Source organism: Phacochoerus africanus, chromosome 7 (assembly GCF_016906955.1).
Source record: "Phacochoerus africanus isolate WHEZ1 chromosome 7, ROS_Pafr_v1, whole genome shotgun sequence".
Lineage (NCBI taxonomy): Eukaryota > Metazoa > Chordata > Mammalia > Artiodactyla > Suidae > Phacochoerus > Phacochoerus africanus.
The window spans coordinates 91580628-91724806 of record NC_062550.1 but is presented as its reverse complement, the minus strand read 5'-3'; the positions used below and the strand labels follow the sequence as shown (position 1 = coordinate 91724806).

General features: G+C 39.4%; 2 protein-coding genes and 1 pseudogene across 5 annotated transcripts; 2 read left to right on the top strand and 1 right to left on the bottom strand.

Moving 5' to 3' along the window:
• The first annotated feature begins 16120 nt into the window (after nucleotides 1-16120).
• Nucleotides 16121-16833, top strand: LOC125131842 (synaptophysin-like protein 1; annotated as a pseudogene).
• Nucleotides 16834-33634: 16801 nt separating this feature from the next.
• On the top strand, nucleotides 33635-67890 carry METAP2 (methionyl aminopeptidase 2). 3 transcript variants are annotated; one of them, XM_047788250.1, is made up of 11 exons: nucleotides 33635-33886; nucleotides 36149-36253; nucleotides 46095-46160; nucleotides 49909-50011; nucleotides 60062-60223; nucleotides 61017-61198; nucleotides 62284-62378; nucleotides 62780-62876; nucleotides 65678-65781; nucleotides 66269-66384; nucleotides 67205-67890. In XM_047788250.1, exons 1-11 carry the CDS (start codon nucleotides 33736-33738, stop codon nucleotides 67455-67457), a joined length of 1434 nt encoding a protein of 477 aa, XP_047644206.1. In that variant the 5' UTR covers nucleotides 33635-33735; the 3' UTR covers nucleotides 67458-67890. The 3 variants fall into 3 exon arrangements, with proteins under 3 accessions (XP_047644206.1, XP_047644205.1, XP_047644207.1); XM_047788249.1 differs by having other exon boundaries at nucleotides 36146-36253; XM_047788251.1 differs by lacking the exon at nucleotides 36149-36253.
• Nucleotides 67891-69774: 1884 nt separating this feature from the next.
• Nucleotides 69775-94595, bottom strand: USP44 (ubiquitin specific peptidase 44). 2 transcript variants are annotated; one of them, XM_047788246.1, is made up of 6 exons: nucleotides 94501-94595; nucleotides 80894-82379; nucleotides 77014-77209; nucleotides 74406-74514; nucleotides 72710-72915; nucleotides 69775-71606 (listed from the first exon to the last, which is right to left on the bottom strand). In XM_047788246.1, the coding sequence occupies exons 2-6, from the start codon at nucleotides 82310-82312 to the stop codon at nucleotides 71407-71409; spliced, it is 2130 nt and encodes a 709-aa protein (XP_047644202.1). In that variant the 5' UTR covers nucleotides 82313-82379; nucleotides 94501-94595; the 3' UTR covers nucleotides 69775-71406. The 2 variants fall into 2 exon arrangements, with proteins under 2 accessions (XP_047644202.1, XP_047644203.1); XM_047788247.1 differs by lacking the exon at nucleotides 72710-72915 and having other exon boundaries at nucleotides 71455-71606.
• Nucleotides 94596-144179: the final 49584 nt, after the last annotated feature.

The following is a 144179-nucleotide window of genomic DNA, read 5'->3' as shown; positions in this document are numbered from 1 at the left end:
TACATCTTTTTCAATAGTAAATACTATAGTACTACACAATCCATGGTTGGCTGACTCCATGGATGTGGAACTGCAGATACAGAGTGACCTTGGATAGGGGAGGGCTGATTATAAGTTACAGGTAGATTTCTAACCACATGGAGAGTCAGAGCCCCTAACCTCTGCATTGTTCAATGGTCAATTCTATTGCCTTTTGGTTTCTCTGTAATACATTTCATGATAAACAGGAAAGATGTTTTATACTACTCCCTATTCTCAGTGTTTGACATATAATAAATGCTCAATAAATGTTTATTAAAGGAAGAAAAGAAGGAAGAAAGACATAAATGAATGAATAAGACGTACCACAACAATGATGTGGCTGAGGGCAGTGTGGATAAAGTAACCCCAACCTCTTTTTTGATCTCCCCCGCCCCCCAATCCCTGCCCTCCAGGATGGCCCATCCAAATTGTTAGCTCAGTACTTGGATATGCAAAAGTTAGCTGATTAGGGTATATAGCTACAAAGAGATGAATTTCTCTTCCATAAAAAAAAAAAATGGAAAAATTTGGATGGTGGGGACTAAATGGGGAAAAAGAAAGAAGTCCCAAACCAGAAAGGAACAGGAAAAAAGAACATCCTGAAAAGGAAAATGTGAAATATTAGGCAACAAAGCACTTTTAAGAACACATTACATTTTACACTTCATTTAAGTTGTCTGTATCACTGTACTATAAACTCCCTGTGACCTAAAGCATCAAGAAATTCAGCCACCCTCACAGAGGCCTCAGGTCAATGGTTTTTATGTGTGAAAATCAAGGAAAGGAATAAATTCCCCAAATGACTCAAATCAAAGGAAAGCCAAAATAAAGCCACAGTGCAAGCCACAGTGCAAGACACAAAATAAAGCCACAGTGCAAGACACAGGCTGGAGAACATGATTCAGAGGAGGAAGGGTATCAAAGCCAGAGGAGACCATAAGAACTTTGCAGAACTCCTGCGAAGGATGTGAGATTTTCTACGGGGCATGGGGTGGTGGTGCTGCCAGTGTTATCTAGTTCTTAAGGAGGCAGGGAGGCCCCGCTGACACCTGGCTCACCCAAATAACAGTCTCCCAGTTTCAGCCTAAGCATCCTTGGGGCCTTGCCTTCCTATAGGTCCCTTGGCTCTCGAGACCCACATCACCACAAAGATGGCACAACTGGCACAAAGACCTATGGTGTTTTGGCCTCTTCTAATATGCAAGTCTGTACATGGAACAGCCATGAACACATATATGTGTTTCACTTCCCTGACTTACTTTCCCAATTAGATTGCCAGTTTAAAAGACTGCTTTCCCATCCTCTCCTCTCTTGGGCTTTAGCTCTTCCTCTACCTCTTAGCTTATCCACAAGTCCTAGTTTATTTGGCATCTCACGTACCTATTAGGAAAAGAAATGCTACCACATCCAAAACGTATAAAGGTTCCAAGGATAACTTGATTTGGCAGGTCGCTAAATATGCTGGTATATATGTCACCCCAAGGGAGGGCAGAATAGCTCTGGCAGACAGCGAGGAAGCCAGAAGGACAGATAACTCCAAGTTAAGGAACTGCTATTGATAAAACGACAATAATGCTAGAACAAGAAATTAGCCAAGTCTTGAATTCTTTTCTTTTGAACAGAAAAATGGAAGAAGCTAAGTTAAAAAAAAAGGGGGGGGGATTCAACAAACAACTTATCCTGAGCCACTAGAGTGATCCTACTTTAGTGATGCTAACTCTCATCTTATTTAATTTGTTTGTTTGTTTGTTTGTTTGTTTTGGTTTGTCTTTTCTAGGGCCGCTCCCTCGGCATATGGAGGTTCCCAGGCTAGGGGTCGAATCGGAGCTGTAGCTGCCAGCCTACACCAGAGCCACAGCAACTTGGGATCCGAGCCGCATCTGCAACCTACACCACAGCTCACAGCAATGCCGGATCCTCAACCCACTGAGCAAGGCCAGGGATCGAACCTGCAACCTCATGGTTCCTAGTTAGATTCGTTAACCACTGCGCCACGACGGGAACTCCTTTTTTTAGGGTTTTGTTTGTTTGTTTGTTTTTCATCCTATTTAATTTTAAAGTCAGTTTATCCAGGCAGAGAGGATGACTCACTTCCTCTAGTCACTAAGCATATTAATGATGGTACCTGGCCAGCAAATGGGTTCTCTGACTCCAGTTTGCATGTTCTTTCCATCTGTTTACATTGCCTGCATCCTTGCATTAGCTGCAAATTCTCTGAAACCAGTCTTGTAAATAACAACAAGAAGGTCTGCTCAGACTGGTGCTGTGATTGGCATAGAGTTACTGGAAACCAAAGTTGCCCATTGCTATCCAGTATGGACTCACGAGGGCATTCCAGCACACAGGATCCAGTCTCCTCAAAAATGTCTATGGACAGACAGGGCAAAGGAGGGCTGAGGGACAATTACAGACAAGCAAACAATTTCACAAAATCTAGCTGTACCAAATTCTACAAAGCCGTGATGCACCCTTGAGGTCTTCTGCAGCTTGGATTCATAAGATTTTATTTTAAAAAAACCCTCTTCTCTCTAAGTTAGATCCTCCAAATATTAAAGCCCTATGTGGTTATCTTTACTAATCAGGAAAGTGAAGGACACATTTTCTCAGAACAATGTGAGCCCTTAGGTGCTTAACAAAAAATATCTATTACAACCAGAGAATCCTTTAAATAGAAGAAAAGTGTGTAAACTGGAGAACTTGACCCAACCTCTTTCTTGGATTGACTTCTCCAGAGTAAGGGAATGTGCACCCTTGGGAGAAAGGGATTGAATAAACACAGGGCATCAGACCTCCTTTTCCAATGCTTCTGGAATTTTCTTTCTTTTCTTTCTTTCACTTTTTAGGGCCGCATCTGCGGCATATGGAGGCTCCCAGGCTAAGGGTAGAATCAGAGCTACAGCCACCGGCCTACATGACAGCCACAGCAATGCCAGATCCAAGCTGTGTCTGCAACCTACACCACAGCTCATGGCAATGCCAGATCCTTAACCCACTGAGCGAGGCCAGGCATCGAACCCACATTCTCATGGATCCTAGTTAGGTTCGTTAACTGCTGAACTATGAAGGGAATTCCTGCTTCTGGAATTTTCTGATGAAACAGAAACATCCCAATTGTCAGCCCCTTTCACCACTCCTGGCCCCCTCCATCCTTCTTCCCACTGGCATTTCACAAGGATATTAGGTCAGAAAGGAACCATCTACTAGGACATAATGGAATTTTTCCTCCTTGGGTCAGTCTCTTTGACCACTGGTATCTTAGTCCTTTGCTTCAGCAACTCTAGTGAGAAACATCGAGAATCTGTAGGACTGCTGTTCACTTCTTCCTTGCCTGTAGGATCATTATAGTGGTTCAGGTTGTTTGTTGAATCCCTCTTTTTTTAGCTTAGCTTCTTCCATTTTTCTATTCAAAAGAAGAGAATTCAAGACTTGGCTAATCTCTTGTTCTTATCAAGGCCTGGAGGATGGTCAATGGCTGTTTAGGACTCTGTGACCTCATGAGATCTAATAGGCTTCCTTTCAATCAGGAAAGCTGGATTTTGAAATCCTTAGCCCAGTGTTTATTGATTGCCTTCCATTTTTAAACAGTTATTGAGCACTTACTGTGTGTAGAGAGGCTGCAGTAATGCAGGACTAGGAAGTAACCTCTGTCCCCACAGGAGCAGCACAGTACAGCACAGACTTTGGACAAAAGCTGAAGTGAACCCCTGGGACTTGGGACTATAGAAAGTAGGCAAAGTACTAGCCTCCTCTGATATTTGGTTTATTCATCTGTAAAATGGGGTAACAATACTCACAAAAATGTAGGACTCTGGTTAATGAATGCACACGGACCTCTGGGCACAGACCCTTATGTTTAGCATGCAATCTATAAATACTAGTTGCTTCATTATAATTTAGTGGGATACATACACATACATGTTCATTAATAATATGGTGCTCAAGGAAAAGGGTAGGTGAATATGAAATTACCTGGCTTCCAGGTTTCCGACAGAAACCCTGAAATTAAGGTAGCATCTGAGAACATTCATCTGACCATTCACACATATTCACCAGGTGACTTCTACAGCCAGAACTTATACATTCTTATGAGAGAGGAGCTATCCATCCCCATTCCTAAGAGAGTGTCTGAGTTTTGTAGCTACATGGTAAAGCCTGGATGCAATGCCATCCATATTAACTCCAAATTCTCTATTCTTTTAACTTTAGAATACTGCTTCCTATATTCCTACTGTTGGGTGCTACAGGCGCTCTGAACCTGGTGCAAAATGTATTTAAAAAAGCAGATTCACCAGGTCTCTGTGTCTGAAAGTGAGCCAGCGAGGCAGACCTTCCTAGCTCTTGCCCAGCTTCCTTCCCCCCAGCACACACACACGTTTACACAAAGGTATATACAGACACACATACATGCTCACACACTCGTGTCCCCAAGCATACTAAATAGGTATGCCATTAGTAGAAGTCTCCAGAGTCAGGCTGGCAAAGCAGAAGTCATATAGTAAAGAGACATCCTTAGCTGTCTTGGAGACCAACACCACCTGTTTAACAGGTCCATGGACTGGCTGGCTTGCCTCTACACCATGGTTCCAGCTAGCAATGATGGGCTGCTGGGCTTCTGGGTTATTAAGATAAAATGCGGAGGTGGAATCAAGCAGATCTATGACTGGCACTCGAGCATAATCACAAATGTAAGGACTCTAATTAGGGGAAGGAGGAGCTGCTTTCTCAGAAAAGAGTTAGCAGTTTGGGCATTTCCAAGCACAGAGTAAGACTCCAAACAAACAAACAAACAAACTTCAGCAACAACATGAAAGAATATCTCAAGCTGCCCTCAGCAAGTCCCTTCAGATTCAGGGCAATTTCAAACAGGAATCCTCAATGTTTCACTTTAAGGTGCACCTGAATATTTCTCATATTGACCTGGCATATCTCAAGGATAATTTTGGAGTATCTGGAAGAATTTGGTCAGTATGTGTGTGTGTGTGTGTGTGTGTGTGTGTGTGTGTGTGTGTGTGTGTGTGTGTGTGTGTACATGCACATACATGCATTCATTGGCTGAGTGGGAGACTGAGAATGTGGGAAAAGCTATGCTGAAAGGATTTTTAAAGGATTGAAAATAAGTGATTGGCAATAATATAGCTGATTCATGAAAGGAGGGAGAGCTATAACAGCCACACCATTGCTGGTGTGACGGAACACTGGGGGTGGGAGTTCCTAGCAATCATCAAGGGTCACTGGCCTCTCAGAGAAGCAGGAGCAGGTGCTTCTCAGTTCACCCTGTGGGGAAAGAAACAGAGTCAGAAGGGTGGGCAAGGGCTAGATCTGCTAGAAAGTGGAAATGATTGATTAAAACAACTGCTTTCTTTTTCTTGCCCTTTGTCTCTTTTCTCTCTTTCCTCCTCCTCCTGCTGCTCCTTCCTTTCCTTCTCATGTTTTCATGAAAATGTATCCCACAGCCAAAAATGAGGTGAGTGGGCAGAACTTCTGAACAACGTGACAAGAGCAAAGCATTTACATATTTTCATTCTTCCCCACCCCAGAACACATGCAGGTCACTCCACTTATGAGCATCAAAGGCTGGCAGGATGTCAGCTTAACAACACACATTTATAAACCACCTGGAAACTGCCTAACTACCATTCTCCAAGCCCACACCTTGGCCCTTTCATTCAATGCCTAAATATAACTCAATTTTTCTATGACTTTCCACAAATGGACCATTTGGATTATTATCATTATTTTTTATTCTTAAAAGAAAGTAAGTATGCCTCTGAAGTTTAAACACTTAAAATTATGAGAAGGAAAAAAAGGCATGGTCCGTCACCTTACCATCAAGTTCAAAAATTAAGAAACAAAAGCTTTAGCGCAAAAAACTCCAATGCAAAATCTCCTACACTTATATAAATGCTGCATTAGTCAAATATTCAGGGTAGGTAGCTAAAATTTGGTAAAGTTTCCCATTACACTTTAAAAAAATTTTTTTATGGCCATACCTGTGAGAAACGGAAGCTCCTAGGCTAGGGGGTCAAATCAGAGCTGCAGGACCTCGACACAGCCACAGCCACAGCCACACTGGATTCTGCACCACAGCTTGCAGCAATGCCATGTCCTTAACCCACTAAGGGAGATCAGGGACTGAACCACATCCTCACGGACATTATGTGAGGTTCTTAGCCCACTGAGTCACAATGGGAACTCCCCATTACACTTTTTAAAGCAGTGTTTCCTTTTCTAAGCCCTTTAACAGATCTCTAGAGAAAGCATCTTTCAGACATTGTGTAAAGACTAATCGCCCTCTCATGCCAGCAAAGAATGCCTCTTCTCAAGGTATTGGTAGTGGTCTGTTTTCCTCTTGCCAGAGTCACAGAAGTTAACCTCTGGATTCTCCAGCAGATGATAATTATCAACACAAGAGTCCTGATACTTACACAAAGTGGTTTCTTGGAAGTTTCTGGTGGTTGGTCATTCCCAGAAAAGGTCATTGTCAAGATTTAAGGAACAGTCCTTCTCAAAGCTGGAAGTTACCCAATTATCCCAGCCTTCCAGTATCCAAACTATTCAAAGACAGAGGCTGGAATAGAAATGGAACTACACCTCAAATCATCTTAAATCAAATTGGCCTAAATTCTTACACTGAATGTAAAATGTGATGGATGCCTAGAGAATATCTAATCCCGTTTTACAGATGAAGGAGCCCAGATACAGAAAAGAGAACAAAAATTGCTAAATAATAGTTACTATTTATCAAGCATTTACTACATTCTACAGATTATGCCAAATTATTTAGCTACATTATTTCATTTAATGTTTTCAACAATGCCATGAGGTGGATTCTAGCAGGATCTCCATTTTATATGAGGAAAGTAAAGCTTGAAAGCTGAGTGAGTGCCCCAAATATTGTAACTGACAAATGAGAGCATAAGTGTCATGTAGACTCCAAAGTTTGGGCTTTAAATCTCTCCAGACATCGACCCTTGAGCCCAGGTCACATAGCAAAGGAATGGCAGGGTCAGGGTTAGAAGCAAACCTGGGATTCCCAGACCAGTGCTTTAGCACCACCATGCTCTAACAATGACTGTGAGAGCTTCACTAGCTATAGCCCAGAGATCTGATTCAGATCCAGAAAGAGGCTTTAGGTAGACCTGGTCTACAGAATGAGCTCTGCCCTGGGATCTGGTCTCAGATGGGAAGGTTTAGACTATGTTTATAAGATTAGACTTCCTGTAATAAATCTGCAGTCTATCCCAGTGTGGACCTGACAATGAGAAGTTAGAGAATTTTTCTTCCTGCCTTTATTTTTCCTGGATATGACTTGATATTAAACTTCTAAAATGTTCTATATTAAGCCAATGTAGTAGAAGTTTGGTAGGGTAAAAAGGCTGATAGTTTTTATTTGCCTAAAGTTGCAATTCATTTGGCAAGCATTCAGTTAACCTCCATGCTCACTCTGGTAACCAGGGGATATTAAGATTTGGCTGCTTTTTTAGCAGAAATATTTTGCAAGGCACAAATTGTAAAATTATATGTGTTCTTTTTAAAACTTGGATTCTGTACATGACAGATTCCTTAAGAATGGATTCTACCAACATTAGCAGTTCTCACTGTTACAAAACCACTCCCTTGACACAGTTTATTACTATAGCATCTTACTCACCCCTGTTGCTGTGTGCCAGCTAAATTTGCTTCCTCCATTTACTCTGCCAAGCCATCTCATCTTGGTTCTAAACCTACTTGTTACAAGAAACCACTTCTTGGTATTGGGTTATTATTTTATTTTATTTTATTTTATTTTTGTCTTTTCGCTATTTCTTTGGGCCGCTCCGTGGCATATGGAGGTTTCCAGGCTAGGGGTCCAATCGGAGCTGTAGCCACCGGCCTACGCCAGAGCCACAGCAACTCGGGATCCAAGCCGCGTCTGCAACCTACACCAGAGCTCATGGCAACGCCGGATTGTTAACCCACTGAGCAAGGGCAGGGACCGAACCCACAACCTCATGGTTCCTAGTCGGATTCGTTAACCACTGCGCCACGACGGGAACTCCTGGGTTATTATTTTAAAAGCTTTTTACTTGCTTAGTGCTTTAGTGTCTACAAAGAATGTTTATATATATTGTGTCACAACAGCATGCTGTGATAAGCGGAAGACGTGTTATTATCCTTAAATGACTATGTAAACAGAGGTTTGGGAGTCCAGTGACTTACACAAGATCCTACGCCTATTGATGAATGAAGCTGGGTATTCTGACTCCAAGTTTTTTCCTTTCAATTTTTTTTTAGACTTTACTTTTTAGAGAAGTTTTAGGTTCACAGCAAAATTGAGTGGAAAGAATATAGACTTCTCAAATACTCCCTGTAAGCTTAGTTTCCTTTTCATTAAAGTACGCTGCCTGCTCCATATACTTTGAGGCCTTTTTAAACTTGAAAAAGTAATTCTAAGTTCACTAGGAAGAATGAATTGGTCAACCTGGTTAATTGCTTTGAAGTAGAAAGGGTAACCAGAGGAGATTTTCTGTACCAGATATTAAGGTAGTAATAACTAACATTTATTGGATGCCTATTTGTGCTAGAAATTTTTACAACAACTATAAAAGGTAGCTACTATGATTATCCTCGTTTCACAGATGAGAAAAGTGAGGCAAAGGGAAATTAAGTGATTTTCCCAAGGTCACATGAATTGATGGAGCCAGGATTCCAGCCCTATCAACTTGGCCTCAAGACCCTGTCTTAACATCATAGTCGCCTTTCTCAGACTATATAATCTAAATAATAGCTTAAGACTCAATGGGCAGATCAATGAAACAGCTCAAAAGCAGACTCTAAGGTATGTGAAACTGAAGATGTGATTAAGTTGAGAAGTCAAATCAGTGGATTTAGCAAGAGAGTGTATTCAATAAATGGCTCTAAAGAGGTAATAGAGTTGTGGTTAAATGCATAGGCTTTGCTATCAGAAAACCCTAAGCTTATGTAGAAGCTTACCCACCTAATAGCTTTCTGACCTTGGCATAAAAACAGTGACTTATTAATGGAGCCAGGTAAATTACCTCATGTAGTGCCCTCTACAAAACAATCACTCAATTAAACCTAGCTATTATTATTAGCACTCTTTAAATACTAGCTATCATTATTATCATGGGAGGAATAAAACTTGAATCTCATCACCTCACACCACACACAACAAAATATGCAGCTAAATGTAGAAAAAAGAAATAAAGGAGTTCCTTGGTGGCCTAGAGGGTTAAGGATCCAGTGTTGTCACTGCAGTGGCTCAGGTCACTGCTGAGATGTAGGTTCCATCCCTGGACTAGTACCTCCCCATGCTGCAGTCAGGCACGACAAAAAAAAAAAAAGGAAATTTAAATATAGGTTAGATCTATCTAATCTGAAAACAAGGAATGATTTTTCCAGTTAAAAAACAATGGGAAAAAAATCTTAAAACAAAACATTGATAATTATACAATAATAAAAGTTAAATACTAATGTATAGGTGTTGTAATATAAATTTAAATACTAAATTTACTAAATTTTTTTTCTTTTTTTTTTGTTTTTTGGTTTTTGGTCTTTTTTTTTGCTATTTCTTGGGCTGCTCCCTCGGCACATGGAGGTTCCCAGGCTAGGGGTCGAATAGGAGCTGTAGCCACCGGCCTACGCCAGAGCCACAGCAACACGGGATCCGAGCCGCGTCTGCAACCTACACCACAGCTCACGGTAACGCCAGATCCTTAACCCACTGAGCAAGGGCAGGGACTGAACCCGCAACCTCATGGTTCCTTGTCGGATTCGTTAACCACTGTGCCACGACCGGAACTCCGAAATTTGCTAAATTAAATTTAAAAATTTAAGCCTGATTTCAATTTTTTTTGAATTTAAAAAACTTAAAATTTAGGTTACTTTTTTTTTTCTTTTTTGTTTTTTAGGGCCACACCTTTGGCATATGGAGGTTCCCAGGCTAGGGGTTGAATCTGAGCTGCAGCTGCCAGCCAACACCACAGTCACAGCAACGCCAGATTCTTTTTTTTTTTTTTTTGTCTTTTTTGTTGTTGTTGTTGCTATTTCTTGGGCCGCTCCCTCGGCATATGGAGGTTCCCAGGCTAGGGGTCGAATCGGAGCTGTAGCCACCGGCCTACGCCAGAGCCACAGCAACACGGGATCCGAGCCACGTCTGCAATCTACACCACAGCTCACGGCAACGCCGGATCGTTAACCCACTGAGCAAGGGCAGGGACCAAACCCGCAACCTCATGGTTCCTAGTCAGATTCGTTAACCACTGCGCCACGACGGGAACTCCTTCTTTTTTTTTTTTTTTTCCAGATTCTTAACCCACTGAGTGAGGCCAGGGATTGAAGCCGCATCTTCATGGATACTAGTGGGGTTTGCTACCGCTGAGCCACACAGGGACACTTAAGTTACCCTTTATCAATTAAATCATCAGGAACTTTCAAAACAAGATTTAACATCTTACTGACCACCAGGGCCTGGGCTCAGGGCTTGCTCTGACTCTCCCAGTCCTTAAAGGAGTTTAGAGGGAGAAATATCATTATCAGAGACCAAGTCAGATGGTTGCAGGTCCATGGTTGAGTGTGTTGCACAAGCTGCTCAATTCTTGCCAGAGCAGGAAAGAGCTAGTCTTTCAGGAAAATCTAATAAAGAATTTGACATTGTAGGAGGTCCCATTGTTACTCAGCAGAAATGAACCTGACTAGTATCCATGAGGATGTGGGTTCGATCCCTGGCCTCGCTTAGTGGGTGGCACTGTGGTGAGCTGTAGTGTAGGTTGCAGACTTGGCTTGGATCTCACATGGCTGTGGCTGTGACATAGGCCAGTGGCCACAGCTCCAATTCAGCCCCTAGCCTGGGATCTTCCATGTGCCACAGGTGCAGCCCTAAAAAGAAAAAAAAAAAAAAAGAATTTGACCTTGTATTATAAGATCTCTTTTAATTTAGATTTATCAACAATGTTGGACGGAGTTCCCGTAGTTCCCGTGGTGACGTGGTGGTTAACGAATCCGACTAGGAACCATGAGGTTGCGGGTTCGGTCCCTGCCCTTGCTCAGTGGGTTAACGATCCGGTGTTGCCGTGAGCTGTGGTGTAGGTTGCAGACGCGGCTTGGATCCCGCGTTGCTGTGGCTCTGGCGTAGGCCGGAGGCTACAGCTCTGATTCCACCCCTAGCCTTGGAACCTCCATATGCTGCCGTGGGAGTGGCCCTAGAAAAGGCAAAAAGACGAAAAAAAAAAAAAAAGTTGGTCAAAACTTATTTGCTTCTGATCTAAATATTTTTCATTTTGCAGCTTTTTATGTGTACATAATTTTAAATAAATACTTTAAAGACTAAGCTTGTATTACATTTAAAATACACCCCCTGGAGTTCCCTTGGTGGCTCAGTGGCTAATGAACCTGACTAGTATCCATGAGGACTCGGGTTCAATCCTAGCGTCGCTCAGTGGGTTAAGGATCCAGCATAGCTGTGGCTGTGGCGTAGGATGGCAGCTACAGCTCCAATTCGACCCCTAGCCTGGGAACCTCCCTATGGCACAGCCCTAAAATATCAAAATAAATAAATCCAAATAAAAAAATAAAATACACTCCCCAAAGTGATCAGTGGTTACTTTCATACCAGAGGCCAGGTGAGGAACGGGTGTAGAAGCATGGTAGAGAGTGGGTGGATTTTGGAGTCAGATAGATCGGGTCTCACCCTGGCTCTGCCCCTTTCTAGCTGCATGATGGAAGAAATGGCCACACTTCATGGCACATTAGTTTCCTTATCTGTAAAATGGAAATGATAATCAGACCACTCGTGTGGGGCTGTTGTAAAGAATATAGATAACACGTGTAAAATGGCAGGTCCACTGTCTAGTACAGAGTAAATAATTTTCAGTGCTTGCTGTCATTATTACCACCTCCCATTTGTCTGATTTGTCCTCTACTGATTGTTAACTTACTGAGACATTGAGTTTCCCATTGGATCCTTGAACACAGGGACTGGTTTTATGTTTCCTTAGAACAGTGCTTTGCCTGCAGCTGGCTTTTCTTTCCTTGACTTCTTTTCTTCCCTTCCTCTTCCTCACTGTTTTCACACATGATCCTGTACTGGTCACCTGATAAGGCTGATCAGTAAGTCATGTATCACAGAGCAACTTTTCCATGAATTCCAGGAAAAGGAGGGTTTGCATGTGCTTGTGTATTTTTTGTATAAAAAATAATTTTTGTGTGTATAATATTTTAAAAATATTAATAATTTAATATTTTCATATTTATTTGTGTGTATAATATTTTTTCATATGACAGATACAACAGATAAAGTGATAGGGTGATTTGTCCAGGATCCCATAGGCTCTGCATCTCTTCTTACCTGTCTACCATATCAGATACCTCATAAAAACATATGATTCTAAAGACTGCGGAGGGCTCCTTAATATTTGCAGTACAGCTTCTCGTAGTTTCTTCACAGCAGTATTGAGGACTGTTTTCCATTTCAGAATTTCTAATTTCAAGTAAGAATATTGTAAGATCCAACCTCAAAAAAAGATACCCATATCGGAATTCCTGTCATGGCACAGTGGAAACAAATCAGACTAGGAACCATGAGGTTGTGGGTTCAACCCCTGGCGTCGCTCAGTGGATTAAGGGTCTGGCGTTGCCATGAGCTGTGGTATAGGTCGCAGATGCGGCTTGGATCCAGCATTGCTGTGGTGTTGCTGTGGCTGTGGTATATGCCAGCAGATGTGGCTCCAATTGGACCCCTAGCCTGGGAACCTCCATATGCAGCAAACACGGCCCTAAAATGCAAAAAAGAAAAAAATATATACACCCATATTAACACAAAAGGGATATTTCAAAATTTACACTGAGTCAGTACTCATTGGGGCAATCCTACCCAGCCATCATTCTACCAAAGCCTACCTGAAAAAAAATCTATTTATATTAAAGCATAAATAATTACTAAGTTTAAGAATTACCTCTCCCAAAGGAGGATTCACACTGAAAGAGGATCAAAGTTTAACCCCAGGAATTAAACCCCCATGACGACATCTGAAGTTTAAAGGCCTTTCAAGAACCCCTTCACCTCCTGTGGACCTACAGATCATTTTCAGCATCCTCCAGTCTCAGGACAGAATCCCATCTATCAGAAAGGACATCCATCAATAGACTTAGACTTAGGTTCTTTTCCTGACTCTCCTACTGACTAGTTTGGGTACTTGACATCTCTGGGCTTTAGTTTTCTCATTGATAAAATGGGAGAACTGAATGAGATGATCTTTAAGGCTTCTTAGCTCCATCACTCTTTCCTTGTAAAAATTCTTCTCTTGTACTGAATATATGGAAAGATCCACAGACAGCTTCAAGAAATTTAAGGCAAGAGGAAAGCCTGCTATTTATTCTATCCCACTAAGTCTAATCCGTTAGTAAACCAATGAATTACATATAGAAGAAAATCTGGAAAATAAAGAGTGGTGGCGTTAAGGACATAAAATCTTACCACACAAGCACTGTTACCATTTTGGCATAGCTCCTTTCAGAATTTTTTCCCTATGCATAGGTGCTTTAAAATATTATTTTGTAATGAGAATGGGCATACTGTTTACTGTCTCTGGGTCTTTTGCCTTAGCCATAATACCAGGTGTATTATGTGTTGAATCAGGGCATTGTGGCTCCTCTCCATTTATTTTCATCTTCAACCCCTATGCTAACCTGAGATTAAAGACAGGCTTTACCTTCTTTTCTCAAACTATGGAACTACTTGACTTCTCTTCCTTTGAGGAATCACCCCACCCCATCCCATGTGGCTCAAGTCGAGATGATAATTACACTTCCTTACCACATGAGCCAATAATATTACCATCACTGGCAACACCACTGGGCCATAGGAAGGGTACTTGACTCAAATGGAGCTAATCAGAGTCAATCCCAATGTCCTGGAATTACGCAGACATTGGAAGAGAAGCAGCACTTTCTTCCTAGGCATGGAGCATGTAAATCTAGGGCTGGTGGTGACATCTCTTTCACTGTATGAAACAGGCATTACTGTAGAATTCAGCCAAACAGAGAGGGGCAGAGAAAAGTCCCTGTAGTGAGGAGTCTGACATCCTGCCTTGGACCTTATTCCCTCAATTCTTCCTTTAAACTTGTGATCTACTCCCAGTGCATGAGAAAATAATTCTCTTATTGCTTAAATTAGTATAAGTTAGGTTCTTGCCACTTACTGCTTAAAGATTCCATATTCAGACTCATTGCTACTGGATCATGAGAACCAAAAATAACCTTAGACTGGCAGGATTGAACAAGCTCCATCCCAGTTGCCTTAGGGTCAGACAATAATGTAATTTCTTCTACCTCCCACCTTGGGATTTCATTCTGCCCTCCAGTGACCAAGGCCTTGCATCTTGCTCACAGATTATCACAGACTAGTATGCCAATCACCTGTTTGCCATTTGATTGCCTGCTGAGTGATTTGTGTCATTGGACTTACAGACCTAAATGGATTCCTGAACGTTTTCATGCTGAACCCTATGGATACCTTACAATTTACTTCATTTCCAACTACTATTTTGCAATATCTACTGGGTTTGTTCTTACCCTACACACCTGTTTCCTCAATATCTGTCCCACCCCAGTGAGACACTTCCAGATCTAAATTTTGAAACCTCGAAATATCAAACCCAGAAGTATAAGTAGGGAATGGAGAGGTATGGAAGGGACATTTGACCCCCTAAGCACATTCTCTAGAAGCAAGCTCTTTTAACAGTTTTAAATTTGTTAGGTCTATGATGAAAAGGCCATCAAAAGCAAACCTGTGAGACCCACAGCAGTCAGCCCCAACTCCTAAAGACTCTATGAGCCACTCAGCAGCTACTTGTATTATGTCTGTGTTCCAAGGGATGGCAAAGTCCCCTTTCCCTAACAACCCATATCTCCTCCCTTTTATAACTTAATTCAGCCAGGGATAGATGGTATTCTTTCTGGCTCTGTGCCACCATGATCTTCCTTGACAGGTCTCTTTTATAATATTTAGACAATTTAAGAACCAATTTTTGCCTCTTAACATAGAAGGCTTGGTTCCAAGTACAGATGGTTTGTTTTTGTGAAGGAAGGGGCTTGGGAACTCTTTTAGGGACAAGCATGTCATTGTTACCCAAGCTAATTTTTCAGAACCATGAAGAAAAAGTTCTGAGGGTACAAGTTTGGAGAAATCAGGGAGGGCTGGATTAGAGGGGGATGCCTTTGAAAAGCCTGACTTGGGAATCATGAACTTAAATGTCTGGCTCTAATTGGGGTTATACTAAGAGGATGGCTGAGAAAGGTTCTAAATTCAGGGAATGGAAGCGATACTTACTCTGGTTGCTCACTGAGTGGATAAGGGGATCTTACCATTTTCTAAACGATCAGATCTTGGAAGTCAGTGAGCAGTGGGTGACAACAGGTAAACTGCTATCTTGGGAGATCTGAGGACACTGCATTTGGCTGATAAGAGCTAGGAAAAAAGGAAGAAGGAATATGAGCTGGGAAAAGAAAAAATTTTGTCAGATTATCATCAACAGAACATCCAACTGTCAATATTTTAACATTCTTACTGGGGCATTAGCAAAATGTTTCATAAGCACCCACAATGACCCATAAAAAATTTTCATTTGCTCTGGAATCAGTTTTTAAGTCGAAAATTCCTCTGCATAATTTATTTATTAAAGGACTGTATTTATGCTTTTGAGAACTGCCCTTTCACATGAGAACCCCTGAAAAAAGATTCTTGTTTTATTTTCATTTCTCTTTTTAGCAACTGGATAACAGCCAGCAGCGTGTTGCTGTTAAAAAAAAGAAAGAAGGCAGAATTCTTCTGGAGTGCAGCTGGTCAAGGATCCGGTGTTGTCCCTGCAGTGGCTTGAGTCGCTTCTGTGGCGCAGGTTTTATCCCTGGCCCAGGAACTTCCCCATGCTGTGGTGAGGCCAAAAAAAAAAAAAAAAAGAGGCATGCTCAACATCAATAATTATTAGCAAGAAAATCAAAACTACAATGAGGTGGCCGGGCTGCTAGCCTTTTCTTCTCCCCCACCCCCCCCACCCCCCACTGTCCTGACTCCCTTTCCCTCTTTTCCTCAGAGGATGAGAGGATGTCCTACTTTCAGCTCGACCTCAACGCACTCATGAAGCCACTCGGCTTCTTAAAGATCCTCAGGTGGATTGCTTCTATCTTTGTTTTTGCCACCTGTGGAGGTTTTAAGAACAAAACAGAAATTCAAGTGACTTGTCCTCCTGAAATTCTTGACAATAAAATGATTACAAGCTACTTTTGGTTTTCCATTCAGGTTGAATGAAGCATCATGCCAGGCACCTCAAGCTATAAATGTGTGTGATGTAGACTAGAAAAGTCCTGTCTTTTGCGGAGATTACTCTTCTTCTGCCTAATTCTATGTCACTTTTGCAATCTGTCTTCCTGTACTGCTTTGTGGCTCTTCTGCTCTATGTTGGTTACACGAACCTGTATTGTGATAGTAGGAAATTGACTTTGTTGTTACTCTTCTTGCCACTATTTTGTGTTTGGTGAGCACTTCAGCCTGGGCTAAAGCTCTTACAGACGTTAAAATAACTACAGGTCACAGTATTGTCCAGAAACTGTTGTCTTGTAATCATCAAGGAGTAAAATGATTACTTTGGCTCTGTTGACTAGTATGGGATCCCTAAATATATCAGTGATCTTTGGCTTTCTGAATAAGATACTTTGGAGAGGAAATACTTTGTGTACAAGGAAACCAGCTTACACAGCCCATCAAACATTTCTATTTCCCACAGCCAAGGAGGTCTTCCTCCTCCAACTGAAATGTAATTGAAGGGAGAAATACACTGTATGAATAGATGTCTATGAATCCACTGAATACTATGACCTGTTGCCAGCATCTTGAGAAGCTTTTTTTATTTCTAATAAAAGTAATGGCTTTCTTTGGAGTTCCCGCTGAGGTGCAGTGGATTAAGAATCTAGTTGCAGGGGCTCAGGTTGCTGCAGAGGTGCGGGTTTGATCCCTGGCCGGTGCAGGGGGTTAAAGGATCTGGATTGCCACAGCTGTGGCATAGGTCACAGCTAAGGCTCTGATTCAATCCCTGGCCTAGGAACTTCCATATGATGTGGGTGCAGCCATTAAAAAAAAAAAAAAGTTAATGCCCTTTTCAACAAATTAGTGGGTTTAAAATTCTTCCTACTTTTTTACACAAAGCTTGTGCCTTTCCTAGATACTTAAGATATAAATGTATTCTCATATGTGAATTTGAAAATTCAGGGGCCTATTATGAGATTATACACATTTTTAAATGAACAGTAATTTCTTTGCTATGTTGTTTGCTTTTCAAAGTTTTCACACCTTAAGCCTTAACATATATCTTCACTCAGAAAATAATTATTTTGTCCTATCATAATAGGAAGAAAATTTCTATTGAAGTATACACTACTGTGAGTTTGTACAGATCATATTCCTAAGACCTGTCTTTAAGAAAGCCTCAATTATATGAATCATATTTAGAAAAAATATTTCATTCACAGTTTATTTTTGAACATTGTTTATACGTTATGAAAAATATTCAGTTACAAAGACTGCATGTATGTCTTATTTCTGTTTTTTTAAATGACCTACAGAACTTGACAGGTGTACTAAAATTTTTGGGGGAGTGGGGTTTAGAAACTTCTAATAGGTGAATAGTTAATTTACGAATTCTCTTGTATGAGGTATAAGCTTTCATTATGCTATTTAATGGATTTACTATGTAGGTAAAATCCAGTTCAACCAGATATTTTCATATGTATGGGCATTACTCCTAGTGATGATTGTTGGCTGCCCTTTGTTGCTCATGTTCCTCAGTGCAGACTGAGACCTAATCTCCTTGCAAGTAGAGTAAAATAATCTACCTTTTTTGTAGACTCTATTCATAGGGTTAAAAATTAATACTGCCTTTTACTTTTGAAACATTTAACATTTATATTCAGTGAAGTTGCTATTTTTAGTTTAGCATTGATATTGTGAAAATCAGTGCAATTTAGATTTCATGTTTCTTAATGTTTATTCTTATTTCATAATAAAAATGGATAATTACATAATTATACATCATACACAAGGAACCCGAGTGAGCTATATTACAGGTGTGCTGTCTTTGCAAACACATTTGGGTATCTTCTGAATATAGGGCTTATACACATTTTGCTTCCTAATCATTTGTTGTACAGGGCCAGATTTCCTATGACCATAAAGTGATTGTTATCACGTCAATGTGGAAAAGGAAGCTTTACTTCTTATAAGGGGATAAATGTAAGAAATTGGGTGGAAGGACAGGTGTATCCTAGGTCATGAAGGACATTTAAGTTCAGAGGAGAGAACACTTGAGGCTATAAACCTAGAATCAGGAACGTGTGATAATGTGATACACGTGTGAAATATTACAAACTGGCCCATTTTAGAGGCACTTGAGTGAACGCTGCTTCTGCAGTCCTGCTCTTCCCACTGCTGTATCTGTGTCTCCTCACTATCTGGGCCACATTGTGACTTTTTTTTGGGGGGGTGTCTTTTTTCTTTTTCTAGGGCCACTTCCCTAGACATATAGACGTTCCCAGGCTAGGGGTCAAATTGGAGCTGTAGCAGCTGCAGCAGCTGGCAATGCTAGATCTGAGCCGCATCTGCGACCTACACCACAACTCATGGCAACGCCGGATCCTTAACCCACTGAGCGAGGCCAGGGATCGAACCCACTTCCTCCTGAATGCTAGTTGGGTTTGCTAACTACTGAGCCATGATGGGAATTCCTGCCATATGATTTTTTAACAAAGATGCAAAAACAATTCAATGGAGGAAAAATAGCATTTTCTGCAAAGGGTGCATTTTTTTTTTAAGATCTAAAAGAGCTCTTGCTTATTTAGAAGCTGAACTGAAGGCTTTTTTCAGTTCTAATAAAGGTTATAATTCTATTACTTCTGTGGCCCCCCCCCTTTTCACTAGAAAAATCAAGTATGAAAAACTGAGGATGACAACTTCCACGTTCCACTGACATCATTTACTTATTTAACAGTCATTATCTAATTTGTATTACAGAAACACAAATTATGGTGAAACAGACTATATATTTTCTTGGGAGGAGAGAAGAAATAGCTTAAACTAAAAATAAATGTTTCAAATTAGGTCATTATTAGCTTGAACTATAGAGAGCCCAAGTAAAAGGATGATCCTAAGAACATCAAAAATTTCAAACAGTTCTAGCCTAGCTTCACAACAAGAGGAAAGCAGGAGCTGTCAAAAATCAAGTACTAGGAGTACCCCACACTCCAAAAATCTTTCCTACTCAGTCTATGAGGTCAATATTACCCTGAAACAAACTGAAAACCAAAGTTAGCAGAAGGAAGGAAATAATAAAAATCAGAGATAAAATAAACAAGAGGTTTTAAAAATAACAATAGAAAAGATCACTAAAACAAAGATCTGGGTTTTTTGGGTTGTTTTTTTTTTGAAAAGATAAACAAAATCAACAAACCTCTAGCCAGACTGTCCAAGAAGAGAGAGGACCAAATAAAATGAGAAATGAAAGAGGAGAAATAACAACTGATTATCACAGAAATAAAAAAAAAGAGAGAATGCTATGAACAGTTTATGCCAACAAATTGGACAACCTAGAAGAAAATGACAAGTTTTGAAAAACATACATCCTATCAAAACAAGAAGAAACAGATGATTTGAACAGGAGTGGATAGCTTCACTGGGGAATTCTACCAAACATACAAAGAAGTAATTACACCTATCCTTCTCAAACTATCCCAAAAAAACCGAACAGGAGGGAACACTCCTAAGGTCATTCTGTGAAGTCACAATTACCCTGACACCAAAACCAGACAAAGATACCACAAAAAAAGAAAATTACAGGCCAACATTTTTGATGAATAGAGATGCAAAAACCCTCAACAAAATATCAGCAAACTAAAGCCAATAACATATAACAAGGATCATATACCATAATTATGTTGGATTCATTCCAGGGTTATAAGAATGGTTCAAAAGATGCAATTCAATCAATCTCATATACCACATTAACAAAAAGAAAGACAAAAACCACGTGGTCATCTCAATAGATGCAGGAAAAACATTTGATAAAATTCAACATGCATTCGTGATAAAAACTTTTGCCAATATGAGTATAGAGAGACCATATTTTAATAAAGGACATTTATGACAAACCCACAGCCAGTATAATGCTCAATGGTGAACAGCCAAAAGCCTTCCCATTAAATTCAGGAAAAAGATAAAGATCCTATTCTCACTCCTTAGTATTGGAAGTCTTAGCCACAGCAATCAGACAAGAAAAATAAATAAAAGGAGTCCAAACTGGAAGGAAAGAGGTAAAACTGTCACTCTTTGCAGCTGGCATGATACTCTATGTAGAGAACCCTAAAGTCTCCACAAAAAAAACTGTTAGGACCAACAAGTGAATTCAGGAAGGAGGCAGGATACAAGATTAATATACAAAAATCTGTTGTATCAACTATTAATATTAATAATACAATATCAGAAACAGAAAATAGAAAAACAAACCTGTTTAAAATTATATCAAGGAGTTCTCTTGCGGTGCAGTGGGTTAAGGACCTGGCAGTGTCACTGCACTGGCTTGGGTCACTGTTGTGGCATGAGTTTGATCCTTGGCCCAGGAACTTCCATACACTGTGGGTGTGGTCAAAAAATAAATAAATGAAAATAATATCATGTAAACCAAAATACCAAAGAGTAAAATTAATCAAGGAAATGAAAGACCTATATGCTGAAAACTATGAAAGACTGATAAAGGAAACTGAGGATGATTCAAAGAAATGAAAAGGTATCATTAGGACCATGTAACTAGAACAAGAAACCACATGATCATCTTTATAGACACAGAGAAGATATTTGGCTAAATCCAACATACTTTATTTTATGATAAAAAAGTAGAAATAGGAGGGAACTTCTTCAACCTCCTAAAAGGTATCTGTAAAGATAACCACAGCTAACATCATATTTAATGGAAAGCTTTCACCCTGAAATCAGGAATAAGACAAGGACAAGATGTCCATTCTCGCCACTTCTACCTATTACTGTATTTCCATGGAAATCAGACAAAAACAAACAAATAAAAACAACCCCAAAATCCAAACAAACAAAAAACAAGCAAAAAAACCCCTCCCTTTGGAAAGGGAGAAGTGAAACTATTTGCTATAGCACATGATCTTATATACAGAAAATCCTAAGGAATCCATGAAAAATTTATTAGAGGTAACAAATTCATCAAGGTTGTAAGAATTAGGATCTATATACAAAAATCAGTTGTATTTCTGTAATAAACAATCCAAAAGTGAAATTAAGAAAATTCCATTTAAAATAGTATCAAAAATAAAATACTTAACAATTAACCCAAAGTGTAGCACGTCATACTGAAAGCTACTATATATATATATACACACACACATATATATATATATTTTTTTTTTTTTCTTTTTAGGGCCACACTTGCGGCATATGGAAGTTCCCTGGCTAGGAGTCAAAGCAGAGCTATAGCTGCTGCCCTAAGCCACAGCCACAGCAAAGCAGAACACTACACCACAGCTCATGGCAACACTGGATCCTTAATCCACTGAGCAAGGTCAGGGATTGAACCCACATCCTCCTGGATACTAGTTGGGCTTGTTACCACTAAGTCACAATGGGAATTTCTGAAAACTACAAAACACTATTGAAAGAAAATAAAGAACTAAATAAATGAAAGGGTACTCTATTTATGTACTTTGAGGCAATATTGTTAAGAAGGCATTATTCCTCAAATTTCCAACGGTCCTTTTTGGAGAAATTGACAAGTGAAAATTTCCAAAATTCATAAGGAAATTTAAAGACCCAGAATTGCCAGACCAATCTTGAAAAAAAGAAAGTTGGAGGACTCACAATTCCCAATTTCAAAACTTACTAAAGCCACAGGAAGCAAATGTGGGACTGGCATCAGGAGAGATATAGAGATCAAAGGATTAGAACGAAGTCTAGAAATAAACCCTCATATTTATGGTCAGTTAATGTTTTAAAAATATTTGTAACTCATGTAAGTTTATATATGTAGAATTCATAGTAAATATCACAAGTCTTGATAAAGAACTTATACAAGGAATATATAAATAACTCTTACAACCCCATGATAAGAATACATACATCCCAGAGGATGTATGTATGTGTACAGGAATACATATATTCCTGTTGTGGCACAGTGGAAATGAACCTGACTAGTAACCATGAGGATGTGGGTTCGACCCCTGGCCTCGCTCAGTGGGTTAAGGATCTGGCATTGCCATGAACTGTGGTGTAGGTCGCAGACATGGCTTGGATCCTGAGTTGCTGTGGCTGTGATGTAGGCCGGTACCTGTAGCTCTGATTCAACCCCTAGCCTGGGAACTTCCATATGCTACAGGTGCAGCCCTAAAATACAAAAAAAAAAAAAAAAAGGGCAAAATCCTTGAGCACATATTTTACTAAAGAAAATATGTAAATAGATAATAAGCACATTAAAGATGCTAAACATTATTAGTCACTAGGAAAATGCAAATTAAACCATACACACACTAGGATAGCCATAATCAAAAAGACAGATATACTCAGCATCACTGCAGACACATAAAAACTAAAATCTACGTATCTTTCTGGTGGGAATGTAAAATGGACCTGCCACTTTGGAAAACAGTTTGGTAGTTTCTTAAAAGATTAAACATAAATTTACCATGGAACCTAGCAATTCTATTCCCACGTAGTTACCCAAGAGAAATGGAAGCATATGTTGACACAGAGACTTGTATATGATTGTTCATAGGTTTATGTTCATTGAACTATTATACATAACATCCCCAAACTGGAAACTGCATGGGCAGTTAATTTTTGACAAGGGTGTCAAGACAATTCAATAGAAGAAAGACTAGTCTTCCCAACATACGGTAAAAAAACTGGATATCCATGTGCAAGAGAATGAAGTTGGACCTCTACATCATATCAAATTAATTCAAAATGGTTCAATGAATAGGAAAAAACACTTGCAAATCATATATGTAATAAGGGTATAATATCCAGAATATATAAAGTACTCAAACTCAATAATGAAGAATTTTTAAATGGGCAAGGGATCTGGATAGACATTTCTCCAAAGAATATATGCAAATAGACACATGAAAAGGTGCTCAACACCAATATTAGGCAAATGTCAGTCATAAAACAATGAGATAATACTTCACATCCAATAGGGTGACTATAATTTTAAAAAACAGAAACTAATAATCATTGACAAAGACATGGAGAAATTAGAAACCTCATATACTACCATTAGGAACGTAAAACAGTATAGTTGTCTGTGAAAACAGTCTGGTAGTTAACCAAAAGGTTAAACATAAAGTTACCACATGACTCAGCAATTGTACTCATAGATATATACCCAAAAGAAATGAAAACATTTATCCACACAAGAACTTGTACAGAAATGTTCATAGCAGCATTATTAGTAATAGCTAAAGAGCAGACACAACCACAGCCACAACAACACAGGATATGAGCCACCTCTGCCGCCTACATCATAGCTCACGGCAATACCAGATCCTTAACCCACTGAGCGAGGCCAGGGATTGAACCCACAACCTCATAATTCCTAGTTGGAATCGTTTCTGCTGAGCCATGGTGGGAACTCCAGATTAAGTAAAATATTTTCTTAACATTAGTTTTATCTGTTCATTTTCACCTTTTTCAAGAGGGTGTTAGGAAATTTAAAATTATGTTTGTGATACATTTTATCTCTCTTGAATAAAGCTGCCATAAGTGCTAGATTTTCTCTATTACCAAAAGCCAGCCTTTCTGGGGTGTCTGCTGAATTCTTGGGGTGGTTAATGAGATCTCTACACTGTGGCTCGTTGGAACACTAACATTTCCCATCCCGTGCAGTCTCTGGTCATTGTTCAGCCCATAGTTCCCTCATGGTTGTTCTCTCCCTAATAGTTGTTCTTTGCCTAGTTTCATGGAGTCTCTCTGTGCGCAGTTCTCTGTGCAGTTTTTTCTCCCTGATATCTGATCTCCATCACCTCAGCTCAGGCACACTACCACGCTCTGTTCAGCCCTTCCCTATGCTGTGGTCTGGAAAGTGCCTGCAGGGAAAAAAGCTGTGGGGACCATGACCATGAAGATGGTTCATTTATTTTTCTTATGATTCCCTACTGGATCAGAGTTCTGTTTCCTATTAACCAATAGCTAAAGGCATTATTAATAAAATAATAAAGTTATTTTATTTGTTTTGCCCAGTTTGATAGCTGTATACTATAGAAGGTCTTTAATATCATTATTATGTAATGACTGAAAGTAAAAGTCCTGGAGTTCCCATTGTGGCTCACTCAGTAGGTTACAACCCCAACTAGTACCCATGAGGATACAGGTTTGATCCTTAGCCTTGCTCAGTGGGTTAAGGATCTGGTGTTGCTATAAGCTATGGTATAGGTTGTGGACAGCTTGGATCCCATGTTGCTGTGGCTGTGGTGTAGGCTGGTGGCTGCAGCTCCAGTTCCACCCCTAGCCTTGGAACTTCCACATACTGCACATGCGGCCGTAGAAAGCAAAAAAAAAAAAAAAAAGAAAAAAAAAAGAAAGAAAAGAAAAGAAAAGAAAGGAAGTAGAAGTTTTTGTCACGATCTTTCATTTCTTTTCTTTTTTTTTTTTGTCTTTTGTTGTTGTTATTGTTGTTGTTGTTGTTGTTGCTATTTCTTGGGCCGCTCCCGCGGCATATGGAGGTTCCTAGGCTAGGGGTTGAATCGGAGCTGTAGCCGCCGGCCTACGCCAGAGCCACAGCAACGCGGGATCCGAGCCGCGTCTGCAACCTACACCACAGCTCACGGCAACGCCGGATAGTTAACCCACTGAGCAAAGGGCAGGGACCGAACCCGCAACCTCATGGTTCCTAGTCAGATTCGTTAACCACTGCGCCACGACGGGAACTCCCACGATCTTTCATTTCTATGTTGCTTGTTTTCCTTAAATGTCTAGTGGGCACTGCTTGCCAGTTTTTATTTTTAAATGAAGGAGTAGAAAAACTGACTCTGACCTCTGTGTCAGTGGGCAGGGCCTTGTCAGCTGGAAAGTTTTGATTTAATATGAGTGCATAATAAGTAGACTAGAGACTTTGGATTCCCATAATAGACCCTGTTGGATACCCACCCAGAATTCATTTTTAGTTTTTCCCTTGCTAACATAGCCCTACTTAGGTTCAGGTGTTCACCGTTTTCTGCCTAACCAGACAAATCTACCCTTAACTCAAAGTCACATCCTGATTGAGTTAAGCTAATACACAACAATTCCAATCCCTCTTCCTAGTAGTTTATTGAGACTTAGAAATGTGTTGCAATTTTGATCAATGAGACATGAGGAGAAACCATTGAGAACTTCTGGAAAAGATTTGTCTTAAAAAAAAAGACAAAAGAAAATATAGTTCCTTTTCTTCTTTTAGACGTTTTCAAGTCTGAGAAAATGATTCCTGGGGATGAAATATGAAGAAAAGATGGAAATATACTGGCCCTTGATGATATTATTCAGCCTCTTATTTGGAAAACCCTATGCTAGTCATTCTTCCTCCAGACATTTAGGATACCACACCTCTGTATTGTTAAACAGATTTCTGAAACTTATAAGTAATTCCAACTTATACAAACTCCAGAATGCGGAGGACTTGGTACTCAGTTGGCATTTTTGATCCAGAAATTCCAAACTTATATTTCTAATGACTGAGGATTACTGAGAAAAAATACATATATGGAATCAACTGGTCTTGAGGTTCTGAATGGAACACTGATATTAAGTTATTCTGGGATCAGAATTCTAGTATTCTTTGGCTCTGAAAACTGGCAACAGCTGGTGAAACAGAGTAGGTGCTTTTTAAGGTACTCAGATACTTATTTTAAAGGACCTGATTTCTAGAAGTTGAATTTCTAGGTTGATATGAGTAGAAGCTAGAACTGGCTGAGGCTCTTAGGAACTCCTTTAAAAAAAAAATTATGAGGAGTTCCTGTCATGGCTCAGCAGTAACGAATCCAACTAGCATCCATGAGGACGCAGGTTTGCTCCCTGGCCTCGCTCAGTGGGTTAAGGATCTGGCACTGCCACGAGCTGTGGTGTAGGTTACAGACGTGGCTCAGATCCTGTGCTGCTGTGGCTGTGGTTGTTTCTACCTGTAGGCACCTATAGCTCCACTTTGACCCCTAGCCTGGGAACCTCCATATGTTGCGGGTGCAGCCCTAAAAAGCTAAAAAGAAAGAAAGAAAATATTTTACTTAATCCAACATATCCCAAATATTGTCATTTCAACATGTAACAATATAGAAGATTATTAATGAAATATTTTACAATCTTTTTCATACTAAGTCTTGAAATCAGTGTTCATTTTTTACTTACAGCATACTTCAATTTGGACTAGTCAGGGGCTTAACAGCTATATATGCCTAGTGGATTTCATGTTAGATAGAGGTACCCTAGAATAAAGACTAGTCTAGCTCTGTATAAAAAGAGCTTTAAAAACAACCTTGAAAGTACCACACTGCGATGCAAATAAATTAAGTGACCAGTAGTCAACACCCTATTAAGAAAGATGACAAAAATCACTCAAAGGAGTGTCTATGGATTCCAACATAAGAAAAAAAATTACTAGGCATGAGGGGAATTGGAAAATGTTACTCTTAACCAGAGAAAAAAATTATGAACTTAAAAATGAGAGAGATGGTGAAAATAGGAAGAATTTTAAAGCATATAAATGTGTTAAATATTCAAAGGAAAACATAAATATAATAAGAGAATAAACAGAAAATCTCAGTAGAGAAATGGAAACTACAGGAATTCCCTGGTGGCCTAGCAGGTTAAGGATCCAGTGTGTTACTGCTGTGGCTCTGGTCACTGCTTGCGGCGTGGGTTCCACCCCTGGGCTGGGAACTTCTGCATGCCTTGGGCATGGCTGAGATAGACATAGAGAGAGAGAGAGAGAGAGAGAGAGAAGAATGAAAACTATAAAAAAGAACTAAAGAGAAATCCTAGAAGTGAAAAATATTGTGACTGAACTGAATTAGCTGCACGGGATTGGCAGGAATTAGGCACTACAGGATAAAAGTGAGCTTGAAGGCAAAACAACAGAAAACACCCAAACTGAAGCAAAAGAAAAAAGCAATGAAAGAAAACAAAACAAAAACGAAAATCAACCAAGCCTCAGTGACTGTGAAGCAATGTCAAGTTGTCTGATTCAATGTTTGGTGAGGTTGTAGACAGCTGTCTTCTCACTGTGTCCTCCCATGGTAGAGGGGGTAAGGGAGCTCCCTGGGATCTCCCATAAGAGTACGAAGCCCATTAGTGAGGGCTCTGCCCAGAATATCCACCTCCAGATACCATCACATAGGTTTCAACGTACAAATTTTGGAAACGAGTGTTAAGTTGATGGTATAATATAAACAACAACAACAACAAATCTGTGGGGTCCTCTGTAATTTTTCCAAGTAGGAAAGGATCCTGTGACCAAGTTTGAGAACCTCTAACCTTTCTCCATATTACAATCTCACTCACAACATATTCCTAGTTCAACTCTACCCACCTCTGCCTCCAGTACCAAAATAACTCTCATTCTTTAATAAGTAGTGGGGATCATTAAACAGGAGAGATGGGTAGACTGCCTGTGAATGGTACTGTCATTTGTTCTCCAGTAGTTTATGTGACTCTTATCTTTCTTTTGTGAACCTTGGATATTTATTTATTTATTTATTTTGCTTTTTAGGGCCACACCCATGGCATATGGAGGTTCCCAGGCTAGGGGTCGAATGGGAGCTACAGCTGCTGGCCTACGCCACAGCCACAGCAACGCCAGATCCAAGCTGTGTCTGCAACCTACACCACAGCTCATGGCAACGCCGTATCCTTAACCTATTGAGAGAGGCCAGGAATCAAACCTGCAACTTCGTGGTTCCTAGTTGGATTCATTTCTGCTGCACCTCGATGGGAACTCCAACCTTGGTTATTTATTCCTATGTAGCTCTGGTCAGTAAACACCTGAATCCTCCATATGGGCAATAATATTCCTGACATCTTGGCCATAGGAATACTGCCTGGAACCATGTATGTTTCTGAAGGTCCAGCATAAAAACTTGGATGCTGCATAGAGATTATGGGGAAGGTAACCAAGTCCTATCATTAAGTATCTCACTATTCGCCAGATACAAAAGAAGATAATAAAATATTGTAAGATAAACGGTAACTTAGGATGTTGCTGGACAGAACTAAAATAGGTAAAGAGGAGTTCCCGTCGTGGCGCAGTGGTTAACGAATCCGACTAGGAACCATGAGGTTGCGGGTTCGGTCCCTGCCCTTGCTCAGTGGGTTAAGGATCCGGCGTTGCCGTGAGCTGTGGTGTAGGTTGCAGATGCGGCTCGGATCCCGAGTTGCTGTGGCTCTGGTGTAGGCCGGTGGCTACAGCTCCGATTCGACCCCTAGCCTGGGAACCTCCATATGCCGCGGGAGCGGCCCAAGAAATAGCAACAACAACAACAATAACAACAACAACAAAAAAGAGAAAAAAAAAATAGGTAAAGAATTACAGAACAGAATGTGGCAAGAGAGTCACATTTAATTTCCAGAAAGTCACTCTCCAGGAGAACAAAAGAGGAGAATATTACAAGAGCTATTGATGAAGTGGGTTTGAGATATAATGATCCTTTGCTCCATGAGCTGGTAGCTAGGACAGCCCATCCCAATCTCCTGTGAAGATTCATTTTTTTACCCTCTGACAACGCTGCTCTCACTAAATTCACCAGTGGCTTCCTAATGGCTAAAAGTAATGGTCTAGTTTGATACTCTATACTACTTGATTTTTAGTTAGCAATTCATACAGCTGACCAAACTTGTTTTATAAAACTTTTTTCTCTTCCTACTTGCATGTGATTATTCTCTAAAGTATTTTATCCTTCTTGTCCTACCATTCTCTTGCAGTTTCCTTTATAGAATTTTCCACTCTCGTTTCTCATGAACAAACAAAACTCCAAAACATTAGAGTCCCTCTGGTTGTGTTTCTTTTCTGATTCTTTCCCTTTCTCCTGAACTACGTCATCCTTAGACTTCTACCACCACACTGAAGCCCTAATAACACTCATGTCTTTATCTCCAGATCCATATTTCTAACTTACTACTAGATATCTCTGCCTGGATGTCATGCAGGCATCTCAAACTCAAAATGCCCAAAGCTTATCTTCCCCCTCCACCTTCCTGAAGCCCTCCTCCTCCTTTATTCCCTATCTTAGGGAGTGGTACCACCATCCACCCAGGAACTCAAGCCAGAGACCTGGGTGTCATCCTCAACTCCTACCCCTCCACATTCAATGGACCATTAAGTTCTCTTAATTCTAAATTAGGAGTGTTTCTACAATCCCATCTCTCTAGTCCCCCAACAGCTTTCACATAAGTTCTCATCAATATTATTATCAACAATAACATCTTAGCAAGTTTCCCCTAGCAGCAGGCTTTGCCATTTCCAACTCTTTCTTTAGAATAGAGAACATCAGACATAGGGATATCACTGCTAATAAAGTTTTTTTTTTTTTAAGTATTTTTGAGAACTGATATAGTGTGGGCCCCCTTTCTAAAAAATTTTGTCAGGGCACAAGAAACCACCATCTACTTTTATTTCATAATAATAATTTTAGAAGACTGTTCAACTTCAAAACCTAGAAAGTACCATACTCTCAGAATAGAAAACAATTCTTTAAATATACTAGGCTTTTGGAGTTCCCAGTGGCCTAGTGGGATAAAGATCTGGTGTTGTCTCTGCTATGGCTTAAATCATTGCTGTGGTATAGGTTTGATCCCTGGCCGGGGAATTTCTGTATGGTGAAGGTGTGACCAAAATAAATAAATAAATAAATAAATTTGGCTTTTTAAATGAAACGCATGGATTTACTGGATGGAAACCACCGCTCTACCATCTAGACTGCCATCAGAGTGATCTTTCACAAAGCAAAAATTACGTTCCCCTAGCTTGACAACCTCTGCGTGTATTACATAAAGATCTAAATTGACCCACATAATCAAAATGATTATAATTTTACTGGCTTTTAATGGCTACACAGTATTGTTCATTGTGTTGTTATGCTATGGACATGTCTGTTGTGGTAAATTTTGGCATTTTAAAACATTATTTAAATTTTAAATATCCCTTGTTACATATCACCTTGAGACTTTACAATAAAAACTGTACTCTTTAGGGTAGCATAGAAAGCCCTTTACAGTCTGGTCTCAATTCACTTACTTGTCAGCAAGAACTTCCCCTAAGCCTGCCACATCCTTTCATGCTTTTATGCCAGTGGTTCTCAGTCAGGAGCAATTCTTTGCCCCCTTCTCCAAGGGGACATTTGATAAGGTCTGTGTTACGGTCTGATCTGTGTTCCCTCCAATTCATATGCTGAAGCCCTAGCCCCCAATGTGACTATACCTCCATCTCCACCATATCATCTACACATTTTAAAAATAGTTATATGACATTTTTTAAACCATAAATATATGAAAAAAACTTCAATATTTCTCTTAATGTCAAACAATGGAGCTTTCCCACTTAAAAAAAAAAATGTATTTCTTGGAGTTCCGATCATGGCTCAGCAGGTTAAGAACCCTGGTCAACTAGTTAAGAACTAGTATCTGTGAGGATGTGAGTTTGATCCTTGGCCTTGCTCACTGGGTTAAAGATCTGGCGTTGCTATGGCTGTGGCAAAGGCCAGCAGCTGCAGCTCCGATTCCACCCCTAGCCCAGGAATTTCCACTTGCCACAGGTGTAGCCCTAAAAAGGAAAAAAAAAAAAATTATTTCCTGTTAACCCACTGCCAAAGATCACATAATAACATGTGTGCCTTAGAATATCTAAGCTATCATATAATCCACACAAGTGGAAAAATTTCAAGAGAATGGCATACTAACAGTAATATTGGTTAACAGTCACTATTGTGTCAGATATGGTGCTATCATAAGTACTTTCTCTCCATTTTGAAATTTAATTTCCATATCCTACGGTTCGGTACTATTATCATCCTCACTTTACAAATAAGGAAACAAATTTGAAGAGATTGAGTGACTTGTCCCAAGCCATACCACTACCAAGAACTTCAGTGAAAACAAGGTAGAGGCTAATTATGATGTTCATTTTGGAATTAAGATTCTTTTCAGTAATAACATGTTTTTTGGACAAAAAAATAAATACACCTTATTTTCGTACATTGCTTTTACTATAGAAGTATCTAAGGAAAAAAATTTATCTTTGTCTGCTTATCTAGTTAACCATCTGAGACAAAATGACTTCATGTAATTGGCTAGAAAAAAATATTCAAGCCCATGCTGGTATTGAGTTATATTTCTTACAGGGTCTCTTAGATTCTTACTTAGGGTTTCTCATTCCTTTACCCCATTCGGTTTCCTCTTGTAGAGAAAAGCAAATGAAGAAATTTGGTGAAAACGAGTGTCATGGGCTGTAAAGTATAGCTACTCAGTTATCTCAATCTCTGGAGTGTCCCAGAAAATTATCATCCAGCAAATATTCATTATCATACTGTCAAGATATGTATTACTTTTTTTTACTATTACCTTAAAGTTTGTATTACCTCTCTTCAGAAAAGGGAGCAAGATAAAGAACAATCCCTTTGCAGGGAAGAAACAGTATTTTGTTTCACCATTGCATTTTACCATCTTATTTTTTTCACTAAACAATGTCTTATTTTGACATTGGTAATTCTGCAGATCAACATACCTCAAGCACCCTTTATTAAAATTTATCTACTGACCCTGTGTCTCCCGGACTGGGTCTGAGGTAGTAGCCATGGCCCAAGTGTTCCCAGAACTTATAAATAGAACTAGGAAGATTCACAACAAAGCTTGAAGGCGTTTTTGATATAGTAGATCTTAACTTATAATTATGTTAAAAAGCTTCAGGAACTTTGCACCTAAACAAGGGTGAACTCTGATTTCTCCTGAGGTTGACAGTCACATTCTTGCCCCCACTTTGAAGCTCTATTAGACATTTTCCATTACATTTTCACCTTTGTGATAGACCAAGTTGGAACAGAAAAGATTTAATACACGATGGAAGGAAAGTATTAGCATCTTACTTTATACTTATTTATATGTGTCTTATTGCCTGCTAAAATTTCTTGAGGGAACTTTTTTTTTTTCACTTTTGTACCTCCCCCTAGAAAATTACTTCTAGTCTATAATCAATACATATTTCAAGTGGAAAGGCCGAATACAGAATTATTAAATTTCTGGTGTTTGATGATTTGGGTTTGGATTCTAACTCTATTTACTCCCTGTACAACCCAAGTTACCAAAATTCTCTAGCTCTAATTTCCTCAACTAAAAAGTGGATCGAGGAGTTCCCGATGTGGCTCAGTGGTTAACAAATCTGACTAGGAACCATGAGGTTGCATGTTCCATCCCTGGCCTTGCTCAGTGGGTTAAGGATCCGGTGTTGGAGTGAGCTGTGGTGTAGGTTGAAGATGCAGCTCGGATCCCACGTTGCTGTGGCTCTGGCATAGGCTGGTGGCTACAGCTCTGATTAGACCCCTAGCCTGGGAACCTCCATATGCTGTGGGAGTGGCCCTAGAAAAGGCAAAAAAGACCAAAAAAAAAAAAAGTGGATTGAATGAGATAATGAATGTGGAATCCTTGGCACTTAAGTGCTGTTTATACAATAAGTATTTACTGGGCTCTGCTTTAGGTCTGAGGTAGGCTGGTAATAACAGTATAAAACTTGCAAGGTTCCTGTCTTCATGTAGTTCAAGGTAGTTGGACAGCCACACATCAAACAAATAGTCACATAAATAAATGAATTACCAATTGCCATGAAAAAAGGTTAAGAATTCAATGAGAGGTTGTATGAGCAGGGCCTCAGTTAAACTGCTGAGAGAGAATTCTCTGAGGGAATAGTACTTAAGGTCAAACTTGAAGGATGAAGAGTTTCTCAGCTCTGTTTAGTCTGGCTTCAGTCTCTCCACCTAAATAGCTCGTACTAAGGTCACCAGTGGCTTCCATGTTACTATATACATATGACATTTTTCAGTCGTCTTACTTGACCTCTTGGCAGCACTCAGCGCAGGTATCACCCCTTTCTTTTGGAGACGAAAGAACGCCCCTCATCTCTTTTCCTCTGACTGCCTCTTCAGGCCCCGCTGAGGTACAGCTCTTTAGTGCTGGGACGGCTTCGTCGTGAGCTGTAATTGTGACTAAAAACGCAGTCCTTTTGAGTCATAAAAAAGAAGTGTGTACAGTGAAGGCATTTTTTCGCCCCTCTCCGCGCTTCTGGGGCGCTGTGCATAAAACAACAAATATAAAACTTCGGTTCCAGCAGAGACGTCTCTCTGTCTGGAGGCAGCGCTTATGCACAGGGAAAGCACAGGCTTTCCAAGAGACTTTCTAGCAGGCTCATTTGCCTGAGGACTAGGCAAGGGCCGGGCCTGGCTGGGTTTTCCGCACCACAGCGGAAGCGCGGGCCCTGAGGCGAGCCCAGCCCCGCTCTGCGCACGCGCGGCCCCACAAGCGAGTCCGCCGCCGCCCCAGCATTCCCAGCGCCCCACCACCGAGAGCAACTTCCGGCGTCGCTGGTGTAGGTGGGTGAAGAAGGAGCGGGCCCTCGCCACTCTGTCTCAATCCCTCGCGCTCTCTCGGGCAACATGGCGGGCGTGGAGGAGGCGGCGTCCTCCGGGAGCCACCTGAATGGCGACCTGGATCCAGACGACAGGGAGGAGGGAGCTGCCTCTACGGCTGAGGAGGCAGCTAAGAAAAAAAGACGGAAGAAGAAGAAGACTAAAGGGGCTGCCACAGGTAAATGGGATTTTATGTTTTCCCAGTCCTTGCCAGGATGTTCGAACGGCTCGGCTCAGGCCCGGCGGGGGTGACAGGGACTGGGGAGTCAACTCTGGGCTGATGCCCAGGACGGAACGTATGTCCAGGTCGGCCTGCAGATTCCCAGTCCCGGGGAGAGGCAGCTTCTCCCGTGAGACTAGGTAGGTGGTGGAGTTGGGGTGGAGGAGAAGAGGGTGCCTCAGCTTATCTGGGGTCGCTGGGCCGGAACCCCTATATTGTCGGAGCTCAGCTCCCACGCAGACGGTGCAACGGACCTGAAGCCGGGCACAGGGCCCAGCCCGCCCACCTTCCTTGAGGATTGGTCTCCAACTGGTTCTGACCCATACTGCCTCCTCTTTGCTGGAGCAGCGTGGGACGCCTTTTCGTCGAGGATGGGGGTGAGGTGGACAAGTCTTAATACCTCGACGCACCTCCCCCCACCATCCCAGTTTACTGAGGGAATTTTGTGGCGGGCTGCACTTTCAGGACCTGTATGTGTGTGTGAATGCCCACGCGCCCTTGTCACTGAGTAGTAATAGCAAGATGTGTGGTGGTGGTGCGAATCTTCACCTGCCTAATCTCGTTTAGGATCCTGAAGCTTTTGGGCTTCTAGGCCTGAATTATTATGCCACTTGTAGGCGGTCTAGGTAGGATAATCTGTGGGTCCTAATGGAACTTCTCTTAATCCACTGGTAAAGTAAGGAAAACAGCTGGGGGATTACACTTGGACTGTATTATGAGTTAGAAACTTTTGAGAAGTCACTGTTGTTGTTGCATCAAGGCATTTTAGGAAAAATTATTTGTTCTGTTTCTAACTAAAATCAGCTACAGAAAGCATGAAAGAAAAATGGAAGGACAAAAATGATGAACGTGGAATTGAGAAAGGTTACAGAGAGTTAATCTATATCTTTCTGAAATTTTAAATAAATGGGAGTTGAGGAGGCATAGTTGCAGAGGCTGGGACACTTCCATAGCAAAATGGAATCCCAGGACGTAGTCTTGTGGTTGTTCCTCTTTTTTAGATTAAATCCAAACTTTTCCATTGTACTTGAAGGTGTTCAGCAGTCTGACCCTAATATTTTTAACAGTTGTATCTCTCAGTATGAAATCTTTTTTTTTGCTTTTTTAGGGCTGCCCTCACGGCAAATATAAGTTCCCCAGCTAGGGGTCACATTGGAACCTCAGCCACAGCAACGCAAGATCCGGGTTGCATCTGCGACCTACACCACAGCTCACGGCAATGCCAGATCCTTAACCCCCTGAGCGAGGCCAGGGATCGGACCTCCAACCACGTGGTTCCTAGTCAGATTTGTTTCCGCTGTGCCAGGACAGGGAACTCCTTAGTAGGAATTCTTTACTGGCCAGAATGTCATTTCATTATGTGCTACCTGGTGAAACTACCTCTTTGTGCACACACATACTCCTATAGCTAGGTTGTAATTATTTCCAGCATAGGGCCTGGTCTTGTGCTTAGCTGTTTGAGAGTTTTGTTTATTAGCAATGGAATATCTTTCCTTGTTTATTTTGATTTTACCCAGTGCACCCTGACACAACTTCTTTCTTCATGAACTTCCAAAGTCCCCAGGGTCCTACAGAAATCTTCTTACTAGGGACTTAAGCATTTATTGCCCATCTTAAGTTCCCATTTGGTTAATAAAGTATTTGTTGTAGTCTAATTGTTAAATGTGTTAAAAAGTTAAACTACCTAAAGTTAGAGACCAACTTGCAGTTTAGCTCTTAGTACAGAAAATATGTCATGAATATTTTGTTGAATGGGCAGTACTACTAAGATATGGAAGATTTTTCTCATTAAATAAATTCTGCTTTGATTACAATAATGTTTCTGTTTTTGATTCTTGAACACTTATCAGAAAAGAAGTTGTGTGTTTTTAAGAATCCTTAGAACATATTCTACAAGTTCCTGTCGTGGTTCAGTGGTTAATGAATCCGACTAGGAAACAGGAGGTTGCAGGTTCGATCCCTGGCCTCTCTCAGTGGGTTAAGGATCCGGCATTGCCGTGAGCTGTGGTGTAGGTCGCAGACGCGGCTCGAATCCCATGTTGCTGTGGCTGTGTCGTAGGCCGGTGGCTACAGCTCCATTTCGACCCCTAGCCTGGGAACCTCCATATGCTGCAGGTGCGGCCCTAGAAAAGACCAAAAAAAAGAAGAAGAAGAAGAATATATTCGAATGGGAAGATGTCTTTATTAGGTCTGGTTTATTTATTATCATTTGACCAGCAGGGCAACAGGAACCTGAAAAGGAATCAGGAGGCTCGATTGATGAGGTAACAAGACAGTTGGAAACACAAGCATTGGACGAGAAAGAAAGAGATGATGACGATGAAGGTAAAACGATTAGTTTGATTTTTGTGGTTAGGAAAGCAAGAAAGTATGACATTCTTTAAACAAAATCTACTTATTTGTTCATATTGTCCAATATTCTCTGATGTTTGATTTAATTGATGTTACGCCTCAGTGTTGCAGATAAAAAGGAAAAGATATTTTTTAGCAACTCTTTTAAAATGTCGGCTATATTGAGTGCTCAAATAATACAGATCTCATGTTTTTAGAATGTACTTGCAAAAGGCTAAGTAGTTGGGTAAGTGTTAACAAAATAGACTTGGAGTTCCTGCTGTGGTGCCATGGGCTGAGAATCTGACTGCAATGGCTTGGGTCACTGTGGAAGCCTGGGTTTGATCCCTGGTGCAGTAGTAAAAAGGATTTTGTGTTGCTGCAGCTGTCATGTAGGTTAGGTTGCAGCTGCAGATTGGATTCATCCCCTGGCCAAGGAACTGCACAGGCTATGAGTGCAGCCATTTAAAAACTAATAATAAACTTGAATGACTATTTAATTAATGCTTATTAAACAGCTCATGTGTCCTAGGCACTATCTTAGGATACTTGCATGTATTCTCATTTTACCCTCACAAAACCAAGCAAGCAGGAAATAATAGTTATGTTATTAGCCCCATGTGACACAACTAGTATTTGTAGAGTAAAGCCAGAATTTCAAACTTAGCACCTGATTCCAAGTCTTTGCTCTTTACCCTCTGTACCAAAGATACTTTATTTTCTCTTTACTTTCAGAGGAGCACATTGGAGTTGTGAAGTGGGTTAAGGATCTGGTGTTGCCACAGCTATGGCACAAGCTACAATTGCAGGCAGGTTTGATCCCTGGCCTGGGAACTTCCACATGCTGTGGATCTGGCAAAAAAAAATTTGCCATTTGTTAAAGGAGCACATTTGGAGTGCTTCTAAAACATAATATGGGGAGTTCCTGCTGTGGTGCAGTAGGTTAATGATCTGACTTGTCTCTGTGGAAGCCCCAGTTTAATCCCTAGCGGGGTACAGTGGGTTAAGGGGTTCACCGTTGTTGCAGTTGTGGTGTAGGTTGCAGCTGCTGTTTATTTCGATCTCTGGCCTGGGAACTTCTATAGGCTGAAAGTGTGGCTGAAAAAAAATTTTAAAATTCTGTCATGAATCCCCTGACCCTAGATCATTGTGATATTTTGGAGCTTGCTTCAAAGATTTCTTTATATGTTTGTATTTTTTGTTGTTGTTGTTATTATTGTTGTTGTTGCTATTTCTTGGGCCGCTCCCGCGGCATATGGAGGTTCCCAGGCTAGGGGTCGAATCGGGGCCATAGCCACCGGCCTTCGCCAGAGCCACAGCAGCGCAGGATCCGAGCCGCGCCTGCAGCCTACACCACAGCTCACGGCAACGCCGGATCGTTAACCCACTGAGCAAGGGCAGGGACGGAACCCGCAACCTCATGGTTCCTAGTCGGATTCGTTAACCACTGCGCCACGACGGGAACTCCCAAAGATTTCTTTAAAGACAGCTCATGAATTGTGGGTGTTCCTGGCTATCAGTAAGATGGTAGAGGGAGTGATCAGTTAGGAGAACTATTATTCTACAGCCTCTTTTGGCTGTGGCCTACTGTTCTGCCTCATGCACTACCAGCTTGGGCTTGTATCTTCCAGTGCTTAGCAACAGATATCTGCTGTACTTTAATTATATGTTAGGATAATGCAGAGCAGTTGTTTTTCCTTTAGAAAGGTAAGTTCTCTGCCTTTAAGGAGCTTACAGTCAAATTAGTGAAAAAAGTGCTAAAATTTGTTATGGAACCATGACACCAGGTTGTGGCGAATTAACATCAACGTTTATCACAAAGTGATAGGTGAGGAGAATGGTCAGCTCATGCTCAAGAGACCTGACTCCTCGGTAGCTTTTAGGAAAGGATTTGTGAAGGCAACGTTAGAGGTGAGGATTGCAGGGTGCCTGATAAGCATTTAGACAGTCCTCTGGTTGGTTGGTTGTGTGGTAAGGGAGACTTTTTGGGAATCTCAGTTACTAGTTTTCTGGATTCAGCTGACCTAGTGGTCAGCATACAATTAACTTCCACCTGGTGGCGGTTTTAGTTACTGCAAACCAACTCAAGGATATGGCTGAGGATATTATCAGTGGCCCTTGGGGAGAAACTAAAGGTCCTTGACTTTGTTTTATGGGTAAAGTATTAATTTGTTTTGTTGGACTGTTTTCTTTATTTCTGCATTTTTTTTTCTTGCCTCCCTATGGCCTATGGAGTTCCTGGGCTATGGAACAGATCTGAACTACAGCTGTGACCAGCTGCGGCAACTTGGCTCCTTTAACCCATGTCCTGGTGCTGCAGAGACAGAACTGATCCTGTTATGCTACAGCAGGAACTCCTGTTTCTGCATTTGCTCTTTGGAACTTGGGGAAGGCCTAGGAGTCTAAAGCTTTTTTATAAACAGCAGCTGGGGGGGGGGTGTACGCAAGGTCTTACTTGGTTCAAAGGGAATAGTTAGCTTTTCGTTTTTCCTTAAGCAAACTTCTTGTCCATTCTGCCTTGGATTATGAACATATTTTGAACTCTTAATAAAAACAGGTGTTTACAAATTCAGGGTAATGTAGTAGGTCACTGTAGACCCACTGTCACCCACAATCACAGCGCTAATTTGAAGACAGTGCCTTGTTCCACTGCACCTCTACAAAGTTATATGAACCTTTTGACATTGAAGGGGGAAATTTGCTTGTCAGGATGACAATCTTCAATGTATTAAGGAAGATTTTAGGAATATTAGTTTTCTCCAGTCTGGGTTCATCACATTCCTAATTCTTTTTTATAATCAAGATCAACCAATACCACTAATCTGTTGTGAGAGGTCTTTGGGGGGATGGAAAGCTGATGTTTCAGTATCTTTGCTCTAAAAGAAAACTGATCATCATGGAGAGACAAAGAGAGGTGAAATAAAATTTGAAATTTGGAGGTGGAATTATGGGCTGAATGCTGAAGGAAAGCTCATTAGAAGGAATGGGACTTAAATAAAACCAGAGGAGGAGTTCCCGTAGTGGCGCAGTGGTTAGCGAATCCGACTAGGAACCATGAGGTTGCGGGTTCGATCCCCGCCCTTGTTCAGTTGTGTTGACGATCTGGCGTTGCCGTGAGCTGTGGTGTAGGTCGCAGACGCAGCTCGGATCCTGCGTTGCTGTGGCTCTGGCGTAGGCTGGTGGCTACAGCTCCGATTCGACCCCTAGCCTGGGAACCTCCATATGCCGTGGGAGCGGCCCAAGAAATGGCAAAAAGATAAAAAAAAAAAAAAAAAACCAGAGGAGACCATTTTGGGATAGGACAATGCCGAGAAAATATCCAAAGTGTAGTACATGCTGGCCTCATGAGATCATTCATTGAGGGAGCCTTTGAGCATTTTTCCCCCGTTTTTCATTTGTTTATTCATTCATTTTTTTCCTTTCCAGTTTTATTGAAATATGATTAGCATATAGCAGTGTTTAAGCTTAGGGTATATAGCATAATTTTTTGACTTATATACATCATAAAATGATTGCCACAGTAAATTTAATGAATATCATATCATATAGATAAAAAATAAAAGAAAAAATATATTTTCCTTGTAATGAGAACTCTGTTAACTTCCGTATATAACATATCACAGTGTTACTAATGTTAATAATTACATCTCTAGTACTTATTTATCTTATAACTGGAAGTTTGTACCCTGTGACCACTTTCATCTAGTTCCCCTTCCCCTATCCTTTGCCTCTGGTAACCCCAAATCTGATCTCTCTAAATTTGAGAATTCTTTTTTTTTTCTTTTTTTTTTTTTGGTCTTTTCAGAACTGCACCTACGGCATATGGAGGTTCCCAGGCTAGGGGTGGATTCAGAGCTGGAGCTGTAGCAGCCCACCTATACTATAGCTCCCAGTAATGTGAGATCCTTAACCCACTGAGCAAGGCCTGCATCTTCATGGACACTAGTCAGATTTGTTTCTGCTGAGCCACAATTAGAACTCCAAATTTGAGAATTCTTATAAGGAGAAGAATGTTATGAAGAAATAATTTAGTCTTCATATACATGCAGGATTGTTAGCAAAGAAGAAATATACAGGAAAGGTATGGGTGATCATTTTGGAGGCCACTTGAGAATAGCCCCAGGCATGAGGTAATGAGAATAGAAAGGAAGGGTCCATGAAGTTCCCATCGTGGCGCAGTGGTTAACGAATCCGACTAGGAACCATGAGGTTGCGGGTTCGGTCCCTGCCCTTGCTCAGTGGGTTAAGGATCCGGCGTTGCCGTGAGCTGTGCTGTACGTTGCAGACGCGGCTTCGATCCCGCGTTGCTGTGGCTCTGGTGTAGGCCGGTGGCTACAGCTCCGATTTGACCCCTAGCCTGGGAACCTCCATATGCCGCAGGAGCGGCCCAAAGAAATAGCAAAAAGACAAAAAAAAAAAAAAAAAAAAGAAAGGAAGGGTCCAATGGAACAGTGGTTGTGGAGGTAGAATTTGAAGGATTTAGAGACTTGCAGTCTTGGGAAAAGGAAGGAGGAGGGGCATTAGTAGACTCTGAGGGTTTGAATTTGGGTGACAGAGTTGGCACTGTCTACTGAAATGGTGAAGTGAAGAGGGAGAGCTGGTTAAGAGCTTGAGGGAGGGTGGTTGCAAGCAAAGAAGATGATACTGAACTTAATTTTAGGTTTATTTAATTTGAAACTGGGGTGTTAGTGTGAAAAGTTAATCTTGTAGGTATTTGGCATTGTGCTAGGTAATTCATTCAATAAGTTTTTAAGCTTGGTTTATTGAGGTATAATTTTCCTGGGATAATATGTTCATATTTAAAAAAAATTAGACTACCTTTTAGAGCAGTTCTAGGTTCAGAGCAAAATTGAGCAGAAGGTGAAGTTTTCCCATATACCTCCTACCACCATGCAGGCCTAGCCTATTTGTTACGATTTATGAACCTACACTGACACATCATTATAACCTAAAGTCTACTTTATATTAGGGTTTACTCTTGATGTGTACATTTTAAAATGTATAGTTTGGTGAATTTTGGCAAATGTATGCATTTGTGTAAGCACTATCACAGCCAAGCTATAGATTATTTCCATTTAACATTTTCATCTCACGGAGTTCCCATCATGGCTCAGTGGTTAATGAACCCAACTAGTATCCATGGGTTCGATCCCTGGCCTCGCTCAGTGGGTTAAGGATCTGGCATTGTTGCTATGAGCTGTGGTGTAGGTGGCAGACGGCATGGATCTGGCGTTGGCATGGATCTGGCGTTGCTGTGGTGTGGGATAGCAGCTGCAGCTCCGATTTGACCCCTAGCCTGGGAACTTCCATATGCCGAAGGTGCAGCCTTAAAAAAGACAGAAGATAAAAAACAAACAAATTTTTCATCTCCACAGTAAGTTCCTTTGTGCCCTTTTGTAGTCAGTTTTCTTGCTCTAAACCCCGATATATTTTCTCTTCCTATGTGGGGTTTCTTTTTCTATAATATCATAGAAATAGAATGATTACAGTATGCAGCGTTTTTGGTGTTTTGCTTGTTTCACTTAGCATATTTTGGAGAGTCATCCAGTTGTGTATCAGTTCATTGCTGAGTAGTGTTCCAAATTTGTTTATCCATTTACTAGTCGATGAATGTTTGGCATGTTTCTGGTTTTTGTCTATTATGGATAAAGTTACAGTGAACATTTGCATACAGGTCTTTGTTTAGACTTATGTTTTTATTTCTCCTGGGTAAATGCCTAGGAGTAGGGTTGCTGGTCATGTGGTAAGTGTATGTTTAAGCTCATAAGAAACTATCAAACTGTTTTCCAGAGTGGCTGTACCATTTTAACATTCTTGTCAACAGTATTTAAGAGTTTTCAGTCCCTTCAGTATCCTTATACACACTGGTATTGTTAGTTTTAATTTTATCTCTTCTAATAGGTGTATAATGGTATGTCATTGTGGTTTTGATTTACATTTTCCAAATGGCTGATGATGTTGAACATCTTTACGTATTTTTATTTGCCTTTCTTATATCTTTCGTTAAGTGTCTAACTCTTTTGTCCATTTTTCAGTTGGGTTATTTATTGTCTTAGTATGTAAATAGTTGTTTATATATTCTTGATGCAAGTTCTTTATCAGATGCATTTTTTTTTTTTTTTTTTGCTATTTCTTTGGGCCGCTGCCGCGGCATATGGAGGTTCCCAGGCTAGGGGTCGAATCGGAGCTGTAGCCACCAGCCTACGCCAGAGCCACAGCATTGCGGGATCCGAGCCGCGTCTGCAACCTATACCACAGCTCATGGCAATGCTGGATCGTTAACCCACTGAGCAAGGGCAGGGACCGAACCCGCAACCTCATGGTTCCTAGTCGGATTCATTAACCACTGCACCACAATGGAACTCCCAGATGCATGTTTTATAGATACTTTCTCCTATACTAGTACTGTTTGCAGCAGAAGAGATTTGAATTTGATGAAGTCCAATTATCGAATTTTTTCCATTATGGATCATATTTTTTGTGTCCTATCCAAAAGGTTAAATCCTTGAGGTCTCTAAGGTCATGAAGATTTTTCTCGTGTTCTCTTCAAGAAGTTTTTATAATGTCATAAATTTTATAAGGAAGAACTGTTTTATGTATCTAATGAAAAAATATGTTTAGGTCTGTGGTCCATTTATAATTAATTTTTATATATAGTGCAAGGTGAGGATTGAGGTTCTTTTTTTTGCATATAGATGTCTAATTGTCATTTATCATATATTATTTGATTTGAGGATAGTGCTAATACAGAAATAAAAGTCTCTGTCTATTAAGAGTATCCTGGCATGCTCTGCTAAAAGACATATAAAAACATAAATTGCAGCATGGTATGATCAGTGAAACTATGAGCATATGTAGTTTAATACTCAGATCCTGGTTATACCACCATTCTAGCACAAGCATTCAATAAGTGGAGGCCATTATCCTGTAGTGAATACCAACCTTAGATATTGGATAAAATAGTATATGGCCATACCTCCCTGAACGCACCCAACTTTGTCTGATCTTGGAAGCTAAGCAGGGTGGGGCCTGGTCAGTAGTTGAATGGGAGATTTTGGATAAAGTAATTAGCTTTAGAAGGATGATTGAGTATCAAGGAGGAGCTTCATCTTATCCCACTTTAAAAATGAAGAGACTATGGTAGAGAGAGGCTAACTAACTTACCCAGGGTTACACAGCTTGAAAGATTTTGAGTGTATGTTTAAGTTTAAAACTGGTGGAGTCCCTTCATGGCTCAGCGGTTAACAAACCCTACTAGGATCCATGAGGATGCGGGTTCGATCCCTGGCCTCACTCAGTGGGTTAAGGATCCAGGGTTGCTGTGAGCTGTGGTGTAGGTCGCAGACATGGCTTGAGTCTGGTGTTGCTGTGGCGTAGGCCAGCATCTACAGCTCCGATTCGACCCCTAGCCTGGGAACCTCCACATGCCTCGGGTGCAGCCCTAAAATAGCACAAAAAATTTTTTTTTAATTAAAAAAAAATATGAAACTGGTTTTACATCTTGAAGTGTTTGTTTCGAATTCAGTCTGAGGTTTGTAGCCATGTGCTACGTTGAATGTTTGTCCAGAAGAAAGACTGTCTTGTTTACCATTCTGCCCCTATTGCTGGCACTTAAGAACTCAGCACACATTTATTGGGTGCATGAAGAAGACCATTGTTAAAATTGTACTGCAGAATATGTGAATTAGATCATATGACACAGGAGGAAATTGAAAGTTACGTTTTCCAAAAATTTTTCATGTTATTTTTGTTAGGCTTTTGAATCCAGAAACCACTAATGAGTAAAACAGCAATACTTATGTCTCCACTCTGTCTCTATTAATTTAATAAGATTGAACATAAGAAATGTAATTTTATGTGTCAAAAATCTTCAGATATTAGCAGTTTCTTATCACTCAACCCATTAAAGTCCTAGGTCTTGTTACCTCCCTACTGCTGTTTCCTATTTATCAACTAGGTGAAAATAAACAATATAAACTAAAAGAACATTCATTTATTGAATAGACTGAATATTTATCACATATTTGGCACTGTGCTTAAGAAATGGTGTCTAACACTTGAGCTCACAGACAAATAGGGGGGTCAGTGTGAACCAATGATTGCATGATAATTATAATAGAAGATTATAGTAGGTGTGTGGTGAGATAATTTCTTTAATGGCTCCTACTTATCAATCTGGATAAGTGAAAAAGGAGCTCTTTGAGCTGAAAATGTAAGCAGTCATTTGACATTGTTTTATGAGTGTGGATTTTACCATCTAAAGATTATTTAATGCTGGGCATGAGTTACTACCAGTAGGTGAAACATTTGAAAGAATATTACATGGTGAGCATACTATTAAACTATCAATTTCAGTTATCTGGGACAGGATTCCATTCATCCCTGCTTCATAGCAGTGTGATTTGTGGGTAGATTAATATACCTCAGAAATGATTGTTGAAGTTTATTGAGCAGCATTTTAAGAAATTCAGACATATAGGTCTTTTGTGTGTGTGTGTGTGTGTGTATCTTTTTAGGGCCATACCTGCAGCATAGGGAAGTTCCCAGGCTAGGGGTTGAATTGGAGCTGCAGCTGCTGGCCTATAGTACAGCCATAGCCACTCTGGATCCAAGCGGTGTCTGCAACCTATACCACAGCTTGTGGCAACCCCGGATCCTCAACCCACTCACTGACAGGGGCCCGAATCCTCATGAATACTAGTCGGGTTCCTTACCACTGAGCCACAACAGGAACTCCCCTTAGGTCTATTTTTGAAACGTTTATTTAAAATGCTGTAAGTCACTTTTTAATCTTGGCCATAATTATGTTCTTTATTTTTTTCAGAGTTCAAGGATATGGCCATAGGGCTTCATGTCAGTTTTTATAACTGACAGGCATGACCAAAAAAAACAAACAAGAAAAAACTGACAGGCAGCTCATGGCTATTTTGGGTACTCCTTTGCCAACTGTTTTTGTTGTTTTATAATAGTTCTTATTTGGGGGCATCAGGTTATTTCATGACTATGAGAACTATAAACCTAGAAAAGTGGGATTTTTTTCCCCTATATAATTTGACCCAGAAGGAGAGCTCTTTCTCTTTAATAACAACTATGCAGGAAAGGAAGATATTTTAAAATATGAGACCCCAATTTCCTCTCCCTGGATTAGGAATCAGGTGACATATTCTTGGTCCAATTCTGATGTTTATCCATTAGGATTACTTGAGTGTGCCCCTTAAACATTGTCACCTCATGGGGTTGCTATGAGGATCACATGAGGTTATGAGATACAAGTGATTAACTGCAAAGCATATGTAAACTCTAACTAGCGTTATTTCAGATGAAGCTGTACAATCATCATCAGTATTTAACATTAGTTCTTTTTCTTAGCTTTTATTTATTTAATTTATTTTGCTTTTTAGGGCTACACCCGAGGCATATGGAAGTTCCCAGGATAGGGGTCAAATTGGAGCTACAGCTGCTGGTCTACACCACAGCCGCAGCAACTCTTGGATATTAGTTGGATTGTTTCTGCTAGCCACAAGGAGAACTCCTTTCTTAGCTTTTAAAAGAGGTGTGATTTAAAATATTTTTTATTCTTAAAATATTTTATTCAACAATTCTTTTATTAGAGTAAGTCAAAGTAAAGTTTACTAATGTTTTTCGTTATGCAAGTCAAATTCTGATACTTAAAGCTAGCAATATACAAAGTCCTAAGAGTATTGGGTCAACTTTGTTGTGTGCTATTTAAGAGGCACCGTGTGTGTGTTGTGTGTGTGTGTGTAGTTGTCTGCTTGTGCTTGTTTCATCCCTCTGCTTACGAGGTTTAAATGATTTTGACGTTGTCTTTTCTTAGATGGAGATGGTGATGGAGATGGAGCAACTGGAAAGAAAAAGAAAAAGAAGAAGAAGAAGAGAGGACGTTAGTGTCTTTAGTTAATCTTCCTTGACAGATTAGAAGTGGGTTTTTAATCAGGTTTGAAGAGTAGGTTTGAAGTTGCTTAAGATCCTGGTTTATCTTAGGGAAATAAATTTCGGCTTAATAGAGGTAGAATTTAGTGTAACCTACAAGTATTTGGCAAGTACTGTGTTTTAACAGTCTTGTTACTTTCTTTAGCAGTTATTCAGCCAAGGAGTGTTAATAATATTAAGTTGTTGCATTTGAATGCAAATTAGGGATGGGTCCCTAAAAACTTTATAATTTAAAACTTGAATAATTCCGGTAATTTTTTCAGTGATGGCTAAAGTAATGCCATCATGTGATAATAGGATTAATATAGTTTGCAATTCACCTGCCAGCCTTGATATTAAAAGATTCTTGAATATTTAATGAGGAGTCCCATTATTTAAAATTTGTGGATATGGTGAATTTTTATTGGTAACATTTATATTGCACTATTTAAATTCAGTTAAAATATGATCCTACTTGTATTTTGTGTCTATAAATGGTATAATCAAACATCTTCAGGGACCTGAATCTCTTAGAGTAAGGGGAGACCATATAGTATTAAGGAATAAAGGTTGGGTTGAGAATCAGAACAGGTTTCAATCCCCAATGCCCTTTAGGCTATGAGGGACCACTGAGTGGCTAAACCTTCCTTTAACATCTTGAGGCTAAAATTTTATGAATCAGGGTATTGGGGGCTGACTTTCATTTTTATCTCTGTGTTCAAATACTTAAATTACTTTTTTGAGGAAGCTTTGGCTCTGTTAGTCATTTCCTTGATATGTTTCTAGGTGGAGGTGGGATAGCTTTTCTATCCAGGCATCTGTCCTTCTACTCAGGATGTCAGTTATTTAATGAGTACACATAACTTGCATTCTAGCAATCTCCAGAGATGATTATGTCGTATTCCTTCCATTCAAAACTTGTTCATGGTGTGATGATGAGGCATATTATTACTTGAGAATGGCTTGAGAGAGATCCTATTTCTCCAAATACTCTGAAATTGTTCCCTAATGAAGATAGCTAAACAGGGAGGAATGTTAAGGAGCTGCTTTGCATTTGCCCTTGGTAGGATTCTTCCACTGACGGATGTTTTAATATGATGCCATTAGCCTTTATAGTGCCTCCTCTGAAGATGTTGAACTTACCGTTCATTATATTTCTTTATGGGAACTCTCAAGAGACCCTCTTTTGTCTCGTGTTAGTATCAAGAATAATTGTGTTTTTCCTAAATAGTTAACATGTTTTATCACAGAAACATTGTAAACTATGTAAATAATGTAATCCCTTTTTCCCCTTTTAAAAGATATATTGGCTACTAGAGGATTTAGAGCCAAATCTGGTTTTGTATTGTCCTTCTTCCAGGTTCTATTTTATATTTTTGTGTTTTGATTTTTGCTCTCTAAAGGCCGACATAAATCAGTTCTGGAATAAGTCAAATAATGTAATCAAGGGACGTTTACTGCCTTCGTTTTCCTTATTTATTGAGAGAATTATAATGGTAGTCAATAACTGTAATACAGATATAATTATAGTTTTAGATAACTTAGACATAGTACATTATAATTTTCAAAGGTTATCCAAGATTTCACCTAATTCTTCATTTTTGTGGATGAGGAAACTGAGGCTTGGCACACATAGCTATTTGTCCAAGTCAGAGCTAATAAGTAGTAAAGGCGAGGCTTCATCTTATTTTGATTACAAATTCTTTATTTTTTTCTCTGATGATATTTTTGAGCGCCTTAATAATTTGTGGACAGTACAAAAGGCATCTTTATTAGATTTGTAGATGAAATAAAGCTGAGAATGATCAGATAGTACTTTGGATGACAAAAATCAAGATTTCGAAAGAAAATTGCATCAGTAGCCTAATGTCAACAAGATGAAATTTAAATAGGCATATATAAAGTTAGTTTAAGGTTATAGGATCCTGAGGATTTTTGAGTGCTTGTACAGTGTGAACCAAAAAGCTAGAAATCTCAACCTTTTCATAGCAGTAGGATTTTGAGAATTATACTAATTAGCATAAGGTGTAGTCTTACACTGATTATATCTTATTTGAATTATTAACCAGGAGTTGATTCTTGTACTAGCTTAAAAGGGGCACTGAACAAGGTCCAAGTGAAAGTGTCAACCACATCCCTTAAAGTGGTTTCTCATCATAGAAGGAAGCAATAGAAATGAAAAGTGATTTTTTTTTTTTTTTTTTGCTTTTTAGGGCCACATCTGTGCCATGTGGAAGTTCTCAGGCTAGGGGTAGAATTGGAGCTGCAGCTGCAGGCCTATTCCATAGCCACAGCAACTCCAGATCCTAGCCACATCTGTGACCCAAACTGCAGCTTGTGGCAACACAGGATCCTTAACCCACTGAGCAAGGCCAGGGATCGAACCCACATCCTCATGTACGCTAGTTGGGTTCTAAACAGGACTGAGCCTCAACAGGATATCCAGAGAATATATATATATATATATATATATATATATATATATATATATATATATATATATATATATATATATATATATATATATTTTTTTTAACTGCAAAAAATGAAGTAGAAGAATCAAATGGAAGTATCAGGGAGACTAGTGTAGGAAGAGCTTTCTAACAGTTACAGTTCTCCAAAAATGAATGAATTTTAGTTTGGGAAATGGTGACTGCCTCCCTCGTCAGGCTCTTAGTGCCATCTCTCAGGGGTATTAGAGGATTCCTGGATTTGAGTGTGAAGCTAAATAAGATGACTTCTAAGGTCCTTTCTGATCTCAGATTCTAAACGTTTCCTCTTAGGAGGAGCCTAAAACTATTTCCCAAGTTTATTTTCCGCATAGAACACTTTCAAACATTACATAAAAAGAAAATAAGGAGTTCTTCTCGTGACTCAGCGGTAACAAACTGCTGAGTATCCATGAGTACTTGGGTTCAGTTCCTGGCCTCGCTCAATGGGTTAAGGATCCAACATTCCCATGAACTGCGGTGTAGCTCACAGACTTGGCTCGGATCTGGCCTTGCTGTGGCTGTGTTGTAGGCTGGCACCTGTGGCTCTGATTCAGCCCCTAGCCTGGGAACTTCCACATGCCGCAGGTGTGGCCCTAGAAAGAATGTAAAAAGCGTAAAAATTTTAAAAAAGAATTTTAAAAACGTGTTTAATGTATTTAAAAAGATTTTTAGAAGACAAATCTGAATATTTTTTAAAAGGCATTTTGGAACACTGATGTCTTAGAATATAGTTTAGGAAATAATGTCCTTAAAACTTATGCTAAGTACTGTTAACTTTTTCAAGTATCTGGAAATGCGTATATGGCTGCCTAAAAAATCTTTTAGCACTGGGTATGTATACTCTAACTTTTATACCTAATGTACCCTTGGAATAAATTATTTTACGTACTTTATTTACACATAATAGTTGTATGTCTTTATTGCTATAAGACTTCTTACTTTCTTGAAGACAAAAATGTTAGACGTGTACTTTCTGCCAAGGCCTAGACTATTTAAATACATAATGGAGTTCTGAGGAGTTGAATATTTTTATTCCTAATGACTCGTAAATCAGAGGAGGTGGCTAGTTTGGTAAAATATCTTCTGTTTTTAACTGTAAAGTGATAGCAAGGAGGTTCCTTAAAATCAGGACATATAATAACCATTAGGAACTGAGAAAAACTGTAACGATAACTGCTTAATTTTATTTTTAACTATAGAAGTTAATGCTTTATTTGTATCTCACAGCAAAAGTTCAAACAGACCCTCCCTCAGTTCCAATATGTGACCTGTATCCTAATGGTGTATTTCCCAAAGGACAAGAATGCGAGTACCCACCCACACAAGATGGGTAAGGATCATAAAATAACTTACATTTTGACTTTTCAAAGTTGCAGCTTAGCAGTAAAGCAGATTTGATTTTTCTTAGAACTTTGCTCCACTACCTTAGTAAGAAAGCTTGTGAATTTGTTGCAGAGAAAAATACAGTAGAAGCCCTCTTATCCAAAATGATTGGGACCAGTGGTTGGTTAATCAAAAAAGTATGTTAAAAATGGGTATCACAAAAAAATAAAAATAAAAACCTGTTGATAAAAGTTAAAAAAAAAATTCTTAATCATTCTTGGTATTTGAGCATGGATTTGCATTGGACTCCACTTTTTTCTTCCCCTGAGCTGTAACCATAATGCATTGTTTGAGTCTATTCTGTTTTTGAGTTTCTCTGAACAGCAAGAACTAAGTAATCTGAGGGCTGACGCCTGTATCTTTACATTATTTCCCCTGAAATATATATTTCCATTTGACAGAAGTATTTTTTGATGAGTTGCCTTTATTGAGACTTCTCTGAGTAGTTAATTTAGGTTTCACAGAAGTAATTCTTTTTATGTAATATATAATTAAATTACGTAATTACAGTAACAAGTGCAGATGACTTAAAGGTTTGGGCACAAATCACCTGATTCTTGGATTCACAAGCTTTCTTACTAAGGTAGATGAGCAAAGTTCATCAATAGACATCTGGTCAACATGCATTATGCAGACTAATTAAGAACAAAAAGGGAGTTCCCTTTGTGGCGCAGTGGAAATGAATCCAACTGGTATCTGTGAGGATGCAGGTTTGATCCCTGGCCTCTCTCAATGGGCTGGGGATCTGTCATTGCTGTGAGCTGTGGTGTAGGTTGCACATGCGGCTCAGATTCCGAGTTGCAGTGGCTGAGGCATAGGCTGGCAGCTGTAGCTCTGATTCGAGCCCTAGCCTGGGAACTACAATATGCTATGCAAGTGCAGCCCTAAAAAGCAAAAAAAAGAGAAGAAGAAGAACGTAAAGCTGGGATCAAACTATCTGCATTTGAGTCCCATTTCAACACTTACTAGCTTTGTGACTTGGGCAAGTAATTTATCACGTATGTGCTTTTGTTTCCTCATTTGTAAAATAGGTACTTGATAGGGTTGTTGTGAGGACTGTATAAATAAGCACTTAGAAGAGTTATAAACACATAGTAAGCATTAAGTAAGTCTTAGCTGTTGTTACTATTCTTCAGAACAGGAACCTGTTAGCCACTAATATTTGAAATACAGTGGACATTGGTCAGTATGTTACAGAGGGTATCAGGAGCATTGGTTAATCCAGTGGTTGCAGTAGTTGGTTAAGAAAGCTTCTACTGTAGCATTGTTTCATTGACCTGTAAAGATATCATTGTTTTTCTTTAAACTTAGGAAGGAATATGTTTTATGGCATGGGTGTCTTCCTTGAATTTGAATACATCAGTCACTATTCTGATCTTAAAACATCTATTTTTAGAATGTCACAGACGTGCAGATTTATATTAATTATGTGAATTTTCACAGTACATACGTGATCACACTTATTTTTTAATAAAATCTTTCAAAAAAATTTTTTTTGTTTGTTTCCTCTTTTCTTTCCTTCCTTCCAGACCCATGTAACCACCCAGCAGGTAGTCTTCCATATTTTTCTATGCTCATGTGTGTGTACATCTTTGTTTATGTAAGGAGAGTGTTTTGGTCATTGTTAATTTTACAAAAATAAAAATCGTAAGCATACTATGGATTTCCTCTTCCACTTTGCTTTTCTTGTTCAGTGCTGCATCTTGGAAGTCCCTTTAAGTCGGTCAGAATAGCCCTGTTATTTATTTGAATGATGTTGTGATATTCCGTGGCGTGAATATACCATGCTTTATCTCCATTTTCTAATTGATGAGCATTCATGTTGCCTCCAGATTTTTTTTTTGCCATTATAAACCATTTGCAATAAACATCTAAGTATATTCATATATATGTATGTATACACATGTGTGTGTATGTACACATATATGTATTTCCTTATGTTCTGGAAGTTTTTTTTTTTAAGATTTTTATTTTTTCTATTATAGTTGATTTGCAGTCTTCTGTCAGTTTTTGCTGTACAGCAAATGACCCTGTGGAAGTTTTATTTTGTGATAGTTCTTCAGGAGTGGGTTTACTGAAGCAAAAAATATATTAAGGGAGTTCCTATCATGGCGTAGCAGAAACGTATCCGACTAGGAACCATGAGGTTGCAGTTTCAGTCCCTGGCATTGCTCAGTGGGTTAAGGATTCGGCATTGCCATGAGCTGTGGTGTAGCTCACAGACGAGGCTCTGATCTGGTGTGGCTGTGGCTGTGGCATAGGCTGGCAGCAAAAGGTCCAATTAGACCCCTAGCCTGGGAACCTCCATATGCCACGGGTGCGGCCCTCAAAAGACAAAGAGACAAAAGAAAAAAAAATACACTCCCGTCATGGCTCAGCAGAAACGAATCTGACTAGCAGCATCCATGAAGACACAGTTTTGATCCCTGGCCTTGCTCATGGGTTAAGGATCTGGCGTTGCTGTGAGCTCTGGTGTAGGTCGTAGATGGGGCTTGGATCTGATGTTGCTGTGGCTGTGGCATAGGCCAGTGGCTACAGCTCCAGTTCAGTCCCTAGCCTGGGAACCTCCATATGTCATAGATGCGGCCTTAAAAAGACCAAAAAAAAAAAAAATTAATAATACTTTCTGATTCCCAGTTTGCTAGGGATTTTGAACATCTTTTGATTGTTGGTTTTGTCCCTTTGCTCTTGGCAGAAGTTTAAAGATTTTAAATAACAGTATTGTACTTCTGTATTCTTAGCAGTCGCTCTAATTTTCTCAAACTCTTATTTTTTGTTTTATTACACCTTTAATTAGTCTGGAATTTTTAATATAAGGTTGGGAGTGCTAATTTTATTTTCTTTGAGATGAATTGTCAGTTGTGCTAAAATTTTTTGTTAAACAACCACTTTCGTCATGTACTATACTATCCTCGTGTAATGGAACACTATACTCTTAGTGGAACCAATTTCTGTATTTATTCTCTTCCACTCTTCTATTTGTCTGTTCCATGCTAATACTATTTTGATTTTATATCATGAACTTTATAATATGTTTTGATTATTTGATAAGGCAAATCTTTCTCCTCTGCCACACAAATCCAACTAGACACAGTTCTTTTTAATACTTTTCCTAGGTATTTTTAGTCATATTTTAGTCCTAAAACACATACCCATAAGGAAATGCCTTTCTTACTGTAATTGCATCATATTTATATATTTGTTTTACAGAATTGACAGTTGTATGACATTGTCTTAATCTGTTATCACAAAATATTTTCCCACTTAATTCTGATTTTTTTTTCAGTGTAGGTCCTGTGCCTTTCTTAAGTTTATTCCTAAATGTTTTATGGTTTTGTTACTGATGTGAACAAGATATTTTTATTTCCATTTCCATTTTGTATGCTTATTGCTAAAGAAGAAAGCCATTGACTTCTTACACTAGTTAACAGATTGTTACTATTTTTAACAAAACGAATATGATGAAACACTTGGAGTAATGTTTATATACAAGAAAAAGTAATTGAGATTTTGTAAATCCTAGAAACTACTTTTTTCTTTTTACTGTCATTTTCTAGTGCAAATTAAAAATTGTATAGGTAGAATAATTTGTTTTTGAAACAGTGCAGGAGAATATTAATTTAATTATATATTGTATCTCTTAGGATAATGCTTTTCTTAAATAATTAAAAGCAGTGTTGTGTTATGTCCTGAGGAAATACAAAAGAAATGAAGATATTGTGGTGGTTTTTCAGTCTCTGGGTTTTTTTTTGACATTCTTATAATAGTTTTGACTATTTGCAAATAGATGAGAATCATTCTTACAGATTTTGTAAAATGTTACATAAAGTTTTGTATCTTGCCTTGCTTTTTGTTTGTTTTTCTCTTTAAGACCATACCTGCGGCATATAGAAGTTCCTAGGCTAGGTGTCCAGTCGGAGCTGCAGCTGCCAGCCTACGCCAGAGCCACAGCAACACTGGATCTGAGCCATGTCCGTGACCTACACCACGACCCACCGCAATGCCAGATCCTTTAACTCACTGAGTAAGGCCAGGGAATCAACCCGCATCCTCACGGATACTAGTTGGGTTTGTTGTCATTAAGCCACAATGGAAATTCCCTCCTTCTTTGATTTTTTTTTGTTTGTTTTTGTTTTTTTGTTGTTGTTGTTGTTGCTATTTCTTGGGCCGCTCCCGCGGCATATGGAGGTTCCCAGGCTAGGGGCTGAATCGGAGCTGTAGCCACCGGCCTACGCCAGAGCCACAGCAACGCGGGATCCGAGCCGCGTCTGCAACGTACAGCACAGCTCACGGCAACGCCGGATCGTTAACCCACTGAGCAAGGGCAGGGACCGAACCCACAACCTCATGGTTCCTAGTTGGATTCGTTAACCACTGCGCCACGACGGGAACTCCCTTCTTTGATTTTTTAATAAACTTAATGAAAATTGCATGAATTGTCACCAGGAACTCACCTGTGTTACTACCACCCAGCTTGAGGGCATTATTTATTTTGACTTTTTATTTTAAGATAATTTCATTCTTAAATAATTCCACATTGTGAGAATAGTACACAGAACTCCTACGTACCTTTCTCAGATTCTCTTTACCATTTTGTCACATTTGCTTTACCATCCTCAATCTCAATGGAAAATGACACAAATAGCAATCCTTTTCCTCCTTTCTAGGAAAAATGTTATACTGGTAAATCTCCATATTTTTTTCTTCATTTTTTTTTCCACTTTACTATTTTTCTAAGCTATTTGAGAGTAGATTGTGCCTTTTTGAATGGGATACTAGATAAGTAGATACTGTATCTTTTTCAGGGTTGTCACTTCTGAAAGTACATGATGTCAGTTTTTTTCAGTTGGGTAAGGTATTAAGCAGTTCCTCTAGTGTATTATTATTTTTCTCTTTTAATTAGTAATTTGTGGGAAATTACTTTGAGAGTGTAAATATCTCATTCCTTAGGAACATCTTTCTTATGTGTAGAAATCCATAATCTTTTCATCAGTTTTTACTAAAATGGCTTGTTATACCTTTTAAAAAATTTAACATTTTGGAGTTCCCTCTGTGGCACAATGGGTTAAGGACCTGACATTGTCTCTGCAGTGAGTTAAGTAAGGATACAGCATTGTCGCAGCTGTGGCATAGGCTGTGGCTCAGATTCAATCCCTGGCCTGGGAACTTCCATATACTGAGTGTGGCAAAAAAAAAAAAAAAAAATTAACATTCTGTGTGCACTTCCTGTGTCATTAAAATTTTTAGAAACTAATTTTTAATGGGTGTAATGCTATTCTGTTGTCTAGTATAATTTAGCTATTTTCCTATTTTGAATATTGATAGTATTTTCAGTGTTGTACATTAGAAAAAACTGATGCACATTTTGGTACGTTAATTGGATCTAGTTTTTCTCTTATTCTAGATCTCTAGAGGTAGAATGGAGAATATTTTGAACTTATTCATATCTATTTCTAAATTCAGTAGGTAATTTTTTGGGACAATTGTTAATTTTGCAAGCATATTCATTATAGGACAGTTAGGAAATGCAGAAAAGCAAAAGAAAAAAATAAGAATTTCCTTACTTTTGCCTGTGAATTAAAACCACTGTTGACATGTTGGTATTTTTTTGTCTAAAGCCTTTCTACGTAAATGTGTATTATAAATACCTGGGAATGGTTTTCAAGATAAAACTATACTGTAAACAGCTTTATAACCCCTTTTTAAATCTGTTTGTGTGTTAGTGAAGAATCCAGCAGTACTTTTGATGGCTGAATAAGTTTGCCTGTCAACATACACATCATAATTTATTTGTCTAGTCTTCTCTCATTGGACATACTGCAGTTTATTTCTAGTTGTTTACTCTTAGAAATAATGCCGAGGTAAATGCCTTTATGTTGTTTTCAGTGTAGCTTTATGATGAAAAATGTCTTTCTTTTCCCTTTTTTTTTTGGCTGTGGCATGCAGTGGCTTGATGTGGGATCCCAGACTAGGGTTTATATTCTGGGCCACAGCAGTGAAATTGCCAAATCCTAACCACTAGGCCACCAGGGAACTCCCTTTAATGAAAAATGTCAAACAGAAAGGTTGAGGAACAAAAACAATGAATTCACTACCTAAATTGAATGGTGCTTAACATTTTGGCATAAATGCTTTGTCTCTGAATGTATATGTGTTTTTTTTGGTTAATTGATCCCTCTACCCACTGCCACCCCAGACCATTCAAAAAATTAGTCTCCTTTATTTTGAGTCCACACTTCTAAAAGTAAATTAACAGTACTTTCCCAGTATCATGATACATGTAGAATTTTTCCCCATTGTCCCTGGAACATCTCTATAGCTATTTTTTTCCTCTAAACCAGGATCCAGTCAAGGTTCATGCATTGCAGATGGTTAAAATCCACACCTTTGGAGTTCCCACTGCAGCACAGTGGGTTAAAGATCTGTCATTATCTCTGAGGTGGTTGAAGTTGGATCCCCAGCGTGGTGCATTGGGTTAAGGATCTGGTGTTACCACGGCTGTGGCATAGATGACAGCTGCAGCTCAGATTTGATCCCTGGCCTGGAAACATCCACATGCTGAAGGTGCAGCAGAAAAGGAAAATAAAATTTTTCCACCTTCTTCTTTTCCATTACACTGAATTTGAAGAGATACGGTATTTAGAATGTCGCATATGCCAGAATATCTCCAGGTTCCTTGTGGTATCATTAAACTTTTTTTTTTCCTATTCCTGTATTTTCTGTAAACTGAAATTAGTTATAGACTTAGGTTTAGATTAAACATTTTTTACAGGGTTATATCATAAGTGATATTTCGTATTTTATACTGCATCATAGTCCATTTAATCAGATGTAATGTCAGATTTTTTTTAATTAGTTTTACTGTATTTGATCACTTGGTTAATATGGTGACAGCTAGCTGCTTTTTTTTTTTAAAGATACTTTTTTTTTTAGTTTTTAAATAATCTATGGGGTACTTTGGGACCATTGGAATATCCCTTTTTAAATTGTTTTTGTAAATGTGACATATAGTGCTTTAAGAATGCAAATTTAATTGCTTTTAAGTTATCTGTGCAGTGAATTCAGAAATGTTTGACTATTAGAAATTAATAATAGACACTTTTGTGTCTTGCTTTTATATTTTTCTGCTTTTAATAAGTTCAGTAGTAAAAATGAAATATTTGAAAGATTCAGAAATAATCAGGTGTGAAGAATTTACATACTGTAAACACTTATTATAAGAATTTTCTTTTTTTTTTTGTCTTTTTTTTTTTTGCCATTTCTTTGGGCCGCTCCCTCAGCATATGGAGGTTCCCAGGCCTAGGGGTCGAATCGGAGCTGCAGCCACCGGCCTACGCCAGAGCCACAGCAAAGCTGGATCCAAGCCGCATCTGCAGCCTACGCCACAGTTCACGGCAACGCCGGATCGTTAACCCACTGAGCAAGGGCAGGGACCGAACCCGCAACCTCATGGTTCCTAGTCAGATTCATTAACCACTTCGCCACGACGGGAACTCCCAGAATTTTCTTTTAAGCCGTTGTTTTTAGTTTTATTCTACAGACATGTTTTGTGTTTGTTTTGTTTTTTTCCAGACATGTCTAACCTGACTCTGTCAGTTTAGTTAATTACTTTTTGGAATAATTGTTATGACTTTTTTTTTTTAATCTTGCCTTATATATTTTTATTAAATAGGCCAAATGTTAAAAAATCAAATTTAGGGATTTCCCTGTGGCACAGCAGGTTAAGGATGCAGCTTTGTGTCATTGCAGTGGCTCAGGTCACTGCTGTGGCATGGGTTTGATCTCTGGCCCATGAACTGCCACATACCATGGGCGCAGCCAAAAAAAAAAATCAAATTTAGGAAAAAGGAGAGAGAGACTCCTTCATATATTCTTTGTCTTTCATTTCGGCCTAGGATTAATAATTGTGGACCCTGACAATAGATTTTTCAAGTAATCACTAATGACTCTCAACTTGAACTCAGTTATTTCTTTAATCCAATTTTTGATTGGTAATTCTTTACTAACAATGTAGAACATTCCGAAATCTTTTGAAGAATCTACTGCTTCTAAGAATCAGCCATTTATCCTTCAGAAGTGTAAGATACTTGTGTGAAATCTGTTGATTTCAGTATTAAGGATCTTTATTAGATCACGTTCTGATTCTACAATGTCAGCATTTGAAGTTTAATTATATTTTAACCTATAGGAAATGGATTTTAAGAATCTAATGTTTGGATTGAGGAGAAGTGGAAATTGATAAATGACCAATTCTACTTTCACAGCCCTACATGCATGAATCAGTTCCCCGTGGACAGTCTTATCTTACCACCCTAGAGTAGATATTAGATGATATTTTTATTTTCCACAAAATCTTTGGCTTTTGAAGCAGAGGGTGCTTCAGCCTTTAATGTCAGATGTGGCTGTAGTATATGTGGCAAACTTAATAATCATGTAAAAGATGAATTGTGATTTTTTTTGTTTTTGTCTTTTTGCCTTTTTTCTAGGGCCACTCCCGTGGCATGGGTAGGTTCTCAAGCAAGGGGTCTAATCCGAGCTGTAGCTGCCAGCATACACCAGAGCCACAGCAACACCAGATCCGAGCCACGTCTGTGACCTACACTACAGCTCACAGCAACGCTGGATCCTTAACCCACTGAGTGAGGCCAGGGATCAAACCTGCAACCTCATGGTTCCCAGTTGTATTCGTTAAGCCCTGAGCCACGATGGGAACTCCGTGATGTATTTTTCTAAAGGTTGATCTAAGAATAAAGCTAGCATTCTGATACCTAAAAACGATTTATTCTTAAGAACATTTGGGTTCCTGGTTTTCAGGAAAGATTTTTGGATTTGTGGAAGAGAAAAGGCTAAAGTTACACCTGGGAGGTCAGGAGAGATTGTGACTTGTCTATGCCAGCATGGAGTGACCAACTGTAAGTGCACTATAGCTGGAAAAGTTTGAGTCACATCCTGAGAATATACTTTTTGAAGGATCTATTCTGTTACCTTCTGTTCTGAGGGTGTTTGAATGTTTCAGTTAGAAGTTGCCTCTTAGTTTTTACTTTTCTTGTAAAAGTAATTGATACACATTTAAGAGTGTAAGGGTTTAAAACTGGTCTTAAACTGATAGTACTGTAATATTTCAGTTATCTGAAAACATTAGTAGATAGATCCAAAACTCATTTCCAAATAGTAAACAAGCTCTTAAATACCCCGATTTCTACATAGGACAGTTCCTTTGTAGCAGGTTAAAGGTAGTAGATATTGGCACACAGGTAGCTGCTGAAATAATCATAACGAACCTGACAGTGACATAAAAAAAATTCTGGAAACATTCTAGGGCATTAACGTAGGGGCTGTAGTTTAAAACTGTTGGGTAAACACTTCTGTAAAGAAAGGTCTATGTTGTAAATATTTCAGGTCTTGAGTGTCAACTTGTTTCTGCTGTTGGAACATGAAAGTAGCTATAGACAGTATATAAATGAATGGGCATAGCTGTGCTGCAATAAAATATTATTTGCTGACCACCAACTTTGAAGTAGAAGTTCTTTCTTTTTATTTTCTGGCCGACCCTCGGCACATGGAGTTCCTGGGCCAGGGATCAGATCCTGGAGCTGCTAATTTTGGGTGCATTCTTTTGAAATCTCTTAAAATTTATATTACCTCAAGTGGAAGAATGGGTTTTTTCCTCTCCTCTGCTTTGTTTCTAGGACTCTTTTCTGGCTTTTCTGGTTCTCTAATTTTGTGTTAATTTTGTCTGGTAGGGTATCAGTCCCTCTGACTATTAATGAAATTTCGCTTGAGGGTTTTTTTTTCCTAAGTATTAAAAAAAGGTTTAACTTGATTTGGCTTGATTGTAAGTGTGTAGGTACTTGTTTTTCAGAAACTTTGGTGCCTTTTAGTAAAAGAAACTGAATATATAATTTTTTTTGTCTAAAATGTCTTAGTATGTTTTTATCTTTCAGCTGTTATGCTTATTTTGCTTTTTCTCTAATACTATACTATACCTACTATAAAGGCGAACAGCTGCTTGGAGAACTACAAGTGAAGAAAAGAAAGCATTAGATCAAGCTAGTGAAGAGATTTGGAATGATTTTCGAGAAGCTGCAGAGGCACATCGGCAGGTTAGAAAATATGTTATGAGCTGGATCAAGCCTGGGATGACAATGATAGAAATCTGGTAAGAAGAATCTATTTTTGTAAGAACATGATAGTAATTATTTTTAGAGTTAACTCTCCAATTGTAATGCTTGGCTTTCATTACTACTTTGCCAAAAAAGTTCAAGTGAAGGTTCTAGAAATAACTTCTCAAGTCTCCTGGTGTCAGTGTAACCAGGAAACCGTAAGAGGACATATGCATCTCAGCACCCCCTATTTTGTACTCATATACTCTCAGTGCAAATAAATGTACATATTCCTCATTCTTATTTTCTATTTGGGAATCTTATTTTGCTCTCCAACAGTTCATATTAAATTACAATTCTAGGACACAAAACGTTTATAATGCAATGAAGAAGTTAAAAGTGGATTGTATTTTTTTTTTTTTTGGTGCCTTTTCTAGGGCCGCTTCCTGTGGCATATGGAGGGTCCCAGGCTAGGGGTCTAATTGGAGCTGTAGCCGCTGGCCTACACCACAGCCACAGCAACGCCAGATCCTTAACCCACTGAGCAAGGCCAGGTATCGAACCTGCAACCTCATGGTTCCTAGCTGGATTTGTTAACCACTGCGCCACTACGGAAACTCCTGTATTGTTCTTTCTCTCTAGATTTCCAGTGAAGGTAAGTTATTTTTATCTTTTAGAGATGAACTACTGTTTTCATAGTATCGGAGAACTGTTAAGTCACATCTAGAAAGTGCTCAGACCATTCCCAGAAAGTAATTTAAGAGTTTCAGTAAGTTTTTGGGACTTAATAAGCTGCATGATATGTACGGGTGAGAATATGAAAGTAAACATACTGCTTTTTTTTTTAAGTGAAAAGTTGGAAGACTGTTCACGAAAGCTAATAAAAGAGAATGGATTAAATGCAGGCCTGGCATTTCCTACTGGGTGTTCTCTAAATAATTGTGCTGCCCATTATACTCCCAATGCTGGTGACACAACAGTATTGCAATATGATGACATCTGTAAGATAGACTTTGGAACACATATAAGTGGTGAGTTCTTGGAAATAATTCTATTCTACCCTCCTCCTAAAAATTTTAGTCTTGTCTCTGTTGAGTGGAGGCTATAGATCCTGAACTTGCTCATTTTCTTCTTGATGCCTCACTTTTCAGTAGAGCCATGTTGAGGCAGATTTTGAGATTTACTTTAAAACGTCCTACTTGGAGTTCCTGTCATGGCTCAGTGGAAATCAATCTGACGCATCCATGAGGATGCAGGTTCGATCCCTGGCCTCGCCCAGTAGGTTAAGGATCCAGTGTTGCTGTGAGCTGTGCTGTAGGTCACAGACGTGGCATGGATCTGATGTTGCTGTGGCTATGGCATAGGCCAGAGGCTACAGCTCCTATTCAACCCCTAGCCTGGGAACTCCATATCCCTCAAGTGCGGCCCTAAAAAAGCAAAAAAAAAAAAAAAACCAAAAATCAACAACAACAAAAAAACACCATTGGGTAATTGAGGCTTGTTACCTGTTGTATTAAGGCATGAAAAATAGAATCTTACATCTTCATTCAAGTCATTGTTTCAGGCATTTTTTATTCCTATAACAACAACAAACATTTACCTAGAAGCTTTGAGTTTGTGAACCTTTATATGTAATTGTTAGCTTTTCTGTATTTTCTCTCAAACCCTAAGTACCTTTCAACCTTACTTAAGTGAGAAAGCAAAGTTTAGATTTAAGTACTTACCTGGGGTTTTATTAAATTGGAGACACTAGGCTGATGGTTTGCATCCGGTGGAGTTACGCATTTTCTCTGCCTGCTTGCTGTTCCTTAGTTCCCCAAGCTTTTGTCGCTTTGATTTGTTTTTGTTTCTATTGTTGAATAACTGCATGGATGAATACTGAATTGGGGCTGTCTGGAAGTGATATATACTAACCCTACAGTTAATTTTTTCTTTCTAAAACCTTTGTATAACTTATACTGTTTTCCACTTTGATTATGAATGCTATCTTGGTCTTTGGTGTGCTGCCTTCATTTTATTTTTCCGTTAACTAGCAAGGTTAATTAATAGAGTAGGTACTATATAATGTAGGTAAATTGACTAGTTGATAAGTAAACTTGAGAATTTTCTCTTTCAGGTAGGATTATTGACTGTGCTTTTACTGTCACTTTTAATCCCAAATATGATACATTATTAAAAGCTGTAAAAGATGCCACTAACACTGGAATAAAGGTATGGAACTTTAAGCACCATTTCATTCAGCATATTTTAAGTACTCTGAATATTCTATTTTTAAGGTCTTTGGATTATGTAAGACCGGTCCACTGCCTTTAGGGTTGTAGGTGGGTATTTGTAATACAGTACACTGAAGGCTTTTATAGTGGAAGTTGTAGTGCGAAAAGGAGCTTTTCTCATTGCCCCTTATTTTAAGGTATCAATTCAGCATTGTCACTGCTGTGGCATGAGTCCGTTTCCTGGCCTGGAACTTCCACATACCATGGGCGCTGCCTAAAAGAAAAAAAAAAGAGTAATAAAGATTTAATGAGCGTTTTTTTTTTAAAAAGACATTAAGAGGTTAAGTTGCTGTAAAATTCTGCGCTTTGAATGATAGAATATACCTGACTCTGCTTTAGTGTGCCGGAATTGATGTCCGTCTCTGTGATGTTGGTGAGGCCATCCAAGAGGTTATGGAGTCCTATGAAGTTGAAATCGATGGGAAGACATATCAAGGTGTGTTCTCTAAAAATGCATGTTTCTTTGAAATGTGTGTGGGAGAATTAATTTTTCAAGATAAGTGTTGAGCGCCTTCTTTGGATTAGCTGCTTCAACTTTATCTCATGGGAACTGGGAATAGAAAGAGGGAGGACAAAAGGAAATGACCTGATAGGAATTCTTTGGTAGCTAGCTAGGAGCTGCTGCCAGGCTCCTCTGCTAGCAATAAGAAGGCGTCTGCGGGTTTATCCCATGGTGGCGAAAATGTATGTAGGCTAGGTTTTCTGTGACTAGTCGTAAGACTCAGACGAGCCAGAAGACCTTTCCATTGATGACACCCCCCCCTTTTAAGTTGAATTCCAAATTTAGAGGCCAGTTAATTCCTTCTGTATTCTTTCTTTCTTTTTAGGGCTGCATCTGCGGCATATGGAAGTTCCCGGACTAGGGGTGGAAACGGAGCTTCAGCTGCAGCCTACATCACAGCAACCCCAGATCTGAGCTATGTCTGCAATACACACCATAGTTCACAGCAACACCAGATTCTTAACCCACTGAGCAAGGCCAGGGATTGAACCCGCAACCTCACAGGTACTAGTTGGGTTTGTTTTTAGTGAGTCACAATGGGAACTCCTTTCTTTTCATCTTTATTACTTTTGCTACCTGGTCTTTCCCATTCAGTGCCTTAGGTACACAGTCTAAGAGCGAACTATAGAGTTCATGTTGTGGCTCAGTGGCTTAAGGATCCGAGGTCTCTGTGAGGGTACTGGTTAAATCCCTGGCCTTGCTCAGTGGCTTAAGCATCCAGCATTGCTGCAAGCTGTGGTGTGGGTCACAGATGTGGCTTGAATCCGGTGTGGCTGTTGGCTTCAGCTGTGGTTCTGTTTGGAACCCTATCCTGGGAATTAGCATATGCTGCAGGTGCAACCATTGAAAAAAAAAGTCAGCTATGCTTTCTGGTGCTGTCAGTTCAGCATTTCTCAACTCCCAGGGTCTGTCTGACCGCTGTCCAGCTACCATCCTCCTTTCTAATCTGTGCTCATTGCTTTCTCTAACTCTTGTCTTAAAAACTTTCTTCTAGAATATTTCTTACATTTCCTTTAACCAGATCCTGACTCTGCTTTGTTATTCTGCAGTGGAGATTCTCAAGCTTTCTTGCCCTTAAGTAAATTCACATCATCCAGCATTCTTTGCATTCCCCTGTGAATACTTTGGGGCTGTGATGTTCTTCCAACTGTGCAGTGGTTCTTCCTCTAATACTTGATAGTTCCTGTCCTTTTGGCTCTCTTACAGATCATTAAGCCTATGAACATCTGGACAATCAAAAATGCTTATGATTCCTCAAACTTGGGTGGGTGTTAGGGTTAGGCAGGTCTTGGAGCTTGGATAAATTCTATAATCTCTAAGAACCCAAGTTTATTCTACTGTAATAGGATCATGATGTCATGTTTTGTTTTCGACTGTGCCTGCAGCATGTGGAAGTTCCTGGGCCGGGGATTGAACCTGTGCTCTGGCATCGACCTGAGCTGCTGCAGTGACACCAGATCCTTAACCTGGCGCATCACAACAGAACACCATTGTGTTTTATTTTTGCGAAATGTAAATTTTATGACAGTGCCTAGGATTTATTACGACAAATACTTATTTCCCACAGTTTTGGAATTGGTGCTGCAACAAATAATACTTTCTCAAGTCCCTCTCAAAATCATCTTTCCCTTCTGTTTTCTCCTAATTCTACAATGTTGGTTGGCATGTGGTCTGCCTTTTAAGGTATGTTAGGTGACAATTTGACTTAGTCACCACGTAACAGTTCCAGATTCCAGTGTTGAAAAGCTTTTTTTATTTTATTTATTTATTTATTTTTTTGTCTTTTTGTCTTTTCTAGGGCCGCACCGTGGCACATGGAGGGTCCCAGGCTAGGGGTCCAATTGGAGCTGTAGCCACTGGCCTACACCACAGCCACAGCAACTCGGGATCCGAGCCGTGTCTACGACATACACCACAGCTCACGGCAACGCCGGATCCTTAACCCACTGAGCAAGGCCAGGGATCAGACCCACAACCTCATGGTTTCTAGTCAGGTTCGTTAACTACTGAGCCACAATGGGAACTCCGAAATCCTTTTTTTAAATTGTCTTTTTAGGACTGCACTTGCACAGCATATGGAGGTTCACAGGCTAGGTGTCGAATCAAAGCTGTAACTGCTGGCCTACACCACAGCCATAGCAACATGGGATCCCAGCCTCCTCTGTGACGTACACCACAGCTTATGGCAACGCTGGATCCTTAACCCACTGAGCGAGGCCAGGGATTGACCCTTTGTCCTCATGGATGCTAGTCAGATGACAGGAACTCCAGTTTATGCTTTCTTCCATCACCTCCCCTACTCCTAGTTTTTAATCAATAACGATGTAGTACCTTTTCATATCCCTCTAGTATACAAGTGTCTTAATGGGAGGTTATCTAATAGAGCCATACCTGATTTTTTTGTGTGTGTGTCTTTTTGCCATTTCTTGGGCCGCTCTCGCAGCACATGGAGATTCCCAGGCTAGGGGAATCCCACAGCAACGCGGGATCGCAGCCGCGTCTGCAACCTACACCACAGCTCACGGCAACGCCGGATCCTTAACCCACTGAGCAAGGCCAGGGATCGAACCCGCAACCTCATGGTTCCTAGTCGGGTTTGTTAACCACTGCACCACAGTGGGAACTCTGAGCCATACCTGATTTTTAAGTAAATGCTTGAATTCTATACCAGTAGGCCAAAAGATTTGTTTGTGCTTGTAGACCCTAAGTAACTTTTTTCCTATTTATTATGCCAGTGAAACCAATCCGTAATCTAAATGGACATTCAATTGGGCCATATAGAATACATGCTGGGAAAACAGTGCCCATTGTGAAAGGAGGAGAGGCAACGAGAATGGAGGTGTGTATGTCATTAATACTTGTTTTGTGAAGCATTTTGACTTTTTTTTTCTTCCAAACTATAAAGCCAGTGATAGTTGAGTATAGAGTATGTTGAGCAAAATTAACTTGTTCTCCATACTCACCCCAGCAGGAATTGGGTTGTGTGAGTGTGCAGTTGTGTCAGACTGGGACTCTGTCAGCTGTGGAAGTGGGGCATGTCAAAGGTTAATTCAACACTTGATGACTATTGAGCATTTCAGAGGTGCCAGGCTCTAGAGTGGGCACTGGAATGTAGTATTGATCAAAACAAAATCCCTGCCCATGCAAAGCCTGTGTTCTTTTAATAGATAACATGAAGACCTAAAAGTGGTCTTTTAGGTGGATAAGGACTGTCAGGGGATAGTTTGTTTCTTGCAGGAAGTGGGGAATATCTCATCCTGCATTTGAGATGGGAATTCTGATTTGTTGTTTTTCTTCCCTCCCCCTTGACCCTTATGTGTTTTTAGGAGGGAGAAGTATATGCCATTGAAACCTTTGGTAGCACAGGCAAAGGCATTGTTCATGATGATATGGAATGTTCACATTACATGAAAAATTTTGATGTTGGACATGTGCCAATAAGGTGAGAGCCTATTGTTTTTATATGACTGATGAATTTCTTTTCCCAGTTAACAGCATTTTAAAAAGTATGACAGCCATCTACAGCAGTACATTCATAAATGGATTCATTCAATATGCACTTTTTTTCGGCCGCACCTGTGGCACATGGAAGTTCCTGGGCCAGGGTTGGAACCTGTGCTGCCGTGGAGACAATGCTGGATCCTTAACCTGCTGTGCCACAGCAGGCACTCCCATAAATGCATTCTGTAGCCTAACAATAAGTTCTGTGGATTTCTGTAATTCAGCCCAAAAAAAAAAAAATTTCCTGTTAAAAATTTTAACTGAGAGGAAATGACGCATTCTGTCATATCTAGTTTCTGGTAATCATAGTAATTTCAGAGATTATCATTTTGCTGGCATTCCTAGGTTTTTGTTCTTAATACATTCCCATCAATAAACTATTTTTTTTACTTTTTTACTTTTTTTTTTTAACTTTTTGGAGATGGTTGAAGCATCTGCTTTATATACAGGGCTTTATTTAGCTTGATGCTGAAATTTCCCCTAAAAGGGAAATTCTTACTATGATACTATCGATGAGTCTGTATTTGGAATTTAAGACACATATACATAGAATGTCATAGACTTCAGCTGGTCTCTTAGTTACCATCTGTTATTAGATATTAGATGTTCTGGTTTTTGAATGTTGAATGAGGCAGCAAAAGCTTGTTGAACTTTAATTACTAAGTAAAGTTATAGCTTCAGTTTGAGTTTTCCTTAATATTAGGAGGAATTTAGTTGGTAACTTTTTAGCCAACTATTAATTTTGGATTTTCTCCTCTTAGGCTTCCAAGAACGAAACACTTGTTAAATGTCATCAATGAAAACTTTGGCACCCTTGCCTTCTGTCGCAGATGGCTGGATCGCTTGGGAGAAAGTAAATACTTGATGGCTCTGAAGAATCTGTGTGACTTGGGCATTGTAGATCCATATCCACCATTATGTGACATTAAAGGATCATATACAGCACAGTTTGAACATACCATACTTTTGCGTCCAACATGTAAAGAAGTTGTCAGCAGAGGAGATGACTATTAAACTTAGTCCAAAGCCACCACAACATCTTTTATTTTCTAAGCTTTGTTGGAATACATTATACCAGAATAATTTTCGACATGTTGTCTGTTTAACAGTGGACTTATGTAATACTTTTATCCATGTTTAAAAAGGAAGGAATTTGATCAAAGGCAGACCATTTAATGTAATTAACCAAGGAAAAAGCTTTCAGGACTTTGAAATGTTAACTGTTTCTCCTCTGTCTAGGAAATGGTATAAAACTCCAATTAGTTAAGAATGACATACACATTTTGTTTCAAACACCTAAGAGATGCTTTTCAGATATTTATATTGCCATATTCTTAATTGAATGCTTTGAATGACTACATCCAGTTCTGCACCTATACCCTCTGGTATTGCTTTTTAACCTTCCTGGAATCCATTTTCTAAAAAATAAAGACATTTTCAGATCTAAGAGCTATATTTCAATGTCTGTGGTTATAATTCTGTACAGGAAATAGTTTAGCTTACTGTAGGGAAATGTAGTCTTTTATCTGGATTGTAGACCCCCATTGAAACTGACATAGTGGCTAAAACAAGATCTACACATGCCTAAACTGGGAGAATCTTCATAAATTAATATACAGCTTTAGGAATATTTTGCCTTAACTTTCGTTTTAGGACCATATTAGTCCTCGTCTTTCATTTTTTTCCTGATACTGGAAACATCTAATTAAAACATAAAGTGGTAGGAACATTATAACAGCTTAAAACCTTGATTTAACAAAATCTCAACCTTTAGATCCTTTGTTCAGTGATATATTGAGAAATGTATTCAGTAAGCCAAAATGGCACTTAAAACCACAAAAAGAAAAGCAGGAGAAATTCCCATGTTTGGATCTTGTTCTAGTTAATTGAATTAGGCTATTTCATTAGTAAACCAAATTCTCTGCCCTTGGACTGGCTTGAATTCTTAACATCATGGGTGGTATTTCAGTGAGGTTACAGTGACACTCATTACAGCAGCTAAGCGGCGTACATTGAATGTAAGATGCAAAATAACTTGTTTGAAGTGAGCCCCACAACTAATTCTTGAACAGATTGCTTGAATTCTGTGTGAATGATTTGTTGGGAATGTTCCCACTTAATTTCGAAATTGTTATGTACCAGGGTAAAGCCTTAATTTGTATATGCTTTAGCACAATACAGTTGCCTCTGGGATGCTGTTTAGTTTGTATTTTGTTTAACACTTTTCTCATAGGAGGGGAAACTGTCTTCTGTACTAAATCATTTATTATACATTAAAAAGCCGCTCTTTCACATTAGAGCTATAGATGAATGTTAACTTGTGGGATAAACAATCTAGTTTTTAGCTATATGAGCCATGTTTATTATGGTGCTAATGTCCAATGGCTACCTTTGAATAATTTCTCCATTTCCTGTGATGATGCGCAAGTGGCAGAGCTCACAAGTTCATGCCTGGACGTGTTACAGGGCTTGGTTCTCCAGCTAGCTCTTTTGGGGTTTTGAGGCCATACTTTTTTGATGTGCTTTGGTGGGAGGTGTAAAGGGTCTTGGTTTCTAAACCCAAGAATCTTAGAATTGACTCTGAGTCAAGAATTTTGGAGCTTTGTTAAGACGTCTTTAGCAGTAGTGATCTCAAACCAATTATATAGCTCCAAGCTCCTTTCCCAAGTAACTGTTGAGAGCAGTGGCATCACTGCATGTCCCTGGAGTGGCTGGAAGGGATATGATCTTGTAAATAGGAGAGCTGTTACTTAAAAAAATTGTATTGTTTACCTACTAGCCATGTTATCTTTTGAAATCATTATGTCATGTTTACAAATGATGTACCTTATTGGTAACAAATTACTAGTTTGATGTTTAACAATAGTGCCTTTAGTAAATTATTTTACAACCAAAACATGTTGTTTTTTGTTAGATCATAACTTCTAACCATATAGAAGTCCACACTGAAAGGTACTGTTAAAAATCTAAGTTTCTGTTCATTAACTAGGTTTTAATTTTGTTATTTTAATGGACAGGTTTTTTTAGATTGGTTTTAGGTTCACAGCAAAACCGAGCATAAAGTACAAGGTTCTGAATATTCCCCCTTGACTTCACAGACAATCTCCCCCATAAGTATTTGTGTTAAGGGTTTACAAAAGTAAAGGGCTAAGTCACATTTCTTTCTCATGTGTATTTACATTGAAGTAAGTAGTTAAACAAGCAACATACCATTACAAACACAAACATCAGAGCTTCCAGATGATGTTAAACTATCCCAAAATTAGGCATTAAAAGGTATAGCCGTTAAAAAAGCAATCCTCGAAATTAAAAAAGGCTAGACTCCAGTATCTTGACACATACAACTTTAATGAGGTACGATTATGTTAACAGCTGAGGTAACAATTTGCATAGGTATTTAATGGTTTTAAACCTTAGCCATTTAACACTCAAGCTGTAGTTCTGGCATGAATGATTTGTCTGTTCAGTGATAAAATTCTCATTGTACTTCATGATCAGCTGCTCCAGATGACTTCTCTAAAATTTAAGGGCAATTTCCTATTAGAGACCTTTTTCAAGCTTTTAGATGATCACTAGCAGAGGACAGCATTCACAGGACATGGTCCTTCATTAAGATTTCAACCTGCAACAGGTCCATTTGAGAAAAGATAAATGATCTTCCAGTGAGTGGTTAACACTGAGCTTAGATCTTACACAGCTTGTCCACTGAGGTTACTGGATTCTTTCTGAATAAAAGTTAGCAGCAGTAGGACTTGAAAGATCTATTAAGGTTACTAGGGAACAACAAAGAGTATTTCATTCTATGTAGTTTAATAAAATGTAAGTTTAAGTTTTAATTTTAAAAAGTCAGGGCCCAGTATTTGAATATCTAAGAGGCTCTTAATATTCACATAATCCTAGTAAATATAACTTAATCCAGGCTTTAGTTATTTAGAAAAATAAGATGCTAAATATTTTGTCCAGGTGCCAATTTTGAACAGTTATCTTTGCTGTCCTATGTAATTTTTCTCTTCAAGACTTAGCCCTTTAAAAATCTCAAGATAACAATATGGTACAAAGCTTTTAAGAGGTCTAATGTTATGTATAAAATGAACTTATATCCAAGTTGAACTGCACTTGTATCACCTCATAATGTACTGTTTGCTAAATTCAAATTTTTTTTATGACTGCTTTATTACAACCTGGACAAACCTATTTGCTGCCAGACAATATCATTATAATTCTCAGTCATGATTGTTTTCATGTCCATAGTAAAGTCATTTAAATATGCTATTTATAAAGCTGTCATTTTCATCTGTATACAGTTTGATTATGCCAAATAAAGAACAATTATTAAAACAAATTTTTGAGAAAAGGAAGTTGCATTAACCAAAGTAATGACTATTCTAAGCCCTTTAACACCCAAAGCTTCAGGAATATTAATGAATATGATTGATGAGAATTTAGGTGATAACTTGATATTTCGTTTTGTAGTAGCCTAACTCCCTTCAATGGGCAAAAGTGACTTTAATATACAAATCTGAAAGAAATGCCCCCCCCTTTTTTGCTGGTAAAACTGTTAGTGAAGAAATCTAATATTCTAATCAAAGAATTAAGGAAAATAGCTACAAAAGATAAATAGGAAATATATAAAATGATGCCACCTAACGTCAGTAGAAGATTGCACAAATTCATCATTGAGTCAAATTAAGACATCAAAATATAAAAAAGGTAACATCAGACTTAGGTAAAACACTCCAAGTTTAAAATACCCAAGTACTTGAAAAGTTCAGTTACCTGCTATCACTGATACCCTAACTTTGTCTCTAAAAAAGAGATCTGTTGTAGTTAGATACAAAATGTGTAAACATAGTGTGCTCTGATTAGTAAAAAATAAAAACAATGAAGCTCAAAATTGTTAAGTCAGCCCATTTAAAAAGTATATATACAAATCACAAGAAGAAAGCCCCAAGTTATCTTTGGATCAGCTAAGGATTTCATTAGAAGAGGTATCAGCTTCTTCACTGGGATGTTGGCTTCCAGACAAGAGTTCTGGAGGCAAGAGTTTAGAATGTCCGTTCTCAGCAACTCGCTGGGTATAAAACAAGATATAAGCTTGGGCCTTGCATACTTCATCCATAGTGCACATGCTTAGCTTGGAATCATTGCAGTGTACCCAGAACCCTAGAATGAAGCACAAAAATATACCGCAATGTTTACAAAGGAACTTTAGAAATTTCTAGTATAAATGAAAACATGAATTTAAAGACATTAGTTTCAGGGAAAGTTAAGATTTTTTGAAGGGAAAACTGTCTAGCCAATTTATTTTTAATTAGAAAATATGTTACTTGGGCAGTATGTTACTCTGGAATTATCTACCTTTATTCTAGAAGTAATTTGAAGTTAGAGAATCTAATTAGTTCATTTGACTATCTTTAATTCCTGTTATCTTAACCAGTTAGTGCTTCTGCTACTAGTGATACTATAAAACAAATAGTGTACAACTCTTGATAGTTCAGTGTTAAATTAACTGCCTTCATGGGTTATTTGGGCTTTTTGTGTCCCTACCTCTTTTCCAGGGTCCATGGAGGCAAGTAAAAATAAGTGAAAGTGAGTTTTATAAGTTAGAACTTGAACTCAAAGTTTGTTCCAAGTATCTGTGATCCCCCAGTTTGTTAACTGCTCTGTTCTTTAACAAATTTAACTCAATTAAACCAGTAAACAGAGGATTTACTCTTGGAAAGGTGACTAGCACTCTCAATGACTTAATGAGACCATCCCTATTCCTTTAGCCCTTAAAAGTAAAAAATACTGCAGTCCTGCAGAAAAATATCTCGCTCTGCACAAAACTCCCAGTTTTTTTGTGAACAATACTGCAGAAGCATTCTTCTTGTAAGAAAACAAGAGGTCAAGTGACTTTACTTAAGAGTGGCTGGCCAATTTAAAAATCCCTATGGGAGTTCTCGTCGTGGCTCAGTGGTTAACGAATCCGACTAGGAGCCATGAGGTTGCGGTTCGATCCCTGGCCTTGCTCAGCGGGTTAAGGATCCAGCATTGCCATAAGCTGTGGTGTAGGTCACAGATGCGGCTCGGATCCCAAGTTGCTGTGGCTGTAGTGTAGGCTGGCGGCTACAGCTTCAATTCGACCCCTAGCCTGGGAACCTCCATATGCCGCAGGAGTGCCCTAGAAATGGCCAAAAGACAAAAAAGAAAAAAAAAAAATCCCTAAAGCCTGAACTCTGGCTTCCAAGACTTAACCAAGATAAAATACTTTTTGTCATCTATACCTCCTTCAGAATTATAACAGTAGGCAGTGTAGTGTCCTGAGCCAAATCCTTTCCCATGGTGCATTACTACAGCAGCTAAGTCATAGATAAAACATTCTGGTCTGAGGGATTTCAGGGATTCCCTGCAGCAATAGGGCTCCATGTTTAAGATTTCTTCAAAGCCAACATGAACACCAATCTTCTCTCGGTTATTATGTCCTGACCACCTACAAACAAACCAGGGTAAAATTATCAATAAGATCAAGGGAAAATAACCATATACCAGGTCCAAGCAGTCATCTAACAGACTGCTTCAGAGAGCAGAGAGTACAATCATATATATAATAAATAATGTAAACGGAAAATGCTTTCAATGCTGAAGGTGGCTGCTATCAATGGAGATATGTAGGCTTATTTACCAAAGAGGTACAGTAAGGTTTTCAAATAAATTATTTGGCTTGGTTACATGATAACACAGGAAGAAAATTAACTTTCAGGAAAGTATGGCCAGAGTATCTTCCCCTTTCAAACACAAATCCAAGGCACCAAAGGGTTTTAATTCTTTACTGTCTTGTCAATACCTTGAGGAGGATTATCCCAGAAGCTACAATTTGTTTCTGGGAGACATAATCTGGATATTTCTTGGCCAGGTGTGGCTATAGCTCCGATTTGACCCTAGCCTGGGAACCTCCATGTGCGGCGGCAGGTGCGGCCCTAAAAAGACAAAAAAAAAAAACCCAAAAAAGCAACAACTAATACATACAAGAAAGATGATCTCAATAGTTTTCAAATCATAGCACGTAAAGTAACTTCTCATTTCTTAAAACAATAAACTCTCAGGTTAACATGGTTATGACAAGGTATGAAACCATATGCTTTGATTAACCAATAGATCTTGCCAACTAGTATTCCTAAATGTATTTCTGAAGACTCAAGGTTTTTTGTGTTTTTTTAACTGCTTTGAATTCACCTGCTGTATCATTGTTCAAACATTTTTCAAGGATGAAGCCACTGGGACAAATCCTCTCAAATTATAAATTTAAATTTAAAAAATGTTATACCTAAAACATGCTTAATATTAAGCACTATAAGCAGAAACTTACAAGGAGAGTGGTATTACCTAGCAGACCAAAATTTGAGGGGCCTGCTGATCAGCAATGCATTCCATAAGGGAAGCTCATCAGAAGAATAGTTATTGAACACGGGTCTACTGATCAGGGCTAGAGACAAGTCAGAATTTCTGTTCCCTATTGGCTTGCTTTTAATTAGACTTAGGCTTTTACAAGTGGAATCAATCAGAAGAAAAAGATGTAGGGGAATAATTTTCCAATACTTTTCTTGTCAACTCAAATTCTTCTTTGTAGTAACGCAGGCTTTTACTGCTCACAAGGTTATCTGTGAGCTGCAAAGTGTCTTTCCCTGTATTCCCCCATTCATTCTGTGCTGCCGCAATCAGAGCATACAAGGACATTTTTTCTTGCACCTGCAGTGGAAACCTTAACCGCAGACAGTAACAGCTCCAGGGCTGTCAAATTGAGATGCACAGAATTTTTTTTTTCCTTAAGAGAAAAAAATAAGAGTAGAAGTAGATAAATCATCTACTAGCCAAGTATTAAAGTTTATCACGTGTGTTAGGCTTTAAAGCACAATATGAGCACAAGGAATGATCAAGTTAGAAATGTATAGTTGGTAGGTAACTGGTAATACTACTACTAACCTGAAACGTTTAAGATGTAGTCTGAGAACCTGAGGTAGGTGGCAAATCATAAGCTGTTTCTGAGCTTCTGTGAGTACAACTGGTTTTGAGGAAAACCTTCTACGCTTTGCTGTGATATCAAAGAGAGAATGAGAATCACATTTAAGGATACAAGGATACAAGGAAATTCAGACATGTATTATCAATTAAATGTCTACTGTGTTACAGGCATTATGCTGTGCTAGAGATAAAGGCATGGCCTTGCCCTCAAAACACTTATAATTACATAAACAGACACAACGAAACTTACGAGCTAATCAAGGCAGGCAGACTCGTAAACGACTAAGTACAGTTGACACATAAACAACAAAGGCTTGGACTACATGGGTCCACTTACATGAGGATTTTTTTCAATATACAGCTGCTGGTCCTCCAAAGGTTTCATATGCACAGATTCAACCAACTGCAGATCAAAATTTACATCTGTGCCGTTGGTGGAATCCGCATATTGGAAACCTGAAGCTAACAGAGGGCCTACTGTGGAACTTAAGCATCAGTGGATTTTGGTATAAGGAGGCACCCCTTATATAACCCCCACCATATACTGTACATTTTGTCATATAATCTGGCAAGTAAGGCAACAGAATGATACAGTGCTACAATATTTTTAAATGGATTTGGCCATGCCAACTAATAAAAGTTAAAAGCTCTCCCTGAACATACTTTAACCAAAGTCTTAACTAAACGTTCATGGTCAGTTCTTTTATTGAGGCTCATCAGGGTCCCAGGGGGTATAGGTCCTCATCGCCCAGAATACCCAGTCCCGCTTCCTGGGGATCCACCCCAGTACTGGCCACTGTCTGAGAAAGCAGGCCTTTACTAGCTCTGCATCTGAGGCCTTCCTCAGGTCTTGTTATTTTTATTCTAAATCTTAAAACAAGTAGAACTCATTAGGATTCGTCTTGTTTTACTCTGCTTCTCTAGAGGTCCACCTATGAACCTTGTCCTGCGGCTTCTGGCTGGGCCCCTGGCTACCACAAGTTTGCTCTTGATATCCAGGGGCTACCCTTCAAATTATACACCAACTGCAACTCCAGCCATGGCAGCAGTGGAGTCAGTCCACTAGAAGGCTGTCCTCTAACCCATCTCCACTTGCCACCAGAAGCCTTTCTTGCACATCTATGCCCTTGAGATCCAGGTATCCAGCTGCTCCTGAATGTCAAGAGACCTACCTTTAGACTGTCTTCCAGAATACATGATGCAAGTGTAGCTAGGCAAAGGATGTCAACTCCTTGAACTATAATTTTAAACATTTGCCATTATTAAATTAAAGCAGCTCTTTTAGGCCTTTATTTGGTGGACCCAGGAGACACACACAAACATGTTATAAGACCATATTCTGGTGTTCTCTGGTGGCTCAATGGGTTAAGAATCTGGATTTGTCACTATTGTGCCTCAGGTTCAGTCCCTGGCCTGGGAACTTTCCTCATGCCATGGGCATAGCCAAACTGCCCCCCCCCCACCCCTATATTCTGCATTCATTCACAATATCTTTCTACTCCCAGATTGGACAATGAAAAGCATCTAGGACTATTTATGTCCACGAAAAAAAAATACTTTATTTCCTTTAACCTTATAAATTTTAGGTTCCTTATAACAGAATTCGTACTAGATAATACTCAGAAAACAATGTTAGAACAAGTTGTTCTAGAATACCATCAACTCAAGTGCCATTTCTTCAACGCTGGAACAGCCAATGCTTCTTTTATCTTACTTTAGAAGTTTAGTATCTAAAGCCCTAGAATCAGTTTTTCAGACATAGGAGATTAAGGAGAATCCCTGTGAATATATAGTATAAACACTAAAATGCCATGTACACATTGACAGAGAAAAAGAGATCAGATAAAGCTACCGCACATCTGATGTGGTTTTATATACCACTTCTCTGGAGGAGGATGCTTCTCTTTAACTCAAATAGCTCTTTCACCCCTCACTGTTGGGTTCTTACGTTCACCTCTATAGAAAACTTAGTATAGATTTTAATTGTCTGTTTCCTTCATTAGGTATGTGAGCACCTCGGAAGTATCTTACCTCTATCCACAGCAACCAGAACAATGACTAATACAGAAGAGATAATCAGTAGATGGTTTTTGAATAAATCTTTGCTTTTGTGAAGCCAACGTCCACAGCAGCAATCCAGCTATATATCTTATTTCCTATTATATAGGTATGTATACACACACATATACATACATTATCTACATATCAATGTTCTGATATGTAGCAAAACTCATAAAAGCACTCATTCGGTACTAAATAACCTGGTTACCTTTTGCTATTCCCCACTGCTACTTTATTCTGCCCTCATATTAAATTTAAATTATGAATCCTCTCTCTCTATAATAACTGATGATAGGATCAAAATGTTTAATATCAACAATAAGGCAAAACAAACATGTACTTCACAAATGCCAATTAAAAAGGAGAAACACCTAGCCTAGTTTCTTTTGATAAACTAACAGTTTCTTTCTACAACTGCTACTTAAAAGAATTTCTTCCAGCTTCCTCTCACTTGTGTTTCTCTTTGCTAATCTTAGAAAAGCAAAGAGAATATACAGCCTCTACTTACAATTACATTGGTCACATACGTAGATTTTTCCTTCTAAAGCTTCAGTTTCTGTGAATTTGGCCAACATTTCAGTAACCAGACATGGCTGGGAGGCAATATCTTTTCCACTGCATTGGTATCTTTCTGGAAATTCCAGTGACAAGTCCCAGAAAGGTTCTATGGTATTTGATTTGTTGTCACATGCAAGACATGTAACCTGCAAATAAAAATATTAGTTTCTCAGATTACAATCCTTCTGTCAAAACATGTACTCCTCTTACTAGAAGTCACTGCCAGTAAATAAGCTTTATTCTGAAAATACACCATCAGAATTCTGAATAATCTATTTATTTTCAGGGATTTTTTTTTTTTTGGTCTTTTTGCCTTTTCTAGGGCCATTCCCGTGGCATATGGCATAGGGGTTTAATTGGAGCTGCAGCTGCCAGCGTACGCCAGAGCCACAGCAGTGCGGGATCTGAGACGCATCTGCGACCACAGCTCACGGCAACGCCGGATCCCTAACCCACTGAGCAAGGCCGGGGATTGAACCTGCAACCTCGTGGTTCCTAGTCGGATTCGTTAACTACTGAGCCATGACAGGAACTCCAGGGAATTTTTTAAATTATAACTTTTCCTTCCATAAACTCATTATGCCTTGATGAGCTTTAACTCAGAGCATAACTCCTTTAAGTTCCAAGGGCATTAGTCAAGTCTGAAGTCAATAAAGAAACAAAATGTGACAAGTTCCCATTGTGGCACAGCTGGTTAAGAACTCGACATAGTGTCCGTGAGGATGTGGGTTTGATCCCTGGCCTCGCTCATTAGGTTAAAGATCTGGCTCTGCTGCAAGCTGTGACATGTAGGTGGCAGATGTGGCTCAGATCTTGTATTGCCGGGGCTGTGGTGTAGGCCTGCAGCTGCAGCTCCAACTCTACCCCTAGCCCAGGGACCTCCATATGCTGCAGGTGTGGCCATTAAAAAAAAAAAAAAAAAAAAGCCATGAGTTCCTGTCATGGCTCGGTGGTTAGCAAATCCAACTAGGAACCATGAGGTTGTGGGTTCAATTCCTGGCCTTGCTCAGTGGATTGGGGATCCGGCGTTGCCATGAGCCATGGTGTAGGTTGCAGACGAGGCACAGATCCCGCATTGCTGTGGCTGTGGCGTAGGCTGGCAGCTACAGCTCAGATTCCACCCCAGCCTGGGAACCTCCATATGCCATGGGAGTGGTCCAAGAAGTGGCAAAAAAAAAAAAAGCCAAACTGTGGGCTCATTTAATTAGATATACATTATGTATGTGTGTGTATATATATGCGTGTGTGTATGTGTATATATACATACATAATATATATCATATATACTTATATACATTTAATGTGTTTAGATTATTAGACGTGAGGTTGTTTGCCCTTTTTCCTTTCTCATTTTTCACTGATTTTCTCCCCCCAAACCCTATAACCTCTTAACCATGCTACAGGTGCAATACTCTTAGTATATTTTTATATACAGATTTTAAAATATAGTACATATAAAATACAGTATATGTTTTTATATACAGTATATTATTATATACATACATTCACTGATAACTTCAAAAGATAGTACATATAACATACATATAATGTGAATATTCCCACTTAAAGCAAACACCACTTTATTAAAATTTTCCTCAAAATATAGAAACTGCAAATATGGGGCTATTCTAATAACTTAGATAAGAAATTAAAAGAAATTAGTACCTGGAAAAAAATAATAACTTTAGCATTCAGCAGGATTTAATGCCAACAAACAATGCCCATAATTGAAGACATACTCCATAGATCTAATACACATGAGATATGAAATATCACTACATTCTCATAAAAGCTATATTGCTGGAACAAACAACAAAATAAAGAAGCCAGTTTTAATGCAGATTTTAGATTTAACAAATTGACACAAAGAAAGGAATACTCCTGTTGTTTACTCTGGGGACTCACGAGGACCATGGTTTGACCTTTTGAGAACAGCTTCTTGAATTTGGGGCAGGTGGTGGGAGGTGGGGGAGGGGAGCCCTTCTAGTAACAAACCTCTGAATCTTCTGAGATGACCAGTTTCCTAAGAGTTAATTACATGTTTGAAAGGAAGAGAGGCTGGCATTAACAATTTTTATTAATTTCAAAATTCATCCATAAAGGGAAAAACAAGCAGATAGCCCTTCTCATACTACTCAAAATAAAAAATGGTAAATTTCTAGATTTGCAACCAAGTTGCCAGAACTCCTACCCTTTGACAAAGTATTTCTAGGACTGTGTTCTAAGGAAATCATTAGAAAAAAACATATTAATGGATCCTGACATTATAATAAAAGAAAAATTAGAAATAGTTTATAAGTCAACAATAGGGGGAATGGTTAAACTCCTGTATATACATCTGAGAGACACTGAAATGTGAAAAGAATGATCAAATATATTTTAACGATTATTAAAAAAAAATCTTCATATTATTAAATGAAAAAAGCAGGTAAATTCAACATGACATACAGCTAAGGAGAAAAAATATATAAATATTCAGAAGAGGAGTTCCTGTCGTGGCACAGTGGAAACGAATCCAACTGTGAACCATGAGGTTGCCGGTTCGATCCCTGGCCTCGCTCAGTGGGTTAAGGATCCAGCATTGCTGTGAGCTGTGGTATAGGTCGCAGACGCAGCTTGGATCTGGAGTTGCTGTGGCTGTGGCATAGGCCGGTGGCAACAGATCTAATTGGACCCCTAGCCTGGGAACCTCCATGTGCCGTGGGTGCGGCCCTAAAAAGTCAAAAAAAAAAAAAAAAAAAGCCAGAAGAAAAAATAAACTAGATAGAAATGTACCAAAATGTTAATAGTCTTATTTGTGTGTTGTGTGGAGTGATGGGATTAAGGGATGATTCTTCTTTTCTTCTACATAGATTAACTGTACCATATAGGTTTTCTATGAATATATATTATTTTTCTGTATAATCATGCATTTTAAACTTTATCATGAAAAGAAGCCACAGAGAAAGATGGTGGAAAAATAAAATTGCCTGCAGTACAAGAAGCACAACTCTTATCTGCTGACACAATGTAGAATCTATATATTTCTGAAATATCAAGTGAAATAAACTTCATAGATATCCCCCAAGAAGAAATACATTTGAACTATTTAAACTACATATCAGAAAATTATGCTATAAAAACAAAAGGTGGTAACATTACTATGGAAGTTGAACGGAGGAACAGAGGCATGTGTATGGGGGAAATACAGCCTGATTGCCTATAAAAGGAGAGTCTATGTCTAGTGATAGTCTACTAACAAACCCACTCATTCTAGAGAATCATTCATTAGATGAAAGATTATTGTTTTGTGACTTTCACAAGGGAAATTTTTGTAGATTTATTTAAAGAAAACCATTTAGGATCGTTCTAGATGAAATCACATTTACCTTAAAATTTCTCTACCTACTTGTTCAAGTTTTCAAATTTTGCCCACTTTGGTTTTATAGGAAATCCTCCAGGGTTACTTCTTGGTCCCTGAAATCACCCAAGTGCCCACCAAATCCATTCCCAGTACAAAAGTATTTTCCCATCTGTTCCCCGTGGGATTACACGCTCCTCTTCTCAATCCCTCAGAGAATGAATGCAAATTATTGACCTGAGAAGCTCTGTTTGCAGATGCCTTCTCTCCATCAAAAAACGCTAACACCATGATGTAAAATTACTTCCAATGATTCATGAAGGAAACAGCTATAAATGAGTGAGCCGACTTCATACATATTTGTAAAAGTGTTTTGATCTGAAAACTGTACTAGTTCTAACATACTAGATATACAGAGAATATGTATCTTTCTAGGCTTCACTTTATGAATTCCCAAGATGAAAATTAAAAAAAAAAAAAAAATCCGTACCTGACTAAGAAGCTGTCCATGAAAAATGTTATTCACAACATTCAGAACCTGTTTAATAAGTTTCCTTTGAGAAGTGGGAATAAGCGCTGGTAACCTGGTACCAGTTGTCTCCAGTTCATGCTGTATTTTATCCAAAAGCTCACAAAGAAATTCCTGAGCATCTTGTTGAGCATAACCACGAAAAGCAGGAATCAGTCTCCATACTGAGTGTAGCATAGCAAATGGTGAGACCAAGGCCCACTTTCCAGACCACATGACTTGGAACAAAGTATGCAATTCATGACAGAGAGAAATGTATTGTGAACTAGGCTCCCTTGGTTGAATAAGCTCCATCTTTCTACTCTTTGATGCTCCACCACTTAGTCCTAAGGATAAACTTGGATGTCTGGAGTGAAGAGAGCCCGTTTCTTTTTCTTGGCATTCATTCATTTGATATACTGTATCTGTGACTGGAAGATGCTTATAAGATGATCTTGTTTTATCATTAGCTGTCACAGAGAGCCATCGGTTCAAATCAAGTTTTAAAAAACACTGTCGAAAAATAAGTAAATGACTTAACACTTGAAGGACAGAATTCATATAGCAAGTATTTCCCAAATTTCTTAATCCTGTTACACCAGGAGTTACTATGGGCCTTCGTTTAACGGAGAAGTCACTGGCTTTTTTTAATCTTACATCTTCTGAGGTAGATACTACTTTCACTGGGGATGCTGAGGTTTGTAGTGGTACTTGAACAGGAACTATTTCGACTGTGGTGGACTGAGCTAGACCTTGCAAACGTAAACTCTTTCTTGGAGGCATAGTTTTCAGTTCTGCTTCCACTTGATACTCCAGTTCTTGCCGTCTTTTCTTCACTTCTCTTTTTGCTATTTTTTCCTGAAATTGATCTTCTTGCCTTTTTCTTCCAATGGGTGACTGTTCAAACCAAGTTCGAAAGATTTTACCCATTAGTATCCTCCTCCTGTGCCAAAGAGCAGTATACATTTGATCTTCATTTTGAAGCAGAGATTGGGCACCATCGTGTAAGAAATCCGAATCATCACTTGTACCCACAGACCGCAAAACCCTTCCACTTCGAGTAGTACAGTGATAACTCTGACTTTTGATTACACTTAACGTACTTCGCAGTAACTTCAGGTCTCCAGTTGCATTATCATTAAGAACATAATCATCACAAAAGTAGCAAAAAACATACATCTCATTCACCTCCAGGGCAACAGGATGACTGCTTTCTTGAAAGTGCTTGAGTGCGTGTTCTTCAATGTATCTTCCACAGGCAACATGGGGACAGCTGAGGCACGCCCAGATTGACTCTGTTGTGTTACAGTCCACACAATGCCATTTCTGAGGGTTGAGGATGGAATGGTCTGGAGCAAGCTGCAACTGCCCAATGTGTTTGCACTTATCCATCGTTAGCATGTACTTAGTCTAGCTGAGAAACACATAATCCAAGAAAGTCTCTGTTCACACTTGAAGCATCTGAAAACTAAGCAGAACGATGTTAATTTTCAGTTAAAAAATAAGAAACCAGTATTTTTCTTTTTTACAGGGTATTTTTCTAGGAATAATTAAAAAAATTTGCTCCTCTGGCTCCCCCAATCTGGGCTGCCTGTCATAGTACCATAGGCAGTTCTCACTTTTCATTTACTCGAGACTTCACTCATCTCTCATCCACCTTGCTCTGAGAGAACACACACTGCTTTCTCTGATGATTTCCTTTATTTGTAAAATTTATTTATTTTTTATTTTTAGGGCCACACCTACAGCATGTGGAAGTTCCTAGGCTGGAGTCGAATCAGAGCTGCAGCTGCAGGCCTACACCACAGCCTCAGCCACACCAGAACCAAGCCGCATCTGGGACCTAGGCCAAAGCTTGCGTCAATGCTGAATCCTTAACCCACTGAGCCAGACCAGGGATCAAACCCGCGTGGGTATTAGTCATAATGCTGAGCCACAATGGGAACTCCTCTGATGATTCCCTTTACAACTTTGTTTTTAATTTTATGCCACAAAGAATGGGTAGTGACCACTTTTCGCATCCCTTTTACCCAAGAGACTGAGGGTAGTTTATAAAAGCATTCCTCTTCTCAAAAACTGGGATGTGTAAGACCCAAATATATGTCATTAATATCTACAATCTGAGAGCCCTATGAGGCATTACTAAAGCATAACTCGTTAAAAGCATGGGTTCTGATGTAGAGAAGCTTAGTTTGAATGCTACCTCTTCAAAATACTGTTGTATGTCTGATCTGAGCAAATATTTCAACTTTCCTAAACTTAATCTGTGAAAGAGGGAAAATCATAATACCACCTTCACGGAATTGTTAGGGAACCACTGACATAGTAAATGCTCAGTGAATGATAACCATCTGACACATAGCTATAAATGAAAAAAAATCAGTATTACATTCTGTTTATTTAAATAAATAGTATTAAATACTCTAAATTACCATTTTAAATTTGGCTTTCCATTAGTAAATCAATAATGACCTTGAATTCATGGCTCTATAAATATACCGATTTGATAGACTTGACAGTGTGCCTTAAGGAGAGAGAAAAACATTCTCCCCTTCTGTCTTGGTGTTTGAAAAGATTCTCAGGAATGTGATGGGATATATAAGCCAATAAAAAATAAAAACGGGAAAGGAGGAAGTGGGTGGCATATACTGAACTTTTGCATTCTGGCAGGCCTAAGCATTATCTGAAATTAGAAGCTTATTCCAAAATACAAACCAACACACCAAAAAAACCCCAAGATAATACAAAACATGTGATTTTCATCCCCAGACTTGTTCCTTTATCAGTTAAAGGAACACATATGCAATATGTATCTAAAAACAATGAACTGAAATCTAGTTAAAAAGTAGAGAATCACAGGGAATTCCTGTTATGGCTCATCAGTAACGAACTCAACTAGTATCCATAAGGAGGCGAGTTCAATCCCTGGCTTCACTCAGTGGGTTAAGGATCTGTTGTTGCCATGAGCTGTAGTGTAGATCTCAGACATGGCTCAGATCTGGCGTGCTGCGGCTGTGGCCTAAGCTGGCAGCTACAGCTCTGATTTGACCCCTAGCCTGGGAACTTGCATATGCCACAGGTTCAGCCCTAAAAAGACCACCAAAAAAAAAAAAAAAAAAGTAAAGAATCACAAAATATTTTTCTTCACTGATTTAACATAAACTGAACATAAATTTTAAGTTGCAGGTGGGGATCTAGTTACAGAACACTCAAAACATTGTATGTAGCATGATTAATGTCCCCCCCCCTTTGGCCCCACCCACAGCATGCAGAATTTCCTGAGCCAAGGATCAATCCCATGCTACAGCAGTGATAATACCTGATCCCTTAACTGCTAGGCTACCAGGGAACTCCAATACTTTTGACTTTTTAGGACAGGAAGACAATATAAATTTCAATGGTACTTGCAGGTGCCATCTCCAGGACCCTAAGAAAACTGCAAATGTAAAGCTGATTTCATTTTTGGTGTCTTCCCATCTCTTTTTAGGAAAATCTCCTAGCAACCAGATATATTGCCCCCCTACTGCACCAATTTTTTAATTTTTTAGATACAGGGTATGCTGAATATATATTTAAGACTACCAGTCCCCAGCATTCACATCTGCACACATTTTATTTCTCTTCCCTCAAAATTTCCCAAGGTTCAAAAATCTGGTCACATATAGCATTTTTTTTAGAACCAGCATTTAATAGTAGCTGTTAATGGCAAAAGTAAAACATCAATGATTAATATGCTCCACTATCCTAAATTCTTCCAGGTACTGAGGTTAATAATCTTGCAGTCATACTTGACCCCATTCTCTCTCCACACCAATCCTTCGGGAAAAATGGTTGGCTCTACCTTCAAAATATATGTAGAATCTGACTTATTATCCCACTGTGTCACCACCTCGGACCAAGGCACAATCAAGTGGATTACTGCAATCAAGCTCCTAAACAGTCTCTCAGCCGTGATCCTTGCTGCTGCCTTTAGACACAGACAATGAAGTCCCAGACCTGACACTTTAGGGGGTCCCTGCCTGGCCCTTTCTCATTATGTGGTGTCAGCAGAGTCAAGGGGATGTGGCCACCTGGAACAAATACATCTCCAACTCCCCTTTTAAACCTGTCACCTGGGACCTATAGAATTCCTGGCTCCTCGATCATCCCCAAGGCCTGCTTCCAGAGCCTACAGGCAATAAAAAGCCACTGAAGAATTCTGCAAAGGAGAATGACATGATGAAATACGTAGGTTATAGAGGGGTCTGAATGACAGATAGAGAGGAGGGGTGAGTGATTAAAGGAGACTCCACTGCCCCAGATATTACAAGGAAATTCAAGTTGGAGCAGTGCTGAAGCAAAGACAAGAACAGAAGTAGATCAGTGCTGACCAAACAATGGTTGAAAGAACATATTCAACATGGAGATTTAAGAATCTAGGGGTCTATCTACTTTTATTTAAAAAGGGACATATAAAAAACACAGATAATTTAAACATTTGTTTCTGGCAAGTCATAGACAGTAACTATTTTAACTTCTTGCAGAGATGAAGTGGGAAATGCTGTTTATTTATGCTCAAGGAAAATTATTTCATTCTAAAAATACAAAAAGGTGGTTTGAGTTGACATTTATTCATTCATTCGTGTGTTATCTCTCATAGTAGGACTGCAAATTATTCTTATTATTTTGTGTGTGTTGTGTGTGTGTCTTTTTGGTATTTCTTGGGCTGCTCCCACGGCATATGAAGATTCCCAGGCTAGGGGTCTAATCAGAGCTGCAGCCACCAGCCTATGCCAGAGCCACAGCAGCGCAGGATCCAAGCTGTGTCTGCAACCTACACCACAGCTCACGGCAACGCCGGATCGTTAACCCACTGAGCAAGGGCAGGGACCGAACCCGCAACCTCATGGTTCCTAGTCGAATTTGTTAACCACTGTGCCACGACGGGAACTCCTGCAAATTATTTTTTAAACCGCATTTTAAAAGTCCCCCCCCCCCCCAAAAGGAGTTCCCGTCGTGGCGCAGTGGTTAACGAATCCGACTAGGAACCATGAGGTTGCGGGTTCGGTCCCTGCCTTTGCTCAGTGGGTGAACGATCCGGCGTTGCCGTGAACTGTGGTGTAGGTCGCAGACGCGGCTCGGATCCCGCATTGCTGTGGCTCTGGCGTAGGCCGGTGGCTACAGCTCCAATTAGACCCCTAGCCCGGGAACCTCCATATGCCGCGGGAGCGGCCCTAGAAAAGGCAAAAAAAAAAAAAATTTCCCCAAATAATGAATGTGTTCCTTGTAACAAGTTTTAAGTAGGAAAAGTCGTGCTAAATTATACACTAGTCTCTCTACTTCCTTCTCCTCTATATCCTGCAAACGTTTTCCCTTAGTTACAATGAACTTGCCTATTTCATTACAGTTAGTAAAAATCTATTTATGTGACGGCAAGCTCCCTGACCTTTAACAGGAAGTGGTCTATAATCAAAGAGCATGATTCAATCTGATGCAAAATTGTGAAAAGGGTGAAATGTTGATCAGATGCCATCTCTCTCTGAGGCAATATAGCAGGGAAGAAGTCCCGCCACAAAAGAGAGAGCCCTCTGGAACCCAAAGGGCTGAGTCTAAGACTCGGCTGTTTATTTACTATGTGACCTGGACAACTATTCATGTTCCACATACCTCGGTCTTCTTATCTGTAAAATAACATGGTAATAACATCAGTAGAGTTGAGGAAGCAATTAGGGAAATTTATATTTGTGAAGCACTTACAACAATTCCTGGCACTTAATAAATATGGCCCTCAGTATATCTTAGCTGCCAATAATAATAATATTACTACTACTACTATTACTATAAATGCTAGTTTCCTTCTAGTTATCAGTTTCAGACACACGTTATTCTCAGGCAAATGTGTACTGAGGCGATCATAGGTGCTAACTGATAATTAAGATGTTAGCTGAGGACTAAGGTCTGACCTCTCCCAGGAGTATTTGCATTTTAAAAGGGGATCTTTCAGATAAAATCTTTTTAAAAATCCCAAGAAGTGAAACTAGAATGGTGGAATGACAGATCATGAGATTAATATTTTAGAGTAGGGGGCCCACTTACCCAGTCTATTTATGAAAGAAACCAGGAGCAAGAGAGCCAGGCTGCTGCCACCAGAGATCTCCAGTTTGCTCTGCTGCCTGGAGCCACAGCTCAGAGACAGTTACTAGGGGTATCCCCAAAGAGGCCTCATCACACAAAGATCTAAAAGCTTGGAAGAGAAGAAAGGGGGGTGGGAATATTTCTTGACACTTCCTATTTCCCTCTTCTGGGTTCAGAGCACTTCTTTTCATTTGCTAATCCACTGCTGAGAAGCTATGTATTAACTCTGTTTGGCTCCAGCAGATAGGATAACTGATTTGGGGCAGTATATTCATGTTAGAGAGTTAGCAAAACATTTTTGCATCCTCCATGTAGATCCTGGTAAACTATTACCTGTCCTCACATATAATAGCAACCTACGAATAGCCAGCATGTTTTGCATGAAATCTATATATAAAGATTAAAATTACCTATATCACTTTCTCATACAGTAAAAAAATTTCTCTTGAAATTTCAATTAACAGCTATGAAATGGCTCTTTTAAAACCAAGTATATTATCTTTATTTTAAAGACAGATGGATTTATAAATATTCTGAAAGCTTTTTTTTTGCCTTTAGTTACTGCTTGAAGACAAAAACTTTAATTTGTTCAAAAGAAAACTATTCAAGCTATTTAAACTTTTCAAGCCACATACATGAGCATTTTATTTTTTAAATTCCCTTTAGCAAATCTCTAAAGTTTAAAAAAATAATTGTATTTGACTTATTGAAAGCTAACTATTTTATAGAGAGCATACCATTAAAGCAATTATAAAGCAGAAAGCTAAAATGACGAGAAAACATAAGATGTTACTAGGTACAGTATTTGTAATCAAAGGTTTGTATCACACACAAACAACAAATAAGATTACAGGTAAAATACTGAACTTGTTACAGTTCGACAACATAAAATTGCTTATATTTACAACCTAGCGAGGACTTTCTAAAATCTATTTTAACAACTCTTCAAACCTCTTTTCACAGTGAACTCACCCTACCAGCAGAAGTTCAGTGATCAGATCTAGGTAGATACCTAGCAAGACTTTATCTTCAGTCTTAGCCTTTCTGAACTGTTTCAGGCACACTTCATTCAGCTTACCTATATATCTTGCCTTTCACAGAATTAGCTTTTTCAATATTCTATTAAAGAAACTGTATTATCATTTAAGAAACCAGGTTAGAAATCTTAAAAGGTGTTTTTTTTTTTTTTTTGACTCCTCCCTCCCATCTTTTCAATGCCAAATATTCAATCTGTCACATATAGAGGGTTATCATTCCCCAAGTCTTTATTCCTGACCATTTCCAGAGCTAGCATTCTCATTAGGTACAAATCACTCTCAAAGCACAGCAATAACCTCCAACTGGTCTCCCAGCATCTGGACTCTTGCTCTCTTTCATAGTAATACCCCGCCAAATTAATCCTCAAGTTTGCTTTGAATCTTTGGTTCCTCATAGTCAAATAAAGCAATGGATTTCCAATTTTGACTAAGACTCAGATTTAGAAACTTTATATCAGGTGCCAGTAAATGTGTGTACACATATATCACACATACCTGGAACAAAAGTTTCACAAACAATCCTTAAAAAAATAATGTATTCTGTTATCTCCTATTTTACTTCATTAACAAAGATTACTGATCACAACTCAATTTTTGAAATACGGCAATAAAAATTATATATTTGCCAGTTTTGATTTCAAAATTCTCCAGATTTCAACCAATCTTTTTTGCCTCATCTTATTACCCCTATCATGTGCACTCCAGCCAAAAAGAATCACCTCGAGCTCATTTCCTCATCACCATTCCTTCACCTCTACCTTTTACAAATTTATCTCCTCAAGGCCCAACGCCTTCATAAAGTATTTCTAGTTAAAAATTTTTTATTCTCTCCTAACTTCCTAAAAGGTTTGGGTTTGCCAAATGTGAATCCTTGTGTTTCTGTACACGTCTTTACTCTGCCACTTATCTTATCTGGTGGGTAGTTTCCTTATTTCCTTAGTCAAAATAGGTAAAGGAAGAGTTCCGGCTGTGGTGCAGTGGATTAAGAATCCAACTGCAGTGGCTTGGGTCTCTGTGGAGGCGAGAGTTCGATTCCAGGTCTGGCATAGTGGGTTAAAGACCTGGCATTGCTGCAGCTGTGACTTGGATTCAATCCCTGGCATAGGAACTTCCATGTGCTATGGGTGTGGCCATAAAAAATGAAAATAAATAAGATCTTTACGAAAATTGTATAGGTTTGGGGGCCATATTGTTTCAGGCTACCAGATTCTTGGCACAATCAACTAGTATTAACTGCAGGTCTCAGTGCAGTTTTCTTTGTGGCATTTAAATCAGTGGATAAGAATAGAAAGTCATTGATCACTAGTGGCCAAAACTGACCCCTCTTCTTAACCAAGTGGGCCCTTGTTGCCCAGCTAAGGCAGCTTCCTGATATTTTCTGATGTCATTACCCTACTTTCTCTTTCCATAACCAATGCCCCACCATGTGTCTTGTCCCACGCTATACGCTTTCAGATATGCTTTCAGATACCCAAAACGGGTTTTGTATAAAAGCAAACTGAGACATCTTGTCTCAACCCTAATTAGGTTACTTTAAGTTCTGATAGGACATGTAGTGATCCTTTAAATAAACATTTGTGCTCTAAATATAGGTATTTAGGTATTTCTAGGTGCTTACAAGAAACACTGAAAAATTAGAAGGGTAGCTAATTTTTTAGTTCAAAAATTAACATTCCACTATAAACTTTAGTTACCTTTACCATAAAGACCTTTTCACAGTTGAACACTTGCTTTCTACCTCAGTTTCTTTAAAAGACAACTAGAAAGAAAGCATGGAATATACTTTCAAGTATATTCCTACAAGAGGTTAGACACCAAAGATCAGTTATATGAAAATAATATAGATTTTCTAATTAATGCAATTAGTAGCACAATTTTCAGATTTTCTGCTTTAAAAATATGATTTTATGAAAGTCAGAAAGTTACTATGAAAAATAAACACACAAAAAGAGCCAAACTAAATTGTTTTAAAATCTGACACAGAATGAGGGAAATGGCTTATAGACATTTCGTATACATTTCTAAATTTTTTTTTTTTGGTCAGATCCAAGCTGCAGTTGTGACCTATGCCGCAGCTGTGGCAACATCAGATCCTTAACCTGCTGTGCTGGGCCAGGGATCAATCCTGCCTCCCAGTGCTCCAGAGATCCTGTGCACCATTGCCCGAAAACTCCTAGGAAGAATCTATTTGAAAATCTGAATAATCATTAAAATAACATCATCTTGCTCTGTTAAGAAAATTCCCTCTTTCATAGCTCATATTTGGCCAAATAATCACACAAAATTTACATTTTAAATAATTCCTTGTGTGTCTTATAGGCACAGTTTTACAACTATTAAAAAGTTTTACAACAATTAAAGAATTTTTTGAAAGTCTTAAAAGACCATAAGATTAATCTGAATTCCTTAACCTGACATCCAAGAGCTTTCAGATTGTGGCGCATTGTACACTTTTCTACTCATCTGTGACCAGCCATTTCCCACATATCTGTTGTTAAAATGTTTTTATATACAAATGACCACATTGTTAATAAGTTTAATTTTTTAAACTTTTCATAACTGGCATATGAGCTATTGTCCCATAGGAAATGGGTGTGCACGTTTTTTATAAATACTTATATACATTCTATTCTTACTGATGAAAAAACATATGTATCACTGGGCATACAGTAGAATATTTAAATAAAATTGTGTCATAGTAATTGTCTTTATTTCATTAAAGAATTTCTCCTGAGACTTCCCAGAGGGATGGATATTAAAGAACAAGCATATGTTCAATCTTTATTTGAACAACGATAATTTTTTAACAAAACTTATTTTTCTTTTAACCGAACCAAATAACCTAAACAGATCCTCTAAAAACTATTAAAAGTAGGAAGACTTGTTATTTTCCATAATAAAAGATAGGAGGAAACGGCAATTGCAATTGAAGTGGGATTTAGGAACCACTAACCACCACAACCTTTACATACATTTGGATAAGAATGAAAATAACTTTATCCACAGAAATTAGGACAAACCCTTCCCACTCCTTATAAGCAATTTTCAGTTTTCCATTCATTTCACGGAACCGCTATAGTACCCTGTCCTCTTAGGAAATGTTTGTAAAGTGCCAAGGGTCAAGCATAGTGCCTGGTACAGAGAAATGATTCAGTATTTTTGAATGACAAATTATTGAATGGATAAACCCAATGGGCTCTCAAACTCTCCATGCTCTTAGTTACGTAAGCTATTACGCCTATTATGTGTTTTGGCACCTCTCCTTGTCCATCCTCATGTATTTTCTTTCCTTTATCCTTAGAAAGGCTCTGGTTATTCTTCCTCTAGAGATCTAGAATCTATAATTACCCTGATCTCGCTTGAAATTCCTCATTAAATAAAGGATACTCTTTCCCTAGGTCTTTTTCAAGTCTCTAGCATGTCTCCTGAACTAGATTGAATCTAGTTGATGACTTAAGAAGAAGCTCCTGGAAAGCAAGTTCTGCCACCAGGTTGTTTGATTTCCTCACTCCTCCTCTCCCAACTCACAAGTATTTCACTTAAGGGCAATTTTGTTCCAAAATACTTATCATTACAACCCACTGTGGCTAACTTCCTAAAAAGATGGGAACTGTTCATAAAAAGATTGACCATTCTACTATTGGTCTAGTAAACTGAGTTTAAATACTTTGTGTCAAATGCCTAGACTATTATTTTAGTACACCTATGCTTGGCCTAACAAATATGTTCTTGGAATATAACATTTTCTTTGGCATATAATACTCATTAAAAATGAATCTTTAAGGTTTTTATAATGTCTGAAAGGCTGTGAAAAATCAGTGTACTTCTTATAGTGATCTTTGCCAGAAGCCAGTATTTGTAAAATCCTTCTCTTTTTCAATTACTTGTCACCTATTTGGGCTGGGCCTAATAGCAAAACTGTCCCCATTACTGAATCCAGAAAATGACTAGGCATACATTTCCTATCTTGATTAGATGCCTAAACTCATGCTCCAGCCTCTCCCTAATCTCCCTCAACCACACAATCCTATTAGAATCTGGCAATGCTTCTTCTGGCTAACATTACAGGAAGGAGAAAAACTTTCTTTTTTTCTGCTACCAAGAAGCTAAAATGGGAAGTTTCCGTTGTTGCTCAGTGATAACAAACCCAACTAGTATCCATGAGGACTCCGGTTCCATCCCTGGCCTTGCTCAGGAGTTAAAGGTGAAAGTGGGTTAAAGCATTGCCATGAGCTGTGGTGGAGGTCGAAGACTCGGCTTGGATCTGGTGTAGCTATGGCTGTAATAATGTAGGCTGGCAGCTACAGCTCCGATTTGATCCCTAGCCTGGGATTGAATATGCCATTCCACATGCTGCAGGCTCGGCCCTAAAAAGCAAAAATAAATAAATAAATAAATAAATAAAAGGCCAAAGTGTTGCCTTTCTCCTGTACCATTCAAACCCTGATTCAGCAAACATTTACAGGTTTTCTTCCCCACGTTAAGCAGAAAGTCAGGCACCGGGGATACAAATAAAATACCATCAGGTTGCCTTCAAACAATCCAAAAGGCAGAAAATCCTCTTATATACCACCAATGCTCAAGAAGATTTAAGTGTGTAGAGGAAAAGTTTGGTAGAAAACTTATATAACACCTTATTCCTTTTTTTTTTGTAGTTCAAGAAGAAAAACATCCATGAAAAAGAGATCAAACAACTGGGAAAATTAAAATTTTCCATCTTAAATACTAGAAAAAAGTTTATTATTGTGTATTATACTAAACAAAGATTCACTGGTCTCAATTTTTAAGCTAAGAAAATGGAACAATTAACATTTGAATGAAAAATAAGGCTGACGCACAATTAAAATTGCTACATGTCAACTGTCTACAAGGTAAGTATTGAACGATTTGCTCAATACCAGAATGTCTCTAAATTTCAACATCGTCTACAATGATGAATACTGGATTGAAAAAAATCTGCAATCCACTGCAAAATTAATGGCTAGAACACAAAACGCTAGAGAGATTGAGGAGGGAGAGACTAAATTAAGGATTAAAAAAAAAAAAAAAGGATCAAAAGATTATGGTCCCAAGAATACTAAGTTTATCTCCTTCAAGACAACTGAATATGGAATCTGTGATTATGAATTATTTTATAAACATGTGCTTAATTCATGTTTGGCTTTCTAAATTTCTAAATCATAGTGAACAGCCAGTTCTTTTTCCTTGTTTACATTAATGATGGTTTTAAAGACAAGTGAAAATGAATTCCAGGCCCAATGACACCACCCCCCTACTTTTACCCCACAGGCAGCTACTTAACAGATAATAAGGAATTCAACTGCAGGGCCTGAAAGTAGTATTTCTATGCTAATTTCACAACCCCCCTAGTAGCAAGATTTGACAATTACTTTAAAATGGGGAGTGGGGGGTTGAGAATAAAGCAGCTCCCTCAAGACTTGCTAATTTTTTTTTTAAGTTTCCAAAATTAAAATTGCAAGAAATTATCTGGTTATCTATCAAGAGAATTTACAACAGATCAAACACCTTGCAGTTGAAACAATTACCATGTTTCACTTTCTTTTTTATTGCTGGGGGAGGGCGAGTCCTACTATCTTTTATTAAACTCGAGCAGTCATTTTGTTCTCCCTAACGCAACACGTTTCTTGTGCCCTTCAAGTTTAGCCCCCTAGCATTCCTTTCCCGAAGGCCAGCGAATGGTTTAGGAAGCTGGTATTCAAAGATCCTAAGTGTCTCTAAGTGGCAGCAGGTGCTGGCAGTTGCTGGGACCTGATCAATGGAGGGAAGGCAAGACATTCCTTCTACAGGGAGGACTAGAATTGCCCTTGCAAACCATCCCAGGGGCGTTTCAAGCATCACTTGGCCGCAATCAGAGCCGGGGGTGGGATGCAGTGTTAGCCCGACAGCGCAAGCTCCGCTGAACAAGCTCAGCCGCATCAGATACACGGTCAGATTCGCGATCACATCTCCTTCCCACTCCGGAACGCGCGGGTCAGAGCACAACTCCCCCTCTGCATCCCCCCAAGCCCCCCGATTTCGCTGCTTCTCATCCCAGCTCGCTCAGCGCAGGGTGGCTCCGCAGTGCCCCTGGACGTAGCGGCACAGCTCCTCACAGCATCTCCCGGCACTCAGGAGGTGGCCGGCAGCGACCAGGGCATGGCTCGACCCACCGTAACTTTCCAGAGGCGCCAATTCTAAATTCGCCGGACCCGCCGCCGCCGCCGGCGCCACCGTCACCTCCTCCTCCACGCGCCCCTGGGCTCGCTTCCCTTAGTCTGTCCGCAGCCCCTTTCCCCCCCGCCCCCACTGCGTCCTGCGCGGCGGGAACACGCCGCCAGGTGCCTGTGGGCCCCGGGGGCTCCCGTCGGACCGCCGCTCCCGCAGGGAGCCTCCCTCAGCCAACCGCCGCAGCCGCGCGCGCCCCTCACGCGCACTCACCAGCCCGAGCCGGAGCAGCCATTTTAGCGCTCATCTCCGGCGCTTCCCCTCCGGGTCCCCCGGTACCTCGGCGGCGGCGGCGGCGGCGGCCCGGGTCCGACAGCTACGTCAGCGGTGACGCCGCGGCAGACCCCGCCCCTCCGCCTTCGAAGCGGGGAGAGGGCGGGGCGGCGCAGAGCCGCGAGGGAGCGGAGCGGCGGGTGGCCCGCCTGAGGGGGAAACCCACGTCCAGGCTCCAGCTCGACGTCGTGGGGAGGGACGCTCCCCAGCGCGGCGCGCGGCTCGCGGCTCGCGGCGCGCGGCTCACGGCTCAGCGCGGCGTAGACTTCGACCCTGTCGCAGCCTTCGGGGCCTGGGAGGGGGCATCCAGCGTTTCCTCCGAGCTCCTGAGACGTAAACTATCCCCCACGCGTACTTACTTCCTTACGCCGCTCAGGTCGAACTGGTTGACAGAAACTTTTTTTCTTCAAAATCTGCCCAAGACGGGCATAGAAAATTCCCAAGAAAACGTGTCCTTCCCGAGGAGGCACCCGGGTGTGAATTCCAATGGAGGGGACGGCTTTGAATTTGGTTTTCTCAGACGGCAGTCCAGCAAGAAAGGTGCCCGAATGGAAAACTCCCTGTGAAAGAAGAGCTAAGGGACCCGAAAAGAACCTCTGTCCAAAAGCACTTGCCCTGAACTTGCGTATTGAAAGAAGTACATTCCGAAAAGAAACGAAGAGACCGAGGAGAGCAGACTCTTGAGAAGAGGAAAGTCAAGCCTACAGGTAAGGGCAGATTCATCCGTTAGGATGTACTGAGAGTTCACGTTGGGCTGGGCTCTTAGCTCTTTCTGTTCCCCTACCCTGTGGGGAACATTGACAGTGAAGACACAGTCTTCCCTGGGGAGACTGGAGAACCAGCAAGACACACATATGCATAAGTGCATAATAATTCTTTCCAATTCAGTTCTGTCCCCAATGCATTCCTCCCACTGAAAAAACAAATAGCCACCTTGTAATCCTTCCTACCCCTTTTATTTCTAAAATGCACTAAATTTATTACACGAGAGACTCTCTTAAAAGCAAATATTTCTTCCCGTTTTTCTGGCATACAATATAGATTTCCCCACAGTTCCTAGAGAGAAAGATAAAACAAAGGTCGAAACTCCTTGCCTGTGTTTTAATGTCCTAAAACCCTTCTGGAAGTTCACCTGGCAAATGCTATCAAGAGTGCCACCTCTAGGAGTTCCCGGTGTGGCGCAGCCGAAACGAACCCGACTAGGAACCATGAGATTGTGGGTTCGATCCCTGGCCTCACTTAGTGGGTTAAGGATCCGGCATTGCCATGAGCTGTGGCATAGGCTGCGGCATAGGCTGCAGATGCGACTGGGATCTGACGTTGGTAGTGGCTACAGCTCCAGTTCCCAGCCTGGGAACCTCCACATGCCCGCCGGTGTGGCTCCAAAAAGACCAAACAAACAAACAAAAAAAAACCCCACCTCTATTCTAGTCATTCTGGTTTTATTTTATTTATTTTTATCTTTTTAGGACCTAACCCGAGGTATATGAGGCGTGGGGTCCAATTGGAGCTGTAGCCGCCAGCCTACACCACAGCCGCAGCAAAGCCAGATCCATCCTAGCCATGTCTGCGACCTACACCACAGCTCAGGGCAAATGCCAGATCATTAACCCACTGAGCGACGCCAGGGATTGAACCCTGCATCCACATGGATGCTAGTCAGGTTGTTTCCACTGAGCCATGACGGGAACTCCAATTCTAGTTTTAGAAATAGAGTTTTTACTTGAGATTCAGACCAACTTAGAATGCTATTCACTTGAGATTCAGACTAACTTAGAATGCTATTCATTTCAGTGCTTTTTAGAATTATGAAAATCAGAAACACGCTAACACTTAATCACTATTGGGAATGATTAGGTACATCTGGTATTTTCACAGGACAGAATATCGTATAGCCATCAACAGTCTTATTTTCAAAAGAAATGAAGGAATAAAGGTCAGGCCAACTGTGTCTGCCATTTCCATTCCTCTAAGAGGTTCCTTGTTCATAAATTATCTTATGGTACTACACAACCCATCTCCTTCTTTGCAGCAGTTTGTTCTCCTGGGAAGGACGCTAGAACCAAGGTCTACAGATCCATAAGAAGTTTGTTAAATCTCTACCCAGACACAGCAAGGAGAAAGAAGGGTTGAGGTGGATTGAATAATGGTTTAAAAGTACATTGATTGAGTAGGCAATCAGTGGACACTAGGCAGAAGAGCCACAAGGCAGCAGAAGTCATAAATAACCAGAGGACATAGGGAGTAGCAGCTGAGTAACAGAGAAGTAGCAGTAGCAGGGGTCTTAAGATTCTGAGTAGACCTGCATGGATTCTGGCAGCCTCCAAAAATAACTATAAAAGAAAAAAAGCAAAATGCAAAGATGTATATACTGTATTTTTAAATTTGTACAAATTATTCAACATTTGGAAGGAATACATCAATATCTTAATAATGGTGGTGAGATTACAATGATTTTTATTTTTCTATATGATTATAATTTTTAAAAACTTAGAATTAAACAGAATGAAGACCACCGTAGTCAAAAATTCTAATCAGAAAATAGATTGCATGTGGTCAAAGTGACTAGCAGACAGAATTTTCAGAGAGAAAATTTTCTGAGATCATAACTTCAAGGGAAAGGTAGCTGGGTCTTTTAAGGACTGAAATAATTGGGCTGAATGAGGAGAAGGTGGTGAAATGAGAAGATGAAGCAAAGGCAAGCTGAGTAAGGCATTAGCAAAGGATGTCCTGTACAAAGTGTCTTTGATACAAAGGTGTAAACTAGGGAGAGGTGCTGGGTAGGAAGGGGGAACTGGAGATAAATTATCTGGAAGTCATTGTTCATTAGGTCAATAATGAAAAAGTAGTAACAGGATGATTTGAGCATAGCCTATTCTTTATTGTCATCACTACTTATTCAACTTGGGAAATTCCCTCAGTTTCCATTTTATTCCAGGTGTTAACAACCTAGGCCCAGATTGTGGCGTGTCAAGCTTGTTTCCTGAGCTCCAGGTCCTCTCTATTGCAATCTCATGTTACATAGCTGTCATGAAATCATTCTTCTCTTGTAATTTACCTATTTGTTTTTTACTCACCGCATCAAATCTGAGCTTCATGTATAACAACAACAGAAATCTCTGTCCCTTCCCACTTTGATCAGCTGACTTCCCCGGACTTACCTTTTATACCCTCAAATTCATTCGTCCTCCAGATCGGCCTTTTGACTGCTAGGAAGTTGGTCTCCTTAGAGTCTCCCACAGTTCAGGCACTTCCCACCTTTAAATCAGGGCAGATGTTTATCTCCTAAGAAGGCCCTTCACCTTTCACTCCTGCAAATCGTTCCAATCCACTTCTTTCAGAGCTGGCCTAAAAGCTCTCACCTCCTCTTAACCGCCTTCCAAGTAACAACTGGGCTTCCAGATTCCCCACCCCCAGCTCCCACCAGTACATTGTTATGCAGTCATAGCTTTTGTTCTGAGTTCTGAGGCTGGCTCTCTCGCTTTGCATTGTAACCTGTTTAGGGGCAAGGAATATACACTTGCTCCAGTCGTATACCCCTCTTAGTACAGTGCTGGCCAGAGATATGCTTAAAATGTTTAATGAATTAACAAAATTAGAAGTTCTCTAGCATAAAATGAGATTGTGGAAAAGATGTTAGGCGTTTCCCTTGTTTCCACAATTCTCATGTGGGGAGAAGTGGGAATTGGTCCCTTTCCAAGGTAAGCAGTTTCCTTAAACAGGATTAAAATTTAATGACTCTAGGAGGTCCCGCATGGCTCAGTGGAAATGAACCCAACTAGTATCCATGAGGATGTGGGTTCCATTCCTGGCCTTGCTCAGTGGGTTAAAGATCTGGTGTGGCTGTGGCTGTGGCTTAGGCTGGCAGCTGCAGCTCCGATTAGACTCCTAGCCAGTGTACTTCCATATGCCTCAGGTTGGGCCTAAAAAGACAAAAGAAAAAGAAAAAAAATTAATGACTCTAATACTCAATTCTGAGACCATATCCAACTTCTTCTGAAGTGGGAGCAACACAGTTTTTTTTTTCTCCTGTACCCTGAGAAGAAAGTGTGAATGAATTTAAAGGAAGAAGAATTCTTGTAAAATTTGTAAACTTTAGAGTTGCATCTTATGCTTTGTGTTGATTTTTAGAATTTCCTAGTCTAGTATTTCATGAATCTGAGAAATACCTTAGGAATCCTAATTGTAGACAAATGAAGAATTTATCAGTTTGTTAACTTTGAGGAGACTGTTTCCAAGGATTTACAGTTTTACAGATGGAATGTTCCTATTTAATAATTTTAGTTATATAAAGTTTTTAAAGTTATAAAGTTATGACAAATATTTTTCGAGTACCTGTGTGCCTGGGCACTGACATGTCCATAGCCTTCATCTAAATGTGAGACAAAGGATTGAATGGAGGAAGTAGGTCAAGAGAATACTGAAGATCTCAGACCTAAAGTTTTATTAACATGCAGCAACACAGTACAGTTCATTTTTTTTAAATGAGCAACTCAAAGAACCTTAAATTGTGGCACATATGTAAGAAAGAAGTCGAGAGAGTAATATTGAAAGTAGAACAGCAGATGGCAAGATTTGGTCTTAGTGAATAGACAGGAAAAGAGAACAAAAAAATGACTTTAGAATTAGCCCCCCCCCCTTTTAAAAATTCTTCAGGAAAAGAAGGCGATGGCAGGCAGGGGAGATGAATGCAGGTTGAGAAGTAGTGGTATTAAAGCTGATTTCATTTTAAAGGCCCACCAAGTGTTTATTCAGAGGTCTGTGAGAGAAACTTGTACCTTGGAGGTCAATTACCAATGTATGCCTCCTGGAAACGAACAGCCCAGGGGTTTGGCGTTAATGAAAGCAAAATGAGGACGCTAGTGAAGCCGCCTCTCCTTTTACCATCCTCCCCACCTCCGCCCTGCTCAGTGTTTCACGGATCCAGAGGCTGCTTGTGCCCAGGGCTTTACCTCAGTCTGTCAAGGCCTTTCTCTCTTTCCTCTCATCAGAACTTTTCCCATTTTGTTCTAGGACTGTTCCCCCAACCTTCCATTTTACTAAGGAGCCCAGTTACCATGTAGTAAATTGACCCACTTTAAATTATTAGCATCTAGCTATGTTTTTTGCATTTCTATTTAAGTCCAGGTTCTAATGGAACTTCTTGTAGACATGAGAGTATGGAATTTCTACAATGAAATTTTAAGCATTGTAGCAGCTTAGTGAGATAAATATTTTCTTAAGCCAAGACACCTTTCCAAGGATAAGCTACGAGTGTGTCTCCATGTATGTGTATGTGTGTATGTAGGAACCCGTCTCTCGTCAAAAACCCAAGTATAACTTTACAGTCAGTGCTCTGTATCCTGCAGCTCCTCCTAATCTGTGGATTCAACCAATCATAGATCCTCTAATATAGTATTAGTTATTGAAAAAAATTCATGATTAAGTGGGCCTGTGTAGTTCATACTCGTTCAAAGGTTAATACATATATGTATACATGGATAACTATGTTTATTTAGTTATGATTACAATGCATGAGTCAAATTATTTTTAATAATTCTCCAAATATGTTGCATGTTTTATCTCCTCTGTAAAATTAGGAAAATAGTATCCTATCTTTTTTTTTTTTCCTTCCATTTTTGGCTGCCCCATGTCATATGGAGCTCTTGGGCCAGGGGTCAAATCCAAGCCACATTTGCAACCTAAGCTGCAGCTCTGGCAACCCTGGATCCTTAACCCACTGTGCTGGGTGTTGAACCTGTGTCCCAGGGCTCCCAAGATGCCGCCGACCCCATTGCCCCACAGCAGGCACTCCTCCTATCTTCTTTAACAAGTATGTTTTAAAGATCAATGAAGTTTTGTATGTGTAGACCCTTTGTTAAGTGCAAAGAGAAAAATAAATGTATTCATCATTAGTATGTCTCTATAAAGTTCTTTGAGGTCAGGAATCAAGTTTTGTTCATATTTATAATCCTCTAAGTTGAGTTTTACTTCTGTACTAAAGTAACAGTTGGAGGACAAATACAAATAAGTTTGAAATTAATTACAGTACTCTGAGAAACATGCAGAACTAAGTTTTAGTTTCTCTCACATAAAGGGGGGAAGAATCTGGAATAGCAGAAAGAGAGAGAGGAAAGGAAAAATATGAGGGGTGGCAATTCTAATTTTTAAAGCTTTAGTAAACCATGCCAGAATAATGCTAGTCATCTTTCATGAGGGAAGATAATTGAGGTACCTACATTTTATTTTGTATCTTGTACTTTTTTTTTTTGCTTTTTAGGGCCGCACCTGCGGCAAATGGAAGTTCCCAGGCTAGGGGGTCAAACTGGAGCTACATCTGCCAGCGGAGGCCACAGCCACAGCAACGCAGGATCCAAGCTGAGTATTCGACCTACACCACAGCTCATGGCAACGCCTGATCCCCAACCCACTGAGCAAGGCCAGGGATCAAAACCTCATGCTCATGGCTACTGGTCAGATTTGTTTCTGCTGCGCCACAACAGAAACTCCTTATACCTGTTTTTAAGTCTACTTCTTTTTAAAAATTGAATTATAGTTGATTTACAATGTTGTGTTAATTTCTGCTGTACGGCAAAGTTCTCAAGTTATACGTATATATGTATATATGTTTATATATATATATATATATATAGCCATTCTTTTAAAAAAATTCTTTTCCATTATGGTTTATCATAGGATATTGAATATAGTTCCCTGTGCTATACAGTCGGGATCTTGTTGTTCATACACGTAATAGTTTATATCTACTGACCCCAACCTCCCACTCCATCAGTCTCCCAAAGCCCTCCCCCTTGGCAACCACAGGTCTGTTCTTTTACATTGGTGAATTTGCTTCTCTTTTGTAGATAGGTTCATTTGTGTCATATTTTAGATTCCACATATAAGTGATGTCATATGGTGTTTGTCTTTCTCTTTCTGACTTCACTTACCATGATAATCTCTAGTTGCATTCAAACCTACTTTTTAAAATAGAAGTAGAAAAGAAAAGCATAGATGGTTAACCGTAGTTGTTTGTATAATTATTTACATCTTCCCAGACCATCTGGAAATCGAAATCCTGCAATGTTGCTCTTGGTTTGTTAAAAACAAGAAAGCTGACTAGAAAACAACAGTCAATGCTGTAGGCACTGCATCATATAAAGGAAACCACATGCTGTAGAATCCAAATGTATGCATGTAATAAAAAGAACTGACAGGAGTTCCCACTGTGACTCAGCAGAAACAGACCCAACTAGTATCCATGAGGATGTGGGTTCCACCCCTGGTCCCATTTAGTGGGTTAAGGATCCAGCATTGCTGCAAACTGTAGCATAGATCATAAATTCGGCTTGGATCAGGCACTGCTGTGGTTGTGGCATAGGCTGGTGACTGCAGCTCCCATTCAACCCCCAACCTGGGAACCTCCATATGCTGTGGGTGCAGCCCTTAAAAAAAAAAAAAAAGACACACATACACACACACACAAAGGATTGCTTCCTTTCAGGTCAAAAGCACTCTCAGTAATAGTAATTAGTTCAGCCACCAGTAAGTAGTTTCTGTAAGCCTGCTTTTCCTCAGCTAACCAGAGATTAATGAAGTCCTAGAAAATCGCATTTCCATAGCTGATTCTTAAGAGGCAAGGAAATTGTATGTAAAGTAGATAGCCACGTCTCTCATTTTATCTTTGGTCTTGAAATTAGTATTTATAGAACTAAGCAGAACAGATACTTGACACAAATTTTTTTTTTTCACTTTTTAGGGTCACCTCTAGGGGTCAAATCAGGGCTACAGCTGCTGGCCTACACCACAGCCACAGCATTGCCAGATCTGAGCCACATCTGCAACCTATACCTTAGCTCACAGTAACACCAGTTCCTTAACCCACTAAGCGAGGCCAGGGATCGAACCTGCAACCTCATGGTTCCTAGTCAGATTCGTTTCCGCTGTGCCATGATGGGAACTCCTGACACAGACTTCTTAATTTTCAGAACTAAATACATGGCTCCTGATCTTTAGATCCTTGTTTTTAATTTTAGATTTTTTACTGAAGTAACATTTGCTTATAACATTATGTTTGAGTACATTATATTTCTGCCTCTATATACTCTGTAGTATGCTCACCACCAAAAAAAATAGTTAATATCTGTCTCTATACAGTTGTATTCATTGTTTATTGTAATTCTCACAAATATCCCATGGAGATCAGTATTAATGTCCTCGTTTTACCGTTTAGGAAATATGTTCAGAATTTAATCAGCTTTCTCAAATTGACACATCAGAATGAGATCTGCTCTAGGAAGTGTTAGATGTAGCAATAGACAGGAAAGCCTTTTCCTCATTGGATCACAGCATACTCTGTTTCTATATTTAGATTATTTATTTTTTTCTATTTATCTATAATTTGAAGTATTACTGTACTTCATTTGTGAAGATGGCATTTCAAGTAGTTCTTTGCCCAGGCTGTCCATCCACAATTTTATCTAGTCCATTTTTTCTCCTTTTCAAGTTAACTGACCCCTGTAGGAACAGAAATTCAAGCATGGATTCATTTAGTCTAGGCAGTGCTCTAACTGCATGCACCAAATCAAAAAGTGTAGTTATCAGAAATCAATGGATGACAACATAGATTTTTTTTTTTCTTTGTCTTTTCTAGGGCTGCACCCTTGGCATATGGAGGTTCCCAGGCTAGGGGTCTAATCAGAGCTGTAGCTGCCAGCCTGCACCAGAGCCACAGCAACGTGGGATCTGAGCTGTGTCTGCGACCTACACCACAGCTCACAGCAATGCCGGATCCTTAACCCCCTGAGCAAGGCCAGGGATCGAACCTGCAAACCTCATGGTTCCTAGTCGGATTCGTTAACCACTGAGCCACGACAGGAACTCCCCTAACAACATAGATTTTAAATTAAGCTATACAGTATAATTTGCTCAACTATTTTTTTGAAGCCGTTGTAGAGATACAGTAGGATTTAGTCACATACATGTTTAGTTTTCTCAAGTAAGTGCATCACAACAGTGTAATCTAGCTACAAAAAAATGTAAGGTTTTTGTTGGCATGCCAGTGTTTTAGATTACATCTGAAATTAGTGGTTCAAGTACAACCAGAAATGTTTTTCATGGTTGTCAGCTTTGATTAACGTAATATTAAACCTCGAGTATATTACACGACTACTTTTTTAACTGATGGATTTGAAAAATGATAAAGACATAGTACCTGTCTTATAAATACCTTAAATGTGGGTCTTTGATTTGCTCATTTAACATACTTTTACCTTTTTTAGAGGCATATGACTTTCTTTTCACTAAATATTTTACCTATCTACCAAAATACTTTCCATCATTTGATTAACAAGTCTGATGGAAGAGAGAATTATGAGTTATCCCAAAGATACGGCATCATTTCAACATAAATAGAATGAGGGAAAGAAGAATTTTGCATTAGTAGTAAAGTCTTTCATTGCGGAATAATTTACATGTCTCTTATATAGCTGAAGAAATTAAGGTAATAAGGAACTTGTCTGAAACCACACAGCAATTGTCAGACCTGAGATTAGATAATAAGTCTTCTAATGACCAGCAGTGTGCTTATAGATACCAGGGAAGTGATTTCTTTTGAAGGATAGTTATTAAAATGTTTCCTCCCCCTCTCAACTTGTCTACCTGTGGAAAAAAATTGATTTAAGTCTGACTGCCTAAATCAGACAGAAAAATCTGTTGGAACCCCCAAATAGAATTTGTATAGGTATAATGAGAAAACATAGTTCAAAGAATTTTACCTAAAGCTTATCTTCTGTTAGCTGGCTGCCTTACCAAGCTAATTTGTCATACATTTCAAGGTGTCCGATATCAATTAAAAGCCATTCTATTTTAATTTATACAAGCTCTTCCACATAATTTACTCACTTATAAACTAATGGCCTTGGCGAGTGGATAGAAAAACAGGTAAGAAAGGTCTCAAAGAAGCAGCAGAAATGTGTTTGTTCTCAAAGCTACTCATTGTAAGTGTGAAGAGTCATTCATTCGTATATGAGGTTTCACCTCCTCTTCCTGATTTGAGCTATATCCTCATTTACTCATCTGCCTTTGGTGGTGAAATGCATTGATGGTCACAATTCAGTTTCTTCTGTTAACACTCAGGGATACAGGAAATAGTGTAATAAGCACCAGCATCCAAACTAAAAGGATAAAAGCTTTGATCTGAATTTTGCACATGAGGCAGCTGAAGTTGGGGGTAAAATGACAGCTGAAATTTGGGGTCCAAAGTCATACAATGGGATTCCAGGATTCCAAAGCAGAACTGTTTCCTCCAAGACAGTGACTCTGTAACTAGCTGGTCATGTCATTAGGAAATCCTTCCTTGGGGCAAATCAAAATTTACTTGTAACATTTATTCTCTGATCCTATTTCTGCCCTCTAGGGCCTCACTGAGCAAACTTTTCTCCATGTACCCTATCTCTACCCCAATCTCTTTTATATCTTATGCAGTTTACCGTCAGAAGTGTCTTTGTTCCTAAGGAAATATCTCCATCTCCAAGGTGGGGATGAGGATGGGGATAAGCAGAGGAAGACTTAACAAGGAGTCAACATTTGCAAAGGCTCCTGAAAGACTGAATAGGTATTTGCTAAAAGGAGTGCACGGGGGAATTCCAGGCTGAGGAAATAGACTGTGGCTTTCTTATATTTGCCTGCTCTGAATGCTTTTCTTCATTAAAATATTAACTCTTCTTTAGTTATCATCACAGGTAGTTGTTATTTATATTGGATATTTGATTTCCTAAAAGGATACTGTAGATAGAAGAGAATGTCTTTTTTCTTGCAAATGTTGTCAGTTATTAGAAAGAAAAAGATACTCAAACTACAAATTCTGTTCTCTGAAAGCCCATAGGACTTCTAGATGGAGCCTATATCTGTTTTAATAAAAAAAAAATCAACGAGGTATTATGATAACCTGACGAAGTCACACACATACACACATAAGGTACTTTGCTAAGGGATAGAATTCATGCTTTTATACTTGGAAAGCATTATTTGTTTGAAATGTTTAATGCATTTGTCAAGTGAATTAAAGAAGTTCGAGTATTTTCTGAAATGTAAAATATCTCCATATTGTGAAACCTTGCAATTGTCCCACTGCCAAATTTAACACCTTAAGTGTGAGTAGTCTTTCATATTACAAAGGGTGAGGTTGAAAATAAAGATATAAAATAAATTCACATTGGTAATTTCATTACTTTTACCTTGTATATATGCTTATGGGCTTGTGATCTATTGTTTTATTCCCAGATCACAGTGAGAATAGTTTTCTACCAGTGAGAAAGGACTTGTGATTCATCCATATTCCCTAAAGAATAGATCTAGTCATTGTTTCTGGAAAGGGCTGAATTAAAAGCAAGTTGAGGAATTCCTTGGTAGCCTAGTGGTTAAAGACAGCATTGTCACTGCTGTGGCTGAGGTTTGATCCCTGGCCCAGGAACTTCCCCATGCCATAAGCACAGCCAAATAAAAGATAAATTTAAATTAAAAATAAGTAAATAAAAAAAGTAACCCTCAAAAAAAAAATTGGGAGACATTGCCTAGAGGTAGAGTATGCCTCAATGTAAGGAAATACTTTAATCATTAGAACTATCTAGTAGTACACCAATTTCATTTTGTCTTCTCTGGGATTTTTTTTTTAAGCGTCATGAGATTATAAGTTTCCTTAGATAAAGTATGTCATTCACCTTTTTTTTTTAATTACTCTATGAATTTTATTACATTTATAATTGTACAGTGATCATCACAACCAAATTTTACAGCATTTCCATCCCAAACCCTCAGTGCATCCCCCCCACCTCCAAACCTGTCTCATTTGGAAACCATAAGTTTTTCAAAGTCTGTGAGTCAGTATCTGTTCTCCCAAGAAGTTTAATTGTGTCTTTTTTTTTAAGATTCCACATGTAAGTGATAGCATATGATATTGGTATCTCCCTGTCTGACTTCACTTGGCATGATAATTTCTAAGTCCATCCATGTTGATGCAAATGCCATTATTTCTTTTCTTTTTTAATGGCTGAGTAATATTCCATTATGTATATGTACCACATCTTCTTTATCCACTCCTCTGTTGATGGACATGTAGGTTGTTTACATGTCTTGGCTATTGTATATAGTGCTGCAGTGAACATTGGTGTCATTCACCTCTATATTCTTTTTTTCTTTTTTTTTTTGCCTTTTGTCTTTTTAAAGGCCACACCTGCAGCATGTAGGTTCCCAGGCTAGGGGTCTAATCGCAGCTGTAGCCACTTGCCTAGGCCAGAGCCACAGCAACACCAGATCCGAGCCACGTCTGCGACCTACACCACAGCTCATGGCAACACCGGATCCTTAACCTACTGAGCAAGGCTAGGGATCGAACCTGCAACCTCATGATTCCTAATGGGATTCTTTTCCGCTGCGCCACGACGGGAACTCATCACCTTTATATTCTTACTCCCTCTATCCACACCAGCCTGGTGCCTGACACACATCAGATAAACATGCAGTATATTGAAATGTCTGTGAAATAAGGTGTACTCTGACGTAATGTAATTAGGCAGAAGTTGATTACCATTTGACAAGCACCTTATGGCGAAGCACACCAAGGCCGCCTCCATCATGGTGTGGGGAGAATGCTGGCCATGAGGCTTGAGTTCAAGTTTAGGCTCTATCATTTATTGGTTTAGTCATGAGTAAACCACTTTTCTATGCCTTGGTTTGTGAATGAGATTGTATATCCACTCATCTACTCAAGTACGCTGTAATCCTCCCCTCTCCCTCCTGTATCATCAGTTTTCCTCTTTGCTGGATTATTTCCAATGCCATAGAAACATGCTGCTATTTCTATCTTAAAAATAGCATCTCTTGGGAGTTCCCCTCGTGGTTCAGTGGAAATAAATCTGACTAGTATCCATGAGGATGTGGGTTCTATCCCTGGCCTTGCTCAGTAGGTTAAGGATCCAGCGTTTCCATCAGCTGTGGTATAGGTTGCAGGTGCGGCTTAGACTCTGTGTTGCTGTGGCTGTAGTGTAGGCTGGCAGCTGCGGCTCTGATTCGACCCCTAGCCTGGGAACTTCCATATGCTGTGGGTGTGGCCCTAAAAAAGAAAGCAAAAAACAAACAGAAACCATCTTTTAACTCCAGCAGCTTTTGCTTCATTCTTCTGTTCTTGTGATAGAAAGGAACCTTTCTTCCCATTGTCTTTTAAACTCATTCCAGTCAGGCTTTCATCTCCATCATTCCGCAGAAGCAACTCTTGCTGAGCTTCCTGGTAACAGCAACTTTCACACTATTAATACAGCAGTCAGTTTTTCGTTTTCATCATCAAGGGCATCAGCACAATCGGTCACTTCCTCCTGGAAATGGTTTCTTCCCTTTGCCTCCCAAGAATTCCACATTCTCCTGCTTTTTCCCCTTTCTCATTGGTTGTTCCTTTTCAGGCTCCTTTGCTGAAACTTTCTTCTTTTCTGCACCTTTTGCATTGGAGACCACCAGGGTTTGCTTCTTGGTCCTTACTGTTTTCTCACTCTTAGTAATTTCATCAATGCTCGTGGTTTTAAATGCCATCTAAGTGAAGACAATTCTCAAATTTTATCTCGACCCAGACTTCTTTCCTTAACTTCTGACTCATATATCTCACTGCCTAGTCAGCATCTCCACTTGGATGTTAAATAGATAGCTAAACTTAACATTTGCAAAACTGAATTCAAATTCTGCTCTATTTTTTCTCTTTTCAGTAAGTAGCATGTCTATCCTTTTAGTTTCATAGGCCAAAAATGTTGACATCTTCCTTGGCACTGTCTATCTTTGCTACCTGCATGACACATCAAGGAGTCCCTTCTACTTTCAAATTATATACAGAATCCATTTCTCACTACCTCCAATGCTATAACTGTTGCAAGATTCTCGTACAGGGAGACACAGAGGCTTTTTGCCAGGAAGCAGTGTTTATTCGTGCCAGCACTGACTCAGCGGATTCATATCCAAAGGCTGAGCCTCGAACTCAGTGGGGCGCTGTCTTATATACCTTCCCGTTTTTTTTTTTCTTTTACACTTTGGTCCCTTTGTCCCCCTTATAAGGCAACATACATTCTGTAAATTCTGGTTGGATGGTTTATGCTACAAAGTTGCAGATGGATGTGGATTATGTCATACTGCCCCAAAGTTGCACATGCATGCTCACATACTGATCATGTAGGTTGCCTTCCCTTTGTTCTGGGAGGGCCCCTACCACATAACCACCGGCCAAGATGCAGTCATCCTTTGCCTAGGTTAATGTAATAATGTTCTAACTCATTTCCCTGCTTCTAACCTTGCCAACCTACAGTCTTTTCTAATCAAAACAGCCAGAATGCCTTCCCAGCCCTCTTAAGAGTAAAAGCTAAAGTCCTTACAAAGACCGTTAAGGTCCTAAAATATCCGGTCCTGCCCCTTCTCCTTTGCCTTTCTTCATCTCTTATCATTTCCCTCATCACAGTGGTCTTTTTGCTACGCTTTATAAACAGTCCAGGCAGACCCCTGTCCCTGGACTTGACACAGACTGTTCCCTCTGATTAGACCACTCTTCTTCCAGATATATTCTTTCAGGTAACACCTGTCTTAACACTGCTATAAAATTGAAACCTTCCCTCAGCACTTCCTGTCACCCTTATTTGTTTATTTTTCCATAGTATTTTATATTTTATAAATTACTATATCATTCTAATGTTATGTTCTAAATGACTATATAACTTATTTTACTTATATAAGCAAATCGTATATTGTCTCTCTCCTGCTAAAATGTAAACCATATGAGAATAGCAGCTTTAACCTGTCCTGTTCACTGCTGAATTTTCAGTACCTCAGATACTCTTGGGCACATATGAGGCACTCTGAATTTTGTTGAAGGAAGGAAAGAGTTGAATGTAAACAAACAAACAAAAAAATGATGTCTTAGTTTCAATTACCTGGGAACTATGGTAAGGATCTAATGAGAGAATGGATTCGACAGTCCTTGGTAAGTCATGGAAAAACAATCAAATTAAGATATTGCTGTTGATGGAGTTCCCGTCATGGCTCAGTGATTAATGAATCCGACTAGGAACCATGAGGTGCGGGTTTGGTCCCTGCCCTTGCTCAGTGGGTTAACAATCACGGCGTTGCCGTGAGCTGTGGTGTAGGTTGCAGACGCAGCTTGGATCCCGCGTTGCTGTGGCTCTGGCGTAGGCCGGTGGCTACAGCTCTGATTCGACCCCTAGCCTGGGAACCTCCATATGCCACAGGAGTGGCCCAAGAAATAGCAAAAAGACAAAAAAAAAAAAAAGATATTGCTATTGATATTATGCCTTGCAGACTTTCTGAAGTTTTGCTATGTGTGATCATTGAGTAAAGACTGGTCTTATGAAGTCTTACCTCCATTTATTCAGACTCTCGAGATTAAATTTTCTTCCAAAGTTCATTTGACGATCAGTGTTCATTTATATTTCTTTTCAACTCAATACAGCTCTTTGCTTATGCTGTAGCACAATGCTACTTTAATTTTGTGATCTGTTTCTGCATATACTTTGTGTATTATGTGTCCTACTGGCCGTTTCATGTGTACTTGTGTGCACATATGTGTGAATGAGTATATGTGCATGCTGTGTGTGCTCTGCTCTCTAACCGGGCTCTCTGAGCCATCAGTCAGATCAGTAACAAGGATGTTGCTTTTATGTGAGAGTCTAAGATCAGCCAGGAGCTTTAAACAAGACAGATGATGGGGGTGAGAGGCATCGAGGAAGCATAGATGGATATTGTAGATATGATGATAGATATTAGGTTTTTTTTTTGCTTGTTTTCTGTTTGAGAGGCTTGGAAATTGCAGCACAGTGGCAGCTTGTTCAACCCAAGTCTCTGTCTACTTTTACTGCCATCAGCTGGGGAAAGAAGAGAGTCAGGGAAATGGATTAAAATGCATCTTTTCCCAGAGTGTTGTGGAAAATTGAGCTTTTATTTTGTTTTTAGCCCTCAGGAGAAGCAGTTGATGATCCTAGACTCTGCCAACCACTGCGCCTTGTTAGAATAGGGAACAATCCATTTCTTGACTATTCATAGCAAGGTTATGTTAGTCATACATCTAGTACGAGGATAAATGGGTAATTATATCTGTGAAACTTCATGCATTTTTTTTTTCTTTGGTCCTTTTAGGGCCACACCCAAGGTATATGAAGGTTCCCACACTAGGAGTTGAATCAGGAGCTGTAGCCGCCAGCCTAGACAACATGTAGGGTATGTAGGTTGCCAGATCCAAGCCTCATCTGCGAGCTACATATACCACAGCTTATGGCAATACCAGATCCTTTAACCCACGGAGTGAGGCCAGGGATTGAACCTGCATCATTATGGATGCTAGTCAGATTCATTTCCATTGAGCCGTGATTCGAACTCCTCTTCATGCAATTTGTACAGTTAAAACATGTTGAAAGGAAATAGTCACAAGAAGAAGCTCCATCTCTAAATATCCCTCTTCCACAACCATCAGGGGAGGAGTTCTGCAGGGTTGGGCTATGAAGCCCGATTGAGTTTGGGGTTTAGGTGTTTGGAGAGAAAGGGGAAAGAGTTGTTAACTATTTACAGAGAGGGTGCCTGTAGAGGCTCTTAAGGAAAGAGATATGCATCTGAAAGTGAGAAAATTTACATTAAGAAGTTAAGGATCACAGGGCTATATCCTAGTTGGGTAGCTAGCCAATTCTTAGAGAAAAAGGATAGTGAAGAATATGAAAATACGGTTTTCAAGGTGGTATCTCTGGGAATAGCTCACGTATGATGCTGAAGGAAGTGCAACATTATTTCATAGCCCAGATACTAAACGCTAGTCCTCATTATATCAAACTGTGTACATGTGATCCCCAGTTAGGTAAAAATGTGCTAGGAAAAATAGAAGATGACCAAATGTTAAATAGCTTTTTCTCTAATTGGTGGGATTAGGGGTTTGAAATCTTCTTTTTAAATTCTTTTTTTTTTTTTTTTTGGTCTTTTTAGGGCCACACTCGTGGCATATGGAAGTTCCCAGGCTAGGGATCAAGTCGGAGCTATAGCCACTGGCCTACACCACAGCCACAACAATGCCAGATCTGAACTGAGTCTACACTGCAGCTCACAGCAACATCAGATCCTTAAACCCACTGAGTGAGGCCAGGGACCGAACCTGCATCTTCATGAATACTAGTAAGATTCATTTCCTCTGAGCCATGATGGGAATTCCATGTTCTTTTTAAATTCTTTGTAGTCATTTCCACTTTTTACAATAAGAGTATGTTATTTCTATAATCAAAATTGCATTTTAAAATATTTAAAAAGGCCTGCTTTTACCCATGAAGATGTAGTTATTATATTAATAGCTACTGTTATTTTACAAGTACCACATACCTGGGGACTGTGCAAACAGCTTTATCAGTATTTTGTCATTTAATTTTCACAATAAGTCCATGTAGTATAGTGTTATTCCCATTTAAAAATGAAATAATTTATTCATTGAGATGTAACTTATTCATAGAGATCAAATAGCATTTTATGTCATGTAGCTAGCAGATGGCACATCAGGAATTGAATCTAGGAAGCTTAACTCTGGCAATTCCTATTCATATTTCCACTATGTTACAGTATTCTAGTCTGTACACATATTGAGACAAAGAAGCCTCTCTGCCTTGGATCTACTTTAGGTCTATCACACATAAGATCTGCTTGGTGCTTCTAGCCTATTTTAACTGCAAAAAAAAACCTTAATGTAAATAGGCATTCAGATACTCTAATAAGAAATATTTTGTAAACTGGTGCAACCACTATGGAGAACAGTATGGAGGTACCTTAGAAAACTATACATAGAACTACAATATGACCCAGAAATCCCACTCTTGGTCATATATCCAGACAAAACTTTCCTTGAAAAAGACACATGCACCTGCATGTTCACTGCAGCACTATTCACAATAGCCAAGACATGGAAACAACCCTAATGTCCATCAACAGATGATTGGATTAGGATGATGTGGTATATATACACAATGGAATACTACTCAGCCATAAAAAAGAAAAGAATGCCATTTGCAGCAAAATGGATGGAACTAGAGACTCATACTGAGTGCAATGTCAAAAAGAGAAAGGCAAATACCATAGGATATCACGTATATCTGGAATCTAATATATAGCACAAATGAACCTTTCCACAGAAAAGAAAATCATGGACTTGGAGAATAGACTTGTGGTTGCCAAGGGGGAGGGGGAGGGAGGGGGATGGATTGGGAGCTTGGGGTTAATAGATGTAGACTATTGCCTTTGGAATGGATTAGCAATGAGATCCTGCTGTGCAGCACTGGAAACGATGTCTAGTTACTTATGATGGAGCATGAGAATGTGAGAAAAAAGAATGTATTCATGTATGTGTAACTGGGTCACCATGCTGTACAGTAGAAAACTGACAACACTGTAAACCAGCTATAATGGAAAAAAATAAAAATCATTATATTAAAAAAAAGAAATATTTTGCTTTTCTTAGATTTTTTTTCTTTTCTTTTCAGGGCCATACTTGCAGCATATTGAAGTTCCCAGGCTAGAAGTGGAATCGGAGCAGTAGCTGCAGGCATACACTGCAGCAACAGCAATGCACGGGATCTGAACCACAGTGGAGCTGTATTTGTGACCTACACAACAGCTTATGACAACAGAGATCCTCAGCCCACTGAGTGAGGCCAGGGATTGAACCTGCATCCTCATGGATACTAGTTCAGTTTGCAACCCACTGAGCCACAAATGGGAACTCCCTTTTCTTAGAATTCTTATGAAAATGCAACTCATGAAGAAGATAAACTGGAGAACTGAATTCAAATATACATATAAAGTTTTGTTTTTGAGCAAAAAATCTGAATAACACTGCAAAATTCTTTGTTATGACATTAATGAACTTTTGCTCTTTTTTTTTTTTTGGTCTTTTTGCCTTTTCTAGGGCCTCTTCCGAGGCATATGAAGATTCCCAGGCTAGGGGTCTAATCAGAGCTGTAGCCACAGCAATGCAGGATCCGAGCTGTGTCTGCAACCTACACCACAGCTCACTGCAACGCCGGATCCTTAACCCACTGAGCAAGGCCAGGGATTGAACCCGCAACCTCATGGTTCCTAGTCGGATTCGTTAACCACTGTGCCACGACGGGAACTCCAGCTTTTGCTTTTTAAGTCACTGTCTCCTGGAGCTAGATTTTTTTAGTCTCTATGACTGTTTTTAGGAACACTTGCATAGAAGCAGGAAATGACATTTTTTCTTTAGTTAGTGCAACCCATGTAGGAAAGATGCTTTTTGGGACGTTCAGCAAGAGTGGTAATGCAGGTCAAGAGTATAGCTTTGGTGTAGAATTTCCTTCTGTAACTTCTCTAGCGAGAGGGTTTTAGGTTTGTAAAATACCTGATAAAGGCCAGTCTGGTAGATGATCTGGACATCCTTGAGTCCCTTTCTCATTCCCCTCCCATCTTATTCCCCTTCCTAGGTATACAGCTATACTAAAAAGAACTCACAGTTTGCAAAAGCAGCCGTTCTGTTTTAGGACCACTACTCTTTGTAACTTTTCCTGAGGTTAAGTGGGAATAAGTCTTCTGGTAGCTTCTTTTTGGCCCTACAAGTGATTAAAAGAACAATTTCAATAGATCTGAAATGACAATCTATTTTTGTTGTGTGTGGTGACTGAAGTGAGCCCTCCATATGCTTTATATCATGGTTGTGGGTAGTACTCTTTAGAGTGCTTTTATTTTTCAAAGTGCTTTCTTTGAAAAATATAGAATGTAGAGTACATTATATTTTGTCTTACCTCGTATGTGAGAAGGAAGCTGCGATAGTTAAAATACACACACACACACACATAAACCCTAGTCCTTACAAGGTAGATCGTATTATTCCCATTTTACAGGTGAGAAAACAAGGTGAATAACTTCAGTCACTCAACCAGAAAGTGACTGTTATTGGCTTTGAGAACTCAGAATTCCTAAAGGATGAATGTCTGGGCTTTGTCTGCTCTTTCACTGTAATACACTGAATGTCAGGTCAAATGGATTATCTGTGGTAAAGAGAAGGCGAGATCACAGAACTTATTTTGGAGCTGGAATCAGTCTTGTAGTCTTTTGGTTTTGTTTCTACTTGCTTGTATAGTCTACTGGATGTCACTGGCTTAAAAGTGTAAATTTAGCTCATTTTCCCCAAACGGTTTGCAGACAGTGATTTCTGTTTGTTCCTTTGATTTAAAACTGAGCTATCCCTCAAGTTTGACGTGATTCCATTCTAGGATTTCCAGTCTCCTTGTTTTTAAGACATAGCTTAGGAGTTTCCTGGTGGTGTCATGGTTAAGGATTTGGTATTGTCACTGCTGTGGCTCAGGTACAGTCTCAGGCCTGGGGGATCTTCCACATGTTGTGGGTGCTGCTAAAAAAAGACATAGTATAAAACCCAATTTTTTTCTTAAGCCTGGTCAGTTCTGATGGAGCCCAATGCTAAAATAAGAAAATATGGTCATTTCCCCAAAGGATTCGGGAGAGTAGTTAGGTACAAGGATACCTAGCCTCATCTTCTAATGGACAGTATTTTTGCTAGATATTATTAATAAGTCAAATTTGGGTGATAAATGAGAAAGTTCAGGAATAACAGAAAAAAACAAAGGCCATCATTTTCAAATGCATCCTAAACTCCAAACTCCAAAGAGATGATTTAAGTACATGTCAAAGCCCAGACCTTCAGTCCCTAAAGGCACAGAAACAAATCACAGTTCCTTCCTGGATCCTCTTTCCCATCAGTCTCACCTGTCCACACTTCAGACCTTTCCGAATTCTCAGATTTCACACTGATGGCCGACTCTGGCTCCACTCATCCAAAGCTTTCCATTTTGTTCAGTTTAAATCCCTATGAGGCAACTAACTGCCATCAGAAGGCTAGGAACTGTGAGCTCACACAGGGCTGTGGGGGAGGGGTGAGCTGGCCTGTGGGGACTCCCATCTCTAGGAGCTGGTCACTCAGCTTCAAACAAATCTGCATCACACTGGGGGTTTCTACCCCTTTTTCTATGTCAATGATCCCCATTTGTCCCCAGGGCCTGGGGTTTCAGGTCCTGGTGAGCCATTCTCATTTATCTTCCTTTTGTTTTCAACCTGCTTTCTGCCTTAACTATCAACAATTATCATTTATTCTGTACCTTTTAGTTCGGTGGTGAATGCTGAAGCTTTGCTAGCCTTTCAGTTCTGTCATTCAGGCTCTTTCTGAAGAACAGGGCCTCAAACATCAGTTTCTTGATCTGTCTCAGGGTGGCTGAGATAATCAGAGTTGGAGGGAGTTTCTGAGTCCAAATTTCTCCTTGAATTTTCTTTGGTGGAAAAAAGTTATTTTCCAATGGTTCTGAATCTCATCTCTTAAAATCTCTTTGAGAATCTTTCTGTCTTCGGAAAAATGCATACAATTTTAGGGGCTCAGAGACCTGATAACAATGAATGTGCCTCTCCAAATTAGGAACGTTGCCTACTCTCGTGTCCTTCTGGAATCATATGACTTCTGATATAATGTGAAAAATAAGTGAATGTGGCTTTTGAGAAGCAATGTACTGATTTCCTCTCACTTTCCCATGATTTCCATGAGCATTTTCAGCCTCGTTTATTTAAAATTATGAGATCACTGTGCCTTATGGGAAAGACATACTTGATGTCCATTTGCTATTATATGTATTTTTACAACTTCAGCACGAACACTGTTATTTCATAATCTTTTTAGGGGATGTGAAGCTCTGCAATTCCCTATCCATTGTGTGTGGCAGTAAGGTGACCTCTGGTGGATTTTTGTGGTAGTTTCTGGGACATTCTGAATTAAGGAGCCATCATTGCTGGCAGAGGGACAGACCACTGAAATTAGAGCAGCTACTCAGCTACCTGGTACTTGAATTTCACTTGGATGCATAGCCATTTTCAAAGCCTCAGCTTGGAGAGCTGAGGAAGGACAGTGGGAGAGTGACTTGAAGTCATAATGGACCTTGTAGGCAAAGTGAGGAAGGTACATTTGAATGAAACAAGATTTGCCACTCGTTAAAAGGGGCTTCAAGAGACTTTGAGTAACCTGGAACTAACATTTCTCTAAAGGACCAAGGATTAGGTTATGACCAACCCACTGGATTGATTCCCCCCACCCCCGCCAAAAAAAGTGTTCTTTTTGAAATGATAAACAGTGAGGGTGATTTGAAGTCATAATGGACCTTGTAGGCAAAGCGAGGGAGGAAGTGTTCCACATTTTATATTGTGTTTTGATGCTGGTGGGATGAAGAGAAGGAAATGGACATTTTAAAATTTCCAACTCAGTGCTAAACAGTCTCCCAATCTCCCAGTCTCTGTCTCTCTCACCCTCACCCTGTACCTTTTATCTAGCCCTACTCAACAACCAAAACAAGGAAGGCTTTGTTCATCGTCATTGCCCAGGGCCCTCTCTGGCCCTGTGCTGGCTCGAGGTCGTGTTTCCTGCCCACTGGACCTGATTTACCTTGATTACCTGGTTCGCTCCTTGAAACTCTCTCAGAGTGTTTACTTGGATTTACCTCTCAGGATATGCCCACTCCTGCTTGCTTTGGAGTGGGTATGCTGCCCCAACTCTGTGAGGACCCAAACCCTGGCAGCAGCTGGTCCACTCATGGTGGGGAACAGCTGGTTTGGACATTTAGTTTGGGCCTTTTGTCTACTAATAATCATTCTTGCCCTTGCCCGCTCTAAACTGGTATTTGGCCTTGTACCTGTGAAGCTGTTTCTCAAGTTACCACCCTCTGGCTTTGGTCCCATGTTTTGTTCTTGTTTTTTTTTTGTTGTTGTTGTTTTGTTTTTTTTTTTTTTTAAACACCGAGATCTCATTTAAAACTCTGTAGGGCTCAGGCTTCTTTAGTTAGGCCTGACCTTTTTTGGAACCCTGCTGTGATGAGATTTTATATTGTGTCTTCAGGATAACATGACCGTAGGTTAATAATGTTTTCCCAAAGGGGTAGAAAAACTTAATACCTACTCAGTTCCTTTGATTAGCACTTAAAGATGCTATTAAACCAAGTTCTGTCACATGTTTAAATTTGAATGCCTTTTTCTTTTCTTTTTTTTTGTCTTTTTGCTATTTCTTTGGGGCCGCAGCATATGGAGGTTCCCAGGCTAGGGTCAAATTGGACCTGTAGCCACCGGCCTACACCAGAGCCACAGCAACGCAGGATCCGAGCCGCGTCTGCAACCTACACCACAGCTCACAGCAACGCCGGATTGTTAACCCACTGAGCAAGGGCAAGGACCGAACCCGCAACCTCATGGTTCCTAGTCGGATTCGTTAACCACTGCGCCACGACGGGAACTCCTGAATGCCTTTTTCTGATATTTAATACATTATTTGCTCTTAACAATGGAACACATTAAAAGTCTTAGGTTAAAAAATAAAAGGAAACAGAGGTTATGTGTGAATTTCCTATCATGCTAAGTTATTATTAACATTTACCTGCTTGGATCAGAATTATTTCATTTCTTGTCTTTCCAGTTGCAACAAAAACCTTCCAGAGAACCATATTTACAGCTGTAGTCACTTATGCTCTTAATACAAATCAGTGATCCTGTTCAGGGAATAAGAGTTCATACGGTGCTCATAACATGAACGGGCTCTGAAGCTGGCATCCGAGAGGAGTTCAGAGGTTAGTGGACGTGAATGGTTTAATGAAAGATGACACGTCACAAATACAAGTCCAGGTGGTAGTATAAGAATCCATCTAGGAATTAAACTGGGTTCGTTTAGCTTTGCCACAATTGAATACATCTGAAATATAGGGTTCCAGGGAGTTCCTGTTGTGGCTCAGCAGGTTATGATCTGGACTAGTATCCATGAGGATGCAGGTTCAGTCCCTGGCCTCACTCCCTGGGTTAAGGATCTGATATTGCTGTAAGCTGCAGTGTAGGTCACAAATGCACCTCACATCTGGTGTTGCTGTGGCTATAGTGTAGGCTGATTTAACCCCTAGCCTGGACACTTCCATATGCCGTTAAGTATGGCCCTTAAAAAAAAAGTATGGGGTTCCAGCTTCTTCTAGCATGAAAGAAATTAATTTTTGAAGTAGTAAATGAATCTGTTTATAAAATGAACTGAGACAGTTCTTTTGAGCCCAAGGGATTTCTAATTTCTCATCAAAAAAAGAGAAAAAATCTTAATGGTGGAAAAGCAGTATCTATCTCCTTATATGGAAGATTTGAAACCCTTTTGACTTCCCATAGAAGCACTTTGGTTAGTGTATTGTGCCATAAGGGGGTGCTCTGGGATAATACTTTTCAGCAAAGCAAGCAGCTGTCTTTTCTACTTGGCTACCTGCAAAAAAGCAAACATGTAGATATGTTCATTATACTTCTCATCCAGATTTACTAACCTTTGACAGGTGTCAGTTTAAATTAAAACAATGAAAAAATAGTGAAAACTATTTAAAAGGTAAATAACCTCTGTCATTTTGTAGAGAACCTGTTTTCCTTTCTTAAGAAATGAGAATCACAATAAGCCAAAATTGCACCCAAATTCTCCTGGCTTGCAAACTAAAGCCATATCTTGAGGGATTGGCATTTACTCTTTTACTTTAGTTCCTTCTCGTGGTATTACTTTCACTATGTCTTTGGATGTTGCTGTGGGGAGGCATTGTAGCTGAAACCCTTTTCTTACACAGTTCTGTCAGTGTTTCTGTAGTTAACCTCTGCCACATTTATTGACCAGTTCTTAAGTTCTATCCTTGTTTCCTGAGTGTGGCGAGTGACCCAGTGGGGAAGAAACTCAATTCTGTTTTTACAGACTGGAAAGGAGAATGAGAGGCAATCATAGTAGCTATTCCAAGGATGGAATACTGCAAAGGACAACTAACTAGTCAAGGTTACCAGCTGAACATTTAGAGAGATGAGGTCAACATCTGATGATTAGAACAGAGGGTCTTCATTGTTTTGGTCAAAAGAACTCACCAGATTCTACCACGGGGTATCTGAAGGTGCTGGCTCCTTATTGCCTGGGCAGCAAATGGCCCTGGTATATAGTAGAGTGATAGAAATGTTATACTTTTGCTTATGAAAGATTAGTTCTCTCTATATATTCCCTAAACCCATCTCCTTAGGCGTAACTGAGACTTCTTTAGTGATGTTTATGACCATTCAACTCTCAATATACAAGAGGGAAATTTGACTAGAGATTTATATAGTATAACTTGGGAGATTTTTAGAATTATGTCTAGTCATCAGTCTTCAGTGTTTTCTTTATGCATGGCATTAATTTAAAATATAGCATATGGGGGGAGTTCCCGTCATGGTGCAGTGGTTAACGAATCCAACTAGGAACCATGAGGTTGCGGGTTCGGTCCCTGCCCTTGCTCAGTGGGTTAACGATCCGGCGTCGCCGTGAGCTGTGGTGTAGGTTGCAGACGTGGCTCGGATGGCTACAGTTCCGATTCAACCCCTAGCCTGGGAACCTCCATATGCCGCGGGAGGGGCCCAAGAAATAGCAACAGCAACAACAACAACAACAACAACAACAACAACAAATAAAATATAGCATATGGGAATTCCTACTGTATCACGATGGTTTAAGAATCCTACTACAGTGGCCCAGATCACTGCAGGGGCACTGGTTCGATCCCTGGCCCAGCACAGTTCGTTAAAGGATCTGGTGTTGCTGCAGCTGTGCGAGGCTTAGGTTACAGCTGTATCTTGGATTCAGTCCCTGGCCTGGGAACTTCCATGTGCCGCAGGTGTGGCCATTAAAAACAAACAAAACCCCAAGATACATCCATTCCAGTATCTATATTTTGAAAATGGATTTTTCATTTAATATATGTTAGATTCGGAGTTCCCATCATGGCTCATTGGTTAACAAATCCCACTAGGAACCATGAGGTTGCAGGTTCGATCCCTGGCCTTGCTCAGTGGGTTAAGGATCCTGCATTGCTGTGAGCTGTGGTGTAGGTTGCAGACGTAGCTTGGATCTAGCATTGCTGTGGCTGTGGTGTAGGCCAGCAGCTACAGCTCCGATTAGACCTCTAGCCTGGGAGCCTCCATGTGCTGTGAGTGCAGCCCTAGAAAAGACAAAAAGACAAAATAATAATAATAATAGTATATGTTAGATTTCCCTTTCCAGAATTGGTTACTTTTTTTTTTTTAACCCCTAGAGCTGATGCAGAGAAAGGAGGAAAACAGAGTTCTGGGTAAAGGAAAATATACATAAGCTTTTCCACCACCCTTAATTTTAAGATTTAAAATAGTATTTTCCTTCTTCTTTTGTTATGGAGGAAAAACTAAACTTTTCTTAGATTCTTTTTTTTTTTTTTGTCTTTTTGCCATTTCTTGGGCCACTCCCGTGGCATATGGAGGTTCCCAGGCTAGGGGTCGAATCGGAGCTGTAACTGCCAGCCTATGCCACAGCCACAGCAACGCAGGATCTGAGCCGCGTCTGGGACCTACACCACAGCTCACGGCAACGCCAGATCGTTAACCCACTGAGCAAGGGCAGGGATTGAACCCACAACCTCATGGTTCCTAGTCAGATTCGCTAACCACTGCGCCACGACAGCAACTCCAGATTCTTGATTATAGTAGAATGTCCTAAGGAAAAGACTAACTTTAAGACTCTAATATTAGAAACCCTAAGAGGTTATCACATGGCCAGGAACTAAAACAGAAAGAAAGAAAACATTCTCTAAGATTTTTTTTCTTGCTGCCTTCTCATCTATAAATTTAAAAATTTTAAGATTAAAAGTAAGCCATAAACTCCACATGGCTCAGAGTTGTTTCACACATTTGTGGGATGATCAAACATTGGAAGGGGATGTGCGGTCACTAAGCTGGCTCCTGACTTTCACACACATTTTTTTCATTAATCCTTTGCACAGAACAGATGCTCTGGGTGCAGCTTTAGCCCAGAAGAATGTCCAAAATATGCGGGTGTGAATTTGGCCAAATAGTTGAATGTCCAGCACAGATACCAGCATGGTAACAGGTCACATTTTAATGAAAAAACGCACATTCAGCAGGGCATTGTGTTTTTCAAAGAGGTAATTCGCAGCCATGGAGAACACAAGGGAGAAACAGGCATTCATGTGGAACTTCTTTAAAACAGAGTTCTTGTGTATCCTGGTGGATGGGGCAGGGCTCACTAGTAACCCTTGGGAAATTAGATAATGGAATTTTGCTAGGCATAATTGAGCTTTTTTGAATTATTGTCGTAATTCTTCAAAAAGAAAAAAAACTCTACTGTTGAATAAAGGAAAGACTTCAAAATTATAATTGGCGATGCTAGAAAAAAGCTTTCTAAGATGGGAAAGGTGTTGTCCCATTCACATGCTAAGAACTGTGAATAAGCAGAGAAACAATTTTCCTTGTTCCAATTTAAAAAGAAATAATAGTGAAAAAAACAAAGTGACCAAAAATATTTACCTTTACATGTTAAATAGTGAAATATGAAAGTCTTAGAGATATATGTTATACTAGAAGTGGTTCTGTTTTCTCTCAAGAAATTTGTGTATGTGTATACATGTTTTAAACCATTTGGGATCATCTATAAGTACATAATAAGTACTTATAAGTAACATAATTGAGGTTTCTTTTTAAGAATGAGAGAAATATAGAAATATTAGACTCAATAACTTTTAAAAATGGGAACAAAATGCTCTTTGATAGTGTTAACAAACATTTGATTTTCTGTCATTATTATGGCTAGTTGTAGATGGTATACACAAACAGCAGTGGAAAGTGACTTAAAAAAAGGAAGTATATTAATGAAGGTATTATGTCTGTGGTAAAGAAGGTGAAAGTTTATTCTATTTCCTGCTGGTCAATTTTATGATAGACAGTCTTAGCCCCTGCCTTCAGAAGAGCCAAGGTGAAGAGGGGATATGAAATTAGGACATCAAGGAAGAATGAAAGAATCTTAGTGTTGCTTAGTCTGAAGTCTGAAGAAGGCAAGGCTAGAAGAGTCAAGAGGAGAAAGAAGGATGAGCCTTCTTTGGACGAACCCTCCAAGTTAAATTCTGTCCAGTAAATGAAAAAAATAGGGTTTGGTCAAAATTTGCTTTAGTGTTGAGCTCTTTAAATAGCTGTCCATTGGGCAGTAATGTTGTAAAGAAGATTTAAATATAAAGACGTCAATTGGATAAAGAGAAAGAGATATAACCTCAATTCTGCCAAAACCTTGAGAGTAAAAAAATCTCAAAACTCAATTGATTATAAGAATTGTGAAAATAAACAAGCAAAGAATAAAAATGCATAGCCTTTAGGCATAAAACAAATGTTATATTTTATTTCTCAAGTGTTTGTTGAATTAGGTTAATTGTTATAAGCTCAGGATATTTTTATCCTTTCATTTTTAATATAGCTAAGCCTACTTTTCTACACTATAAATTAGGCATGCTAGATCTCAGGTTTAGATAGAAAATCCTATCGCCACATTTAACGTTTCTGAAATATTACAATTAACAATGTAACAAAAACTTTTGAGCTCTAACAACTATTGGAATAAATCGAACCACTTCTTGTTACCTTCTCTGTGAGCTGAAAATGGTTGCGTCAAGGGCTAGAGGTTTCCTACACTTGGATTAAAAGAAAAGAAAAACAACTCATAAGATTCTTTTCTTGTTCTGGGTGACTGATGCTGGAACAACTGGGTATCTAAATGGAAAAAAATAAACACCTACCTCATACCATAGAAAAAAAAAATCAATACCCAGTAGATTAATGACCTTAACATGAAAGTCAAAACTATAAAGCGGAGTTCCCGTCGTGGCGCAGTGGTTAACGAATCCGACTAGGAACCATGAGGTTTCGGGTTCGGTCCCTGCCCTTGCTCAGTGGGTTAACGATCCAGCGTTGCCGTGAGCTGTGGTGTAGGTTGCAGACATGGCTCAGATCCCGAGTTGCTGTGGCTCTGGCGTAGGCTGGTGGCCACAGCTCCGATTCGACCCCTAGCCTGGGAACCTCCATATGCCTCGGAAGCGGCCCAAAGAAATAGCAAAAAGACAAAAACAAAACAAAACAAAACTATAAAGCTACTAGGAGATAATATAGGAGAATATTTCAGGGGTTAAGTGACATTAAACAAATTACAAAAATGACTAAACATAAAAGGAAAAATTGGGAGTTCCCGTCGTGGCACAGTGGTTAATGAATCCAACTAGGAACCATGAGGTTGCGGGTTCGGTCCCTGCCCTTGCTCAGTGGGTTGACGATCCAGCGTTGCCGTGAGCTGTGGTGTAGGTCGCAGATACGGCTTGGATCCCGTGTTGCTGTGGCTCTGGCGTAGGTCTGTGGCTACAGCTCCGATTCGACCCCTAGCCTGGGAACCTCCATATGCCGCGGGAGCGGCCCAAGAAATAGCAACAACAACAACAACAAAAAGACAAAAGACAAAAAAAAAAAAGAAAAATTGACTACATCACACTTGTGTCAAAAGACAACATAAAAAGAAGAGACAAGACACAGAATGTAAGGAGATTTTTGCAACCTATAACACCAAATACTAGTATCTAGAATAAAGAACTCTTGAAAAAAATAAGACAACCTTATAGAAAAAGAGCAAAACATGTGAAGGACATCTCACCATTTTATAGTAAAGGCTATCCAGATAGTTGATAAAATTTATGAAAAAGGTGCTCAACCTTATTTCTAATCAAGGCTGTAGAGATTAGTGGGATACATGTACAGACCCACCAGATTTGTCAAAATTAGTACATCTGACAATTTCAAAGGTTGGAATTCTCATAGACTTCTAGTGACCGTGTCAATTGGCACAACCGCTTTGGAAAGTAGTTTGCATTGTTAAGTGAAGTTGAAGATACTCATATCCTATGACATAAAAATTCCACTCCTGGGAATATACTGTGTGCTTATGTTTATCAGAGTTCATGTTTAACAGTATTCATAACAGCATTGTTCATAGTAGTCCCCAGATGGAAACATCATCAATATCCATTAACTGTGCAATGGAGGAATGAATTAAAGGATATTTAGAAAATGGAAAATTATGCAGAAGTGCAAATGAACAAGTATAGCTGTAAGCAACAACATGGAGCAAAAGAGAATACATATAGTATGATTCCACTTCTATAAATTTCAAAATAGGCAAAACTAAATTGTACTATTTAAGGATACATATTTGGGTGGTAAAACTGAAGGAAGCAAGTACATGATTATGATAAAAGTAAAGATAATGGTTAACTCTAAGGGGATGGGAGAATAACAAAAGACTCATTATCCCGAGTTAGCAAGTATTAATGATTTCTGAAAGGAACAAGGTATAGAAAGTTCATGTGTGGAAAAGAAAGGGTGTCTAAGAGTTATCTATAAATAAGGTATCATCTAAAGTTATCAGATCAATATTTTGAACTATTTTAGAAGATAAATTCATAACAAGCCTAATTAAGTTAGTATGGGATTATATTTATGATTCATTTATTACCTGAAATCTTAATGAGGGTAGGTTATTGGTAGAATTCTGAATAAATCAACAAATTTTTTTGGGTTCTCTGGCTATCTCCTCTCTCGATTTTATCTCCTTGCCCAAGTTCTGCATCTCATTTCTGTTTTTTTTTGCCTTTTTTGTCATTTCTTGGGCTGCCCCCGCGGCATATGGAGGTTCCCAGACTAGGGGTTGAATCAAAGCTGTAACCGCCGGCCTACACCAGAGCCACAGCAACTTGGAATCTGAGCCTCGTCTGCAACCTACACCACAGCTCATGGCAACACCGGATCTTTAACCCACTGAGCAAGGCCAGGGATCGAACCTGCAACCTCATGGTTCCTAGTCGGATTCGTTAACCACTGAGCCACGATGGGAACTCCTCATTTCTAAATTATTTAATGAAGATGATAGCTGCTCTCTTGGCTTAAGAGATTAACTCTCCCAGGAATTCATTATTATTATTTTTAATGGTCATACCCATGGCATGTGGAAGCTCTTGGGCCATAGTTTGAATCCAAGCTGCAGTTGTGACACCGCTGAATTCTTTAACCCACTCCACCAGGCTAGGGAGCAAACCTTTTTTGCCTCTGCAGTGACCCAAGCTGCTGCAGTTAGATTCTTTTTTTTTTTTTTTTAAGGGCTGTACTCATGGCATATGGAAGTTTCCAGGCCAGGGTTGAATTGGAGCTAAAGCTTCTGGCTTATGCCACAGGCACAGCAATACTAGATCCTAGCCTTGTCTACATCCTACACCACAGCTCCCAGCAGTGCTGGATCCTTAACCCACTGAGCAGGGCCAGGGATGAAACCCGTGTCCTCATGGATACTAGTTAGGTTTGTTACCACTGAGCCACAATAGGAACTCCTGCAGTCAGATTCTTAACCCACTGGGCTACAGCAGGAACTCTGAGGAAATTGTTTTATTTTTTGTCTTTTTTTTTTTTGGGTCTTTTTAGATCCAAACCCATGGCATATGGAGGCAACACTGGATCCTTAACCCACTGAGCGAGGCCAGGGATCGAACCCACATCCTCATGGATGCTAGTAGCATTTGTTAACCGCTGAGCCACGACAGGAATTCTTTTCTGAGGAATTTGTATTTTAAGAGATTTTTTTTTTAGAAGACTGAAAGGCTTTTAAGACCCCTAATATGATCTTAGATAATGAAATTTAAGCTTTCTTCTTCTTCTTCTTCTTTTTTTTTTTTTAATGTGGAGCAATTTTTCACAAGGTGACTCACTTTATAAGGTTTTGGGAGTAACAATCAGCCTGTCCTTGCAGAAGGCTCACTAAAGAAAAGACCCTTATCTAACCTGGAGGTTGGTTTCTTTTGAAATTGATAAAGATTTAAAGCACTTTGCCTGAAGTTTTTGCTCTAAGAGTAAGAGGTGAAATCTCTACTAAACAAGTTGTAAATAGAGATACACATTTTAATTGTCCATGTATGAGATGGTTATTTTCAGTTGAGTCAAGTGAAATATAACCTGCCATTAAAGTATGAAACTTATGTCCTTCATAAAAGAAGAAAGAAAAATTATATTCTTGGCTGGAATGGAATGAATTTCTTTGACTTATAAAGTATAAATTAAGATCACTAGTTTGGCAGAGCTAAGAAAAGATATATTATTATGCAAAAGTATAGACTTCTATTGAATTTGAAATACATTCTTTAAATAATTATCCCTAAGATTGGATCATCTCCTGGGAGAGGAGTAATCATCAGAGAATACTAAATACCTAACTGATTGAATAGGTAATTTGTGGGGCTATGCTTACTGCTAAGAGAAGAATTTTAAATAAGTTAGACTCTATTCTAACTGTTGAATACCCAAAATTCATTGTGTGACAATAATTGCTAACCCACCTCAAAATTGTGGGTGAAAATAATTGTGCCTATATTGGTTTAAATATTAGTTCGAAAATATGAACAGGTGATAAATATGTAAAGTTGACCCTTGAACAACAGAGGTTTGAAATGCACAGGTCCACTTATAATGGTTTTTTTTTCTGTAGTAAATAATACAACCCTATATTACCTGATGTTGGTTGGATCCTTAGATACAGAACTGTGGTTACAGAGGAACTTCGAATACTGAAGGCTGACTGTAAATTATATGTGGCTTTTCTACTGCATGAAGAGTTGACATCTCTAACTGGTGCGTTGTTTTGGCATCAATTGTAGATTCTCTGTCTCTCTCTCTCTCTCACACACACACACACACACACACACACAAACACACATTTTCTCGAATTTCATTAGTTTCTGGAGAGATCACAGACATCTGTAATAGATTTCAAAATGGTCATTTATGCCTCTTTGTTTCAAGGTAGCCAATCTAGTTGCCACAGTTAATATTTTATTTACTACTTTGACTACCTCATTTTTATGGAAATCTCACAAATGCACAAGGGATGTGTGTATGTGTGTATGTATGTATTTACTGGAACATTTTAAAAGCAAAAACATGTGAAGACATGGCAGCTAAAAACCCATGACAGTGGAATGGTTGTATTATGGTCAAATGATAAATCAAATAGCACCCAGCTGTTCAAAAGAAAGAGCTAGATTTATAGTATAAATTTAAACAGATTCCCACTCCTACTATGTTACCTTCTTTCTCCCAGCCCGTGCCTGTGGTTTCATGGGGAGTTCCCTACAATCAGTTGATAGGAGAAGAGAAATTTAGGCCTGGTTTATAGATGATTCTGTGCAATATACAGGCACTACTTCAAAATGGACAGCTGTAGTACTACATCCCCTTTCTGGGACATCCCTGAAGGACAGTGAAATACTCCCAGTGGACAGAACGTCAGGCAGCAACCTGCTTGTTCATGTTCATTTGTCTTGGAAGGAAAAATGACCAGATGTGTGATTATACACTCATTCCTGGGCTGTGGCCAGTGGTTTGGCTGGATGGTCAGAGACTTGGAAGGAGCATGATTGGAAAACTGGTGACAAATTTGGGCAAGAAGTATATATATATATATGTGTATATATATATATGTGTGTGTGTGTGTGTGTATATATATATATATATATGGAACTTTCTGAATGAGTGAAAAATATGAAGATATTGTACCTTATGTGAATGTTCACCAAAGTATGTCTTAAGTAGAGGAAGATATTTTTTTTTTGTCTTTTTGCTATTTCTTTGGGCCGCTCCCGCGGCATATGGAGGTTCCCAGGCTAGGGGTCGAATCGGAGCTGTAGCCACTGGCCTACGCCAGAGCCACAGCAACGCAGGATCCGAGCCGTGTCTGCAACCTACACCACAGCTCACGGCAACGCCGGATCGTTAACCCACTGAGCAAGGCCAGGGACCGAACCCGCAACCTCATGGTTCCTAGTCGGATTCGTTAACCACTGCGCCACGACGGGAACTCCAAGTAGAGGAAGATTTTAACAATCAAGTGGATAGAGTGATCCATTTTGTGGATACTAGTCAGCCTCTTTCCCCAGCAACCTCTGACATTGGCCAATGGGCTCATGAGCAACCTGGCCATAGTGGCAGGGTTGGAGGTTATACATGAGTTCTGTGAAATGGACTTGTGCTCACCACAGCTGACCTAGCTATGCCCACTACCAAGTGCTTAGTCTGTAGCAGAGGCCTAGACTCAGTCTCCAGTATGGCGTCATTCCCTGGTGATGTGATGAAACAACTACCTGCTGGCAGATTGATTACATTGGGCTACTTCCGTCATGGAAGAAGCCCTGTTTTGTTTTTATTGGAATAGACTCACTGGTTGTGAATTACCCTTCTCTGTATGCAGTCTTTCAGTCAAAATACCATCCATAGACTTACAGAATGCTTTATCCACTGTCATATTATACCACCCAGCATTGCTTCTGATCAAGGAACTCAATTTACAAAAAATGAGGTGTGACAATGGCCCAAGCTCAGAGAAGTCTTACCACTGTTCTCACCATGATTCCTATCATCTTGAGTCAGTGGTCTTCAGAGAATGGTGGAATAGCTTTTTGAAGACTCAGTTATAGTGTCAGCTAGGTAGCAATAACTTGTAGGACTAGGACAAGGTTTTCTAGGGAGCTCTGCATGGCTTTGTATACCCTGCTGTTCTATAGCCAGGATTCATAGGTCTTTGAATCAAGGGGTAGAAATGAGAGCAGTACCATTCACTATTTCCCCTAGTGACCCACTAGCAAAATGTTTTCTTCTTGTTCTCATGACCTCATACTTTGCTGGCCTAGAGGTCTTAGTTTTAAATGGAAGAATGCCTTTACTAGGAGAGACAACAATGGATTGGAAGTTAAGATTGCCACCCAGGCACTTTGGGCTCCTCATGCCTCTAAAGAGGCAAAGAATAGACTTTTGCTGGCTGGGATGATTGATATTCATGACCAAGGAGAGATTAGAAAACTACTTCACAACGGAGGTAAGGAAGGGTATGTCTAGAATACAGGAGCTCTCTTAGGGTGTATCTTATTATTGCCATGCCTTGTGATCAAAGTTGATGGAAGACTACAACAACCCAATTCAGGCAGGACTGGTAATGACCCACACCCTTTAGCAATGAAAATTTCCAGTTACCCAGCTCATGAAGAAGCATGAACAGAAGTTTCCATCATGGCTCAGTGGTAACAAACCCGACTAGTATCCATGAGGACTCGGGTCTGATCCCTGGTCTTGCTCAGTGGGTTAAGGATCCGGCGTTGCCATGAGCTGTGCTGTAGGTCGCAAATGCTGCTTGGATGTGGCATGGCTGTGGCTGTAGCTGGCGGGTACAGCTCTGATTTGACCCCTAGCCTGGGAACCTCCATATGCTGCAGGTGTGACCCTAAAAAGACAAAACAAAACAAAACCAAAACCAAAAACAAAAAAAACCCCAAAAACAAAAACCCATGACCAGCTGAGGTGCTTGCTGAGGACAAAGGGAATACAGAATAGGAAGTGGAAGAATGTGTTGTAAATACCAACTGTGACCACATGACGAATAATCACAAGAACTAGAGTTGTCACTAGTATTTCCTCATTTTGTCATGACTGTGTGTATGTCTATTCTTAGCAAAGTATCTTTGTTTTCTTCTGTTATCCCCTTATAAGATGTATTGACTTTACATTGATGTATTTAAGTTACATGATATCAAGAAGAGTGAATATCACCTAAGGACTTTGCATCTTCATCTGAAGAAAGGGTCAGTGCCTTTTCAGTTGAACGAAGGATAGTTGTACCATCTTAGGTGGAAGTATAACCTTATAGTTATGGACTGGATGTTTGTGTTCTCCCAAAATTCATATGTTGAAACCCTGCCCCTCAATGTGATGGTATTAGGAGATAGGGCCTTTGGGAAGTAGGATGGGATGAGGTTGTGATGATAGAGCCCTCAGAAGTGGGATTAGTGTCCATATAAGAGTCACAACAGAGCTTCCTACCTCTCCCTGCTTTCTGCCATGTGATGATACAAGATATCAACAGCCTGTAACTGAGAGAATTGCTAGAAGTGCAGTCTCACCAGAACTTGACCATGCTGGCAACATGATCTCAGACTTCCAAACTTCAGAACTATGAGAAATTTCTGTTGTTTATAAGCCACGCAGTCTGTGTGCTTTGTTATAGCAGCCTGAACTGAGACATTTATTATTACCTTTATTTAGATAATTAAGTATAATTTAAAGAGTGCCAAAGGGGTAGACCTGTGATGATTTATTTTATGCATCAACTTGGCTAGTTTATGGCGCCCAGATGTTTGGTTAAATGCCAGTTTAGATGTTGCTGTTAAAGTATTTTTTAGATGTGATTAGCATTTAAGTCAGTAGTTTGAGTAAAGCAGATTATCGCCTATAATGTGGGTTGCTGAACAACACAGAGTAAATTCCATTTTTATTAAAAATTCATATTCAGGGAGTTCCCATTTTTGCTCTGTGGTTTAAGAACCTGACCAATATCCATGAGGATGCGGGTTTGATCCCTGGCCTTGCTCCATGGGTTAAGGGTCTGGAGCATAGTTTGCAGATATGTCTTGGATCTGGTGTTGCTGTGGCTGTGGCGGAGGCTGGCAGCTGTAGCTCCGATTCTACCCCTCGCCTGGGAACTTCCATATGCTGCAGGTGCAGCCTAAAAAAAAAAATCATATTCAAATGTATGCACACCTATAAATAAGTAGTCATGGAAAAAGTTCTGGAAATAATGCGCATGAAACCGATAGTGACTACCTCTGGGGAATGGCACAGGGGTTGAGATAAGGAAAGAAGTATATCATTCCTTTTTGATTTTATACATTTTCTGTAATTAAACGTTCCCCAATGAAAACATATTTCTTTTTTTTATCTTTGCGTGTCCTATTTGATCTTTTTTTTAGTTCAATGAATTTTATTATATTTATAGTTGTTCAGCCATCATCACAACCTAATTTTAGAACATTTTCATCCCAAACCCCCAGTCCATACCTACCCCCCAACCTGTCTCCTTTTCCAAGCATAAGTTTTTCAAAGTCTGTGAGTCTTTTTCTGTTCTGCAGATAAGTTCATTGTATCCTTTTTTTAAGATTCCATATGTAAGTGATACCATATGATGTTTGTGTCTCACTGTCTGACTAACTTCACTTAGCAAGATAAGTCCACCCATGTTTCTCCAAGGGCCATCCATGTTGCTGCAAGGGCCATTATTTCATTCCTTTTTATGGCTGAGTAATTCCATTGTGTATATGTACCACCTCTTCTTTATCCATTTCTCTGTTGATGGACGTTTAGGTTGCTTCCATGTCTTGGCTATTGTATATAATGCCGCAGTGAACATTGGGGTACATGTATCTTTTTGAGTCAGGGTTTTCTCTGGATAGATACCTGGGTGTGGGATTGCTGGATCATATGGTAGTTCTATTTTTAGTTTTTTGAGGCATCTCCATACTGTTTTCCACAGTGGTTGCACCAGTTTACATCCTCACCAATAGTGTAAGAGGGTCCCCTTTTCTCCACACTGTTTCCCAGTATTCACCTACAACTACATACTGGAACTAGTGCTGCATGTGTTAAAGTATAGCTATACGATGACGATTTCCCTCCAACCTACAGGCTCTACAAATGTGCAGAACAAGACTAAGAATAATGTAACTTGTTTGATATTCCATATTTTACAATAACTAAGTTCAGTTACGTACAATATTAAAGATGTGAGTGGTTTTTTTTGTGAGTAAAGATGGCTTTTTATTGGTAGTGTATTTGCAGGGTTGCACGTTGGGTTCCCCAGGCAGCTGTGTCCTCTGAGACACAGCTGAGCATGCAGGATGTTTATTAATCAGTGCCCTTGGGATTAAAACTTGTTGAAATCTGGGGAAGGAAGCAGAGGGATAAATCCAGCTGTGATGCATGCCAACCACAGTCTCACCTGACCCCTCTGAAGTTAGAATGGCCCTTGGGGTTGTCCTAAGTTGGCCTTAGATGGCTAAGTCTTTATACTTCCACATCAACTAGTCATTGGATAGGGGCCACCCTTGAAGAGGCATGGTTTTGGGTGAGGTTTCAGGCAAGGATCTGAGGCAGTCCTGGAAGGGGCTGGCTGACAGCAGAAGGCTGATTGAGCTAATTCCTGAAAGGTGTTAACACAGGGTAAGGCTGTCTGCCAGCAGTACACCTAGCAGCTGAGGCAACAAATCTGTCAATGAAGAAGAGTCTGGGTCATCACAGTGTCTACCTCATGCACCCTTCTTATTCTTTTGAGAGCAACTTCTCAAGGCCATTTATGTGTCTTTTTTTCAGTACATAATCATATAATCACATCAGTATGGTAATTAAGTCACATGAAATACTTAGGGTGGTTTTGAAATGCTAGCTAGCTATCATTATTATAATTATTAATACCATTATTATTATCCTCAAATGTGGCTGATATCTTGAAAAAAAACATAGCATAATTTCTCAAGCTTTGTTTTTATTAAGTGTGAAGAAGAGGTGGAAAAGAATATTGTAACATTTCTGTTGAGCATACATTACATTGACACTGAAAAAGTTTCAAATTTTAGGTTGTTTTCCTATGATATGAGCGCTAATGCCTTTTCACATGATAAAGGAAATTTTATTCTTCCTTTTTGATTTTATAAGATATAATCAGTAATATTCAATGATTCCTAAGGAATTTTCTTTCTTGGTTTATTAAAAAAAATTAGGCCCAGATTTTAAATTCATTCCCTTGACAAATGTATTCTCATCATAAATCATGACATTAAATGAAAAGCTGGCCTCTGCTGTAGGAAAAAATACTCATGTGAGACTTGGGTTAATGCTATTGACATTTGGTTTTATCCACATGACTGCTATGCTGATGAAAAATATCTGTTAACTGGGAAAAAAAAGAAGCTAACACTGAGTACTCGTCTAAGCATTTCTTCTGCATTCTCTCACATAAGTATCATATCAGGGTTCTGAGGTAGATACTGTTATTATCTCTTTTATAGCTGAGGTTCAGAAAGGTAAATTGACTAAGATCAAACATCTAGTTAGGGAGCGGCACAGGAATTAGAACCCAGGATAACTGGCCTGCAAGATTCATATTTCTGATCATTCCACTTTATTGACATGAAAGACTGCTTTGAGACCATTTCTTTCACGTAATTGTTTCTCAAGAATGTACTGTGAACCCAGGACTGGAAGGATTTCAAGATAGTCAAGGGGAGTATTTCCTACACCTTAATCGTTCATTTACTAGCCTTCTTTGTTTTCATGTATACCACATGTATTACTTCCTCCTCTCTGAACTTGCTTGTTTCCAAAACTTTTTTTTTTTTTTTTTAATGGCTGCAGATGCAGCATATGGAAGTTCCCAAGCTAGGGGTTTAATCAGAGCTACAACTGCTGGCTTATGCCACAGCCATGGCAATGCCAGATCTGAGCTGCATCTGTGTCTGCGACCTATGCTGCAGCTCACAGCAATTACAGATCCTTAACCCACTGGGCAAGGCCAGGGATTGAATCCATATCCCCATGGATATTAGATGGATTTTTAACCACTGAGCCACAGTGGGAACTCATCAAATCTCTCAACTGTTGTTAAAAACCTTAAAAAAAGAAATAGTTTTTCTTGTATCTTTTATACCTTCTTGAAAGATGATTCAGTACTTTGTTTAGTACTATAAGTATCTGAAGAATGATATATCAGTAATGACATTTCACTATTGCATATGCTTCTGGGTCGTTTAATAATCCCTCCATTTCTTATATTTTGTTCTTTTAAAAGTCACAGTTGAAAATAACTGGTTAGTAATGAATTAATTTCAAGGATAATGGCATAGCAAAATAATTGAAGATATGAGAAAAATAAAATCACTAAGATCCCATATCTGAGATTTTAAAGGGTCCATTGGTCCTGTATGGTAATTGCAAAATATAATGAGTTTTAGCCTAAAAAATAAAAAAGCAATAGAATCATTGCTTTACTGTTTCTGCCTATTTTCCTTTTACATCTTTTTTCTTCCTTTTTTTTTCTTATGTTGGCCATACAAAACAATTCTCTTTTTTTTTTCTCTGTGTTTTACTGTACATACATATTAGAGTCAAATTTGACTCAATTGCATGTAGTTAACTTTGCACAGATCACATCTCCTCTATGGTAAATTGAACCCTGCCTCCTGATATTCATGTCCCTGTGCGGTGTTCTCTTGCATCTGGGCTGGCCCTGAGACCTACTTTAACCGGTAGAATGCAGACTAAGTAACACTATGCTCATTCGATGCTTAAGGCTTAAGAAGAGCTAGCAGCTTTCTGGAGCAAAGCCAATTGCCACGTAATATTTCTACCCCGAGACTGCCATGTTGTGAGCAGTTGTGTTCCACATGGCCTCTCCATGAGCCCAGCCTAGCCACATGGAGAGGCCATGTGAAGGAGACCCAATCCCTGGCCAAAAGCCCTAGCTGATCTAATCGACCACGCCAACTACACCAACTTGACCGCCCATGAGTGAGGCCATCTTGGAATTAAATTGATTGTCTAATCATAGTTGCGCCATCTCATCTGAAGCCATGTGGAGCAGTGACAAGCTGTCCTTGCCAAGCCTTGCCCAAATTACAGAATTGTAGGCAGATAGACAACTTTTCAAAGCCACGATTTTTCAGTGTAATTTGTTAAACAGCCAGTGACAATTGAAACGCACTCTCTGTACAAGTCTTTTTTTCATCTGTAATATGAATTAGTTGGACAAGATAGTTTCCATATAGTAGAGACTCTCAGAGTGTGGTCCACCTCATTCAACACATTGCTGTTCAACTTCTGCCTGCAGCCTGTGTTGGTCCTATAGATTCTCCGTACTAATTTGTTACTTGTCTTGCTGAAATTTTTTCTTTTTCTTTTTTTCTTTTCTTTTTTTTTTTTTAGACCCAAGTCTCTAATTTGCCAGAGTCACTCTAAATACTGATTTTTTTTGTCTTCCAGTGTGCTGATACTCAGCTTGGTGGTGAGGCCATTTTATGAGCTTACTTTCTACTTCATCATTTCCTTCAGCAATCTCACAGCTGTATTCTCACAGCTGGACTGGCTGATTCATTGTCTTTTCTTGGCTCTCAGAAGATCCTACTGGCATAGTTTCTAGGATTCAGAATTCTGAAATTTGTCTTTCCCACCATTTTGCTGTTTCTGGCTCGAGAATACTCCTAAGTGGGTCACTTTTCTAAGACAGCATGTCCATTCCTGCAAATTTCTTGTAATATGTGCTATTAGAAAGTTAATGAGAAAAATACTTCTCTTCTTTGGTGGAGTCTTGGTTCAGAATATTTCTGAAGCAATCATCATCAATTAATTACGCCTCAAGACTTCTATGATATTGCTGCGAAAACTAATTTTTTTTCACATCATGTCTCGGAATACTAAAGCACATCTGCTCTCCTTGAGCTGAATTCATTCCAGAAGGAACATGTTTCTTAGTAAATATTGTCTAGTCATTTTTGAAGGACCTTTAAGCTTGGAGAGTGCTAAAGTAATTGATTCTCAGCATTTTTCAAACTACTTTCAATTTTAGCTACTGCTGGCCATCTGTTTATTCACTTCAGAAAGAGTTCCAAACATAGCCTAGAGTCATCATGACTAATCTTAACAGGCGCACTGGGGCATGTGCTATAACCCCAGTCTTCCCAGGATTTCAAAGTGCTTTAGGAAAGGACTATATGCCATATTAGGGCCCATTTATCCTGTCTCATAGATGATACACTCAGAATATCTAGGAGCTAAACATATTATCTGAGGCAAGGGAGAAATAGAAGAGTCGATCTATGGGACACACAGGCTGTAAAGTTAGCGCAACACAAATTCCTGTGTTGTAAGGTTACTAGTTCCAGGGAAGAAGGCCACTGCTTCCCCTCCCTGCTAAACCTTTAACTTGGAAGAGCACTAATTGTCACAGGCTTCTTAAATACATGCATTATAATGTTCTGGGGTAATATGATATACCTGACTTTCTGCTTCCCTACTGCACTGGACATTTTTTTTCTATCCAGCATCCTTTCTTTAGAGGAGCTGCCTCTCTTTTATTTCCTTTGATTCTTTTTTTTTTTTCCTTTCATTTTTGGCTATCTTGAAGCATATGGAGCTGCCAGGCCAGGGATCAAATTGGGAGCTGCTGTTGCAAACTAAGCTGCAGTGGTGGCAGTGCTGGATCCTTAACCCACTGTGCCATACTGGGCTGGGGATCAAACCCATGTCCCAGAACTCCCAAGATGCTGCTGATCCCATTGCACCACAGCAGGAGTGCTTACTTCCTCTGATTCCTATGGGCTACATTTGCCAAGGCCTCACTCAATTGGCCACAGTAATGGCACATAAACCAGGCTTGGCCATTCATAGTAACCTCTTCCAAACACTGATTGGTTTAGGATTGAGCATGGGTCTAAGCAGGACCAGAGGCTTTTACTGAACTGATGGATGATGGTAGAGAGGATTTTTTCTGCCAAGCTGCTAGATTAGGATATAGCCTAGAGCCACACAGAGCAATCTTCTCAGGCCTCATGGAGTCTGTCTTATATTAAGAGAAAACTAATACACAGGAGCAGCATGGAGAAACAGAGAGAAAAATGAAAGGTGCCAATATTGGTCTGTTCCCTGGATACAGCTGTATTTAAACTTCTCAGACACCCTAGTGCTTTGCTGTTTTGCTTAAACATGTTTGAATTGGGTTTGTCTAATTTATAATCAATAGCCATAATTAATAGTCACCTACTCTTTAAGGAAAATTTATGCAGCCTTAAACATTGCTTTCTTATTTAGCAATTCCACTTTTTGGTATCTATCCAAAGGAGATGAAACTATTATCTCGAAGAGATCTCTGTACTCCCCTGCTCACTGCAGCATTATTTGCAATAGCCAAGGTATGGAAACCCAAGTGTCCGTCAACAGATTACAGGTCAAAAGTATCTCTCTCTCCCTACACACACACACTGCAGGAATTTTGTCTTTTGGGACAACAGGTGAAATAGGCTGGACAGAAAAAGGCAAATACTGTCTGGTGCCGCTTACATGTGGAATTAAAAAAAAAAAGTCAAACTCATAGTAACGGAGTAGATTGGTGGTTATAGAGGCTAGAGGATGGGGGAAAAGTAGAGATATTGATCGAAGGGTATAAACGTTGAGTTGTAAGATGATTAACTTCTAGAGACCTAATGTACAGCATGGTGACTGTAGGTAGCAAGAATGTATGGTGTACTTGAAATTTGCTAAAAGAGAAGATCTCCAGTGTTCTTACCACACACACAAAAGGTAACTATGGAAAGTGATGGATATGTTAATTGCGTTGATTATGGTAATCATTCCACAGTGAATACATATATCAGAACATCATGTTATATACTTTAAATATATACAGTTTTTATCTGTCCTTTGTCAATAGATAAAATTCAGACACAATTTAAACTGAAAATCACTAATCAAAGTGAGAACAGACAAAATTCAAATTTAAAAAGTGGGAAGAGAGGAGACCGTCTTAAACTTGGAAAATTTTGGAGGATTATGCCAGTTTTCTTTGTAAAGATAAAAATATATAATTAGAAAGCTTGCAGTTAAGATGAACTGAAAACAAGGTTACAGATCATCTGTGCTTAGAAATGTCCTTTTCACTTCTGACACATCCATCAGAAAATAGCTAATGCTCAGTGGATTCAGCACATCATCAGCACATCTTGAAATCAGTGTCACCTGTCCCATACAGGCATTCCTAACGAGGTGCCCAAGTTCCTTAATTTCAGTTATTTCTTGGGGTTCTATATTTCTAATATTTCCAGCTAAAGAGATGCTACAACTATATTTCTGGGGCTAAAAGGTCCTAGTAGGTAGCAAAACATTTTTTGGAAAGATTAGAATCTTGTCAAATAAGGCTCTACCTGCCTGGCTTAAGGAAACTACTTCCAGCTCTGGCACTCTTACCTTCTGAAAAATCTCCAAATTATATGAAAATTCTGTTATAAACCTTTAACAACTGTTATTGACATTTCTAAGAAGGCAGCTATTTTTTAAATAAGTGAAAGTTTGAATGCTTTTACCAGCCACTCCCTATTTCCCCCTCCCCCTAGCCCCTGGCAACCAATCAGTTTTTTACTCATGTTTCTATGAAGTCCGTATTTTACAATATTGGAATGGAACACACACACACATACATAAGTACATATATATCACATTTTCTATATCCATTCATATGCTGAGGGACACTTAGATTGTTTTTATACCTTGGCTATTATGAATGATGCTGCAATAAACATGGAAGTACAGATATCTGTTCAAGATAGTGATTTTATTGTCTTTAGATATGTGCCCGGAAGTGGAATTGCTGAATCATACAGTAGTTCTTCTTCTTTTTTTTTAAACGACTGCACCTGTGGCATATGGAAGTTCCTGGGCCAAGGATCTAATCTGAGCTGCAGCTGCAGCCTATGCCGCAACTGCAGCAATACTGGATACTTTAACCCACTACACTGGGCTGGGAATTAAACCACACCTCTTCAGTGACCTGAACCACTGTGGTCAGATTCTTAATCCACCATACCACAGCAGGAACTCCACGGTAGTTCTATTTTTAATATTTTTGAGGAACCCCCAAACTGTTTTCCGTAATGGCTATACCATTTTATATTCCCACCAACAGGGCACAAGGGTTCCCCTTTCTACACATCCTCACCAACACTTGCTACCTTTTGACTTTTTGATAGTAGCCATTCTAACAGGTGTGAGGTGATATCTCCCATATTGTGGGTTTGATTTGCATTTCTCTGATGATTAATGATGTCGAGCATCTTTTCATGTGTCTCTTGGCCATTTGTATGTCTTCTTTGGAAAAATATCTCTTTGGGTATGTTTGTATTTTATATTGAAGATACCTTAAACACATTTTTGGAAGTACATAAATACTTACATAAAATAAATACACATATGTACATACAAGATAGGGCTGGAGACTTCTGGCAAAATAGGGGAAAATATTAATAGAAACATACTAAATTTGGACTCAGTCTTATTCACTAAAAAAATTAAGCACATTAGAGAACCTATTAAAAATAATTCTCTGATAAGTACTTAAACTAATCAGTTATTGAACACCTGTGTACAAAATCATGCCAAATATTGAGAATGAGAAGATGAACGTGATTTGATTTGTTTGCCGTCAGGAATTCAGTGAGGGAAATAGATCTGATTTCCCAGACAAGCAGGAAAAATATATCTTCCATTAGGCTCTCATTACACCTATCTCTATTACAGCACATATAATAATTATTTCTTTAAGGATCCATGTCCTCTTTTAGAATAAGAATTCTGCAGTGGACCAGTTGACTATCCTATTCATCTTTGTACTTTCAGTGCTAATACTGTCCCTGGCATAATAGGTATTTAATAAAAGCTTGATGTTGTTGCAACTTATGAAATAAGCAACTCAACCTGACTTAAAAATGAGGAAGTGTGTTAGTTCATAATAAGAGGAACTCCAGTGAGTGAGGAACTCCAGTGGGAGGGTGGATCCAGTAGTTTCAATATGTCATCAAAGACAGAGGATCTTTACGGTGTATTGTTATATTTTAATCCTTAAGCTGGTTCCTTTTGGTGTTGGAGAATGGTTACTGGAGCAGTTAGGCTGCATGGCAGAGTTGGAGTGTGACGGGAGAAAGAGAGCCAGAGAAAGGAAAAGAGACAGAGAAAAGGAAAGACACACACACACACACACACACACACACACACACACACACACACACACTTCTGAGCTACTTAGGAGAGATGAAAATCTTTCCCATCTAGAAAACCTCTCCTCACATCTCATTGGTTGAAATTGGGTCTCGTATTATTCCCTCACAAGAAGGATGGGATTCCCTTTAGATTCGATTTCTCGACTTTGGCATTTGGGGCTGGATAATTCTGTGTTGCGTGTGGGGGTGTGTGCTGTCCTGTGCACTGTAGGTTATTTAGCAGCATACCTGGTCTTTACCCACTTGATGCCAGGAACAGCCCCTAACCAGTTGCAAAACCCAGTTATATCTCTAGACTTTGCCAAATGTTCGCTGGGAAGCCAAATTACCCTGAATGAAAACTACTGGTTTAGATAATTATTCCAGAAGCTCCGCATTGATCAGCTTTGTGTAAGGCAGATGGGGACATAGATGAACCCATCAGGGTATTGTCAGTCAGGTAATGGATCTGGTTAGTTAACTAACAATGTCCACTAGGCCTGTTGAACATACATGCAAGACAGGTTCATTGAGCAATTTAAAATTTTAGTTTTCTTCCATATCACATGTCCTCAAAACCAATTTTTGCACAGTTCAGTGAAATTAGAAGTGAAAATACAAATTTGTGTTAGAGGGATTTGTTATTGTCTCTTGGTAGTTTCTCATAAATGTAAAACTGAGTCCGGCCACTAGAAATTGGAATTACAAACACCCAATCCCAACTGCTTATGCAAAAATGAACTCATTGGTTCATAATAATAATCATAGCCAAATTTTGTCAAGTGCTTCCCCCATAGCAGGAATGGTTCTAAATGCTTTCCATGTGTTAACAGATCTAATTCTCATAACAATTGAGATCTCTACTATTATTTCCATAGGGAAACCAAAACACAGGGAAGTTAAGTAGCCAGCCAGTAAATTATCACAATTTCTAAGTGCTCTTAGAGCACCCAAGGAGGAATTGATTAATTCTTTTTTTTTTTTTTGTCTTTTTGCCATTTCTTGGGCTGCTCCTGTGGCATATGGAGGTACCTAGGCTAGGGGTCTAATCAGAGCTGTAGCTGCCAGCCTACGTCAGAGCCACAGCAACGCCAGATCCGAGCCGCGTCTGCAACCTACACCACAGCTCACGGCAACGCCAGATCCTTAACCCACTGAGCAAGGGCAGGGATCGAACCTGCAACCTCATGGTTCCTAGTCAGTTTCACTAACCACTGTGCCACGACAGGAACTCTGGAATTTATTCATTCTGATCTGGGTATAATAAGATCTCATAGAGAAGAGGCATTTTTATTTCACTTGGAAGTGTAAAGTATTAAATAATTAGGATGGAATGGTATTTAAGGTGGAATAGAGAAGGAGAAAATGTTCCTTCCTGCTGTGTAATGCTCACTCAGGGTGTACTCTGGCCAAAACTCTAGATCCCAAAAGGTAGAAGTATACTCAATTTACAAGTCCTCACCTATTTCCCTCATAGGCATACTCACAACTCTGATGTGGCTGGTTTGGGGTGAATTCTGATATTAATTGCAAAGTACTTGGAAGCAGCACTCTGACTTTCAACCCCTCTTTGGATGGTTCTGCCTTCACAGTGAGTGTCTTCTAAAGCGTCTCCTTGCCCTTTCCTGTAATCTGACCTCAATCACATCGGGGTCATCACAAATAACATACACAACTATTAAACAATTCTTGTATAAATACACAAGTATTATACACACTTGTATAAATGTGCAAGTGTTATACAATTCTAGGTTCACCATTTATAGAAAACGATTAAATGTCTACAAGAAACCTTTAATAAAGCTATGCTTTTTCAACCCCCGAGCCTCTGAGCCCGCACCAGCAGGAAACAGGCTGAGGAAATTTCAGATCTCTAAGAACACCGTAATCTCTAATACCAACTTGTAACGGAAATTCCAATATGTTGCGTAATGTTCACATTTTACCTATCCTTCAAGGCCTTGTATATACTATTAACTTCTCTAACCACCTTCTTTATTCATAATCAATATGAAATTGAGAACGTCCTTTCATGTTGCTGATAGCCCAGTGTTTTCTGAAGAGAAAGATAATCAAAAGAATCAGTCACTTTGAAAAAGAAAATTTACTAAATGAAGTAGGCACCTGGAGGGAAATGGGTTGTAATTATTTTTGAGAAAGTTTGCATCAGTTGTTCATATTAACAAGATCTTCAGAGTCTTCTCTTCATTTGCCCTCTCTTTTTAGTGAAGGCATTTCTGTGTATGCAGTTTCATGTTCTCCTCTCTAGTAAATAGCATATTCATTCATTTATCTAATTTCATCTTTTGGCTCCATAGTTTTAAAAGTGCTTACTGATGTTTATATTACCAGTTTGGAGTTTTGCAGTAGTAGGTGTGGTTGGCTTATAGCAAATGTCATGTTTCTTATTGTGTGTTATTTTCTAAACATATTCAAGGCAGCACCCCCTGAGACAGCTGTGACAATAATGCCCCACCATGACAACAGAGGAACAGTGCCAGTGTTCAGCAAAACAAAATTTACTTGGCTGGGGAGAGAGAATAGAGGCTTTTCACAGCCCTTTGGAAATGCTAATAAGGTCTCAACCTTGAATCATGCTTACTTTTTTATCTGGGAAACCTTATACAGTAGAAGGAAGATATTCCGAGTTGGGAGTTTATCCAGCAGCAGTTTTATGGGAAGGGCTAGTCCAAAATCCAGGTCCTTCCTTTTCACCTGGGAGAACAGTGCACTGGGGGCCATTTCAAAGTCCATAGTCAGCTTCTTTGGGCCCTTAAACTTGACAGTTTCTCTCGAGCTTGGCAGGCATTGCCACCAGGGCGAGGGTGTGTTCAAGTGGATGAAATACATTTACAGTGTGTAAACAGTTTGTTCTGATAAATAGCCCTTTTAAGTTTCCCTGCCCTTTTTTGTCTCATGTTGCATAGCTGAAAAATATTATTATTTGATGGCTCAATTTAAAGATCCGATCTAAACCAACTAAACTCAGCCTTCACACTCACACCCTCCCTTTGATAGTTGGCGCTAATCTTTTAAATAAGTGGTCAGAGGAATACTGTTTCGTGGGTGGGTGTGTTAAAATTGCTGTTATGTCCCAACAACCCATGAAGGCTTGAAACTGGATTGCTGGGTGGAAACTTTCCCCTTCCTTTCTCTGCTGCATCCTTAATGGAATAATTAGATAGCTGGTGCTTTCCTTCTGTGTTTTTTCTGTGTTTTCAGTGGCACAAATCCCATGAGGAGATAGGCTATTAGGAATTCCAAAAGTCAACACTTTAAAATATCCGTTTGAAAGTTTTATTCCTTCTTTGCCCTTTCTAAAAGACTAAGAACCTTGAGGAATAAGCTCTAACTCTGCTTTTGATCATTTTTAGTTTTATAATTTAAAGCCTCTAAATTATATAAGCTGACACTGTTTAATATAAAGACAGATAATACAGGATCATGGGAAACCTGAGTTGTATCATTGCATAGCAAAAGTCATCTATGGCTCTGAATAACAGTCTTAAAATTTATCTTTTCCAACAGAAGAAATCATATTATTAGTAGTAGGTCCCTTTGAATGCTTATTGTTATTATTCTTTAGTACTGGATGTCAGATAATATTTTTCTCTGTATTATTTTCACGCATACTTAAATAATAAGAAAAGCAGATGAGATAAAAACAACATAGGGATATTATTTGTGTGTCTATGCAGGTGAACCAGGCTTAAATAAATATTTTATAATAAGTAAATTAGCAGTATGAATAATAATATGTAATCACTGAGTAGTCTCCATAATAAAATGTTGAAAGTTATACTGATTTTCAAATTAAAGTGGTTTGGGGGACCAAAACATGCTTTCATAGTAGGTGATTTTTCAGTGTTTCACCGAACCAAAATATATGTGTATAACTGTAAGTAAAAAATGCTTATTCTAGAAAATTTGGAAAAATTTCACCTAAAATTTTATCAGAGATTAAAAACAAATACTTTGTTATATCTTACAGTCTTTTAAAAGAAATGCACACATTTTCTCTTTTACAAAATT

Bases quoted from the DNA above. Each gene is read 5' to 3' on its own strand.
- METAP2 (XM_047788249.1), top strand. From the start codon at position 33,736: ATGGCGGGCGTGGAGGAGGCGGCGTCCTCCGGGAGCCACCTGAATGGC. The intron at 36,254-46,094 runs GTAAAACGATTA...GTCTTTTCTTAG, and splicing joins AAGAGATGATGACGATGAAG to ATGGAGATGGTGATGGAGAT. The intron at 62,877-65,677 runs GTGTGTTCTCTA...TTATTATGCCAG, and splicing joins CGATGGGAAGACATATCAAG to TGAAACCAATCCGTAATCTA.
- USP44 (XM_047788246.1), bottom strand. From the start codon at position 82,312: ATGCTAACGATGGATAAGTGCAAACACATTGGGCAGTTGCAGCTTGCT. The intron at 77,210-80,893 runs GTACGGATTTTT...TTTTATTTGCAG, and splicing joins ATGGACAGCTTCTTAGTCAG to GTTACATGTCTTGCATGTGA. The intron at 74,515-77,013 runs GTAAGTAGAGGC...TTGATATCACAG, and splicing joins CGTATGTGACCAATGTAATT to CAAAGCGTAGAAGGTTTTCC.